This window comes from Lonchura striata, chromosome 4 (genome assembly GCF_050655825.1).
Source record: "Lonchura striata isolate lonStrDom1 chromosome 4, ASM5065582v1, whole genome shotgun sequence".
Taxonomy (NCBI): domain Eukaryota; kingdom Metazoa; phylum Chordata; class Aves; order Passeriformes; family Estrildidae; genus Lonchura; species Lonchura striata.
In genome coordinates this window covers 29816589-29960767 of record NC_140706.1, presented here as the reverse complement: position 1 = coordinate 29960767, position 144179 = coordinate 29816589, and the positions used below count along the sequence as shown (strand labels likewise).

The window sequence follows — 144179 nt, the reverse complement described above, 5'->3', positions numbered from 1 at the left end:
CAAATACATAACTATTTGTTTATCTGCTCTTTACATTTTGTGTTGGACAAGATGACATCCAGTTTCTTACCAGAATAAGCAAAGGACAACATGAAATTGAAAGTTAATCCTGCAGATCTCACTGAAAAAAGTGCAAGTTTAGCCCATTTATCATGGAAGCAAAATGGAAGAAAAAACAGCTCCAAGGCTGCATCACACAAATAAAATCTGTAGTATGGTAAACTGACAGATAAAAGGTAGGATAAAGCACATGGTTTAAATATTCTGCATACTACATCTGTACCTGCTCTTACTTCTCTTAAAAAAAAAAAAAAAAAAAAAAAACCAGCACATTCATACTGCACACTCTCCTAGATGTATAAAAATTACAAAGCCCAGCTGTTGAGAAAAATGCTTTTAAAAAATGAAAATCAAAATATCAGAGTAAGTAAAATTCTTTGGATGGTATGTGGCCTCATGTGGAATAAAGAATGCACATCAAAATAAGAAGTATAAAGCAAGAATTCATAAATATTTAATGTCTTTTTTCCCCTTTTCTTCACTTTCTCTATGTTTAATCCATCTAGATATTGTACTAACAGTGTCTTTCCCTTTTGCTCTTACCTTCAGTTTAAGGTGCAAAAATGAAGATGCAAAGTGACAGCTAATTGCAAGATGCTGGGCATAGTGCCACAGTGCATATCAACACAGAACTTGCAAAGCCGCTAATACTTCAGTACAAGCAAATCAGAGATGTGTCGAGACATGTTAGGCTGACATTTCTACAAAGAAACTTGTTTTTCTCTCATAAGACAACGACAGCCCCCACTGATGGCAGGAACAGCATGGGCAAAACCCATCAAAGCTGAACACTGCTGACACGAGTACAATACCTGTTGATACTGCTGGGAGATCCTGCTGTTCACCATGGTCTCAGTTCTCCATCTGCCTTGCTGGATAGTTTTTTCAAAGCACATTTCCTATTCCTGACATCTTCATCCTTACTAGGTAATGACCCAAATAGAACTGCATGGACTAGAAATATCTGAATCTTCTTTCTGAACTTTTACACTTAATTATTTGTTTTATCATCCAGGTGTCCACTGGCAAAATTACGAGAAGAATCCTAGGAAAAGGGCATTTCTTGTTTTGTTGGTTATCAGTCGGTGATGACATTTGTGCACTTGGCAAAGGTGAATCAACAAGACAAAATGTCAGTGATGTGCTGAACTACAGAGCTCAACCCTTCAAGGTGATCTGTCCAGGCAGATTTTTCCCTCTGTCTCCATTTACATATATCAGTTCATTTAATACTGCAATAAATAAAGTATTTTAGAAAAGGATCCAATCAGCACCAACTGTCATGCTATTCTGGGTGACTTTTACTGCACATGGTACAATTACTTAATCAGTTTCCAATTTCCCTACAGTTCTTTAGCTACAAAATGTATGAGCACAGCAATTTTCTGTCTAGCAGTGAAAAGGAAATGAGGACAGTTGCCTAAGTGAATACTTAAAATTTAAGTTTGCAGGGAAGAGAAAATTCTGTAAAGGGGATATAATAAATCTACCATCATGCCCAAGAAAATTTAGCCATTCTGACAGTGATGAATCTTAACAAACACAATCGTGTGTATTAATATCATCTTCCAAAAAAATCCCTTTGGCATTAAATATTTAGAAACAGTTGACCCCTACACCAATTTTATGGCATCAAGTTTTCCCAACAACAAGTTCAAGATGTACAGCACATTTTCACAGAAAGAAATCTCAGGACACTTTTAAAGATCTTAAAAAAAAATTCAGCTGTAGTCTACAATGCTAACCTAACAATGAAACTTAAGAATATGAGAAACAATGGATTATTTGATTTATAAAATGGCAACAAGCATAAAGAAAATTCATTATTCACCTAATTTAGAGTTGTCATTTTTATGGACTCAGTTTGCACACAGATAAGCACAAAAATTTAGGCTCCAAAAAACATCTATTCATAGTAAACAACTGTCACACTTGGCTGACTCTGGGCTACAGTTATTTTTGCAGAGAAATCCATTGTAGCACATCTAAAGTAACAAGAAAATAACATATATTTGCCACTAAGCTAAACCCTTACCAGGCATATGCCAAGAAGAAAGCCACCTAAAATAGTTGATTTTCAAAAGGAAACAATATTATACCATTCTACTTATAGAGCCCTTTCTGACTCAGGACATAAGGTAGCAGATAGTACTTGTAAGAATGAATTTTAGGGAATTCTTTGTGTCTGTAACCAATGAGGAACCCTCTCCATCTATTGTATTCCCTATTAAAAAATTAATTTCCTGGCAGCAGGAAAGACAGGGGCATAATTTAGAGCTCTTCAAGAAAATCCCTTCCTACCAGCCCAAGGCAGGAAAGTTGGAATTAGATCATCCTTAGGGCCCCTTCTGACCCAATCCACTCTATTATTCTATGACTTCACCTCCATTTTTCTCCACTTCCCAAGTAGGAACTGTCCCAGACAAAACTTTTGTCTTTGGAGACAACACACTTCAAACTGGTTATCTTGTTAAAAAGCCTTGAATGAATTCTTCAATAGATCTAAAATTAATTACAGACAAGCCAAACCACACAGACACCAAAAAAAAAAAAAATCTAAAAAAAAAAACACCCTCCAAAAAAAACACCACCAAAAACCCAACACAAACACACAAACTCACCAACCCAGCAACATTTGCTGATTTAGCACAAGCTGGGAAATTAGGTGTGAAACCTGGATCCTGGATGCTATGTAAAAGCCAAGTAAATTAATTGATTTATTTAATATATACTGAGAAAAATATATGTTTTTATATTCCTGAATGCTAACAAAGGCACACAAGTCATTCTTTAAACCCAAGGGGTTTTTTATATAGAAATTAAATACAGAATGTAAAGGAGGAAAAAGTAGCCCATATCTAATCAAAATTTAATTCGAGATTTTTGCAGGGAGAAAGTGGAAGATAGTTTGAATATGTCACTTAATAACAGAAATCATGGCTTTAAGCTTTCAAAAGTACCTAAATAACATTTCTCCATAGCAAAATTTAAAGCAAAGGCTGTGTTTGGTCCTTCACAAGGACTGCATCAACTAGAGTGACAGGAACCAAAATCTCTGAAAGATGCAACATTAAAATCATATTTTCCAACTAATTCAATAAGAAGAAAAAATATTACAACCTTAATGATTACTTCTTTAAGTCATAAAGAACTATAGAAAGTGTATTATGAATATAAAGCACAAACACACAGAGCTGAAATAAAAAGGCTGAGACATCAATCAACTAACAAAGAAGCAGAAAATGATCCTATAAATACACTAAAAGACAAAAACAGAAGAAAATACAGGTTGACTGTTTCACAGGGAAGCCAGCTGAGGAGATGATAACAACAAGGTTAATTTATAAAACAGTTTGCTTTTTTTTTACAAATAAGGTGAATTGTAACCAGATATTTTTAAAGAGGACAGAATAATTGGCCAAGTTGGGGAACATAGATTAAGGAATATTCAGATCAATTGCATGTACACAGGTTTGCAAGACTTGATTAAGTTCTGTCTTTAGGACCCAGTGAAACAGTCTCTCAAACTTTAATGGATTTTTCAAAAATTCACTGGATACTCTCAGGGGATAGGAAAAGGATAATCTTGGTACCATCTTTAAGCAGGAGAGAAAGAAAAGGCTGGGGAATTGGAGACAGCCTAACTGATTCCTGAAAAGATTCTGGAACATATTATTAAGCAATTTATAAGCACCTCAAGAATAATAAGATGATAAAAAACATATGACATGGATTTGTCAAGAAAAAAGGTTGTATGAAATTGGCATAATTTATTTCTTTGACAGAGTTGCAAGCTAATGGATAACAGGAAAGCAATAGATGTTATAAACATAAGCATTAGTGGTTTTTTATTTTTCTCATTCTCTACGGCATTCTCTTAAGTATGCTAAGAAAATCTGGTCTGCATTAATTCCCTGTAACATGGCAGAACCCTCTAAAAATCTCCCAAGTACAGACTTCAGCAGTTCCATGTCAAAGTGAGAAAGCATTTCAGAGACAACAGCAATGAAAAAAGCCCTTTAGTCAATATTTTCACTGATGATTGGCATGACAGGCAACATGGATGGTGAGGAAACAGCAAAACAGAAAATGAAAAACTTGCAGATAACAAAGCTTAACATTGTGAACACTTTCAATTTGCCTGTTTCAGGTTGGTTATGAAAATTTGCAGAAATTACTTAAAATCAGAAGTCAAAATTCCTTATGACAGGGGTAACACTGTACTCGGGGTGAAGAAATCCACTACCCAGTTATGCTAGAACATCTGCCTAAGTTAGCTACTATGAAGAAGATGCTAACCAACCATAAATTGAGCAAGGAGATAACAATGGAAAATGCAGTACAGAATATTGAAATTTGTCTTCAAATATACTAACTGGAATTTTATTTGTAACATAGGAGTAATTTTTTTATTTTACTTTACAGCTTTGAGCCCAAAGATGAAATGAATGTGCCTTCTTTTAGATAATGACTTCAACAAGAAAATATAGCAATTTGAAGTCCACAAGAAAGCAAACAAAAATACGGACAAGTTTGGAAAAAACTGTTATTTGGGATTAAAGCTTGAAAGATATTTACATTCTTTCATTTAATCTAGGAAAAAAAGTGAAAATTAATTGTCAATACTTAGAAAGTGGTTGCAAAATAAATGACAGTTGACTCTTCTCTATGCTGATTCATAAAGACAACATATTTCCATCTGCAAAAAGATTAAACTCAGATTCTAAGAAATATTTTTGTGTCATGAGACATATCCAAATTGTCTTCACACCTTTCAAGGCAAGGGAAGGAATTGATCCAGTCTGACATGACGGGATCTAATCAATAAGAGCTCTAAACACTGAGCTACCCTTCACAGAAAGAGGATGTTGCAAACCTTCACTGTCTGCTCTAGTGATCTCAAGTAATAGAACACATTCAGAGCACGTATCAAGAAAATGAAAGCTTCTTTCAGGGACAAAAGTACAGACTGTTACTAGGAAGGCTAATGAGAAAAATTTCAGACTCATAGGAAATTTCAACATAAAAACTCTGTATTTTTGTCCACGATTAGGTAAGAAAAAACAAGCAGAGGTTTTGTAATGCGGTTTTGTATTAGCCCATAAACCATTACTAGGTGGAACTTAGGAGTTTGATATCTTCTGTAAACATATAGTCCAACCTCTTTAAACAGCCTACACTGCACTTTGACATTATGAGCCCAAGTCTGCAAAGCTGCCATGTTTTTCAAAATGACACTACATCATCACTGGTTTATATGGCCTTATCCATGCATTGAGAGCATGGATAAAGTAGTATCAGTATCAACAAGAATATAAACGTTCAGCATATGTATGAATGAAGGTACTAGTAGTACATACAAAGATTACTGATGTACCTGGAAGAAGAGTAAGCCAAAGATAGATGCCATGGATCCAGTGTAGGATGACAGAGCTCTATTAATACTGTTAATTTACAGCAGGTCAGACTCTACCATAAAAGACAAGTTTGGTAAGGCAGAAAATAGCATGAAAAACCAAAACCTAGTATGCAGTAAACCTAGGATCTGCTAAATGGTGAGGGACTGTTGTTTTAATCTTTCATTCTGAATATAAGTGTTTTGCAGAGACTAAAGTAAATTACTGTGGAAGAGAAATCTTTTGCCTAAATGAACACTGAGACTATGGTGTTATAATGAAGAAGGAATACACTCCATAGTGCATTTTTTTCCCATCACCCCATCTCACTCCTTGACAATCACTTTCCATTAAAATATCTTAAAGACATGTTTTATGTGCTGGGAAGGAATTACAGCAGTCATCAGGCTTCTGTTTTCCCTAGAATAAGAGCAAAGAACTACAGTGCTCTCTGGCTAGGAAAGTTAATCTGCACAATCCAGTAGGTTCCTACTGAATGATAATTAACATTACTATATTTGCACTTCAACTTCCCTTGCCTCAAGCAACATAAACAATGGCAGTTTTCACTGCAGAAATCCTGGGCCTGAACTGAATACCCCCAGTACTCTTGCTCATGGACTTTCCCTGAAGTCATCAAGCTTTATTCACTTCTCACTTATACCTTAAACAGGTTAGAACCAGAAGTGGTATCTACCAGAATAATATAGTAGCATCAGTGCAAGAGGCAAATTAGACATTTCATGTTGCCAAACATCCACAGCTACTTGCTAAGGCTATGTCTTGGGAGACAAAAGGACATATAAGTACTCTAAATGGTATCTGTTACCCAAATCAGTGTGGATCTATAGATGAAAATCTCTCACTAAGGATTATGATGCTTAATATCTTTAGGCAGAGATTCAATTCATCTTTCTGTATTGCTCAAGCCTTTCTTTCTGCTATCCTATAGTTCAATGGTTTCCTAACTTCCGTACTTCATAATGTTCTATAAAGTGACAGCATGCACTCCATCTAAAGTTAATACAATTTAAAAGGGAAAGTTTGGTGAGCAAGGGAATCTTTTCCAGGTTTTTTTTCTATCACTGGAAAGTTTCTGGAAGAGGAAACATTCCTTCCATTCAAAAGGAAAACTTTCACACAATTAAATGTTGCGCAATTAAAAAAATGTGCAGTTTAAAATGTTTTTTAAAACAATCTCTCAGCATATATGTACAGACCAGTTAACAAAATTTCTGTGTCCATGTCTCCCTTTTATCTCCAATTGAAGGAATATGACTAGCTCTCCTTATTCATGTCTCATGCACTCTTTCCACTGAGATTACTTTCTGTCTTAACCTTCACTCTATCCCCTACCTACTGTCAGTTAAGCTGCTAGTAGTAAAAGAGATCCTGCAAAATTAAGAGAATAAATTTCATTTTAGAGGTTGAAAAAAAATAAATACTTCCCACATAAAGCTACAGTTAAACACCAAATTGATCTAACTTTAGAAACAGTTCCTTTATCTTCAGTGAGTTGTAATATGACTGCTCCCTCATATAACACTTCTGAATTACTGTCACATTCATCATGACAGATGTGGGTCATTAGAACTGAGGAATTAACTACATGCAGAAGGGATTGAGACCAGACTGGTTTTGATTGAAAACCTAAAATCCACCAGAACTGGGAGGTCAGGTAATGCTTAAAAATTACTTTCTGCCAGTAAAAACAGAACTGTAGGAGGTAATTATCTGACTCTATAAAAACACTATGCTTCTTGATTGGACTAACATATGGACTCCACGAGTTCTCTGGACACAAAAAACAGTAAAACTGTGACCCTGATAGAGTCTGACATCAGTCATCATAGGTGGCATGGAAAACACACACCACATGGAAGAACAAATCCAGAGTTCTAATTCCAAAGGGTACCAGAAAATCTTTACTTCCTGCTGAAATGCTTGCCAAAGTACATTCATGGGATTTCCTCTGGACAAACAGTAAACATCATTTTTGACCAATTATTATATTAATAAGCAAAAATCAAAGTAAATGTTCACAAAAGACTGTCACAAGTATCTTTCATGTAACAAACTTGGTAGTTCTCAAAAAAAAATTACACAAGCAGTGTAAATTTTTAAAAGCATGGATTTAAAATGATACAATAAAGGATAATTTATGAAAATTAAGGATTCTAGTTAACCACAATGTAAAAAGGCTACCCTATAGTGAACATGCTGTTTCCCACTGCAGTGCTTGCATTTTTAACATCAACTAAAGTGCACGGGCATCACTTTGTATCTCAAAAACAGACAAGTTTTTCTTCTCACCATATATTCATGCAGAAAAACAGGACATTGAGAATTACTAATTCATTGCAGCATTTTAAATGAAAATAAAATTATCTTACAAAATTTTAAGAGAAAGCAGATTGATCAGAGCTGGAAACACAGACTGATAAACAGAACAATGACAAGAAACTGCCTCTGTTAAACTCAGCAGAAGAAAAAAAATCAATTAGAGATTGTCACTGCCCCTTTTCCCTAGTCCTTTTTTGTTGTTTCCTTTTTGTAATTAAGTTTATAAGAGCCTTTTTTCTGAGATCACACAATAAAATGTAAAGAACTTCAACTTTAAAAAAGCCCAGGAATAAACTTCTCACCACTGTTTTGTTGCTATTTAACATATTCAGTATCAGTATTTGCCACTAATATACTCAGTGCACTCACAAAACACAAGCATTTACAAAAACTCCAGAGTATTTCACCTGTAAACACATGGGGAAAAAAGCCACAAGACCTGAATCTCACACACAGACAGCAATTTGGAATGAGGTATCTGGTTATTTTTAAACTTCATTACAGAGAAATAATAGCAAAATACCAAGGGGGTATCTGCTCCCCCTTGAAAGCCTTGGCTGCAAGAATGATCATTCAGCATTGCTTCAAATTGAGAAAAGAGTACAATTTTGATCTGATGGGCTTTTCTTTTTATTGACAGGAAACCTGCCAGCCAACACAGAGCATTGCACTATTGCACCACATTCATAAAAGATAAGCAAGGCACAACTCTGCATGCATAACAAAAGCAATTATTAATCTAGGTATTGTTGTCAGGATATATTTCAGTTGATCCTAGCTGTTTACAGGAAAGGAGCAGACAGGTGCTAGAGCTGTGTGCCTCTGTTTATGGTAGTAAGCATAATGATGACTTGACAGCAACACTCATCATAATCACTCTTGCCCCTGCTGTCTCACATATATATATAACCTGCTAGGAACAAATCCTTATGCAACAGAAAGCTGAATATAATGCAAGTTGTGACTTGTGGGGAATGTAAAGTGATTCTTTCGGGAGTTATTTGGTACTACTACCTAATGTCTGACATTTAACAGATGTGCATTCACATGGTGAGTAAGACCGAAAAACCTCTTTGATCAAAATGAACACATCTTAAACACTAACTGCATTTTACAAATACCTTAGACCCCTGACCAGTTCCAACAGGACAATTCACAAACTGTTACAGTTCTTTTACAGAAATCTTTCTATGGCATATTTTGAAAGAAGCATTGACTGGAAGACAGATGACTTATAGTGCAATAATAGATATACTGTGCTATACATAGATCCAAAATTGATTAGTTTTCTGATGGAAGAAATATCTGTTTCCTGAAGTTATTGTATTTTACCCAATGCCATGATAGATCCCTACTGCACAGTAAACTGTATTTTCCTCTTCAATAGTTAACTATTTATTTACTAGTCACTGTGCTTGACATTAAGGAGTTCACAACTCCAACTGGAGCTGTTCAATATATTTCAGGTAAGCAGGTCACTTGCATTTTTACAGGACAAGATGTGTTCTTTTTTAAAAGGTATAGAAAATGAGAGAGTGTACATAGAACTGTGATCCTAACAAAGGCCACTTTCTCTTCCAAACTAAAAGAACTGAGGGGTTTTCGCAACCTAAATTTTTGATGGTTGAAGGCTATTTGTGAAGAGATTAAAAATTTTCCCTAAGTCTTGCTAAGCCTATATATTTATGACTACATTTTCTTCTGTTAATCAACTTTGAAAGAAGTCAAAAACAGTCATTATACTAACTACTCAGAAACCTTTTTATTTTCTGCAAATGGAGAACAGGTGACAAACATGGTTTTCTATTCAGCTATCTCTGCCTCCAATACCTACAACTAACAGCAGAAATGCACTGTCAGAAGTGCAAGAGCCACAAGCCCAGCAGTCCTGCACTGCTTTGCATGTCGAAGCCTTGACAGGTCAGGCTATTTCTGTGTTTTATTACCTGTTATTACAGTGTCTTTACATCTGACCTGTAGCTTGCAACTATGAAATGTGGTACACATCAAGGTACACTAGGTTATTGAACTTTTAGTACAGTAGAAACAAATGTGACTTAATGCAGTAGTTTAATTGCCATTTAAAACAAGTGCCAAACTTTTAAATGATTTAACTAACAATCACTTACAAGTAGCAGGTGTTTTGCCTGCAGATGAAAGAAGATAGCAGCTAATTTCTCAAGAAGTTATAATGTCAACAGTAAAGCTATTTTAGGAAAAAGATATATGAATTTTGTAGAATCTGTTATGTTTTATCATAAGAGAAGAGGAACTTGCATTACTCTGGGCTCATAAAGAGCTTTTTTAATTTATATGGATCCTGGTTATTCCTTAGCAGTGGATCAAATTCAGCATTAACCAAAAGCTAAGTACTGTCAGTAGCAGCATTCTTACTCTACTCAGTAAGCAACATACATAGGCCTTTGAGGGGATGCCAAATGGGCACAAATGTCCTTGAACCTCAAGAGATAGCACTGTCACTGCTACCAATCAGAAGTAAGACCTGCCGGTTTCTGGCAGCGATGATGTCTGGAGAAAGCTGAAGTAAAGCATCAGGAGACATTCTATCCATCTTTATTTTAGTAAAACATTGCTTAAGGACAGGGAACAGCCACCAGAAACATAGGTCTTATATAAGCTAAAGCCTAGCAAGAATATATCTTAAAAGTACTTACATTTTTATGGCTAAAAATCTGGTTTCAAGTACCAGATTTCCAACAGGGAGGACAGAGATTGTAGGGTTTAATTGGTAGGGGTCTGATTGCAAAGTAAATAGCATTTAAAATGTTAAGACTTTGCCATTCAGAGCAGATAAGTGCCACTTGATCCCCCTTGCATAAAAGCAACACTTATGGGTATTTTTTCCTATAGGTCTCATATTCACAGCATTAATACCCAAAACTTCCTTTTCTCTTTCTGTGGCATGCAGTTGCACTACAGATTTATGAGCATTCAATACTTGCAAGAGCTATGCATATTGATTTAATTCAAAGGCAGACAATCCCAAAAAACCACAGGGAACGATAAAAAGCCAGTCCTATTTCATAAAGGTTGCAGATCACAACATGTTAGTAGCTTTGATATTTTTCTTACATATAAGTATATAAAGCATTTCTCATCCTGATGTATCAGTTTGTGATCGTCCTACATTGTAAGACAGTTAGTGGAATCTAACATATACGATTAGCCACAAAACAACTTTTTAATAATTAAAAGGAACTACCTATAATTTTATTTACCTTATACAGCTGTTCTGCCACATACTCCATTACTAGTAATGTATTAATATTACATTAAAAAGAAACTGTGATTATCTTAGAAGCACAGAAATGGGTGTATATATACTAAAGTCTAATGAATACCTCCAATAAATGCCTTCTCTGTAACATCTGAAGTACTTCCTACTATTTGTCCTAAATCAGAACCAAGGCTTTTATTTTGAGAAAGCAACGTGAGAGCTATTTTTCTCCTCACTCCTTTTTACAAGTCACTTGCTCTTCCTTTCCTTAATGCTAACCTTTTTATCTTCTATCTTTATCATCTTTAGTTGTGCCCATGGGAGCAAAGTTGTAGTGAGTTTTATACTTTGCCTAGGAGACAGAGAGATTCTTATCTACTCAGATAATAATTTCCAAAGCTTTGGCTGTGTTGCTGAGGAGGTCTTGTCTTCTGCCCTCTCAGGCTTCACCCTTGAAGTTGACAGCTTCATAATTCCTAAGGAACACAGCTGCCAGGAGAGGTTGCATTCACAAAGAGAGTTTCTCTGAGGTAACATGTACCAATTCTGTTAACGACTTTGAAGATTAACCCCGTGATCTTGAATTTAACATAGCATTCTGTGAGGAGTCAGACTCATGAGACAAGTATCAATATGATACGGGCTGGCACGTTGAAAGAAGAGGAATGTAATATTCTGAAAAACTTGAAAACTGTTTCATCAGTCTTCACCAGAGATACACATTCACAGACAAAAGCTTATATAATGCCAATGTGCTCCAGGTCAAAAAATCACAAAGAATTTACTCACCCTCTAATGTAAGTATATGAACAGCAATATCATCACCAAAGGCCTAAGTTGTGCTTGAAGGAAAGCATGCACTTAAAAGCCTTGTTGGATTGGCAGAGCACTGTTCATTTTTGCAGATTCAAACCGGTAGTGGGAGTGAGGACAGATTTTCTATTTGATAAACAATTTCTGATCAGCTATAGGTGAAACAAATTTATTTCTCATTCTGTCATGAGCTCTTTGCGTAGTGGTTTGAAACTAAAAGATTAATTTCCCAGTTTGCAGAGCAGTTTGACAAACAATAATAGATTCATTTTGCAGAGGATGTACTGGACCTTGTTTTACCAGCACTCTCTTTGACATGCTTGTGTTAAGCTCTAGGCAGATGACTTCCATGCAGAGGAACAAATCAGCAGGAAGCCAGAGAATTGGCAGAAGCAAGCCACACGTAAACTGTAGTCCTGCTGAAAAGACAGCTGCTACACCAGTGATTTCACCACCTACCTGTGATGACAGCTCCAGCCTCAGCATTTTGTATAATCACAACAAAGTATAAGGAAAGAAACAATAATATAGTAAAGGTAATAAGCACACAGAAAGCTCAAATATTTAAAATAAATAAATAAAACAAGAAAATAACTAAAAAATCCCCAACCATACAGCACCCTTTTCTGTGAATTCCATACTAGAAGTGCTGTCACTTAATGCCACTATAAAACCAGAGCCAAGGCCTGACTTCAAAGTGAGTTTGAGAGCTACAAGTGTAACTAACGCAGCAGTTTGTCTTGCATAGAGGCCAGTAGAAAAAGCTACAGGAAAGACCATAAAAAGAGAAAGTACAGAAGAAACTTGCCTCATTTTGCCATTCCATGTTACAGCAATAACTTTTTAGATTTTTTTTTTAGCTGAAAGATTCATCAAAACATTGCTTCACATTTTCTTCCATGAACTTGCATAATCTCCATTTAAATGCATTTATTCTCCCTGAAGTCCTATCTCAGTGCATTGCAAAACCTGACTATAGATCCTGCGAAAAAAGAATCTTAATTTCATATGTACCAATTCTGCCCTTTGAGATTGTCAATGGACTGTCTTCTACTTCCTATATGGAGGAAAATGGGGGTTTCATTTCCCTTTATTGATTTTTTGTATCTATCTCATTTATGATTTTGTATTAACGTATTGTACGACCAACTCACCCTTTAGTCAAGCCAGCCCATTTAAAGGTGAGTGCCCCAGAATATAGGTGAGCATTTGGGCTTTTCCAAACAGCTCTTTACATTATTTGATTAAATATAGCATGTGCTTATTCAACAGGCTGTTTTAAGGACAGACAATATTTAATGGCTTAAAGTGGGGCAGGGGAGTGGAAGCCATTTGGTTCATTTTTCAGATTTCTTTTAAAATCACAGGGGAAAGTTCACAATACTAACCAGGATTGTCTGACCTTGGATTGTGGATCATGACTAAGAGATCTCCCAGTACTTTAAAAAGTTTTAATGTCAAAAGTCTGATCTATTTAGTTCCAGAAATTTACCCCAAAGTGTTAGGAGAAAACGTATTTGTATTTGATGTGACAACTTGGAAACAACATCTTAAACACCAATGAACTTGAAATAGAAAGCCTGCAATATGTATTTTGATCTCTTGTGCCCACTCCAGATGCAGGTTGTGCAATATTCTGTCTTGAAACTGTGATACATATAACATCCACATCTAATCATAATTTGTATCTGAAATACACTTCCCCTTAGCAAAGAATATATTATTCTAGCTCTCAAAGTCATGACAGATGTTGCTTTATAAAGATCTGTATAAACTTTTCCTAAACAAATATCCTTAAGTATAACATTTAATAACTGCATCTAAAAATAACTTCAAAATGTCTAATGCTAAGTATTTGGATCTTTGTTTAATGTAAGTAGTTTCAGGATGTATGTGTGAATCTATAGAGTGCTATAAGCCTTTGCTCTTTGTTTCTGTATATACATGTGAATAAATATCAATACTAAATTTTTCATTTAGATAAAGTATGAACTATTGCTTTCTCCCCTCTGTGTTGTTAATTCTGTTAACAAGAGATTGCTACAAACTTTCTCAGTACAAGAATGATCTATTCTGCCAAACTAGGCAATCTCTATACCAATAGGCATGAGATTACTATACCTATTGGCAAGAAGTGACAGAATTTAGTGACACTAAGGGGCTTGTCCCTTGACACTAAGGGACAAGACCCTTAGTGACTGAGGGAACTTAGTTTCCCTCTTAATTTCAGAGGGAAAACTGTTAATAAAAGCAACACTGAATATTCTGATACTCAAAAAAAAAACCACTAGATGCCTTTAGATGCCTTAAATGATATAAAATAATTCTCATTTTATACACAGGAATATGATTGACTGGACTTTCAGATATATATAATTACAGGACACAATTTTTTCTTTAATATATACTAGCTACCAAGTCACTATTCAGAAATGTCCAACAAGCACCTTTATCCAAGAGATTGTCTCAAAATTTATAAATAAATTTAAATTTTCCCAGTAAATCCTGGGATCAAGTCTACCCCACTTTACCAGGAGGCATATCCATTGCCCAACAGAATCAATTTTTTACAAGAGTTAGGCCATTTCTTCCCAATAGCAGAATTTAGAAATATTGCATACACAACTTCTCTGCTACTTACATGTGTTGCACACTGTCTTCAACTACTCTATGAACTCACATCACTTCACAGTTTGAAGAATCCTTAGCAAAATAAGAATCAGATCAATATGGAAGTTTTGGGAGTCCACCTTAGTAACAATTTTATAAATGCTAAAACTGACAAAATATGTGAACACATACATTTATTCTCTGCCATAGGTACACCCTGTTTTAAAATCTTAACCGGACTTGAGGTAAAAGGAAAAAGAATAGCCTGTTACGATGATATTTTTTGAAATGTCCTAAGCTAGATTGCTATATTTCTCCACCCCACCAAATTCACTACCCCAGCCCTGTTTTCTAGGATATCAAAACCATTGTCTTTTTCAGAAAGATTAGCGAGCTAATCTCTTTCTTTAAGAAAACTTCATCATTGCTCCACTGCTCCTTTTCTCCCTGCTAAACCAACTGAACTCAATGCCAGCAAAGTTCTGCATCAACCTTTTTTCCACCTTACAATGGGATACCTCTCCCAACAACTGCTATTGCAATGCCATTTGGAAAGGAAATGGGCAATTGAGACTTTTGCACTGGAAGGTTTACCCATGCAAAAGAGGCAGGGTGTTTGGCAGTCATATGTGGGGCTTGCAGAGAAAATATGAGAGTTTTGTTTCGACAAGCACTTTCACCTACACTGTAGATAAATGGTTATTTTCTCTCAGAAGTTTTGTGAGACATCCAGCAGATGTTTTGACAGGTAAGAAAAAGTGATCAAATTCCCTTAGTTTGTCCAATTTCTAACAAAAATGCTTAACCAATTCATGTACAGATCATACACTGTTCAGCTCCTTTCATCTTCTAATCTCCTGAAATCTGAATATTAATCTGAGAGCAAATTTGGAACAGATAGAATGTATTTTGAACTTCAGTCGCCAAGAAGGATTTTGCCTTGTTAATCTCAAAGGATTGGCATAGAAATTTTACCACATTTTCTAAAAAAATCCATACAAATTTAAGGTCAAGTTCTGGATTTAATTGAAGTAACCTTTTGTACAATCTAGCTTTAATGAAGTGCAATGAAGTTAAACTCCATAGGGGCCATTAATCTGAAACACTCCATTAAAACAACTACAAGGGGAGTTTTTAATAAACAGTGTGAACTAATGCCCATGTGGAAAGGCAATTGAGAGGGAGCTGGTGTCTGGGCCAGATTGTTATTAAATCCTTATCACAGGTAAAGCTGAAACCCCAAATGGCAAGCTGCCATGTGATTTATAGTGACCTTCTCTTCCTAGCCTTAAAGAAAAGACTATGTTCAATAATAAAAAAATCCTGTGACTAAGCTATAAAATAACTGAGCAATTACTTAGAATAATTTATACAGTGCAATACACTGACCTTGCTCCAAGCATAAAATCTACAAAATAACTTCAGTAATAAAACTGTGAGCTACTAAAAGGACTAAAGGTTTAACCATTTTTATTATGCAGAACCTGAGGATACTATAAATATATATCATACTCCTAATAGGAGAGCTTAAAAAAAATCCTAATTTTTTAATCTTAAAGAAGCTTCTCTAAAGTCTGGTAGGGCTTTGCCATATTTCAGGAATGCCTACTGTCCTATTTTAAAACATTCTACAGCCCTCCTAATGTCCACAATTTTGAACATAATATACATTCAGCAGCTGAGCCCTAAGTCGAGTCTCACAGGAAGCAATGCAACAGGAGACAGAAAACTGAATCACAGAACAGTTTGGTTTATAGCAGTATAAACTGTACTTCTAAGAAAGAAAAAAATACTTTTATTATTCTCTTGAAAGGTAGTATAAGAACAGATATTCACCCTAACAAAATGTGTATAAAAGTAGAATGCCTATATAAAAACAAACAATATATACTTTGAAACAATAGAAATAATTTTCTGTAAAATATTGAATAGATTACTTCAAATCAAAATGATAAGAAACATGACTTCAGAGCAAAGTCAAAGTGTATCTAGTACATCACCAGCTCTATACTTTTTTTCTATGCTTCAAATGTCTGCAATTCTTATCTAAATAACAGAATTGGGATGTGTTTTGTGACCAGACATATAGTAAGCATAAGAGTGCTACAATGAAAGTTTGACAGGGTCAAGTATAATCAACAGCAGAATACTTCAGCTAAAAAGCAAAATAACCACTTTTATTTTCAGTCTAGTAAAATCCAGGTTATAGCAGATGCTGTTCAGAAGGATACAGGCTATGCACAGCATAGCTGAAAGACAGAAATTGTCAACAGGCTCATATCATGCAAGAAAAAAAACTGTTATCTTGTTTAATTGGATCTTAGTTAATTTGACAACATGCCAAAGGTTAGGACACTCCATTACATACAACTTGTGTTGCCATCATTTCTGGGCAGCTCTTCTCTGCAAAGTGCTATATCTGATTTCAGAGAAGAGGAAATGACCCCAGGAAGGCCCCTTGCAACATACAGGTAAAACTACTCAGAAAAAATATGCTTGTCAACTTATTCGCAGCTATTGATCTATTTCCAGGGGATTAACATGTGTTATCTTTTCTTACTTTTGGCCAAAATACATCTTAACACTCTTGTCATGAGAAGACATCGTTTCGGTAAATTTAAATTAAGAAGAAATTCTTTCCTGTGAGGACAGTGAGACATTGGAACAAGTTGTCCAGAGGAGGTGTGGACACCCCATTCCTGGAAGTGTTCCAAGCCAGGCTGGATGAAGCTTTGAGCAAATTGGTCTCATGGAAGGTGTTCCTGTACATGGCAGAGAGGTGATGGAACAAGATGATCTTTAAGGTCACTTCCAACCCAAACCATTCCATGATTCAAAGATTCTGTTACTCAGTGATGATTACTAGGGTGCATGTGTATTTTATAAATGCAAGCAAACCTGCACTTGTTTCTGTTTATTGGGACCTGAAACATACAACCAATAAATACAGTCAGTGGAAACTCTGGGTGATGAAGAAATTACTCCAGTGTTATTTTATGCTTCTTCAGAAGAAAGTGTGAGGTTCATATGTCTTTGTACCTCATTTTAAAAATAGAAATACAATTTAGCTACATATTGGCAAGTGGACAACTCTGTCATTTTAATATGAGTAAAAGTGAAAGCTCTGTATAAAAGCCCTGGAAAGAAATGGAGTTCGGCATGTGACTAAAGTTAAATACATTATTTAAGTGCATTATTAAACAAGGATGAACTGAGGCATGTGTTTAAATGTTTCACTGAACTGTGTCCGAGAAAGGACTATTTTCAGCTTCTGCTTATGATTTTTCCAACGCTAAATCTCAAGCAAAATGAAGCCATTTCAAACAATTAAATGTGCTTAACTGTACTGGTCTCTTTCCTCAGCCAGCTGATTCTTGTATTTCAATGGAGCCACTCCAGTTTGTATCAGCTCACTAACTGCTTCAACATCTGATTGGGAAGATTTTTTACTTTAAAAAATCTAAAAAAAAAAAAAATCTGTTGAGGTCTTTGAACATGACTGAACAACATTTCATAGGGAAATGCCCGACAGGGTAGGCATACTAGTGAAAATGCTGTCTCTCCCCAAAAAGTTTTTCTTTTCTTGCAATTTCAGAAAATAACATTTGAATTTTTTAACTTAGAATAATTCAGTTATTTACAGGTTTCAAGAGATTGGCATGAACAGGAATTCAGTGTTACCTTCTAAGTTGCTTTTTGTGAATTCTCTGATGGAAAATTGTTTCTTTCTCAGGCCTCAGTACTGTCCCTTCACAATGTATTTTCTTCCTACCTTACTTCTTTACCACGATTCTAAAGAACCTGTGCACCCCTGACACAGCTCTGCTCAGTAATGGGGAGGGTACCTGGCAGTCTTTGCATTGCTGTCTAGAGAAGGGATCTGAAGACAATCTGAGCTGTTTCTGCTTTGAAGAGTTACAAAACTTGTTTGGGAGAATGTCAGCAAATGTTAAGAATCTACATCATCAATTCCAATATTGGCCAGACATTGCTTTACTAATGGGACATCATCCATTTCAGCATCATTTGTGTGATTAAGAGCTATCGACTAAATCAGTATCTTCTGTCAGTTATCTCCTTCAAAGAGAGAAATCAAGCTCTTTTCCTATTTTTGCCTTAATTTCTCCAAAGGCATTTCTTAATGGGTATGGATAATATACTCTAGCCATATGGCAATATATAAATATACACACAGACAAACCCACTACATCTGTATGTACAGAACACCTTTAAATGCAAGTTTCATAATGCTGGCCATGTGTGTAGTCATACAAATAAAGTATGTAAACATGTACATTTCTGTCAGCTCTAAAAAGGTACATTATTTCCTGAGCTTAAAGCAAATAGCAGGCTCCTGAGGAATAACAATGCCTAGTCAGAAAGGAACATACTGAATATTCAGAACAATTCGGATATCTGCTGTTCTGCAATTACAGTTTCCTCCCAATACACACATAATTTTTTACCATATAAAATTCACTGCCCCTTAACACAAGGAAAAATATCAAAGTTTCAATACAAGCCTGGCTGTCAGGAAGCTCCCAAGACAGATGACTGGAAAAGGTATAAAACTTTCCTCTTATAAAATCCCACTGTTCCATTCCTGAAGGGAGCTTGGCTTCTTTGAAATGGTTAAGACAAAACATGAAAACAACATCTCATATTTCTGGCAATCTGCAAAATCATTCTTCTAACACAACACAGAACTCAATATTGTTTCATTCTAAGGGAATGTCCCACTTGAAGCAAGGATGGCTCATGGATTTCATTCCCTGCAATCTACTTTCATAAGTGAAGGACACCTTCCAGTTCTGCACTGAGTTAGAATCTCAGATAAATCCCAACACAGGATTTTTGTCACCTGATGGTATATTTGATCACAGAATTATTCAGGTTGGAGAGACCTTCAAGATCCCTGAGTCCAACCTTTGAACACCATCATTCCAACTAAACCCTAGCACTGAGTGCCATATCCAGTCACTTCTTGAACATTTCTAGGGATGGTGACTCCACCATCTCCCTGGTCAGCCCAATCTAATGCTTAACCACACTTTCAGGGAAGAAATTCTTCCTGATGTCCAACATGAACCTCCCCTGGTGCAGCTTGAAACCATTTCTCCCTGTTCTGTCACTTGTTACCTATGAGAAGAGGGCAACACCCACCCGTCTACAGCCTCCTTTCAGGGAGTTGTAGAGGGAAAAGATCTCCCCTAAGCTTCCTCTTCTCCAGACCAAACAAATGCAGCAAAGCTCTAGAAATAGGCAACACCTGTAAATTTGTGCTGTTTAGTAATGCACTTTCAGAATAGAGCATGTATTGAAAACAACATAAAGCTAAGGAAAATAAAGCTTTATCTTTACTGCCCTCTTCAGGCTGCAATAATTTTGGGTTATGCATAACAAACACACTCTTCAATGCAGCAGGTCCTTAGAGCCATACTGAAATATTTTGTTTAATCTCTGATTTTTGCCTAAAAGAAGATATTTGATTGAGGCTGATGAAAGAGAGTGAATCTATGAGTGTATGAAAATCAAAATAAACTTTTGATGGCTTCATAAAACAGACTCTATATGAAGCTGTCGCTGTTGCAGTAATTGAGAAATTCACAGTAAAACAAGCTCTTAAGATTTTTCAGAACAGCAGAAACATGGTAGTGTTCATATCAAACAGCTGTTCCATAATTTAGAAGTGTTTGTAAAGGACAGAAAGCTAGAATCAAACATTTAGTAAATTATAATTTTTCACCCCTTACAAAGTTAAAATTTCATATTAATTTTAACCATATTGCATCATTTCCTTCTACAAATAAAAACTTCCATATAATAAATTTTCCACTGCCTAAGTCCCTCTATTTCTTTAAGATCTAATTACTATTCTTAACTTTTTCCATATGTGGCTTATTTCATATTTGTTAAATTATTGTTTATTCTCTCATACAGTATGTTGATGGAGACAGAAAACTACTCTTGAATTTAAACTTATTTCTGAATCATTAAGTCATCCAGTTTCATTTTAAAAAAGTATTTTAATATTTATAATATTTCAAGTGCCAAGATTACTCTTATTCATTTCCTTGAAAACCATTAAAACTTTTTACTTTTCTGTGGCATTTCAGAATTTGGTCTTAGAATCCCAAAATCAGCCATATAAAAATGTTACAGCAAACTAAATCTTGTGCATAGTTTTCTTCTATTTTGTATATGAGGCCTGATGTAAAATCATGCAAGACTTGTCAATTAAAATTAGGAAGATCATGATTAAAATCCAGACCCTACTAACACAGCCGCACCTTCTAACACTCTAATTCACATTATTGCAGTATTCTGGCACCAAGTGCCATACTTTAGGCAACAGCATGTTCCATCTTTTCTGTTTATCTTTCCTTAATTGACCCCACATTTATTCTGACTTTTTTCCACTATTTTAAGCTCACAGTTTTAGTTTCTTCTATATTTATTTTTGTTCCACCTTACTTTACCTAAATCTCTCTTTCAACATTTTCCCTTTCCTTGTTCTTCATTGCCCTTCTGCCATCATCCTTTTGACTGCTCTTTTCGGTGCTCTAAAAAAATTTGTCCATGTTACCTTGATTAATCTCAGCATGTAGAGTCTGAGTCCTCTGCTTCTGAAGTCAGTAATCTAAGGGGAGGATTTGGCCAATATATAATGGCCTTTCCCCCTTGAATTTTGTGAGCATGAAGTATGAGATACCCACGTAAGATACAATATTTTACCATTTCATTTTCTAATATGTACATAATATGGAAACAGCAAAAAAACAGATGCTCTTCTAATAATCATAAATATAACTGCACTCTTAGCATAAACCCTGAATAGTTGTGTTTGCTCATAAGTAGTAATGCCACAAGTGTGACAAGGATTTGACCTTCATTACACGTGACTTCAGCTTTTAGATTATGGCACATTCTTATGGAAGTTGGGTTTTTTCTGACACAGTTTGGAGGAGGAAAGGGTTAAGAGGTCATAGAAAGCAGGGATTTAGAGAAAGCAAACGTATTATTTTGGATAAAACCAAACAAGTACCTTAATTTCTTTGTGTTTTCCAGTATTTCTGTCTATGCTACCTGGTTTCTTTAGGCACTAACCTCTAAAGCATTTAATTTTAAGCATATAACCAGGTTTAATCATGCACTTAAAATTAAATACCTGCTTTGGTTTCATACTGAACCAAGCCCTGTGCCCTCTGACTGACTTAAATGGATTAAAGTATAATTGTATTTACATCAAATACAGCTTGTGCAAATAATGCCAGGTAGTCAGGCTCCTCAAAACAGATACATTTTATCATTTATTTGTTCCTGAAGCATGTTCATCACTTTGGTACCTCATATAAGGGGGACTGAGGAAGAAAATTAGCAGACAAGGCTAAATTAGTTTAAATGAAAAAATAATAGTACCTTATTATGTTTGTTAGCTAGCATTTGGCTACTTAGGGAAAAAAACTCACCCATCACAGATATTACCACATGTGCATGTATTTATACATGCATATATAGCTTATAGTTCCTGCATTTCTCTTATGCTGTTTTAATTCAATTTTTAAAACGTGCCAGAGAAGCAGATAGAAACAGGGCCTTGTTTGATTTGATTAGGCTAGAATGGAGAGTTGGATTTGTTTCCAAAGTTTTCCAACAGTTGACCTGAAACATATCAAAGCAACTTCCAGCTCCTTTGTTTCTATCAAGTTGTCCCAATTTCCTAATTTCAGCAGATCCCATAGTCGCCATGTCTTTGAAGTTCATTTGTTGTTCATGGTTATTTTCTTTTTAGTGATTAGTATAGCAGACACTCAGACTGAGAGCAATTTCTGGTTTGTCTGTAATTTATTCTAGTTGGGAATCTACATGCTGAGGTAGAAATACTACATTCTACAATTGAAACATGCAGAGATCAGGATGTTAACATCTTTGGCACTGAGTACTGAAACACCATATCATAATCACCGTATTACTTGATGTTTCTGCAGTGTTATTAAATTGAAATGTGAACATGTACACAGAAATTGATTGTTGAGTAGTGCTAGAATTCGTGTGCTGAAAGACTTTATAATCAAGATTATGAGATCCTGAACACTTCCTTTCTAACAAATACTATGCAATTTATCACTGATATTGTTTCACACAATCAGTCTTGGTTTAAGAAGAAACAAAGCAAAGCCCATACTAACAATGAAACCAAATGTCATTTACTTTTAATCCCCGTCACCACGTGTTAGCACAGTCATTAGCTTTGCCTCAACGTAATGACATTCATATAAATATTGCAAAATATGTTTTCATAGCTTTTCATTTTTCTTAGGCTTTCTTCCCAAAATGAAGAGTCAGGGGGAATTGGCAAGAAATTATGCAGCAGCCATGAAGGCTTTGCTGAAGCCTGTTTTGTGACAGCATTTTGTTTACTTACAAGTCTGACACTGACAGGAAAATCCTTTTCTTCCCATCAAACATCCGGTTTGGCTTGAGGATGGCGAGGCAAATGTTTCCTGAGAACAGAATTTCCATTGAGAGCAACCTCCAAACTGCAATGGCAGTTCAGGGGGTGCAGGATGACTGCTGGAATGGGGCAGTCGGTGTCGGCCAGCGCGCTCAGGCAGCGCCGTGCCGTAACATCCTCATCTCCTGAATCCAAAGGGCCACTGTAGAGCCAACCAACACACAGCGACTGAGATCCTGTCCAAGCACTGGAGGCCCAGAAAGATTTTCTTCTGGGCACTTGGAGCTACGCTAATCAGGAAATTTGGCACGGGCAGAGGAGGAGAAGGAATCCCACTTCATAAAACAAACTAAGTGAACACAAGGGAAAACTTCCCAAGCAGGAAAATGAGATGAAAAGTTTAGGGACTTTTAAAGCAAGTAACACAGGAAGAGAGAATTTTAAAAATGCTGTGCACTAGTTCAAAACTGTGTGAAAAATTGTTAGTATTTTGAGGAGCATCATATAAAAAAATCATGACAGACTGTCATGTTTTCAACATGTTTTCAATATTGCAATAGCAGTGGCATATATGGCTTTCCTGTTACTGTTTGATGCAGAATTCAAAGCCATTAGTCTATAAAGGTTATTGACATTAGTGGTTCATTAAATTACTGATACTAGAACATTTAATGAAGAAGAATTGTTTTCAGAAGCCGACAGCCCTTGCTGAAACAGACATAAAAACATGTCAGAAGCCATAAACTTTAAATTTTAAGGCTTCCCTGCTTCTAGGACCATGTCTACACAATGATATGGAGAGATACCTTCAAATGCATTTATTAGCAGACTTGACAAGACTGTTCAAAGTCTAAATTCTTTAGTTGATCCTAAATCTTGGGGACAAGCAGCTGCTTTCACTTTGTTTGCTCACCTCCTCTGCTGGTGCCTCTGCCTTTCTGGTAACTTAGCATTACTCTAATGGCAATATTTACAACTGACACAATTGCAACAGAAGCAAATCTACATACAGATATTTTTTAAGTTTAAAGTACCCTTCGGTGTAAAAACCTTCCAATTATTCAACTATAAGCTGTGTAGCTTATTCTTTTGAGACCTCATGTGCAGTCCAAAATGAAAAGTACAAAGTCCCAAATGTAGCAGTGACAGAATTTTCCCCACTTTTGTAGCAATGACATTGTTGGTGAACTTTTCACTTGCAATCACTGCACTATTGGCTACACCTCCTGGAAAGAAAAAGAGATGAGTGTTTTCCTTTGCCTTATGCAGAACATTTAAAGTCAGTAATGCTGGGTATGGCACAAAACCAGCTAATATCTATTATTTTTAATTTCAAAAGCACTCTTTGTTAATATCACAAACCATTGTAAAATCATTATTGTGGCCCACATACTTTATCGTTTTTATAAGTAACAGTTGTTTTGTACAAAAGGTTAAACTTGACACTTGTAGACACCTCATTCTTAAGATGGGAAAACACACTGAAGACATTACCGCCTCCTCTAATCTGCTGACATTCCTAGGCCCCTCTCCTGTACTGCCTTTCTTTTCACACTTCTCTTTCTTCGGTGCAGCTTTTAGAGAGAACAAAAAAGAAAATTTTCCATACTTTGACATTAACAAATCTCTCTTAATACCTCACACCTCTTCACTTTTCACTGCTGCTTTTTCCAACTAAGTTAAATGTCAGTGGGAACTTCTTTCTCTGCTTACCAGATATGCCTTACTGAACTCTTTTCTGATTACTTAAAGAACTGTCCTCAAATGTTACTGATTTCCCACTGCATTGAAATAATCAGTCATCATTCCTTCCAAGGACTGTCTTCTCAGGAATATTGTATTTCTTTAATCAAATGGCCCCTCTAACCACCTGATTCTTTGTGCAACCTTTCTTCACAGTTCCTCTAGGAAGACCAACTATTCATACACAGTAAATCCCAGAGCTTTCTCTGGAATCTTACACTGTCCACATTCCAGTTTCCTGATTTGACTTTCGGAAATCTTTAAGTGCAGCTAGCTCCTGGCTGCCAAATGAGTCTGATACAGACAAACTCTGACAGACGCGCATTTTTAAACATATATTTTGCATTTGTGGAACAGAAAAGCGAAGCTTTTTGTTGTTGAAGACTGTTTTCAGCAGAGAAATTTCCCAACTCACTATACTAGGAGACATTCAACTGGTATAGGTTTACACACATGAGATTCTAAAGGACAGAAAACAGAACAAAGCTTACTGCTCTTACTACCTCTTATGTAGATAATTTGAGTCTCTTGAAAGTGCAAGCATATATTCTAAATATGTCTCCCTAAAGCAGGGAACACAGCACAAGTAATCTAGGAAAGTATTCAGACCCAACAGCAAAAATTGGGAAGGATACAATCTAACTTATTCACATTTTAATTGAGCTGGCTATTCCAATCATTGAGCCTGCCAGTTTGATATGGCACAGGACATTCTGCAACACCCAACATCCTAAGACAGAAATGTCCGCTCTCTTGCTGGTGTCAAATTCCCTGTTACTGATCCCATCTGCTTCTTTAAGTGACATTTCTGGCAAGCACTGTTCTAGATTAATCTCTTGTAAAACCCATCTGCCTTTTCCCAAAAGAACACCAAGTGCTTCCTGCTGCAACTCAGGGGAAAACACGGTAAGAAAAATGTCTTTCTTCCTCAGCTAAATGAGTGCAAAAATGATTGAGGCTCTGTTTTCACTCTTACACACCCTCAGTTTCCATCATGTCAGGACAGATGTTAAGATACACAATACTCCCAACTCATTCATATCTTGAGGTTCATCTTTGTTTTATCATCTAGATTAGATTTATGTATTCAGGCATCTCTAAACTTAAATAAAAGGAAAACCATCAGTGTTACCTAAGCCAACTTTGCATCTAATTTTATTTCTAAGGTTCTTTGGAAAAGAGATCTTTCTCCAAATTTCCTAAAGGATTTCTCAATGCCAACTGATGTCAGCAATAATTAACTAGAAAATGAGCAATCAATTAACTATGTCACTACATTACTTTTATTTCTATTAAGGGATCAGAACATTTGTGTTAAGCAGGAAAAGAGCTAGTTTTCTTTAGCACAAGCAGAAACCACCACTTGAAACTCTAACTTTTAGAGACATCATATCAGTCTTCATATACAATATGCCACCATCTAGCTCTTCCATTACCTTTCATTCAGAATAAAACTATCTATTTCTTGAAGCCTGACTAGCCTGAAAACGCTCTTAATAGATTTTGCTACAGTGCACACTGGCTTCCTGCTTTGAAGGGGACAGAGCTATTCTGTTATACACATTTTATGCCTAGAAACTCAGTAAAAGGACAATCTACTGAAAAGTGTGTATGTGTGTAGAATTCCAATGTAAACACAGGCAGAGAGAAATATCAAGCATCCTTAAAAAGTTGACAAGACTTTTTTTTTTTATTATTTATTATATGCACAATCCCATTGGTATCTGCAAAACTGGTTTCAAACATAATTTTCAGCTACAGGTATGACTCCTAAAACAGCAACAGGAAAGGAGGCAAAAAAGATCTAACAGTCCTTGGCACATCTGGGCTCTTCCTTTGTTCCTTGAAAAAAAATCAAAAGCATTAAAAAAGAAAATTTTCACAGCTTGCTCAAAGCTTGCTTTACGATTTTATATGAACAGAAGGCTTAAGCTCAGCAAAAGAAAAGCAACATTGTGCAGCACAAGATTCTCTGTTTGAATCAAATGCAACAATTTCCTGAAGATTCCTAGGTTGCTATTAGGAATACTCACCACCTCTTCACAGTTTTGTCTGTATCTATACGCTAAGAAATATTTTGACAATCTCAGTGACATATACAATGGTGCTTATATGAGCATATGAGGGATAATTGAACAAGACATTTGAGGCGAGTCCAGACATGCAAATTGATCACTGCAGTTAATGTCCTAGCATGTAAGAACCTTGAGTCAACTGTGTTGCTAACAATTCACTCAAAGTGATGTTGAAAAGAACTCAGTATTTCAGAAGACTAAAATATTGCTGATTGCATTTACTCCCTCTGGTTTCAACAGCAAGCATAGGCTGGTGAATAAATAATTTAATAAACTTAAGCATCCCTTAATATTGAAAAGAAAAAGTCCTGCTATCTAGAAGTATTTGTAAACACTGATGTTCCAGAAGGACTTAAAATGATAGGTTCCTGTTCTTGTATCGTGTTCTTAATTGCTGCTAAGTATCATCCATAAACTGCTGGGCTTCCAAAATGAACCTGAACTCTCCTAAAGAAAACAGACTGCCTAACAAGTCCTTAAAATCAAGACTCTGAAGAAGAAAAAAAAAAAAAAAAAAAAAAGGCAGGAAGACATTGGCACACCTCTATCAGTAGCTACTACTAATAGCTTTATACTTACATATAGTCTTCATGCATATGTGTGTTTGCACATATGCACTAACCTTCCTAAGCATGTTGCTCTGAGATCTTACATAAAAAGCAAGTTTTAAATACAAACATTCACAACTTTTGATAGTTCTTGGCTGAATTCTACTGATCAGATTTTTAAACTGTTTCTGATTCCTGTGCCCTTTGGTTAGTAGAATTCTACATCAGAATAATATCTGTTCTGCTTGACTAAGAAAAGCAGAGTAGTTTCAACTACACCAAGAAAGCATGAAAACAACCATCAATAAGCACTCAAGAGATTTCAAGTAATTTCCACAAAATGCTCTTCATCTACTAAAACTTACTTTTTATTTCCCCACTTGATGCCAGTTTTGTAGTCTACAAAACACTGAGGGTGGCATTTTTCTCATGCAATTCCAGTTGTCCTGTTCAACTGTTGTTGTATTGTCCTGTTACTTCCCCATATACCCCTACATAGTGTCTTTAAAATGAATATTTTAAAGTGTACGGCAGGCTTTTAAATGGAGCACTTGACAATTTACTTCTGTTATGACCTTTACCTTCTTTTATGATCTATCATTCAGGAAACAAAAGGGCCAAGGATATCGCAAACATTAAGTACTCTGTTGCCCTCTCTTGGAATAGTTATATTCAGAGATATGGGTGAGTGACATGAATTGGAGCATCTTCATATTTTTATCCCTTGCATTTGTTTTCATGGGTAAAAATGCCAAGTGCCAGTTCACATATGCAGCTTATCTTATACTTAGAATATACTTTAGTATATTTCTATTGACAGGTAAAGCATGAAATAAAAACATTTCCCTGAAGTTTTTTGGTTTTATTTTTAAAACAAGCCTTTGCCTGTTAAAAATTATACTGGTAAAATGAAGAAAGTATAAGAATGGCAGCAGCTTCACCAGAGATGAATAGATGAGGGCAAAAACTCTATTGCTTTGAAGGAGCTCATCCAAACAGAAACTTGCTTAAGGTTTGCCTTTGTTCCCTTTCTGAGGGTTGGCATTTTCTAGTCTTCTGCATAAATTGAAATAAAAATTCTAAGCAACTTCTCTAGAAAATCCAGCCATCACAGCAACACTAAAAAATTTATTCCCAAGCTTCAGTGCTATGCTAGACCATAGTTATTTCACTGTAATTTAACAGAATGTGACATGGTATGGTTTGTATAAGTGGAGCAAAAGTCACTTATATAAACTTGTTCCCAGGTTTCCTCAGATTCAGAGCCACAATTCACCAATAAGCATTAATTTTCACAAGAAGGATGGGTGACACAAGTACTTTCAAGTGGTCCTTTTCCAGAAGATGAGGCTTAGTCAGCTACTAACAGTGCGTGACAAGTTTTGTCCTGTAGAAAGACATGAACAAAAGGAGTTTGCCTACATATTCAGAAATAAGGCTTTTACAAAAGCCTGTAATAGTAGGGCAGATTTTCAGTTACTGAACAAATCACGTCTCTACTAAATTATCTCTGGTTTGGATTCTTCAGTGAGCAGCTCTGAGCTTGAAATATGTAAAGGTATCATGGATGCCCCATTATTTAAAGAAGCAGAAAATAAATGAATACGTGTTCTCAAAAGATGGGGCCAGTGCTTTTGGGCAGTCATTCATCAAGCAAGTGCCCGTTGGGGGGCATTTGGAATTTCATTTTTGATGACACTCCTCCAGCATTTCATTAGTTCTGTTCACTTAATTATGTCTTGTCTAAATGATCGCTTAAATTTTTTATAGAACCAGATTCCCTTCAAAGAAGCCAGTCATGCAATACTAAAGGCATGTGGTTTTATAGCTCCTAGCAGACATTTAAAGGAGTGGAATCCCCCTGGAGCTCCATGGAGATTTCAGTGGGCACAAATGCAATGAAATATTATCAATTTTGCATTACTTTTATACAGAACAGGTGTCTCACTACAAAATATTCCTACTCAGGTGCTGACAGAAGATGACCCATTGAAGCAAGACAACTTCACTTTAAAACAATTGAATTAGGCAGTATAGACTCTTTCCCTGTGTCTTTATCTGGGTATGTTTTATGTGAGTGGAGAGCCACACTTACAAAATGTAACCCTCCAGCAGATATGGCATAAAGAAATAGGACACTATAATTACAAAACACTTGAAATAATCACAGCATTTTTCCCCTCTCAGGTGAAAACAGTTGTGAAGGGTGTGGGTGTCATGTTTTACTTATTTGCTCAATCACAAAGGAAGATATGTCTGCCAGTTCACAGAACAATTCTTTTTCCTTATATAAAAGGCTAAAAACATAAATCCAAATATCTCAGATGAATGAGTTAAAACTCCAGTCCCACTCAATGATCACTTTAACCACTGATTACAGCAAAAGGTTTCACATGGCATTTATATAGATCCAGCCTGACCCACCTTCCTTCATAACACCTGCCATGGAGATTTGCAGACAAATTCATACATCAATATTCAGTTCAAATTCATACATCAAAATCATTATTCAATCAAGTACCCGAGGGGGTGTGAGAACAGAGGAAGAAAGGAAATAGATACTCAGTGAACCTCTACTGAGTCTGCAATTCAGAGATGTTGATAAGCACAGCCGTGTGGAAAAGATCAGCAGATTTTCTCTGCCTCCTCTTCAGCAGTCAATGCCTTCTCTGTGGACCACAGGCTTTCCTCTTCCACATTCTGCTTCAAATGGAAGAGTTACTCTGAGTGTTCAACTCCAGTGTGAAATGAGTGTTTGACTCAAAACAATGCTGGTACTATGGCTCTCACAGGAAACCTCCAAGCACAGTGTCCTGGAGAGACAAATCAATCTGTCATACAAATGTTTTAATTTTCACTTGTTTCAATCAAATGTTTTTTTCTCCAGTCAAAAAAAATACAGCATGACAAGGCTGTGTCTTTAAAAGAACTCATGTGTTTCAGGGTGTCAATACAAGCTTCAGTGAGGATGGGTAAAGCAAGTATGGCGGTAACTGATCCAACAGAATGCTCACCCCAAGACTGGGTTATCTCTGCCTCTGTTTACTTGACAAGATTTTTAGGGGAATTCAAACGCTTCAAAGTCATTTGAATTGTTACTTTCATGAGAATGCACAGCACAAGTAAACTTATTAACAACAATAATAGCTATATATATATAATAATTCTAACTATAGGTAACAAATGTTATCATTCTCTACATGCATTATGTACATATGTTTCCTAAGATCACTATTTCCTGCTCTGCCAAAACTTTAATAAATGATCTCTCAATTTAAAAATAAAGAAAAAAAGACAACCTGTGATTTCTGTCATTTTCAGTAAACGGTTGCGAGTGAGCTGGATAGTTTGCATATCCTACTGTGTTTTTTGGGGTTTTTTTTATGTACAGCTTTTATGTCTCACCTGCATATTTTTTCAAATAGGAAATTCTCATCTGGGAAGCTTTACTCAAAAAGGCAGAAAAGGAATACAGAAAGAGTGTTCTAATGTCTGAAAAGTATTTTTACTAAAGCTCCACTTATATTTTCAGACTCCCCTGGAAATAACCTCCTGGTTGGTGTGTGCCTACATGACAGAAAAGGGCAGTACACTACAGAATCACTATTTGTGAAGACATCTTTGGTTGTTTGACTTTCAAAAAGTATTTCAAAAATCTTAGAACCAGCTTCAAAAATGCAGTAGCTACACTGTGCAGCTTTCTGACAATTTCTGCTCTGGCTCTATTTTTACAGTAAAGAAATTCAGAATAAAAAAAGTGCTGTGGTTGGGGAAAAAAAATATATCCAAACCACTGACACTTAGGTAGTTACATTTAGCAGTTTTTCAAGGCTTTGATCACCTGCCACTTGTCTGAAGTGATATATGGTTAAACACTCCCAGCCAAAAGCAGTTTCTGGGAAGAAGATATTATCACTGGAAGAGTAGCAAGGGGTATTGATCATACTGCAGTACATTGAACTGCACCTCTGAGACTTCCAATCTTCTTCCTCAATACACAGACAACTGTATGAATCTGTCCTTATTGTTTTTAATGACTCTTAGCCAACTAAGATTTCTTTTTTTAAAAGGCCTTCTGTTGGCTAAGCTTTGGGTGTGCAGCAGGACAATTTTGATAAGCAGAATTAGTATTACAAGTAAACACTAGAGAAAACATCAGAAAAAAAAAAAACAAACCGATTACCACAAGCAGATGAATATCTACAAAGATACAGAGCTACTAAAATTTGATGGAAAGCAATCACTGGACTTCATTTTCAGAGCAACAAGGCCTCACATTAACACACATAAAAGGGCAATATCTTGATCCAAAGCACACTAAGGTCAATGGAAAGATTGATCAGGGTTTCAAAGATGAGCCTGGGATTAGGTTAGTCTTCTGAGAATGGATGGAGAAAAAAAATTACTGAAATGTCAGATAAATCACACATTACAAATTAATCAGCTATTCTGCTGTAATTGCCCCAGTGGAAAGTATTTGCTTATTATAAAAAAAAAGTAAAATATATTGCCTGTTCTTGCTTCAGTCACAAGCAACTTACATTAGCCTTAGCTGTCTAAGAAAGGCGTAGAGATACATGCTGGATACAAAGGATAGGCTGAAAATTGACACCATAGTCTACTATACATTCACCTACTTAAATAGCCACATCCTTTCTTCCAACATATTGTTTGTCCTCACTAGCACAAACACAGGTGAGAATTCTAACAAAAAGTCAATAGCTGCCATTGGACTTATGAGGCAGCCAGGACAGGAATTCCCAGAGTAATCCTCATTAGAGTAATAGGGGTAAAAACTATTAACTGAGAGTAGCATAAGCCTTGATCCCCAGGGTGGTTAGGCTGGATAAAGACTGGCAGCAGCATGTCTGTCACTACCCATGGGACCCCCAGGGGCTGGGCTTATGCCACTCTGTGGGTCAGGGTGGCTATTGTGTTCTACTGCCATGAGGCTCCACACTGGTTGCAGCCCAGAAGGAATCAGGCAGGTGGAGCCAAACGCCAATAGCAGACCCTGATGTGAGCAATGAGCAGCCACAGCCTCTTCCTTATCCAGTTTGACTCTAAACCCTTTAACTGAATTGACATTTAATTACCAGACATGATCTTAACGTGGTGGGAGTCCCATGCACGGGAGCTCATTCTTGTCAATACCACCTAAGACAGGTGGATGAGCTACCTCTAAGCCACAGAAGGGATGCATCTGTGCATGTGTTTAATAGCCAGTTCTGATTCTCACTTACTTTGTACTGCTATCTGAAAGAGCATTTTTCCCCTCTTCCTAGAAAAGCCTACCTGGAATATTGAGTATGCACAAGTCATCAGTGAGGAAGTTTGATCAACCAAGGGCTAGAGAAGAACCTTGCTCTTCTCTTTATGGACAGTTTTCTATAGTGTTTTGCCACAGATTCAGAAAGGTAAAAATGATCCCAGAATTTCCTTTAGCAGGTACCATGAATTTTTTTCAGAGGGAGGTAGAGATAGGAATCACAGTGGAACTGAGTTTCAGGCTCCAGAGGTACCTCTCGCTTAATGTTTGGGAACAAATCCCAACTTATTTGTGAACAAAATAACTACACTCCATATACAGGCATACTGTCCTAATTCTAAAACCCTGAAAATCAAGACATTTCCCAAATATCACCTATGTACCAAAACTACCCACATGAGAGATAGTTATATTTTATGATGATGAATCACAGCAACGACAGAAAAAATTTGGAATCTTGCTATTCAAACTCAAGGAAATTATGCACATCACAGCAGGAATGATAAACAAATTTCAAGATTTTATTAATATGCCACCCCAGCTTTGGATACTCAGCAAATTACTACACTACCTTGATTTACCAAATAGTTTTCACTGAGAGAAAAGGAAAGTTCAACTACATATTCAATTCCAACAGAGAAAAAGTGATTCTCTTCTGACTCTTGAAATTAATATCCCTGAGGTATCAGTACCAGCACTTATCAGTGTAGGGCTGAACCCAGGTCAGCAAATGTCTAGTACCTTTCCTGTGCAGATGTTGGTATTTCTGAAGTTATTTCCCTGGACTATGAGATGAGAAAAGAAATAAGGAAATGGGAGCACTCTTAGAGAGAACCACAGACTCACTCATACAATTGTCAAAAGACTCTCCATCATATCAAATTCTCATGTCACACTTTTTTGAAGATTAAATTTCACTATTTCTGCATGTGAGCTATATAGACTCAATCCCACCAAACTATTGGATTACTTAAAATCAATTTACTATGGGATTACTTAAATACCATACTATGTATCCAGTGACTAACTGCACATAGTGTGTGTGATATTCTGACTTGAGTGAGCTCAGCTCAAAAGGCACCTGCACAAAGTTTTTCAAAGCAACTGCAATAAATTTTACTGGTTGTGGGAAACCTTATAAACATTAAATAATGTCATGCTTTATAAGAATTTCATTCAATGTGACTAAACACATGGATAGCATTGAGGATGATATTTAACTTTTTCCATGTGCAGATTTAATACCACAAGAAAATTTGAATCCCCTATTGCTAATTTTCTACCATGTGGTAACTATTTAGTTGTTTTTTAAACATTACTGAATTACAGAATTAAATTACAGATTGCAGCAACCACCAGTGGGCGTTGCATGTCCCTCTGGCTTAGCACAGGGTCACATATACTGGCATTAAATCATGACAGTACTCCTACTGCAGTATTGTTTGAGTTAATACAGGAATGAACATGCTAGCTGGCAAGATCATGTGCTTATGTACTTCTAAAAATAGAGCACACTAATGTCAGGTTTGATTGATGTGACTCCATCAGGTTTCTGTCATTTTTAGCACACCTGTGACAATAATACAGTGTATATACAATGTTGGTGGAAAGCCCTGTTAGCATACATACCTCAATTAAATCAAGTTAGACTAATTTATACAGCTGTGCAGGTCTAGATGTAAAATGAGAAGTGTCCATGACAGTTGAGGCTAGAAACATTTACAACATGGAAAACAAGGGAAAAGCATGGGTTTTAGTTCCCTCACAGGTTAGTTTACAACCTCAATCACTCTTTTTGGAGAGAGAAGCACTTTAACAGACCCACTGCAAACTACCACAGGAAAAAACCAAACAGTAACCAAAAATATTTCATTCTTTTAATATAAATTATGAAGACCATCTATTACCAGTGGATGATTGAAACAGATCTTTGTTATCTTTCAAAGTATATTTTTTAAAATTTGACTAAAGTTCAGAGCTTTTTCTCTACTTTATATACTAATGTACATCAACACTGTAATATCTGAATATGTTCTTCAAAAGCAGGAAAATATTTTCCAGGTCCTATTCACCCAAAAATTGTGTATAAATATACAGGATTACAAATAAACTGCCTAAGCTTTATGGAGCATGAGAAATGCTTCTGAAGAATCCAAATGCATTTCCTGAATTAGTTTATTTCTTTCCTTACCACATCTTGGGGGTGTTTGAGACAACACTCAGAGCAACACAACAGATCATAATCTGCATTGATAAGAATGGAACATGAAGTCCAATTCCTAGCAACGTAAACACAAAGATTTTAGCTACTTTCTTTAGAAAAATAAATGGTAATTAATGTAGACTTGACCAGGTTTAATTAATTCTCTCCTAGTCATTGTCTCTCAGTATTGAAAACAAAAATTTCTCTCAGTCTCTATTACTGAATATTTGTAAAGACATACATAGAAAAAGAGTGAATAGTTGTTAAGAATAACTCCCAGTTATCTGCCATTGTATTCTCTCTAGACATATTACTTACCTAAGGGAGTAAAAAGAGCAAGGTATGAGTTTAGTACCTTGTACACTGCTGGTTCCAATTTATACCTGCCAAAGCCCTCTAAATTAATATTATTATTAAGAATAGTAAAGGCAGAAGAAAGGATGGAAGCAGGCCCTCCCCTCAAAAATCATAACAAAAAAAAAATTAAATTGCCAAGAAGGAATGAAGAAAAAACATGGGGGATACCCATACAGGGGGGCAGAAGAAAAGATACAAAAGCAGAAAGGGCAAAAAAGCATAAAGTATCCATTCTCATGGCTCCCATTTTAAAAAATCTTGTTTGAGACATTATGTTAAGTGCTGAAGCCACTTTCATTCACCTGCTCCGTAAGGTCTGTATTCTGGAGAGTTTTAGGACAGAAAACCCATTACTTATGCCCCAGGGCTCAAAGGGGCTCAGTTTCAGAATACACATTAATTCTCAGAATATCCTTTCACCTAAGCCTGTACTAAGGCCCTTGAATCATGTTACTGTCCTTGTATTAGTAACTCCCCATGCCGATTTGCCTGGAAAGTATAATGTATATTAACAGCCTTTTGATACACAATCCCACATGTTTTTAGATCTTGTTGTATTTAAATATTCCTGTATTTTACTTAGAAAATATTAAATTGCATATTAAACTACTGAAAAATTCAGACATCATCATTCTGGCCTTTATGCTCTTTTGTGCTCAATATCAGACAAACAATAATTTCCCTGGCTAACTATTTTTTTTTTTTTTTGGCATCATAAAAATATACCAGGCCAAAGTATTTTCTAAATATAAGTTGGATATTACAACTACACAAGTGCTGTGTGGACAACCAGCAGTACTTGATTTTCTTTTGTTAATAATGCTAAGCTCCCAGGAGTTCATTACCAGTCTTCATCTAGACACTCATTTAAGCATCATTCTGATGAACGGGATATGGGTCAGTGAATTAGCAAGTAGACTTTCATTGAAACATCACTCCACAGCTACAGCATGACTTGTCAGGCCAAGTCGAAAATGAAGGTACACAGATCTTCATTTGCCCCTTGCTCAAAACACAAATTCTTCTATTTCTTATTTCCAGTATGACACCATATCCTCCACTCTACTCCATCTGCCTCTAGTGCTTCACAAAATATGGAAAAAAGGACTACACAGCATGCTTTTATTAACAGCTTCTGTAGAGAGGTTTATTTTTTGAATCCATATCTAAGATTGTTTCTAGTAGGTCTTATCTGACTTTACTGCTTGAAAATCTTAAACTAGCTCTTACAAAAGGAAAGACCATCTTTGTGTTACTTGCACTAATTATAATGCAGTTATTATAAAAGCAGTTCACTAGTATCTGAAGAATTACATCTCTGCAGGAGATTAATACAATTCTCTTTCTGCTGTAGGCAGGATAATCTTTGCTAGAATTTCAAAGCTCCTCCTAGCATCCTGAAGAGGAAAAAGCTCCTTGTAGGTAAAGGGAATTGAGCATTTCAATGTAATTCTACCATCTCCTTTGTTTGGAAATTTAAAAAGCATTGCGTCAGAAAGTTATATAATAAATCTTTAATTTGTTATATTATGTTCTATATATAGAATCTATCTTTCATTATGCAGAATTTAAGAGGCCAGAAGTACAGAGAAAAGAAGCACAACAAAGTAACTTCTCCCAGGGGAAAGTACATTGTCAGAGAACACTGTCACCTGCCTTAGGGAAAAACCAAAGGATTTCAAAACCCATCCTAGAGATCAGTTTAGAGTGCAGATATCATAACAGAAAACTCAGAGGAATTAAACTTGCAACTTTCTGTGTGTATTTGATCTCTATTTTCTGTCATCCTGCAAATATTTGCCAGTTCAATTAATATTGTAATATTATTTGCATATTAAGTGAAAAGGCAGGCGTATTCTCTGTTTCAAATTCCTGTGTCTTGAAGACTGCATTGATTGCAAGGGGTTTAGAGATTCTGAGCTCCAAGATAACGCATAATGGCATATTGCAACTGTAATTAGAATGTAAGACAGCAAAGAAATTCTTGTGGAGCCAACTTATCTCTGTTTCAGAAAGGCTTTTTTCTCTCTCTGAGCACATTACAAAACCAGGCATCAACATATATTTATGGGAAGAAGAAGCAGCAGCACCTGCAATTGGACATAGTGCAGAAAATAGATGTTAGGCTAACTAGGAAAGAATACTGCTGATGCAGCAGGTGAAGACAGTCTTTTTGACAATGTCACAATTGAGCACTGAGACAAAACACCCAACCATGCCAAGCAACAGGCTATGCCAAACAAAGCTTGGACCGATCCTGTGCAAAAGGGAAAAAATGCTGCATAGCTCCACAGTGACACTATGCTGCTTACGGTCCTGTGGCTTTATTTCATCCGGCTGAGTTGTTATTTTCTTCACCAAGCATCTGTTTGTCATCTCTGCCTCTGCTTATGATCTACATTGGTATAGTGTTGATATGGGAGCGCTCAGACTGAAATTAGATACTGAGTTCCTGGACATCCTTCTTAAATCATTTCCTGGCACTACTGCATGAGCTGCCTACAGTACAGATCTAATGCCAAAAGTAGCTACAGCTTTCTGGTTTATATTGCTCTCATAGTTGTCAGAGAAAAGAGCAATCAGATATTAAAGCTGCAGGTAACTACCTTAAATTACTCACTAGGGAAATAGGATTAACCACAATTATCCTACGGTACAATGACAATAATCTTGTACATATAAGCCTGCACATCAATACAGATTGGAATACTAACTTAAATCTGAAACTTTCTTTGCTATCTCTATTTCAGTCTTCAGATCTATTCTGAAGACTGGAGAGGGGAGGGTAAATTAAAGCCTTTGCCCTCCAAAATCATCTTTTACCAAAGGAAAAAAAAAAGGAGAGATTATAACTGTGGGAATAATTGGTCCTGTCAACAAGGGTTCCCAGATAACAGCGTTGGACTTATTTAAAGTACCATAGATGAGAAATCTGGATGTTTGCATTGCTCAGAGGAAGATAAAGAGGTAAAGAGAACTGTTTAAGCATCCCTGACATATAAAACTAAACTCTGTGGTTTAAAGACAGATTGCTTTGATTCCTCATGGCATCACCCTGCCACTTTTAAAGATCAGAGGAGCTTGTAAGCTGTGTAGTTGTTGGCATATTCACCACATATGACAACCGACTATTAAGCAAAAATAAAGATGAATACTGATTTTTTGAGTGTTACAGAAATACTGGACTGATGACTGAGAATGGGGAAGTGAACAATAAAAAGCTGTGATTTCTCATAATTCATACCTGCTTTTTTTCCTACATCCTGCTGGCTTTTCACCTTCTCATATGTTGCCAATCCTTATGAACTCATAAAGTATTGAGAAACAGGTGAGGAGAGTAACAAATCATGGAATAGAATACAAGCCAGGGAGCAGCTAAGAAACCAATGGTAAAAATTGCTTTGGAAACTACAAATACTACTGGGAAATACAAGTTGTTCTTGGATTTCTTCTTCTGCAACATCTCATTATCCTCTAATTGAAAGTAGATCCAGTGTTATATTTTCATCTACTGCTTTTACCATCAGATTTCTCAATTGTGTAAAAACACCCACTGAAACCACTGGGCATCCAGTCATTATTTCCCTTTATCTTCATATGTTAGGAAGGAAAAATCTTCATATGCTAGGAAACATTTCTTTCCCAATTATAGTCAAAGAGAGGAACATGCTTCCTAGAGAGATGGTTGATGCACCAAAGATGCCTTTGGAAAATTGTGTGTTTTAACTTCTGTTCATCCCTGAGGTGCTCAGGCAGTTAGACCAGATGACTGTTGTCCCTTCCAACTGAACTATTCAATTCCAATCTATTCATATTTCAAGGAGCAGACCACATCATCGTTTTTGCCTTTTCTAGCTTCCCCCTGTGCAATTTTTTCTTTTGTAAGTCAAGAAAAGTTACTCTAGGCAAATAAAAATAACCCTTTTGCTCCAGATAAGTAAGTAAATATAGAAAACTGCCTGCCTCCCTCTCCATGTTTCTCACATGCAATCTTAAATTGGTAAAGAGTTTGCATCAATTTGTGTCCAGCACATATTTACAAGATGTGAATGTATGCATGCACTTACAGACACATTGTTGTACTATACTCTAAAAGCAGTGCCTCAAGCTAAATTAGTTAACTTATCTTTTGCTTTTGAGACATAGAATTAGACAATGGGTTTGTGTTGGAAAACACTTCTTAAAAAGTCATGTATTCCAACCCTCCTGTACTGAGTAGGAACATCTTCCAGTATACCAGACTGCTCAGAGCCATGCCCAATTTGACCTTGAGTGTTTCCAAGGATGGGGCATCCACCACCTCTTTGGGCAACTTGTTCCAGTGTTTCACAATTCATTGTAAAAGCCTTCTTCCTTAAATATAATCTAAATCAACACTTCTTCTGTTTAAAACTATAATCTTTTTTTTATTGCAAAAGCCCTGCTAAAAAGTTTGCCCTACATTTCTTATGAGGCCCCTTCAAACACTGAGAGGCTGCAATTATATCCCTCCAAAGCCTTTTCTTCTGTAGGCTGAAAACTGTCCAGCTCTTGCAGATTGTTTTCATAGAAGAGGTGCTCCATCACTCATCTTCTTTATGGTCTTCCTCTTAACTCATTCCAACAGGTCCACACCCTTCCCTTGCTGAGGACTCACAGCTGGACTCAGTACTCCCAGTGCCATGTCACACAAGTAAAGCAGAGGGGTGGAATCCCCTCCCTGTCTCTGCTGCTCACACTGCTTTGGGTGCAGCCCAGAACATGTTTGGCTTCCTGGGCTGCAAGTGCAAATGGCTGGGTCATGTCCAGCCTCTTGTCCACCAGCACCCCCAAATCCTTCATAGCAGGGCTGTTCACGATCCATTCGTGCCCCAGAGTCAAACAACAATCTATGCCTAAGTGCTAACTATATGTGTGTAGCAGCAGACTGCTGTGAAAACTAATAAATCAGAAGCAAACACTGCTTTAGCTCAGTTTGTCAAGTACTGCTTTTTAAGTGACCTTTGAAAGACTTCAATAGGCTGAATAGGCTCTCTTTGATTGCAGGGGATGAAGCTCAATCTATAGTGCACAAAGTTTAAGTAGCAGAACACCTTCAGTGAAGCAAAAGGAGGTATGGAGGACTTGGGATAAAGAGAAGGTCTTCACAAAGCTAGTTGTTATCAGACTGCGATCCATACCATTATCCTTTATATAGGTACTGTTCATCCTCTAATTACAACAGGATAAATTAGTGTGCAGACAGAGTAGGCAACAGCAGCTATGCAGTACCAGTTCATTATCACAGTTGTAACCCAAGATCTATGCTACACAGGTGATCACTTAGTGACAAAATAAAGTTGTCTTACGCAAGAATCAAGGTACAATATTAACAGCTTGTCTGTTTGTCTGTACTTACAAAGTTTTACCCCTTTTATTGTTTGTTTCTGACATAGTCAGTGGTGGAAACACAGAGCCCAGAGATCTCCTGTGGCCCATTGCTTCGTCTATGCAGTTTCCTCAAATGGCTTAATTACGTACCCTGGGGAGATTTAAACATCTATTAACTCAAATTGTTAACTGTTTACAAAATCCTGCTTGTATTACTAAAGCAGTTTAGAATAATTGCTACTGAATAAATGGTGAGGGCGTGTTTTCCAGGCTTTTTTATGCCTGATTCACATCAATCACATCCAAAGACAAATGGACACAGGCCCTAGTAGCAGAACTGTGACTTGGTGATCAAGTTGCAGCAGTTCATGCATTCAGCTCTGAAAACCTTTTTATCAATTCCTATCTGTTGGCCCAGAGCTGATTATCTAACTAAGCAAGCAGGATTTGGCCCACTGTGTGCTCCATTTTGAAAGCACACAGCTGGGATTGCCAGCATAAGCAAATGTTGGCAGTGTTTAACTCTGACAGGAACGCTCTGTTACATATGCTATGGGACTGTCCAAATCCCTGGCAGAAAATAAAGTGCCAGTGTTTAAGTAACCAAATCTTTCAAAAATACACATTTGTTTATTTTAGCAGTTCTAAGTGTACTCCCAAGGATAGCTACAGCACTAGAAGAAGGCTGTTCTGAGAATAATCCATTTCCAAAAGAAAAAGTCTTATGAAATAAAAAGCAACAAGAGAATTTTTCACATTCCTTGCAGGAATTAACTCTGAACTGAAATTTTTAGTCTTTAAAAGAATCACTTTCTATCTAGAGTCCTGGATCACTTTTACTGAAGACTCTACCTTCCTCACTTTATCACCTTAGGTATCTTCTGGTACTGGCTGTAAATCACAAACTTGGAAGAGAAGCTGCATCTATTCCACGTTTACTGTGGCTTGCTTGTCTCCATTTGTTTAAATTGCCTCCTATCACAGATTGGCTGAAATTGGTCCAGGAATCCTGAAGCCTAGCAAATATATATATAAAGTGGGCTGCAAGTAGATGAAAGTTATGATCAACATTATATTTACCATTTATCTTTCACAAGCTCACATAAATACCTGCCCTTCTTCCTGTACCTTACAACACTCTAAAACAGAAAAAGTTACAACTGAACCAATCATCAATACTAAAAAAAGACATAAAAATCTAAAGTAAATCATAAGATTCTAAAGCAGTATCTGCTCAATTTCATTTACAATGCTTCTCAATATAACTCATTTATTCTCTTATGTAAACTTTCTAACCACACAGTAAACATGAAAGAAACTTTTTTGTTCTTGTGGCTAAAGCACTTCGTACAGTGTTGGATTTCAACTACTAATATCAATAACCGTTACTAATGTTTACCGAATGTTTACTGACTTGGAAATGGATGGTCTATTTACTTAACTTGTGATGAGTACAAACATTCAATCTTTAAAATTGATTTATTTCTAAACACTCATTCTTCCCCATTTGATTTTCTGACAGAAGTTACCTGTAGGTTATAGAAAGGTAAAGCTGAAGTAGTCAGGTGCAGAATACTGAGCTGCAGGAATTTTACTGTAAATGCAATTCCAAAGACAAGTCTTGCTTGTGCTCCCTTTTTTTCCAGCATTTATTTTTCTTGTCTTGTATTGCTTTCAGAAATATGCTATAATGAGTTTTTCTCAACTTATATTCAAGATTTTATACTCACTGAAGGAAAAATACTCAAGGAAGGTAGATAATGCACCTTCTCCAGTCCTGGACTCCAACTCAGGAATCATCATGTGGCAGTACATACAGCTGTAAAGCACATTTGCATTTTACATGGAACCAAAGCACCTTTTCCCTTTTCAGAGATCCTCTGCAGTGCTACAGAAACCCTTTATTATATAGACATCTACAGTTTTGAAGAGAAGACATGGCAAATTCTCTACCTTTGAGAAGGTGTGACTCAGCATTCAAAGGAGGACTATGGTCCTCTGATATGGTCAGCAGGTATCAACACATGGAATTAACTTGGAACAAGAAACTAGAAGTCTTTAAGTTTCACTTAAAGCACTAATTGCAATTATTCCTAAACATGAAAATTTAGGAGAAATACCAGACATGGTAACAGCTAGCAATGCTGTATCAGTCTCAAAAATCCCTTTCTACCTCACCCCATCTCTCTGAGCACATGGGTGGTCTATAGCTGCCTGAGGAGATCAAGGGCTGACCTAGAGTGTGTGCTGACACAGCCAACCTATTAAAGGCTCAAGATAAAAGTACAATACTAGGAACTGATGACAGAATTTGCACTAATCACTTCCACCTACCTTGATAAAAGAGAAAAGGAAATACCTCTGTCTCAATCATTCAGTTTGGAAAAAATGACTTGTTGGTAAGAGAAAACCTGCAAAATAGTGCTTTAAGATACCTGTTAAAAGCTTCTTAATATATATGTGTACATATTCAGTATATTTACCTGAAGGTCAGAAAGAAAAGTAACTAGTGATTTTTAGGGTTTTTTAATATAGATCAGGTTCACAAATCATTCTGAAAAATAAACTGTTGCCCAAACATTTCAGTTTATTCCCACGACTGAAAAAACAGATGTTTCATAACATAGGACAGAGCTTGAAGAACTTTTGGGGGTAATCCTTCTGAGAATACCAACTATTCCCTTTAGTTAAGATTTTGTATACATAGTACTACTGCATGAAAAGCAATTTTTAAACCAGAGTTTACTTTAAGTAGATAAGAGACTAAAGCCATGTTTCAAAGTGTTAGGACACATAAGTATGATAACTGCCTTGCCAAACAGAACTTATCCAAATGACAGTGTGAAATCCTCACTGTTTGCCCATATTAGTTTTAAGTGCCTTCTAAAACCAACTGTCATCAAAACACATATTACCAAAAGGATGATTTTTTTTTAATATGCAGCATGTTTGGGAAAATACATACTACATATTGTGTTTGTGGCAATTCTTACAGTGGTCTCAGCTGCTTCCCATCTACAAAACAAGTTACCAGGATGGGAACAGAACTTCATTTGCAAAGTAATAGCTTTCAATTAAGAAGACTCAAGTCCTTCATGTGCCACAAACTCTAACAGCACCAGAGAGAGAACATCCCAGACTTGAAGAGACTACAAATTGTGAAGGAATTTCTGAGAGTGTTACATAAAATAGATCATCAAAACTATTCCTGCATATAAAAACAAATAAAATCAGCTATTATTTTGCCAGTCTATAAACTAATTGGTTAATGCCAAAAACTGTAATAAAGACTAGAGAAAGCATCTATTTTCCTTATTTTTCTAATAAAGTTCAGTAGTTCAGTGTATTGCCCTTTCAACAGTTTTTTCAGGCTATTATTCCAAGTTGCATTGGTTTTATTGCAGATGTCAGAGGCTTGAGGAGATGTTCAGTATTGGTTTCACATGGCAAGGGGTGTGAGGAGAAACCAGTCCCAGCTCCAAACCCACTGCAGGACACAGCTGAGGATATTAGGCAAGTTGGGGGCATGTCTGTGATAATTTAGGAAAGGACACAAAAAAAAAAAATCATTGCACATTAATTATAAGACAGAAGTGAGAAAAAAAAATCCCACAAACAAGGACAGTGGCAAATGAAGGAAAGATGCTCCAGGGCTGGAGCAGAGATCCCCCAGCAGCCTGCTCAGAAGACCATATTAAGGTAGAAATTCCCTTCACCAGAGTGAAGCAGGCAGCCCCCACAGCACATCAAGGGCAACACTGCAGTGGGTGGATGTGCCCTGAACAAAACTGCAGCACATGGAGAGCCTCTGCTGGAGCAAGCTACTGGCAGGAACTGACGCCTGTGAAGGTCCCAGGTTGGAGCAATCCGTTAGTGAAGAACTTTAGCCTGTAGGACAGAAAAGTATGAGGAGGTAGGAGTAGCAGAGACAAACTGTATTGAACTGATTGTAACCCAATTCCCCATCCTCCTGTGTCTGTGGGTGTTGGGAAGGGATAGGAGAATGGGGTGAATTTGAGCATGATAAAGAGAGGGGACAGGGGAAGGTGGTGCTTTGTCTTTTTTTCAAGATAAGTCTGTTTTGCCCATGATAGTAAGGAGTAATGGTTCCCCATCTTTATCTCAGCCACAAACTTCTCCATATTTTTAATTCCTCTGTACTGAATCACAGAATCACAAGGTTTAAAGAGACTTTCAAGATCGAGTCCAGCCCATGCCCTAACACCTCAACAAAACCATGGCACCAGTATGGTACTGTTGAGAAGGCAGAGGGCAACAGCAGCTGGGAGAGCATCTGGAAATCTCCCAAGATCACTTTGTCACAGGTCATAAAGTACTTTTGCAGGCTAGATTTCTTTGGACACTCCACCATCATGGATCCTTCTTTTTGTATTAGCAAGAGAACAAGCCCAAAAATGGTATCTACAGCATATACCATGTTATTTCCTTCACTAAATACTTTCATTTGGAACATATTCAGCATTTACCTTGATTTACATCATATTACAATCTTTTTTCCCCACGTAGCTTTACCTGTAATTATACACATGCTACACAGGGCTGCATCAAACATATTTGTTGCATTTAGTGCTTACTTTGAGGAGATAAAATAGTGAAGATCTGAAATTGCATGCAGATCTTTCAGTAATTTTTATAATTGGATACAGGCAATCTATGGAGACCTAGCATTTTTCTCATGTGCATCAGAAATTTTAGGTGTTTTATTTGTACCAAATCCCACCCAAGTGTTAATGATCTGGTTATAACCAAGAAACAAAAAACCTCATCATCCCGTTGTCTATTCAAAATTTATTACACAGTAAGATAAGCCATTCTAAATACTAACTACTAGAGCTGGGACAACTAAATTCTTGCTATAGCTATTTTTCTGGCTAAAGAAGTCACATGCTATATTTAAAATCACAGATGTAGATGTTACCAGATCAAAATTATACTGTTCATTGAACTGTGAACACAATAGAACAAGCCCGTGATGCCCAACAGCCTACTTGTCTACTGGCACTGATTTGGAAAACAAAATGAGATATTCCTCTGCCAATATTCCCATTAAAATAATAGATGTGAACACAAATGGGTAAAGAGTTACCCAGGGTAAATAAGTTCATTGCCTTGATACCATGGGTATCTTCTATTAATCTTCTATTAATCTTCTATTAATCTTCTATTCCCACCCAGGAATGCCTTCTACAAACTTGTCAAACTCCATCCTAAAAAGTTAGTTTTTCTTCTGATTTCCACTTACATTAATTACACTTCCACTTACATCCACTACATTAATTACATTTCATATACATTTACAGGCACTGCTGAGAGAATGTCTAAATTCTCTCCAAGGTGCTTCATCCCCCTAAATACTTATACATTCTCCTAAATTCTCATTCAAGTTCCTGAGCTCTGGAGTTGTTTAGCCTGAACAAAAGGAGGCTCAGCAGAACCTTATTGTTCTCCACAACCACTTGACTGAAGGTTGTAACAAGGTAGGTGGCAGCCTCTTTTCCAAAGTATCAGATCAGAGGACAATAGAAAGTTGTGACAGGATGTTTAGATTGAATATTAGGAAAAATTTCACTACTACTGAGAATTGAAACGAGCTACCCAGGGGAGTGGCTGTGTCACGATCCCCAGAGGTAACAGACATGGATGTGGCACTTGGGGTTTTGTAGGGAACTTGACAGAATTAGGTTTATGGTTTCTCTTGATGAGCTTAAAAGTCTTTTCCAATCTCAATGATTCTACAGCTGAATATATTGTAGTACATTCATATCCTCTCCTGTAACTGATAAAATCACTATTTTATGAATGAATTTAAACTAAATTTACTCATGATAACATAATCCATAATTACTTTCTCCAGCCTCTTGTTTATAGTCCAAGAATCATTAAGTTCTGCAGGGATCCCCTGAGATCCAATCCCTTGAGTCCAACCTGCATGCTTAAGAAGGGTAAACTACAGCAGATTTCCAGGAACAGTGGACTCTTACTGAATGAAAACAAGTTAAAATAAAACAATCTCTTCTTCTTGCAGCGCTATCAGGCAGCAAAATGATCCTAGAATGCAAGGACTAATAAAAGCTAATATAAAACTCACGTTTCTTAATTTTGTATTAATCATAGCTAAAGGAATCCCTAGATTCTGGAGCCTTTAGCCGAGCAGCCCCTTCACCTGCACAGTGAAAAGCATCCATATTGTGTCTAAAAAACTATCTGTATATTTGGGGCTTTATGAGAGCACAGTCACTGCAAGTCATATCCAAACTACCTTACTTAACTTACTCTCAATTTTATCAACTTCAGACATTAGGAGAGCAAAACAGAAAAGCAGGCAAATAGTCAGCCAGCCTGTTAGAAGTTGCAGTCATGGCAGTAAGCCTGCTACAAACACAGAACAAAAACAGATAATGTAAATTCAATATTGTCTTTGTATGCTCTTTCCTGCTGGAAAGAACAGAACTGATCAAATGGATGGCTGCTGCTCAATCTAACATCACATTTGAAGCCAGAACTGCTTTTCATATATTCCTTCAAAACACAAAAACTCCATCTAGTCTTTTCTACTGCAATGCAAGTCATATAGACAGGGTTAAGACTGTCAGAGACTGGGTTTTCATTTTTATATTACAAGTCAGAAATCACAAGAAAAACAACCTTTTTTCATGTTGGGGTATTAGTTTTCTAATCCTTAGTTAAATACAAAGTTTTGATTTTTATATTTGAAACAGAAGATGGCTTGTAGAGTTTATCTACATGCATGTCTGTGCATAGAGATCCACACACTTTCCTTCTGTGAAAAGCCTAGCATCACACAGAATACAAGAGAAACTAGAAGGGAAGAAGCCTAAAACTTTCTCCTACTGCTGTGCTGGCATTGACAGGGTTAAATTGAGTGTCCATTTGTACTGCCGGGTTCAGATAAATGGGTTTCATTTCATTGTTTCCTTGTACTTGATAAGGTTCTTGGATTGATTCTGGTGGCTCACAATGCCTTCCAGGCACAGGATGTTATTCATACTACTGCATCCAAAACCTTTCACAACACTGGTTTCCTCTTACAAAGACAGGCATTACAAAACTAAAATATCAGCAAAATCACTTTCTCCATTTTTGTAAAATGAAGAAAATTCTGTGAAATGAAATCAATTTTGTCACAGTACAATAACTATGACAACCAGAAATATCAAGAGAGCTGGAAAAAAATAATTTCCCCTTCCATCAGAATTGGACAACATTAGAGCAGTGTGGAATCCATGATTCACCTTAGTAATCCACAGCTATAAAAGTATCTAAACATGTTTCAAATCATAAAAGCTCCTCTTACAGAGCAGGAGAGTATTTTTAACTGAGTCAATTAGCAGCAGCAATTCAGGTTCCTATAACTGAAAAGGCATGCCTCTCTCCTCATTGATCTTCATCTCAAATACAGTTAATAATAATGTCCAATGAACCCCAAAAGGATTTGCATCACTTTGCACTGGGAAATACAGTGAATCTGATTGTTTCACAGAAAACTAAATTTAAGGCTTTTTGCATCACTGCCTCACCTCATCAGACTTGCATAGTCTCAAAATATCTGTACATCCCTGCATGCCTTCATTTCATGTACTGTCTGCAATAAGATGTACACTAACATCTACTTACCTAACAGAAATGCTGCTAACATTCCTCAAAAATAATAAACTATTTTAAGAATTTCATTTGTAATTAATTCAAAGAAGCCAAATAACTGGTTTATCACCCCAGTCTGGTGATTGTATTGAACCTCCAAGAGTGGGCCCATCATTTTGGAGTACACAGAAAATTTTTACTACAATAGCAATGGATAGTATTTTTGCTTATGATCTTATCAAGAAAATGCAGAGTTTATTAAAACAATTAATGTGTTAAGTATTTTCCTGCTTTTCACATGAATTTGGAGAATTATTTTCCCAACATGAATTTGTCCCTACATTGAAGAACCAAGGAACCAGCTCTGTTTTTTATACATATCCTCTAATCAAAATCTTCTAGGATGATTTTTAATGTCTCCTGACATCTTCTTGAATCTCAGCCAGCCCTTTCCTCCATGTTAACCATGCTGTAAACTGTAGCTTTGGGACCAGCTGCACATAGGAACTCCAACATTGCAACAGCAATTGTATTACAAAACCTGCCTCACACATCCTGCCTTCTTAGGGAATCCTGCCCCATGGAAATCACCCAAACACTAGCTGCAGAAGTGTTCAACACTGACAGCAGTACCTGTGAGTGGCAGCAGCCCCTTCACCTGCCACATGGCTTACCAGTTTTGTGGCTTAGGGAGCAGGGCACATCACATTATCTCCTCAGCCTTCCTAACTCAGTAGCCTGTACACTCACAGGATGTTAAGGAGACAGTTGTCAAAGTCAATATTCTCATCTCTGAGCCATCACTCACAACAACTGCTACAGGAGCAATACAGTAAGCACAGCAAGTATGACACAGATCACAAATCAGATCTTTTACAGAGTAATGTTTGCTAGGACTAAGCACACAGAACTTATAACCTGCTCTGTAGGAAACGCCAGAGAAGGTATTTTCAATTCTGCCTTTCTTCAGGAGTTACATCCTCCCTCCCCACAAGGTGCATGAAGACAACAAGACAAGATAAGGATTCACATCTCTGTATGCTCTATATGTATATAGAGTGCACAGCAGCAACTGGTGTTTCCCAAATCAAATTGCTATTCGTTTTTATAGGCAATCTGAATAGCATCATATGGAAAAAATTAAAGACCTGCTCCAAGCACTATTCTCACTAGGACTCAAATCCTGGAACCTGAAAGTACATACTCAAAACCAGATAGAGTAGGGTATCAAATCCTGGTCTCCAACATACTGGATGATCATTTAAATGGCATGATAAAAAGGTGAAGGATGTTTGAGTCAAGGGATTTATGTCAGATTTGCTAATTCAGAAATATTTAAACAAGAATCTCTTTGCCTTATTGTAGAGCAATATGTTCAGCACCATCTTCGTACATTGAAGGCCAATTCTCTTACACCCATGAGGAATTTCACACCTGTGCTTGAGCTTTCCTTTCAAATTAGCTGCTCATCAACTCTATTACTAAACAAACATGAAGCAGCTGTAGCTCTCAGACCATGATTAAAATTAAACCCTTCAAATCCAGCCTAGCTTAGAGAACCTCTGTACAGTTGTTCTCCATTGATTAACTCCAACTGGCTCAATACTAAAATTAATCTATTAAGTCTGAAAAAAGTTTCAAATAAAGCCTTTCACATCTAAATGATATTTCAAATAAAACACAAAAAGATGGGAGCACTAAAATGTTTTAATAAAAATAAATAATGTATAAGTTTAAAATGCTTTTTCTTTGCCTCACAGCAGTTAAACTGTGGATTACTTTATTGATTCAGCATTCATTGTTTTGCTTTGCACAACACTGGAAAAACAGAATAATGCTGTTACTGGTGTTTTAAGGGAGGTAATGGAAGATGATAGAACTACAAACCAATCTGCCAACTATCAGCTGTATGCACCACCTGTGGTGAAATACTGAGTGCTTACTAGAGGGCTGTGTTCCCACCAGGCTATAGAATAGGTTTTTGATCTGAACTTCCCTGCATACATACCCCCTCTGTGCAGTCAATGAAATACAGGAAAAGACAAATAGGGCTGATCCACAGGTCTGCATTATCGTGTTTAGTCATGATGTGACACATGGAATCAGAAGCTAGAATGTTACCTACACGATAGGCAAACGAGTCTTCCAAATGAAGTCTCAAAACATTTCAGAAAATAGCTCTTTGCCTTTACAAGGTCTTTTTAAGAGAAAATACATCTACAGGATGCTGCTAACTGAAACTCATAAATATGAGCGATACTAACCCAATCACATACTTTTTGTCCTTCCCCTTGTTTCTATTTTAGGTTGAAAGCTTTTGCCTCAAAATCTGTGTCATTTTTAGTGGCATGATTAAAGAGTTGAATCCTCTCCATGTAATGTTCTAGTTAAATTACTGGTATTTCAGTACCTAAACAGCCTTAAAAACATCCCTTCATTAGTCATTACTCTTTTCTCCACCTGTTTACCGACTTCAGCATTTAAAGTCTTCCATTCAAGATGGAGCTGGCTGATGATTCATTTTGACAATTATTCCATTCCCACTTGTCCATCACACCCTATGCTACACACAACCTCTCCAAAACTCAAAAGCTCACAATACCATTTTGTTGATAACCATTTAAATGGTTCCAACACCATTTAACCATTTTGAAATCATGGCCTGATGTATTGTATGGTCTGAGCACTAGAGATCTGTCTGAGTCAGATGCACACATCATAGTCTACAGAAACTGGCACGCAAAGGAGGAAATGCCTGATTCCATTCTGAGGTTTGTAACAGATTTAAACTCTGTGCCAAATTAATGTTAAAACAATTTTTAAAACAAACAAAAAAAATATGTCTACAGCTTTATGGGAGATAGGAAGAACTAGATGGCAAAATGTTTGGGAGCTTCAGAGATTAATAAAGGCACCATAGAGTATGCAGCCTGTGTAGAGAGTGTTACTGCACTTCAGGAAGAGGAGGAAAATGGAAACACAAAGGATTTGCCCTTCAGACATCAGCCTAGAGGATGACTACATTGTATTTCTGATGCCAAGAGCAGATCAAAATCCCAGCAGTAACCAAAACCACGTCATCAATCCAACCAGGATTATTCTCCAGCCTTTCTGAGAGACATGCTTTGTGAAGACATAGGACAGCACTATGCATCCAGATAAAATGAGTGCTCTGTCACCAATATCCAAGGAGGCATTTAAAAAAAAATACAGCATTCTCCAGCTGCACCTACTTCCCTACCATTAGCAAGGGACTCACAGGTGATCTTTAAGAAACGCCAGCACCTCCAGGTTACTTTCATCCAAATTACATCCCCACACTGACATGCCCTTCCCATGAACACATCACTGCTACCAAGGCTTAAACATAACTTATTCTCAAGTTCCTCAACTCCAAAGAAGAGCAGAGCAAGGTACAAAGGCAGGTGTAAGCCTATTGGAAGTTGTAGTCACAGCAGTAAGTCTGATACAGACAAATTCAGAATTAACACAGACAGTGTAAATTCAATAGCCAGTCTTACTATATATCTACCTGTTGGGAAGAGCAAAACTAATAAAATGGTTGACTGCTGCTCAATCCAGCATCACATTTGAAGCCATAAATACTTTTTAGATGCTCTTTTAAAAATACACATCACTGGCACCAAACCGAGGCAGTTCTGTCACATACCTCCACATGCAGGAGAGGAAACAAAAGATGTAACCTGCAAGTATTCTCAGCAGCTCTTTATCAGCACCTACACCTTGAGAAGCAGAGGGAGAAAAAGACCTAGCACCTTCAGGAGAAAAAGGTGGGACAGCCACTAGGTAAAGCAAGGAAGGGCATTTGACACAGTAGAAGACTCTTTTCATTTTTGTGATTTTAGAGCTGTCACTGTCATTTGATGGACAAAGGTTCCACTTGCAGGAGTGGGTAGGGATAAGCTGGGTCTTACACTGCTACAAACCCTTGTTTCTTAATAGATGTCTTGCCTTGGACTCATTTTGATTCCACAGGGTGCTTGTGTTTCTCATGGTCTTTATCATGTGATCAGTGTTTATGTTTATTGTCTCCTGTGTGTAATCTGTCTCAGGCCACAACCCAAGTATGACATAGGAACACAGTAAGTCTGAACTGATGTTGAAGCTTTCCAGAATGTTGCAGTAAACTGCATGAACAGTGTTTCAAACAATATCTGAAAATATTATGTGGCTGTGAATCTTGACTATTACACACTCCTACCAAGGACAGTCCTTTACACACTCTGCCAGTCCCTGAGAAGACTGACCTATACATAAACATCCTCTCTTCTTTTTAATGCCCCAGCACAACAGAAAAGCATTGAAGAGTTATTAAGTGGCCTAGCTTGCAGGACTCGCTTCTTGTCTCACACCACAGAACTGCAAATGTTCTTTTTACACTACAAACTTGCTCTACTTTAACAAAATGACTATGTTCCCTAAGTTCCATTACACTCAGAGGGGTGGGGAGGGGGCAGAGAAAAGCACATCTTTTCTAATGTGGACCAGATGTAATGGTTGTCCTCTTGCATCCTGTGCCCTGCACTTGCTGGGTCAGACTGTTTGCCTTGCTCAGGATGGAAGGAACCTTTCTCTGTCTCCAGGGGAAAATGAAGTGCAAGGCTATGTTGTACATAACCTACAGACCAGAGATACACAGATGGACTGCTGCTATCACAGAGCAGTGTGGAATTTTTTTTTTTTTTTTTTTTTTTTTACCTAGACTACTTGTGGCTTTCCACTAGATACTGGGGGGGGGCAAAAAAATGTCCCATTCACGGGTCTGGCAGAGGTAGACATTTTATACCTCCTAGAAAAGGCAGTTTTGGGCACCTCAGGCAGTGATGAAACCCAAGCTAGAGCTCAGCCATTTGCAACAAAGGCAACAGCATTGATAGACATTACCAATGCTGAATTTTTTCCCTGGACCCCAGTGTAACCAGAACTGAGTGTGACCTTGATCCATCACAGGACTATACACCTGAACAGGTCAGGGAGAAGTTCATGTCTAGTGCTCTGGTCCAGTTACAGCAAGTCCACACACACACCCCTAAGGATTCTACCCTCCCAACAGGCCAAGGAACAGTAAGGATACAGCTCAATACTTTTAAGAAGTTAGTTTTATACTGCACATTTCAGAAATCCTTTTGGACTATTCTCTAGTACTCTGGGATGCACTGAATCTGTGAGACCGAATCAGTCCCACAGATTTCACTTTTTAAGATCTAAACCAGATCCCAACCGTGTCACAACATAGTTTCATGAAGCTGTGACAGCAAAAAGACTGTTTTTGTCTTTAAAAATTAGAGTTGGGATTTCCAGAAGCAGTAGCCACCCCTCCAAAAAAATAAACCTTAATTGGGAAAAAATACCTTGTGCTGCGCCTAGACTATAAGAAAAGCACTGACATATACCAACTGTATACTGTGGGGAAAACAGCCTGAAAATAGGTGATGCATACTGAAATGTTCCCTTTCTTTTTCTCTCAGGATCAGAACATGGAAAGATCAGCACTTTCAACTTCTACTCACTTACCTACTGTGACAGGACAAAAGGCAACAGATGTTCCCAATGCAAAGCACTCAAAAATCATTAGTCAGGCTCCAAAACTCAAAATAATGGCTTTAGAAACAGAATTTAAAAGAAATATAGGGGTGCTCTTCTTTTGTTCTACCTTCAAAATTTTAAACCTTTACAATTGGGTTTTATGTCTGCTCATATCCATGGGGGGATGGCATTCTAGTTTTCATTGTATTTTTTCAGTGGAAGATAAAATTTTTACATCATTCATTCCTTCAAGTTACTGAAGCTTTAAAAAAAAAAAAAAAAAAGTCAAGCAGCATTAGGATGGTTAATGCTGCCATCTCTGGCTGCTCTATTTCAAAACAGTTTCCATACTGTGTTGTGTGTTAGAAACCTTATTTACTTCATGTCAAAAAGGAGGCGATGATTGTAAACCTGTTCTGACCTGACTGTGCTGCTTTTAGAGTACAAGACAAAAAGCTGGCCAAACCAGACTTACTAGATATGTGACAGTCAAAATAAAAAAATATTACAAGTTATTGATAATAGTCCTGGTGAGGGCAAGGACTAGAAAGTTCTACATTTTCCTTTCATCTCTAACTGCCTCAATCTAATAAATATTGGTAACATTTGGAGGCTCTCTGGATGAGTAAACAAGTAGGACAGTCTGAGTCAGACCATCAAAACTGAACAAGAGTTAAAGTTAAATGTACTTATTTCCCTCTTATATTTGTCCTGGTCAGGGGGGAACCCAGAAGTGAATCCATTATAACTTAGATTTTACACATTTACAAGGAAGTGAGAGGACAAGGATAATGAATAGTTCAGAATTCCTTCCAGAGCAAAAAGCTTTTTCTGTCTTTACCAACACTATACTTATTCTATATGCAATGGTCTACAGGTCTCCATTTCATCTCCAAAATTCCTAGGTCAACACAAAAGCTTTTTTAACAAGATATTCATTACCACTGCATTAGCAAAAATTTCCTTTTTCTGGAAAAGCATCTGCATTCAGGAAAAATTACACAGAATCAGAAGCTATGGAGGATAAGAGAAGAAAATCACAGCTCTTCAAATTCAAATGGGCAATGCACATATGTGCTCCCGTTCTGCAAGGGGGAAAAAATGCTGAAAGAAACTACACAGCAATTCTAGGGGAGAGGAAACATAATTTACAAAGAAAAGGGGTATAGTTTTATGGCCATGAGGACAGCAGCACTGAAAATTAACACCTTGCCACAGGTTCATTCTTCTTTTAAGTCTTGCCAATACATATCTCCATTGAAATTTTAAAGAACATCCATGTAGTCTCAGAGGAAACAGAGCACAAAAAATATATAGCCCAAAAGGAAGCCACACATCACTACAGGGTTGTCGGGAGGGGTTACCCTTGTAAGCTCCTTCTTAGAAGAAATGCTGTGAAGGTGAGTACAACCTGCCCAACTAGCTACAACCACCAGTTTATTTCCTACTAAGTCACAGGCAACATACAAAATGGAAAAAAAAACATTTTTTAAAACACTGAAATACATTTTTTAAAAGGCACTAGTTAGAAACTGTAATTAAATTTGATTATAGGCTAACAAAGAACAATCACAACAGCAATATACATGTACATGAAATAGAAAATCTTTCCCCATGGATCCTGTGGCTTTCCTAATGAGATATAAACTCAGCCACATATAACAAAGGAAATAAAGCTCACTGGAGACAAAAAAAAAAGTGTGTCCCAGAGAGGGAAAACTTTGCATATCAACACATAGCACAAAGCAGGTAACTTGCCACAAAAATTCTTGTGTGTTTAATTTATAGCCTGTATTTTAGTCTGTATTTTCCATACAGTATCAGTGAATAAGGAAAGGAGTTTTCAGCTACATTTGCATCAAACATGCCAGCTATTTGTCAGGAAATGCCAAAAGTCATACACTCAACTTACAGAATCAAATTTCCATGCCATAAAAAATGAAATTACAGTACAGAGAAACAGGTTGCTTTTTTAAGCACTGGGAGTAATGCAGTTTGATTTTTCATTCATTAGTGCCCCTAGATTTACTAGGAGTTTTTTCTCATAGACTCATTTCTGGATGAGTGTTCTCTCCCATCTCTAGTATGATGAAAATTTATGTTGTAACCCCTCCCCCTCATGAAGGAAGTCACAGGTATTTTCCTAGTTATCTAGTAACAGTTTCAGAACTCACTAGATTTCAATTATTGTTGTGATTGTGCCTGCTAAAAAGGTACAAATCTAGCCAGTTTAAAAAAAATACTGATAAAGAAACAGACTAACAGACAGAGAAACAGAAGTGTTTATATGCATATAAAAATTTTCCTTAGTACATCAGGATAAAACACAGAACACTTAGTAGAAAAGAATAACAGAATTTGAAGAAGTGCACATACATCATTTGGGATGACAAGCAGAAACCAGAAGGTCTGAGTTCAAGTAAACGCCATAGAGAGTTGGCATCAGCATGAAGCCACTGTACATTTGCAGTTACTTTTTCATTTCTCTTTTGCATTCCTTCAGTGTCCAGCAGAAAGGGGTTTTGGCGAGTGCTCAATGACAAACTCTAGAGCAAGATCTCAATGTCTGGAGAAGCAGACATTGAGGGTCTGGCCAGCTAGAAAACCTTCACTAAAAAACTTTAGTGTGACAGCAGAGGAAACTGAGGGAGTGATCAAGCTGAAGAAGAAGCTGAGAAGCCAGAACCAGGACACAGTTTCTGTACCAGGATGCTGAGGATGGGGGGATCTGAGCTGGTGATCCATCCTGCCCTGACAGGCTGAGAAATCCCTCCTATTTCCCAAACACTCCAAGTACTGAGACATAAATCAAGTAGAAGAAATGCAATTTTGAGATCTGTTTACCTGTGCTTAGAAATCTAACACTAACATTTTCAGCTAAAAAAAAAATAATTTCTGGTCACCTTTAAAATGTGGAAGTTGTAACAAAACCATTTTCAGCATTCAGTATTAAAAAATGCTAAAAATCAAATTAGCTATTTACATCTGTCATGCACCATCATGTCCTGGGGATGCTTCAACACTGGCACAACTGCTGCTGAACATTATGATAAACCACCACAGTATTCCAAAGTATGTACTTTGTCCCACTGGGGAAAAATTAAAATATAGTTGCTCTGGTTCTAACTCACATCAGATTTCACTCCTTCTGTAAACGAGTAAACAAAACTATATTGATCTTGGCTGTTACATCAGTCAAGAGCTTTGATATTTCACAAGGGGCCCACATTTATAAGCAAAAGAGGAAAAAAACCCATATAATCTGTCAACTTGGGTATCAAGAGAGGTAACTCAAGTTTCTCTGGTTTGGGGAGGTATTTTAGTATTTCCTAGCGTAACAAAACATGATGGAAGAAAACTCCAAAGCATCCAAGTTTGGGTCCAGGCTCTTATGACACTAGACTATGTCCATGTCTCAGCCCTTATTTTCTATTATATTTTTGTAATGATCCCCTTCCAACTCGAATGATGAAAGTGCACATTTTGCAAATGACACCTCTGACAATCTGCCCCATCTGCATGAATGACAGCAGATGATTTCACTCTTTAGGCATTCAAAATAAAATGCACATGCGGCAAATTCCAAGCTGGCAGGAAAATCCAGTCATTAAAAAAAGTGATTTGTTTTCTAGAATTGCAAGCACAAAGACTCCATTTATGTCCAATGCCATAAAGAAAATGAACTGTTATCTTTTTTTTAAACAACCACAGCCAGGACATATTGGAAGTGTTTTAATTTCAAAAATACTAACTGGGAAATTAGAGTCTAAATAGTTTTTCTAAAATGGCATCATTTTAGATACAGTTTTCAGATTGATTTCATAACTTTGCCCTGCAGGAAAAGGTTTTATCATCTTCTGCATAAACTGTAACGATGCCTATTTGCTGCTGGTGTCACTAAATTTAGGAAGAAACCTAAGATACGTGAATTTTAAATAAAATTATACTCATTAACAAGAAACTATATCATACGTTATGGGAGCCTGAAAAAAATCTACACTTCTATTAAAATAAGATATTTATTGTTTCTGTCATTCTGTCTTTCCTACTTTCTCTTAATAAAACAGAAGAATGGAAAGAGAACAGCAAGTTAAGAAAATATCAAATGTAATTGATATATCCCCATCCTAAGAAAGCTTGCAAACACGATCAACTTTACACTAGATGAGCTGCTTAATTGGACTCACCAGGACTACTCCCTATACAAAATGTAAGCACATGCATCATTCTTTCCAGGATCATGATTATGTGTCATCTGTAATGAAAATAAAATTACCTCCTTTTTTCCCCCCAAACGTCTCCGTCTGTACTTATTTTTGTGGCTATAGCAGCATCTAGTGGACAAGTAGCAAAATTAACATCTAGCGTGTGATAAAAATATATGTATTTTTAAATGTAAATTGCTTTAATAATTTTAAAGTTATTACATCTCTTATAAATGCTTTTCATCCTTCCCTTTTCCTCTCTCATTTAACCTCTCAGCTAAGTGCTTGCATATAATGAAGTGCTGGTTGTAGTCCATCAGTGAACACAGACCCACTATGACAAAAATGTACAAATACCCCATAAATACTAAGGTTGCACAGTTAAGCAGTCAAAAAATTAGAACCCATCATAAATAAAGTTTTTAAAGTTATAGTTAAGAGAACAAAGTGAACTCCTGCAGGTTTTCTCTTGACAGAATCAAAGCCTAAAAAGAACTCAGATCCCCAAAATAACCACTGAAGAGCAAGGTAGCATGCTAGGGTGGCTGACAGACATTTTTTTTCCTGCTTCATTTATCTCTTGTGTGTTTTGTTCTGACTTTGATGTAATTGCTCTTGCCTCTTTCATATTCATTTTACTGAAATATCTGCCTTATAGGAATATCAGTTTAGAACCTGCAAAAAAAGTATTTAATGGCAAGTGTTAAATACAGCTGTAACTGTATTTTCTAAACTAGCTCACTGCTGAAGTTGGCTTGAAATGAACTTCAAAGGTCTGGAAATATATGAATATATTGGTCAAAATGACAACTTCCTCCTCCAAGTGAAAGGGGAGCCAACAAGGAGAGGTGCTATGCTGGATCTTGGTCTCACCAACAAGGAGGGGCGGCCGAGGAATGTGAAGCACAAGGGCAGCTTTGGCTGCAGTAGCCATCAAAAGGTGGTGAAGAGCAAGCTAGCTTCCCCAGACTTCAGGCAATAGGATTTGTATCTCTTCACGGATCTGCTTGGGAAAGTACCACAGATAAAGCCCCAGAAGGAAAAGGCACCCAAGTAAGATGGTTAACAGTCAAGTATCACATCCTCTAATCTTAAGAGCAATGCATCCCAACAAAGAGGAATTTGGGTAAAAACATCAGGATGCCTGCATGGATAAGCAGCTCCTGGACAAATCGCAACATAAAACCCAAAGAGGGTAGGTACTTTCCTACCTACTATCAGAAAAGTTGACTCAGCTTATGTCGCAGTTGACACAGCCATGATACAGAGTGTTGCCATGCAATTTCAGAAAGCCTCAACCCATACAGAATGACATCATAGCACATCAGAAGGGTTCAAGCATCTGCCCTTCTTGTTCTTCAGCGCAACCTTTTATACCCTCATGTCCCTGCACTGCCCCTGTGTGCCCTCTGTTCCCTTTGGTGGTTGGTCAGTGCCCCCCTGCCAGTGCTGCTCACCTGCTGCTCACAGCTGCACCCACTGGGGATGAGGCTCTGCTGCAGCCCCATTCCCAATTACCACAAACTGTCTACCTACAGAAAGCAGCGTATCCAATACACAACCACACACAGAAAGTATTCTGAATTTACATGGTCTAGCAGCTTGATTCAGGTATTGCTTTTGCTGATAAACTCAATGCCCCTGAAGCTCCAAAGTGGGTGACTTGCCAAAACCTCCTTGAAGTTCATTACTGTTGTTTGCATTTTACACAGCAAGTATAACTAATCCAGCTTCACAAATAGCAACAGGAGGTAGTGTCATCTTAGGCACACAGAGAAAAATTCAAAGAAATTTTGGTGAGAAGAGGCAGTGCTCTAGATCCAACCAGAGTATCTGTGGAAGACACTTGCAGTCATCCACCAACTCCAGGGTCATTCACTGGGACATTGTACACATCAAGCTTTATCAACTGGTCATGCTTTCAGTGACTTGAAAAGCCTTGACATAAACATGTATGAGATTTGCATTTCTTACTTGTAAAAAATACTTCTGAGGTGCTGAAAAGCATAGATAGGAAGCAAGCATAGATAACATTATTAACTTGGAAACCAAAATAAAACAATTCAACACAAGTATCTCGGTACATAAGATATGTACAACAAGCCTTGATAGGAATAGTATTTTTCATTTAACAAGGTAATGTAATTAACAGGCAACTTTTTGGGAACAAAGCCCCCCATCTCATGAGTGTGAAGTAGGAAGAACACTTTTGAAGACTACACACAAATTACTACTGTAATTGGGATTCTAATCTCACATGAGCTAGTAAGGCTGTTCTCCAAGGAGAGTCTTGGTACCTATCTGGGTGGCCGGTTAACATAAGAAAAAGGTTGTTATATGCCAAGGGGGAAGTCTGATGTAGATTTTATTTTGTGGAATACCAAGCGGCTAACAGGATGGGGGAAAAAATGTCACACCTCATTTCACCCCTAGCATGGTACACTCGGCTGGCTTGCAAGCTGCATTTCCCCAGTTAATCTTATGAAGAAGCTTTTACTCCTTCGCCAGCACACGCGGGTGTCCAGCCCTCGTGTAACCCTGCCAGAGGCAAGACCCGCTGCCCTGCGCCTTGCTGCTGCCACAGCGGAGGGCACGACCACGGCGTGTGTACAGCACACACGGGCTGCAGAACCTGTGGGCTCCTCACTCCCCCGCGCCCTTTGCCTGCAGCCCAGCAGAGCACACGCACTGCACCCACGGAGCCGAGCCCAGCCTGGTTCACTGTAATTAAACCTCTCGTTTTGTTTCGCGCTCCAGACGCAGCGCGCCGGCCCCGCCCCGCCGCGTTCAGGCCTTCCGCCCGGCCGGGGCGGGGCCGCCCCTTTCCGTCCGTCCTTCCTTCCTTCCTTCCCGGCATGGCGGAGTATTCCTGCGTCAAATCCACCAAGCTCGTCCTCAAAGGGTCCAAAGGGAAGAGGTGAGGAGCGGGCAGGGGCCGGTGCAGGAGCCCGGCCGGGCTCAGTCACCCGCTCCTGCGGGCCGGGTCGGCGGCTCTTCTCACTTCTTTGCTTCTCCCCTTGCAGCAAGAAGAAGCACAAGGAAAAGAAAAGGAAAAGGGAGGAGGATGCGGCAGAGCAGCTCGATATTGTTGGTGAGCTGCTTTCCAGGAGTTACGTGACAGTGCGGAAACTGTAGGGGATGTGGCAGAAGCTAAAGAGGATTCGTCAAGCAAGTGTAACCCCTGTAGAGATATATAACTATTCCTTACAACATGTCATTAGTGTCTTGGGATCTTCCTCGATTCCAAATGGAATCTGTGACACCAATGGGATGGATTCAGATTTTTATAAGTAAAAAAATGCTACTATGTTAATGAGGTAGGAAATATTTGTAAGACAGTAGACAAGGAGAAAAATTTATTGTTCAAAAAAAATGCAAAAGTTGTAATTCTAAGTTGTGCACATGGGAAGGGCTGCCTTTAACTTTGGTAGAATTCTGTAGGAGTCAAATGTTCAAACTCAGATTGGTTTGAGCAACTGAGGTCTGAGGATTACAATTCACATACTTAACAGCAAGAAGAAACAGTATCTCTGTTATTCTTGTGCTGGAGAGCATATATTATTCTAATAAATGGATATGACCCCAAAACTGCAGGAGACAGATCCAGAGGGAAAAAATATTTTTGAGGTGTGTGTTTGCTGCATCCCCTGAATGAATCAGCTTGGTCTGTGGACTAACACAAAGAAGGGATGAAGCACAGGAGCTTGTAACTAGGGATGACAGCAGGTCAAAGAGCAGGACTTCCTGAAGCAGCAGCAACAACACCATTAAATTGTCTCTGGACTATAAAATAATGCACAGAAATAGATAGCTATTTGGATTTAAAATTTCAGAGAAGACACAGAAATATCAGAAGTTGTGATTTCTCTGTTAATATACTGTCATGGTTTTGTATTACAGGAAACTGGTGGGCTGTCAGTAATTTCGGTGAAATTACAGGAACTATAGCTATAGAAATGGATAAAGGAGCTTACATCCATGCCCTCGACAATGGCTTGTTTACACTTGGAGCACCACATAAAGGTTTGTTCCAGGAAATTTGAAAATAATAGTTTTAACAATGAAGTGCCTAAACGCATAGAACTAGCATCACTTCAAGGCAAGCAATGTTACTGCTAAAACCAGTTTACTACAAAGAATGCAATAATTCTAGCTGAAGCATGCAGATGACTTAAACCTAATGACTGCCAATCAGTTTCACTCATCTAGTTTCATGCTGGTTTATGTGTGCAATAAATTGAACAGCACTGGATATGATTACCTGTTAAAGGCCATACCACTTGCTGGATAAAAAGCAGTACAGTTTTTATTAAAACCTATAAAATGTTTATGGTGTCACTTGAAGAGTGAAATTCAAGGTAGATGAGTTTTAATGCTTATTGCTGCATCCTTGTCTTAATATACTTGTTTTGTCACTGCACAAGAGGACTACTAATGTGCTGGGATAATTAGCTTGTTCTTTGAATTTGAAGGCAATGATTCTACCATGGACTGTTCCAGAACCCTGACAGTGTGTGTCTTTCATCTCCAGACTGAGATCAGAGCAACAATGGCCATATTCTCTTGTTCTGGTTTTGAGGGATGGAGAAGCCAGTAGCTGTTAGGATACTAAGCTGAGTTACCATGGCTGAACCATAATGGATTTTGTTATGAAAGAAGTAACATTACAAGGAAATGAAAGTTTTCAAAGCTATCAGGAAAATTACAAAACATTCTCAAATATAAATTTCCTTAAATATGTTTATACTTAACTAATGGAAAATTCATTCCTCAGGTGATGAAGGCCCTAGTCCTCCTGAGCAGTTTACAGCAGTAAAGCTATCTGATACAAGGTAATTACTGTAATGTTTCAAGTTTTGATACTTGTTATTTTTGGATTTTGTGCGAGGGCATTTTAATACTCTTTTGAAATACTTGTCTACTACTAAAAGTGTCTGTGATGTGTTGGATATTGTGAATTGCATGAATTAAAAACAGTCTTTATTGTTTCCTACAATTCCTTCCTTCCTTTCCTTCGAGGATTGCTCTCAAGTCTGGTTATGGCAAGTACCTTGGTATAAATTCAGATGGACTTGTTGTTGGACGTTCCGATGCAATAGGATCAAGAGAGCAGTGGGAACCTGTCTTCCAAGATGTAAGCTGTTTGGAATAGTTCCTTTGATATTGCGAGTGTTTGACTGTATTTTGAGTTAATCTATGTAGATGGTTTATTTTACTTTGAAGTAAAAAGCTTTTTGCAATATCTTTCATATTGTAACTTACGATTTTCCAACTGCAATGCATTTACTGTAATTGAAAGTTTTTAAAATACTTCAATAGCTGCATTCTGGCAGCTATAAGCATCTTAAAAATGAAGGAGTCAGCAAGTCTGACTAGCTATTGAAGTATCCATACATAAAAGAATTATTTACAGAGACATTTGGTGTATTGTTGAGGATAAATTATTACAAATCGAAGATTATATACAACCTCATTATACTTACAATGTGCGATACTGTTTCTGCAGAGGAAGATGGCATTACTAGCAGCAAACAGCCGTTTTATTAGGTGTAATGAAGAGGGGGACATAGAAGCCAGAAGCAAAACTGCAGGGGAAGAAGAAATGATAAAGGTAATCTATAACTTCTGCAATTAATACAGGATTGGCAGGAATCAAACTCAAGCGAGCAGGTGTCTGTGTGCTATGATTTTCTGTTAATACAGTTATAATTGCTTCCTATAAGCTGTCGAGTGATCTGGCCCACAAGAAAGGTAAATGAGTTCCAGGGCTGCATAAATTCTTAGTACTTCCTGTAGAGATAAGAAGATACTTTACCATTCAGGAGGACAAAAGAGTCTGTGTGATCTTCCAGGTAGTTCTAAACAGCTTGGGACAAAAAAGAGTAATTATAAGCGAATTAGGGACAGAGAAGGGTTTACCAGAATGATCCAGAAGGGGAGATCTTCTAAGAGAATCTCAAAATACTGTCTTGACTTTATCTGAACATAGGAAATATATGTATCTCTCCAAGTAGAGATAGGTGTCTTAACTAGACAGAACAATAGTATTTTAAGTCAATCTCTGAATTGACCCTGCCAAAATTAAGAACTGTAATAGTGCTCCTTTGAGATAAAGGCAGTTATCTCTTACCATAGTATCAAGGATTGCACTTGACATTTCCCATATTTCAGGCAGCTCTTACTTCTGCGTTTGTTTCTGGTTAACCAGTTTGAAAACGTAAACTTGAAAAGTCACTGTGACTCTCATTCTGTTACAAAGGATATGTAGTCATCTTTCACCTGTAACTTTCTGTTTTTAAAATACAGGTGTTTTCTATTGTGTTTTGGTTGTTTTTTCTTTTTTTTTTTTTTTTGTTCAATTATTAGATTCGTACTTGTGCTGAAAGAGAAGCTAAGAAGAAAGATGATGTTCCACAAGAAGACAAAGGAAATGTTAAACAGTGTGAAATCAATTACGTGTACGTACTTTAGAGCTGGTAACAGGCTCAAGTACCTTTTTTTGCTTCTGGCTGGGGCTGTCTTAGGTGGAAGGGCCCAACTCCTATCCATCCTCTCGCTCACTTTTCATTAGCAGGACAAGGGAAGAAAACAGGATGAGAAAGCTCATTGGTTGAGATAAAGGAGAGCTGCTGTACCAGATACTGTCCCAGGGTTAACTATGAGAAATTAGTTAAATTTATTTCCTTTTAAATGGGTGTACTGAGAGATAAAAAATTAAAACCACCACCTTTCCTTCTCCCATCTCTCAAGCTCAGCTTCTCTACAGACTCTTCCACCAACTCCTCCAAGCCAGATGGGCTATAGGTCAATACACAATGGTTTCTCTCAGCCACTCCCTTCCTTTCCCTCTTTTCCCCTGCTCTGGTAAGGTCTTATTCATGAGCTGGAAGGTAATATTTGCTCCAGTGCCTAAAGCATGTCCTTCTTCTTATCTGTGGTTGATGGTGACACTGCATTTTTAGGTTTTTTTTTCCTTCTCTGCCTGTGTGGCATTTTGCTTTATCTTAAATATGTTTTCATAGTGGTGCCACCAGCTTTGCTGGTGGATTTGGTGGATTTGCCTGTGTCCTGTAGTGGATGTCTTGAGATCCAGCTCTGTCCACCACAGGAGAGCCTCTGGCCTTTTCTCACAGAGAAAAGCCCTGCAGCTTCCCTACAGTCAGCCCCTTGCAACTACATCCAGTACACTTTTGCTCCCTGATTTCTTATGCTAGTAGTTGAAGAAGGGGCTCTTCAGATCTTGTAACCACTTCATGCCAGTAACATAGGGGCTCATTCCTACTTAGACTGCCAAAAAAATAAATAGTTTTCATCTACAGAATCCTTAGTGCAACCTTAGTACTGGAATGGTTTGCTGGATTTTATTAGGTCAGTTACCTGCTGCTTTAATAGGAGCTAAGATTCTTACCACAGCTGCTGTTATGATGGAAAACAAAATTTTTAAAAAGCCTCAATTCTTTACTACTCTTCTTCCCCCTTACAGGAAGAAATTCCAAAGTTTTCAAGACAAAAAGCTTAAAATAAGCAAAGAAGATACAAAAGCCCTTAGAAAAGCCAGAAAAGAAGGCACTTTTCATGAAATGCTACTTGACAGGTACTTCAAAGTGCTAGAAATAATGTATTGATTAAAAAGCTATTGGGAGATGGAATTACAGTAAAAGCTGGGGTACAGAAGAGGGCTAGATTTCAGGGAGATAGGTCCTTAGTGTTTTTCCTCTGGTGAGTGTTGTGCCTGAGTCCTGGGGGTTGTCACCTTTTTTTTTTTTTAATATGGATTTTCACTTCTTTAGCTGAAGTTTGCAGGTTTGAATTTACCTGTAAATTAGTTCTTTTGAAAATCTTTAACTAGGTTGTTCAGTTTGTTTAGTATGGAGTTGTTGAGGGGTTAATCTTTTTAATCCTGAAAATTGAGCTAATTTTTAACATTTTTCAGTGCCTATGGTACCAGAATATTTTGGAGACACAGAAGTTGCATTTTAAAGAGAAATAGTGTTTATTAAGGACAGTCTTCATCTTATCTACTGGGATTTTTTTTCCCCTAAACTGAGACTAAAGAAACCATGTTGAATTTTTAAAGCCTTTTATGTCAGTATATAGTATAAATATTTGTCTTAATTCAGGGGTGGAATGCAGAAAACTATATCTGATAATTGCAAGTGATGTGAGAACACTACTGAGCTCTAACAGGTGGTTAGTTTCAGATCATGGTGAATTGAATTCCATTCCTCAGTGGAGGCAAAACACAATTATGATGATTTGAAGGGAAAGTGAAGGTTAACTTTAGAAACTGCAGTTCCACCTCCTCAGGAAAACAAAGTTAATCAACAAATCCAAAGTGTTGTTAGGCCTTTATTTGTACTTTGAAGCAAAGTTTAAGAAAAAATGCTTTCAATACATTCTTAACACTTTGAGGCAGATAAAACACCCAGGTGTAATTATATTTGGTCTTAATCTGAATTTTGTTTTCATTCCCTCTTCCCATACAGGAGAGCTAAAGTGAAAGCAGATAGATACTGCAAGTGACTCCAGCTGGCCCATTTTCTTCTGCAACTTTGGCAGCATGAAATTGAAAAAGAGTAAAATATTTTATAGTTGTTTTTTATTTAAGGCATTTTTAAAGTATCTTCAGGAATTGTATTAAAATTTTCTCAGATATTAATAACCCAGTTATCTTGTTAATTATATATCACTTGTGAATACTTGGCTTGTATTAAGGGAATGGCTCCAACAAAAATTAAAGGTATCTCAGTCACCAATGGTAAGTTATTTGCCACGTAACTTAAGCCCTGGGAGACAGTCTGTACATTGACTTAAGAGAGAAAGCTCCCTGGCTTTTAGTTTCTTTTAGGACAAAATTTAGAAATAAATAGATGATTGTATACAAATGTTCCTGGCCAGAGTCAGGAATTCTTGGATTAAAATGCAGCATAGCTGTGAGGTGTGCTGTGAAAGAGAAGGAGAACAAAAGTTACTAATTTTTTTCCAGAGCTCCTTAGTTTGGCCTAGGACTGGGGATTAGGGTTCATTAACTAGTTGTTGTAGTAACACACTACACGTCCCTCCCCAGAAATGTGACTGATGTACAACGTGCCATTGGAATATCACAGTGCTGCTGTGGCCTGCTGCCAAAACTTCACTCAGGAGCACCGAGAAAAAGACAGCACTGCAAGGAGCAGGCTGCAGGCCATACTATTGATTGGAAGTTCAATGCAGGTGTCATTGATCCACAGTCACTGTGAATCTTAAATGCATCTGAAGTGAAGGTGGCAGTAGATTGATGTAACAGCATCTGGTCTTCTTTCAAGAATATATTGTTTGAATAAAAACTTGCCTTGTAGAACCCACAAGAATGATTATTCAGATACACCAGGAAGCAGAAGTATATGCTCTGGTGGGGGAGAGTGCTGAAAGGACTGCTCAGTAGCAGAATAAGAGCCTGAGAATTAACCCTGAAAGGGAATTTTCCATTTCATGTTAGTGTAAATAGGAGAATGCAGTGTGCTGCAAGTGTTGCAAGGGAAAAACGGAACTGAGAGAAATGTTTGGCACAGAGAGGAAGGAGGTGAGTAAGTGAAGTAAAAAGCAATGGCAGAGCAAATGAAATGAGACTGTCCTTAGTGGGAGAGGAAGTACTAGAATTGGCAAGGGACTGGCAGCCTTGCAGAGAATAAGGGTATTTTAGTAGCGATGGGTTTGCCCTGTATGTTGGGACTCATGATACACTAGAGTCTTGAGAAAATGTGTTCTGAGGTAACACACAAACAGGGATCTGGGGAATTGACTGGAAATCTAGTCCCAAGAAAATGAAATCAAAGGTATAATGAAACAGTGCAGATCAATGTGTTAACTGTTGCTATGAGGAATCTTTTTGGATGTTTTCTCAATGGAATTATTCATGGGGTCATCTTGAAGATACTACATCCTGACAGTAGTGTTAGCACAAGGAGCTTTAAAGGTGCTGGTGTGGACCCCGAAGGCAAGGCATTGTGATAGCAGTACAACAGAATAGCCATAGTCAGAGAAGGTGACTGCTGCTGGAAGGTAACTGTTTCTTAAACTGAGAATTTCTTTACTAGTGAAAGAACTAAGTCAGAATCACAAAGTAGCCTCAAAAAAGTATACTATGTAATGTGATGATGTCATCATTTTGTCTTCAAAGCATTTGGAATGAGTTTTTCATTTTCCAAAGTCATTGTTTATTTTCTCCTGTTAAAAATGTACTAAAGATGGTAAAGCATCTAGACTATGATAATGAAGTCCCTAACAGCTGTCACCCCAGATATAAATGATGACCAAAAGATGTTCAGAAAATAGCAGGACCAACTTAATCAGACTCTTTTTTACCCATAATAGTGTATTTGGATATCTGGAAGTAAACACAGGATTATGGTCTCAAATGTATTTGTTTTCAACTGAAAATATTTTCCAAACCCTATAGAAACTGCCTGATGTCCTGTTTTTAAAGAACACTCCCATGAAAATCTCAAGATTTATCCTGTTACACTGTAATTTTCCTCAGTTCCTAAATCCACAGATACTTTCTGTATCTTCTTTCACCAGTGCTTAAATGTTTTTATGCCTTGGTCTCTAAAGCTCCGTGCAATTCCCAGCTTCTACTCTGAACCGGCTCCTTACACTGCTGTATGCTCTCCTCCCAAGCTTTCCCACACTACAGTACATTTTTTATCATTTCCCGTTTCTTAATTTTTGCAGTTCCATGCAGCTTTACAATCAACTGTCTGCCAAGGACTTCTTTTTCTTGCCACCCCCACTTGATTTTGTAAGAGAGTTAATTGCACAGGCAGTTAAGTCACAATGTAGAGACTGCATCACTTCTTTTCTGTGTGCCTAAAAAACATGTGACATAACTTAGGCACTGCACAGTGAGACACATTATCACATGAGACAAGATAAATTGCAGCCTGGAAAGTTTTGAGTACTTTTTCATGGTGCTTCCACCACCTGTTGCTGATATACACACTCATGAAGCATTCATTTGCTCCCACTAAAATGATAATGGTCGTAATAAAATGACAGTACCCACCTAATTTGGCTGCTGATTTGTACTTGTTACAACAGCCTGGTCTAGTGGAAGGTGGCCCTGCCCATAGCAGGGGACTTGGAACTAGATTCTCTTTAAGGTCCCTTCCAACTCACACCATTCTCCGATTCTATGAAATAGATACCATTTAAATAATAATTAGAAGGCAGGGCACTTACAGAGTGATGCCTCTCATTCCCTGTATTTCTCATTAGTCTGTCTCCCCGGCTGCCCACTTCCTGCACTCCTAAGCTGCAAGATGGGGAAAAATCCTTTCTCAAGAACATGTCTGCCTGGCATCTTTCATTACCACTGATGCTCGAAAGATAGGCTGGAAATACATCCCCATAGACCAATGTCCATTAGGCAGGTATTTGTTTATTGCAGCACTGGTGGTGAGGGGGATATCTCCTCCTAACTCACCCACCCAATACAAGTATTGCTTCATCTTGCTATGTCTCTACAGCGTCATCACGTATGTGCTGGAACTGATTTACACAGTATAATCTCATGGTTGCCAGATCGTTCTTTTGCACTGCACTTGCATCTCCCCGGTCCGGGGGTTGTCAGGGGTCTTTGATGAAGGCTTCCAAGGTCTTCTTCGCATCTGAACTTTTCAACTTTGCCTTCAGAGCATGTGCAGCTACAGTGTTCCTTGGTCTGTCTGGTCCCAGCCAGTCTAAATTCTTTATTTTGTGGCCAATCAGCTTTACATTTGACAATTTTTTATTAGTACTATACTTACCTATCTCTAAAGCCATGCACCTGGTGAGTTTTTTCTTCTTTTTTTTTTTTTTTGTCTATCAGCATTAAGCAACTAGTTAACCACATACCAGCCATTACATTGTCTAGAATGTTATTTATATCAGGTTATATAGGTATAAAAAGTTATTATTCAGGTTGTACTGATCTCTTATAACTCAAGCTATATAAGCACCTTGGAACTTTGACCTAAGTTCCATAGGCATCACCGCGCAGCCTACCTAAAATCTGCGCAGGACACAGAGTAATTAAAAATCTCACTAGTGCCAAAGTGAAAACTGGTGCCACGGGTTTTCTCTCGGCGTTGCCACAGAGAGGCGGTTCCGTTTCAGACCGAAAAGGAGCAGCGGCGCTCCACGCCACCTGCCCTGGCGGGGCCGCGCCGCGCTCCCGCCCCCGGCGGGCGGGGCTCTGTCTTGTGGCCGCGGCTCCGGGAAGCGCCGCTCGGAGCCGAGCCGGGCAGCACCATGGCGGGCCGGGGCCGGGCGCTGCTGGCGCTGCTCGTCCTGGCGCAGCCCGCCTGGGCGCCGGACCCGGTGAGCCTGGCGGGGGACGGGCAGGGGCGAGCGGGGCGGCGGGAGCGGATCGCCCCGGGGCTGGCGGGGGGTGCGGCCGCCGCCCTCCCGAGCGGGAGGCCGGGCCAGCCTCTGCATTCACGCGTGGGGATGCGCGGCAGCGTCGCTCCCCGCGGGCTCCCCGTGCCGGGCAGGGCTCCTGCGGCGAGCGGCCGCAGGGGCCGTGCCGCAAGTCCTTGCTCGGCCCTGCGCTCGGTTCCGTGCGCGCTCTAACGTCAGGGTCGCCCTGTGACACCGCAGCGGCGATCCCCAGAAGGAAAGTTAAGAGGCGCTTGCTGAAAAAGCGCACAGTTCTGGATCTGCGTGTGTGTGCGGAGATTCACCCGAGGGGACGAGCGTAGAGCAGGTGGACTTGGTGTGTCGTTTGTTGCTCTTTCGGCCGTTTGGGTTTTTTTAACTGAACACATTAAATATTTAACTTCTGCTGCAATTGGGAAGCTGGGAAGGCGACGGTAGTAATCTGGAGCAGGCTGGCTTCCATCTCCTGGGCATGTAAACAGTTGCTCTTGTTTCCTGTTATATTCCTGAAGCAGCGAAGCATACTTTCGTCTCTTGAAGTTCCTAAATTTACTCTTATTCTGTGAAGTGAACAGGTTTTAAATATATATCTGGGTTTCAAAATATTTTTTGCAAGTTTTTTTGGTTTTTTTTTAGCAAATTGGATTGCTTTGGGAAATTTACTATTGGTTTTGTGGAAGCGGAGAGCTGCAGGAAATGACTGGATGGCGAGTGTTCCCTTAGCGTCTTTTAATACACATGATTTGGCTTTTCTCTCTGCCCTCTCTTCCCTTCTTCCAGTCCCAGCCTACCAGCCAAGAGCAGCTTCCTAATGTTATAAGCTATCTCCCACTTAAAACACTTTAAGAATTTTAGCCAAAAGTATCTTGGGGTGTGGAGTCATAGGAGAAAGAGCCAGCTGTCAGCAAAGTAGTAGCATTAGAGCTTGATTTGCATTTGATTTCACTTGGTGCATCTTTGCACTTGCACAATATCTGCCATGTATCCAGGTTGTGCTGCTGTGCAGCCAGATATTAGGCTTCGATATTTGATTTTTGTTTGAGATGTAGGGTTGCATCACATGTTGAAGAATCCTTCCTAAGTGCCGCTGGGTTCATCTCATTAACAAAAAACACGAGATGAATGCCTTGAATTACGTCTCAGAGGTGCAGTCTGTCAGTCCCTTTAGCTTTCATTGAGGCCTCCTCAACCATATTGACCTTCTTGTCCAAAGTGCAGTTTAAGTTGTCTTGTCACTGTAACTTCAGTACTGCAAAAGTACTCTTAACCTCTGTGTTCAGAAAGGTGAATAGCACTGGGACTCCTGCAGCACAGTACTGTTGCATTGGCATCATCCCATGAAGGAGAAGGAGCAGAGATGAAAATGTGTTAGATCACAGAGTTCATAGACCAAAAGATGCTGAATACAGCAGATTGACTGAAAATATGGAATTATATTTAATAGCTCAAAGAGGTAATTTTCTACTTGTTTTTCCATAGGAAGGTGAAAAATATAAAATACATAAATATTAAGGAGGTATGCCAGAAATGGTCTACCTCAAAAATAAAGAAATAAAGGAAGTGCTGGTATTCCTTAGGCTGGACAAGCTACATTCAGTCTATTTCATGTTAATGAAATCAGGCTAGGTGCCAAAATATTTACTCAGTAGGCTTTAAACCTTGCATTAATTTTCTGTACTGCAGTCGATAATAACTGTTACTACTTGATATTTTTTTTTACAGGTCACCCAATTCATCTCAACAGCTTGCTAGTTATTTGGTTTCTATTCCACTTTTTTTTTTTTACAATGATTCAAAATATAAATCTGTGGTACTTCCACTTTTTATTTCCATATTTCCCCATACCATGTTCTACTTCTCCACTGTGTTATCTTCCTGTTAATGTTTCACTTCTGTGCTGTCACACATCTGGCTTTATGTAATTACATACATCTCAATTTCAAAGTTGGCAGTATATAAGATAATCAAGATATGCAACCTACTGGTAAGAGTAGATTTTAAAAAGCAAAACAAAGGGAGCATTAAATCACCATTCAAGAATAGCTGTATTGCTCTTAGGGGGTTCAATGCATGTTTGAAAAGCACATTTATAGTGGTAATCTGCTGTTTGGGACCAGCTTCCAGTAGCTTTTTCTAGGGGATGACCTTTGGCTTGTCACATGGGAAACTGAAGGTGATTCTGCCATGCTAGAAGGATGTTCCTGCTTTTCCTGAACAGCATTTATTGTTCTTCTTCCAGCGTTAAGCCTCTGCAGAGAGGAGAACCCCACTGATTACAACAGTAACTTCATAGCTGCTTATTTTACTCTAGTTATAAAAAATGCTTGATGATTTTTCTGCTGCTGCCAGAAAATTCTTTAGGTGTCTTTTTTTTAACCTTCTCGGAAAGCTTTGCAGTTAATCCTTAGCTGGTTGAAAAAGATAACTATTTTTTTGTTCCTTGTTAGAACATAGTGTAAAAAAAAACAAAACAACAAAACACCCCTCTTCTAGTTTTCTGATTGTCTTGACATCTTTTTAGTTGCTGCCTATGTGTCAGGGGAAGCCATACACAGAGCTGTTGCAGTCACTTGGTTTGTTCTCATTGGGGAAGAGACTGCGGGGAGACCTCACTGCAGTCTACAGCTCCTGACAAGGGGAAGCCCAGGGCAGGCACTGATCTCTTCCTGTTGCTGATCAACAACAGGAGCTGAGGGAATGGCCTGAAGCTGTGTGAGGAGAGGTTTAAACTGGATATAAGGGAAAGGTTTTTCACCAAGGGTGGCAGGGCTCTGCCCGTCAGAGATCAAGATGCATTTGGACATGTTCTCAGGCACACGGTGTGACTCTTGGACTTGTCCTGTGTAGAGTCAGGAGTTGGACTTGATGATCCTTTGCGGGGACCTTCTAACTCAGGTTATTCTGTGATTCTATGATGTAATAGTTAACCTAAAGAAACAGTTAATAATCTCTAATTTCTTCAGATACCTTAATCAGTTTTGAAGACATACAGGTTGTTTTAAGAATTACTGATTTCTTTACCCTGCTTTATTCATAGACAGGTTAGAAATCTAAAAATACCACATGTAAGGAGGGAACATTTTCTCTGTTGTCTATACCTAGACCTGTTGCTTTCCTCACCTTTTTTGTAGCTTAGGCTGCTAAGCACTGGGAAGATAAAAATAGCTGCAGGTACAGGATTAAAATCTCAGGGGAAGGTGCCAGGAGTGATGTAACATTTAGCACCTTTAACTTAAAATCCTCTGAAATCAGTTTTGCACAGGTACCACTGTTTCCTCTGTGACTGCGGGCTCTACTGACAGAGCAATTGAATTCTGATCCACTTTGGATAACTTTTTTTTAGGAGCTTTATCTGTCAGGAAACATATTTTGATGGAGATACTTCCTGAAGGTCCAAATCTGTACATCCACTGCAGTAGCATCTATATGAAATGTCACTTCATTCCGCTGGATTTTAGAATTGCAGGATGTAAAAATTGCACAAGGCAGTTGCATCAATGCTGTTAAGCATTTGTCTGGCTTAGCACAAAACCTCTGACTTTTGTTGCCTAATTAATCATCTGATATCCCTCCTACCCTCCTTGTTTTGATGCTTCCTCACTTTGAAAATTAAATGGCCTTTTGTGTTTGACTTTGTGTTCCAGCTTTGCAAAAGCTGTTAACTGCACTGCAGTGAAATTAGGAAACACAAAGCTGCTGGTCCTATGCCTTCACCTCATGTGTTGGAAAACCAAAATTCATCTCATGCTTTCTCCCACCAACTGGAAACAGTAGAAAGAGATAACATTATAACACAGAGAAATCAATCCCAATTTAGAGTTGCTGTTTCCAGTTGTAACAAATTAACCTGGTGTTTCATGTGAGTGGCATTGTGCAAGATGTGTTTTCTATATTAAAGCATTAAAAACAGATAATGAGATTAGCCCAAAGAGAACATTGACATGAGCTAACTTTGTCCCAGTTACGTAGGTGCTGGAGATGTTGTCACAGTTTTTATTGGAACCAGAATGCATTTCAAGGACACACTAGTAATCTAATTAATACAGCATAATAAATATTGGAAATCATGGGTGGGGAGGAAGGGAAGTAGTGATGGAAGGATCACTCCATATTTTGTTTGTGTTCCGTCTCCCAAACAATTGTGCTTTGGGAGCTTTTCTGTGGACTCCCAGAAGAGCACATGTACCTTTATTTTTTCTTAGTGAAATATATTATACTCTAAGGAGCTTACTGAACTTCTCACATAGTTTTGGGACCAAATCTGGCCTGCTGTCAACTGGCTTGAAGTTCAAGTGTGGGTGGCCAGTAGGCATTTGCTTGTATGTCACTGGGTAGAACACAGAATTACAACTGTGGCATGTATATGCAAATGTTTATTATATTTATATGCATGCTTTATGTAATTGATAGAAAAACAACTTTGCATTCACTTTGAGTACACCTAAAATAGTTCTCAAACTTTAATTTGCAACTAGCCGTGCTCCCAGGAATGAAGATATATTTTTTTTGTTACATTCTCGAATGTACATCCACATAATGTTTAGCACCACTTCAGCAGCACTTCTCCACACTGAATTGTCAGCTCATTCCACCAGCTGAGGGATTGCCCAAAGTTCATTATGCTTTCTCTGCAGCTTAACACTAAACATAATTAGGAATGACACTATAAAATGGGATTATGAATTGGACAAACAGAACAGACTGGTCTGTACTGAGATCTGAGGTTCCTGAACTTGTATAAAGAATATGCTTTAAATGCTCTTCATTAAATCACATGGAGTAAAAATGTGTACAGTCTGTATATTTATCATACCCTTGTGCATGCCCTGGACTACATTAGAGAAGTTGTCTAGGGGTCTGTTAGACAGCATGGGGAAGTTGCTGCTGGTCCTTCCTCTTCTATTTTCCTCTTTCCGAAGTCCCAAGACTTTGAATTAACTGACTAGTCCTAAAGGTATAATTCAAAACTAAAGTCTACTAGAATGATAGTGTTTTAACAAAGAAGCTAAATAATAATGTTTTATTGTCTTTGCAGTATGGAGAAGAGTGTAGGAGTAAAATGTACCCTCCTTCAGGACCAACGTAAGTAATCAGATTCAACTTGTCTAGCAAATTACAGAGAAGTTGTGATTTGCAAGTCTGAACAGGTTTTTTTTTCTTGAAACTTGTTCCTGTTACGGGTCTAAAAAAATGTAGTTACAGGTGGAAAGCACCAATTCTGTCAAATGTTTTTTCAGAGCCTTCTTTAAATTTGATCTCTGGTGTTTGTCTCTCAGGTTCAAAGGTAATATACCCACATATGTCATAAATCTCGATTTACCTCCCAGCAGAAGGTGGGATGACTTGATGCGCGACAAAAAGACAGAGGTAAGAAATGCAGAGCTTGCTCTGAAGCTTAGCAGATATAAAACTAGCACAAAGCCTTTTGTTTTGAGAAAAGTTTTTAAAGGAATACATGTGCTAAAAGTATCTGAAAGGGATAATATTTTCTGTTGACTTTTCTAATATGATTCCAGTCCAAAATAACTGCTTGGGTAATTTTTTTTTTTTTTCTGTTTAACACTCAAGCTAACAGCATCAAGTGTAGAGACACTGGTGTTTGGGATGTAGAGGTGTAAAAACCAGCATGCCATAAGCAAGTGTAGGCCATTCCATTTATCAAATCTCCTTAGTCATGAAGTGGTGCAGAATGAAGAGGGAGCAATACACCAAAGGAGCAGCCTTGTTAAACTGAAGTGAAATTGAGGCAGCATCTCTTCTCTGCACCGCCCTACTTCTCTCAAAATGCTGTGTGAGATGATGAAATGGCAAGGGTGAAATTAAGAGCTTCCTGCTCTTTTCAGGAATGCTGGTTGTAGCACTGATGTTTACATAGCACTAATATTTTTTTTTTTTTAATATTTGAGCCTATTTCAAACTGCTTAAAGCAGATGTTCTGAAGGTGGATGAAAAGTGACATCAGTAATTTTTAATTTCTCAATCAAGGCTAGCACTTTTTTGCTGTATCCCTTGACTTTGGCCTTTCCATTCTGAAAGCCTGACAAATTCTACTTACATGCTAATATTTATTTTAAAAGGCATTGGAATCTTCAGGTTTCACCTTAAATTCTGAAGAGTTCTATATCTTGTGTACTTTGGAGTTAGATCTCATGGAGTGGAACTCTTATTTGTGACATTTACATGTTGCAAATCGAAAGCATGTACTTTAATAAGGAGTTTGAGTGTTTTTGTCTTCAGTAAAATCAGTGCTTAAACAAAGAGCTTGAAATTAACATTCTGAAAGACAGAGGAGTGCAGAGTATTAAAATATGTTCAAATGAGCAGAAGATGAGGATGGCTTTCCCATAATTTGTTATTTCTGGTAGAAGGACACATTGGAATTAATCAAGAAATTTACTTGAAAGAAGCTTGAAGAGTAATTCTAGTGGGGAGTTGGGGATATTTGTCTCACCAAGAAGGTGACATTTAGCACTTTAAATATGTATTTTTCTCAACAAAGTGTTTTTTTCAAAAGTCTTTCTAGGAGTTCTGTTAGTATTCCAACAATTCTTATGCTTAAGATCTTCTATTGAACAAAAGCTCTTGCTCTTTTTAGCTGAAGACTGTGGTCCAGAATATTAAAGATATAGCAAATACCTTCTTCCCCAGTGGCAAAGTTGTTGACATAGTGGATAACAAAATAGTAAGTATTTTCAGCTTAATTATTTTATTACTGTATGCTCTGATTACAGAATTAGAATGCTTCTGAATCTGGCAATTAAGAACTTTCAAAGTTATTAATTTACAAGTTCTTAATTCACTTCCAGAACAGAACATAAATGCTATTTCAAACAATCACTCTGAAATTTTGCCTTGTTATCTACTCTGAATGACTGAAGCCATCAAACAAAAAATGCACATCTCTTCCTCCTCTAATTTTTCATCTTTTCAAGTTTGGATTAGTAACACTAGACAAATATGCAACAGCCTTAGTTACTGTAGCAAAACACTTCACTGAAATTTTTTACCATGTTTCACTTCTTTTAAACAGTAGAGTAAAATCAGTTTTTTTTAAAACTGTAATAAATGTCTGATTACAGGGAAACTTTGACCAGGCTTCACCTTAAAAATTAAATTTATTCTGATTAGAGTAAGCTTTGACATGGAACAGGAGAAAGCAGTGTAGGGTTAGAAAAAGCAGAAGTTTGGATCTCTACCTCATCTTCAGTTACACCATATCCCTGTGTGCCTGAGTGGAGTGGGCATAAATGCAGCTTTTACAGGCTGCCATGCCAATGTGTGGAAGTCAGGGATGCCCATAAACACTGACATTGAGCTCCATTGCAGTTGAGCTTTTAATATATATAAGTCCTACTTCACTTTTCTGTCTGTTGGTGCTAAGAGTCTGTGCTTATGTCCATTGCTCACGTCAGTGTTTTGATAAGTAAGAGGTTTACTTCCCTTAAGTGTATACTTATCCAAGTACTCTGCGAACATCCTCAAGTTCTACAGGCTGCAGAGAAATTAAACACTCAGTAGTTGGGAGAAAAGTGTGCCTGTTGAGGAGACATTTGTTGTAAGTAACAAAATACTGTTAATTTAAACATATATCATACAAAACTTTTCCTTTCAGGCTCATCTGACTGCCACACTTCCTTATCCTTTCAATGAAGAGCTCCAAGGGATTGCAAATTCATCTGGGATTCCTTTGGGTAACAGTTTCCAACACTTTATTAGCACAGTGGAAAGCTAGGCTTATTTAAAATTAGTATGTTTACCAATATGCAGTTAGTTGTAGTCATCTGTGACTTTAACAAATCATTAAGTAAGTAGTTAAAGCAATAAATTACATCTCACACTAAACAAAAACAGTGTTTTAGAGGATAATGGAATAAATCACAAGCCTTTTATCAGGCTGGAACTGCTCTGTAGAGCTGTAAGTTCTCACTCCTAGGTTTTGGGAAGTGGAGCAAGTCTCAGCTCCTGTGCACGAAAATTTGAGGGAATCCTTTATTCGTGTTAGTTTTGCACTCTGCTGTGTGCCTGCTGGCTCAGTTTTCTGCTGTGCTTTCTTGAGAAGGACAACTGCCTGTTTGCACTGCTTCCCTCATATAGGAGCAGTACACCTGCTGCTAGCAGCAGCTCTTACCTGGCAGTAGTGGTGCATATAGCAGCTTTCTGCTTTAAAGTGAATTTTATAACATGTTATGGAATTTCCAGAGAAGGAAGTAGCAATAACTGTCAACTTTGTGCATGGTAAGGCAGAAAGTCAGGGGATTCTGATTCCTCTCTTTGCTTTTTAGGAAGCTCTTGATTTTGCTGAACCAGTCATTTTAAAGATTTAAATTGAAATGTTTAACAGAAATATACAGAATACTGAACTTTGCACTATGCTTTTTTGTAACCATATTTTTTCTGTTCATGGCAAGTTTCAAACTACTGAACTTTGTTTCTCTTTTTTTCCTAGGGGAAATTGTTATTTTTAACATTTTTTATGAGATTTTTACTGTATGTACATCAATAGTGGCAGAAGATAAAACAGGTAATGTAATCCAAAATAGTGTTAATGGTTTTCTTTTACGTAGAAGAGGGTCCACCTCACTTATACAAATACACTCCTCCTTCACTTCAGTCAATAGGGTCTGTTAAAGAGACTAAAAGGTAATAATAATGCTTAAGGATTGATAATTAAAGGTACTCCTTGAGAAAGGGAGTAAGAGTTCATAAGTGTCTTAGGTTTAAAAACAAAGGACAAAAATACTTTCAAAGATAGTTTGGGTTTGGTTTTGTTAGATGGTAAGTTTTTGTGATTGGGGTGTTGGGGTTTTTTTAAGAGGTGGTATTTGTTTTTCTAGGGGAAAGAAACATCAGCAACACACTTGAAACTTTCTCAGTGCCATGCAGGATTTTGCATCTAGTGTCTATATATTGCATGTGTATTCTAGTAGGGAAAATGTATAGTCTCTTCCAAGAAAAGAGACTCTTTCATTCTCCTACTTACATTCTCCTTCTACACCCCTTGTCTGCACCTGTTCCATCTTAGGAAGTTTCTAAGGGATTCTGAGGGCTTACAAATATCTCACTTTTAGAGGAAACTCATGGTGTTGCCATTGCATTAAGATAAGGTTGAAAAATAAGAAGCTGAGATGGACAGCAGTTTGCAAGATTACTTTATTTCAGTTATAGCAAAACGCTTCTCTGATCAATAAAAACCCATTATTATATTGTGGTTATGAAAAGGTCAAGTAGAGAATGTTACTTTACTTGCATACTTTCCCAGGTATTTGACTGCTTATTCATTTCTTAGGTTTCTAAGCTGAAATTTGTCTATTTCTTTGGAAAATTGTATTTCATTATTTATTCTTGTATAGGGAAACTGTACCATGCCAGAAACTTGGATTTTGGACTCTTCCTAGGGTAAGTACTTAAACTTGTGACTTTTTTTTTTCTTTTTTAAACCCAAAGAAAAAGCCAGCTGAACTTAAAATAGCTACATACAGTCTTTGATGTCCATCAAAGGACATTCTTTGCATGTCCATAAGGCTGTGACAATTAATTCTCAATTGTGTGTTGTGAAAAAAGGCTAAAATGAAAAGATCAGGATGTTCTGCTGATCTTATGTCAAACTGCCCCAAGTGCATCAAGAACAATTGTGTTTTACTACTTGCTTTCTTTCTCAGCTCCAGTTCAAACTGTCTCAAACCAAAAAATGACCCATGTAGCCTGATCTCTGAGGCACAATAGATCTTGTTCATTACATGGTGGGATGAAACATCAATTTTAATATATGCAGTGAAATGAGGATTGGATTGGGGCATGGTGTTTTAATGATTTCCTGCCCAGTCCTCCCTCCCAGTTACTGTACTGTGCTCCACTGACAGCTCCCATCATTCTTCATTTCCAAACCAACTCTGTAGTTTGTTGCCCAGCACTCATTAGGTCTTCTTTCATACTCCTGATCAGGTAGTTCAGCATTTGCTTTTATCACCCGAGTATATTTTGTAATATCACTCATCCAGATGATGCTGAATGCACAGTTGGAATTTAAATGCTCATCTTTATAAAAACACTTCCCTATTGAAAACTCACCTTTTTCTACTGTGACTCTGTCACCCTGATTGTTAAGATTTTCTAAAGCCTTCTGAGTTTACATTTTGTTAGAAAACTTTCCCACACATTTTCTATAAACAACACATTGTTTTGCATTCCTTCATGGAGGTGGAGGAAGTTAATATACTGGCGGTTTGTCCAATGTCTTTGGAGAGGTAACCCATTCACTCTCCAATCCACTGCCACCTTTGGCAAAGTATAAAAGTTGGAGTCAGAAAAATAAACCTTCTTTTTTACCTTGCCATCGTAGTGGCTCGTGTTGTGCTTTTTCGTGTCCTATAGCGACATGACTCCACCCGTCCCTTGGTTTGGCTTGTGCTGGACTTCTCTCACTTGTCAGAAATTCTGTGACCATGCTTTCTGAAAATCAAGCAAACTTTCAAAGCTGCTCCTAGAGTCTGGATTATTTCCAGATAATTTAACAGTTTGCTAAGTGCTCTTTATCAACCTTTTGCCTACAAACTGGTCTAGCTTACCTTACAAACTAGAATTGGTACTTCATGTAGAGCAAATCCAGTAGTACATGGTTTCTTTTCTGCCTTTGAAAAATAAAAATTCAAGGTTTGGTGTGACATGCAGTACCTGTAGCTCCCTTTGCCGCAGGTAGAGGACAAAGTTATGTGTTCAAAACAAGCCAGCTGTGATGTGGTGCTATGTAATCCTAAGCAATATATATGCTCTTCGTTCAAACAAAACTTAGTTCTTTTCACTACCAGCCTGTGAGTTTAGACTTCTTAGTTGTTCCTTGCTGGTGCTGCTCAGGTAACTACAGAGCAGTGATGCTGGCTGACATGAGTAAGATCAGAGGACAGGCATCACACACAGGATGTCTGCATGCTGTGAAGGGAAGCTTTGAAAATTACTGAGGGAAGTTTCAAATGCTGTACTGTCTCCTGCAGGTGGGATGTTAAAAATAATTCCTGGACGTTAACTCGGGAATTGAAGCCTTTAGTGGTACTCTTGGATTTTCAGAGAAACAACAAAACAGTGTTCAAGTCCACAAATTTTGCAGGATACATAGGCATGGTGTCTGGAGTCAAACCAGTAAGTATGGGGATGGGGCCTTGTCAATGTGTTACAAATGCTTCAGACTTTCCTTTAATATTTATATTTTTCTGCTTTCATGCTCTACTTTGGGATGTTTTCCAATAAGTGTTCTCTAAGTTGTTCTGGTGCACAGCTTATCTACTTGAAGACAGATGAAAAAAGACAATGCTGCAGTCTTCCTTGTGAAAGGAGATTGCCTAAATGAAATGTTTCTGTTTGGACAGTTAAAAACAGCATTGAATTTCAAATATGAACAGGAGTGAATACCAAGTGCTGAAGTGGTTAGAGTTTCTTGCTGGCTGATAGCTAATGCTGTGATTCAAGAGGTGAAACAGTAGACTTGTGCTATTTAATTCTTTCTCCAATCCTTTAAAAAGGCAGTACTGCATTTTAAGATTTCTTTGTTGCATTTAATAGGCACCTGAAATCTGGGGTTTATATACATCTTAAAAAGCAGCAAGTACAGAACTATATCAGGGTGTCCAGCTTAACACAATTTCTTTTCTACATGCTCTATATTCTGTTACAGGTAGACTTTCTTCTTGTAGAGAATTTCTGGCATAAACCCCTGCATTGTATCCATGTATTTTTGTCTTCTGCTCAAATAAATTGGGACGATGCCATTCTGAAAATGATTCAGTGTAGCTGAAATCATTTTTTGTCTGAAACATTAGTTGGAGAAGACTGAGATTTGAGTTTGAATTGTGTGTTCCAATTGGCATGAACTGCAGTGTGTGCAGCTGCATGCCCATGCAAATAGGAGTAACAGATCAGGGTGTGCTTAGCACTGGAATTTAAAAATCTGCCTTCAAACTAGACTAGTACTCAGAGGTCTGAGAAGAAGGTGACATACAGCAGGGAAAGGAAAACTGATAATTCAGTGATGCAACACAGACCAAGAAGTAAAAATGGCCACAGGCTTGACTTGCTTAGCATAAAAGCATGCCTTGTCTGCCAGATCAAAAAACTCATTTTTACTTATTCAAGCCCTGATAAATTAGCTTCTTCTCTACATGAGCTTGATCTTACAGTCTGTTAATCAAAGGGGAAGAGTCTAACAAACAAGTTTAATTGACATCTAAATTGCAATGCTGCCTTTTGTTTATTACTGGTACTTGTGGTTTAAATGGCTGAAGGTTGGCTTTTTTAATGCTTTTCAGAACTTGTTCACTCTGACAATGAATGAGCGTTTCAGTCTTGATGGTGGCTATGTAGGTGAGTAATGCTCATTTCTTTCATTAATTCTGCACAAGTTTTCCAGACTTTGGGCAAACCTTAATAAACAGGCACACAAATAGTGAAAAGATTGCAGATGAGTTAGATAAAACGCAGCTCACTTTAAAACCAACTGTGAAAGTTAGAATAGCATGAGTGAACCATCTGAAAACAAGTTATTCTGATATTTTGCAGGAATCTTTGAATGGTTTCTTGGTAGAAGAGATGGTATGTGGATGGGCTTTCTTACAAGAACTGTATTGGAGAATGCTACAAGGTATTTCCTCTCCCTCTAAATATTATGCTTCTTTAATCTGCTTTGCATTTGACTAGAACAAATACTATAGATGTATGCTTAATATCCAGTGATATAGATAGCTTCCTTGTGACATTAAATAGTTCTGTTTTTTCTGGTACTCTGGAGCAGGAGGCAAAGCACATGATCCCACAAATATTTTTTCTCAGATTTCTTTTTTCCTGATGAGCTTGTTGGTAATCTAAATGCATAACATCATTCTTCATCTAAGCACATCCAATTATTAGTACATTGTAGGAAGTAAGCAGAAACAAAACTGTTATGCAATAAATCAATTCAGTGGAATATGACACAATATTTTACTCATGTTTTAAGTGTAGAAAAAGTGCAGAGAGCACCTCTAAACAATCATACTTCAAGTACAAAATGAGACAAGAAACTTTACTTAAATGTGTTCCTGTATTGTGAGCCTGTCTCTGTTTCATTTGTGCATGAAAAGGGAAGAAAGGCTTAACTACTCAAACTTTTCCTGGGTCTGTGAAACTTGCTCTTCAGTACTTGAACTATTTATAGCATCTAATAGTCCAACATTATCTTATCCACAGTTACCAGGATGCAAAAGACAGACTGGCAAAAACAAGACTGCTGGCTCCAGCTTACTTTATTCTGGGTGGAAAAAATTCTGGAGAAGGGTGTGTGATAACTCGATCCAGGACAGCTGCTCTAGATATTTGGGAGTGAGTATGTTTGAACTGACCCTTGACTCAGCCTTCCAGAAGAGAACAGGTTCCACCAATAGTTATGTGCTCTGTTTCTTGTGACTTCTTGTGATTTAGTTATCTAAGAACTCACTTCTTTACCATCATTGAAAAATACCACAGCATATAAATAATGCATCTGCATATAGTATATTTTGTATATGTGTAATTACTATATACTTAGAGAAGCCAAACACAAACTTAGACCTCTTTTCCAGCCTTGATATCAAGAAGGGCACATGGTATGTGATAGAAACCAACTATGATCGCTGGAAGCCTCCCCTGGTGCTGGATAATCGTAGAGGACCTGCAATGAAATGCCTGAACCAGACAACACAAGAGGTAAACATCCTCCAAATACCTCATATCCTGCTGGTCTGAAACTCCCAGGTTGCAATACTGACCTGACACAGCCAGGGGCATTCAGGTTATTTAAAAGCACAGCTGTAATTGCACAAGTGGCTGATGATTTTGTGGTAACTTGTCTGCTTCTGGTTAGAAGAAGCTGGCTCTTTACATGGGGAAAACCCAGTTTGTGGATTTCTTGTTTATTTGTTTGTTTTTGTTGTGGTTTGTTTGTTTTTTTTTGGGGGGGGGGGTGGTTTTAAGGGGGATTGGGTTTTTGGAATTCTTTCTGGTTTGGTTGGTTGGTTGGTTTGTTTTGGGCTTTCTGTCCATCTAGGTGCGTTTCCTGAAAGTCTCTTCAGCAGCTGTATATGCAGGAGCGTACACCCAGAGATACCTTGAAAAAGACTTACGGTGTTTTTAGGGTAGTTTTACCAGTGAAATTCAAACACACACTCTTGTGCAGCAAACACACTTAAGTGTCCATGCTCTACTAAGATCTGATCAAATTTTTGCAGCCCACGTCCTTCTGATATCAAAGTGTTATGGGTATCATGTACTCTTGAAATTGCATTGTGTTATTTAAGTGAGGTGTAAAAAAGTAAGTTCTCAGCATTTACATTAACAGGTAATGCCCCTTAATATCAGTGTATTATTTTCTTTCAGAATCTCTCTCTACCAGCAATTTATGATGTTCTCTCCACAAAGCCTGTGCTCAATAAGGTAATGCTTCTATTTTTGCAGGAAATTTAGAGTGGGCAGCAGACCACTAACTACTGTACATATAAGGAGGAGGCTTCAATGGTCCATTCAGGTTTTTTTAAGTGAAAACATGTATGTAGAAACAAATTTCACATTACTTTGTGAAAGCAAAATGTAATTGCTGGACTAGCTATTTTCCAAAGGCTGTACAACTTTAAAATTCTCACTAGCCTGAGCCCTTCCCTTATAGCTGGCCCTGGTTTGAGGCAGCAGCTGCTCTGCAGACATCTTGAGCACCCTTCTAACCAGAATTAATGCGTGAATCTGAATCTTTGTAATTCATACAAAACAAGTTAATATACCTCATTAATTAGGCATAGTAGAAGCACATTACTCTTGCAACACAAGAGGTTTTAGTCTGGAATTGAAGTTTTGGTGTTTAGGAAAGAAATCTTAAGAAAATAGTTTTTAAGAGTTCTTGAATGATGAAGTTTAGTTCCTGTGTTAAGTGGAGGCAGCATTCTTGACTGAGAACACAGACAATTCATACTTTCACGTTGTTGACTGAAGAAGGTAAACACTCATTTTAGTAGAACTGTTCACCTGTATCAGAGAGTTTTTCACTAATTGTTGTAATGTGGTTTATTTTCTTTTTTTCTTCTTCCTGCCCTGGGCCCATTAGCTGACGGTGTGCACAACGCTGATGGAGGTGTATAATGGCCATACAGAGACTTACCTGCGGGAATGCCCAGATCCCTGTAGTCCTTGGTAGCCCTGTACCTCTCAAGCTGGAAGCTGCTTATCCCAGTGGGCAGTCCTCCATCAGAAAATGCTTCTGGAAAGAGATTACTCGGTCTAACTCCTTTCTTCAGAAATCTAGTGCTCTATAGAAATGGCAAAGTGCTTCTAACAGTGAAGGACCCTATCTCACAAGGACTTTCTTGCTTTGTTACCAGCAGTTCTGCTGACAAGAAATTTATCCTCATCAGTGTCTGGTTTGATTTCAGCCATTTCTGCCAAATGAGTTCAGCAGCTAATTCTAGATCTCTTCAGTCTTGGCAGTATTCTTTGTGTGTTGTTGGTTGGGGGTTTGTTAATTTTTGAGTTCTTTTGTTTGGTTTATTTAGATTAAAATCCTTTTAAAGAACACAAGTCATAATGGCACCTACGAAGCATAAAAAAGAATTGGGTATAAGAAGACCATCTGGGACAATAGAGTTCTGTTATTCTTTCATAAGCACTTAAAATGAATTGCTATTGTTCAGGTATAATATGAGGATATGTCGGATATGCCCTTTTATAAAATAACCTACTGATTGTCATATATAGTCACAGAAGCAAGGTCTTGGGGAAATATCTGAAACAAGATCTAAGCCAAGAATGTCTTGCTACTGATTTATAACTCTTTTGCTGAAGCTCTTTCTTGGCCTGTTAACAAATGTGGTTTTTTAATACAGATTTTTCTGTTGTCTCAAAAAAAATACAATAAAGAAAAGATACTTTCTGTCACCAAAGTACACATGTACTGATTTCATACTTTATTCTCAGACTTCATGCATGTTAGATACCAAGGTGTTTTCATTTCCAAATAGACTGTGTCTGAAAAACTGATTTCTTCTGATTTTGTAAACTGGTAGTTAAAGCTGTTACCATAATAATGTAATTGGGTTGTTCTGGGAGGATTTTGGTTCATTGGGTTTTTCAAAGGTGGGGAAAGGAAGCCAAGTCAGATTACACCATTGTCTGCAATTCAAGTTAAGAAAGAAAGGTTGTTTAGAGAGAAGTAGTAGCACCCTTATATCCTAGGAAGCAGATAATGTAGGAGGCAGTAGTTTTATCTGTGCCACTGGCTGCATTGCTGGGACTAGATTGCAGTTCCAACCCCTGTGTTTTCTACAAAAAATGCTATTTACCAAATAATTTTAGCAGCTGATAAAAAAACGGCTTTTGGTTGAAGAAAATGAAGTACTGATAGTCTAGGCCTTAGAACAATGCCTGTAATGCACAGCAAGAAGCAATTAAGGGGGATGTAGCACTGATAAATTGAGAGCACACAGAAATCAACATCTCACTGATGTAATAAGGCCCAGTCTAGTTGTACATATAATTTCTTTTTTAACTGAAGCATGCAAGCAGAAGTGTGTTAGCATAATTATACTTCCAGGGTCCATTTCTAATCTCAGCTATGAATATTGAATCTATTGAAACCAAATATAACAACACAGTTTAAATCTGTGAAAAATGCATGTGTGAAACACAGCTCCTGGGTCATTTAATTCATAAAAGACAATTAAACCAAGTCAGATGTTGCAGTTTGTTCTGTGAAGAGCCCATCATGTGTTTCTGAGTGCACACCTCAACCTGCTAGGGGATTGTTTGGATTTACGTGGAACAAAGTTGTGTAACATCCATAATCAAATTACTGCGTAATTTAAAAATCAGTCTACTTGCTTAATTAGTCTTGTCCCACTTTAGCATATGTAGAACAAGGCAGTGTAGACTAGTAACAGTTATTAAGTAATGTTCCTTGTGCAAGACAATCCACATTTCCACACTTGAAATTGCTTTACAATTGCAAAAGGACAGCTAAATTCCATAGATGTCTGTCCAGAGCCTGAATGCCTATGCTGCTATTCACTAAAATAAACAAAGATATTTAAAAACAAAACCCCCAACAACTGTCTTACTGTGTCTGCCTTGATGTACAAAAAGTGGTGGATGTTGTTAATTACTTACTGATTTAACCCTCACCTGTCAAGTCTGAAAGTTTTCTCAAGCCAGACAAAAATTTAATTTGCTTTTGTTACAGATAGACGTACCTATTTTAATGTCAGTTTACTGTCTTCCCCCTGCTGCTGCTGCTCTAGGCACAGTGATGGAAATTAAGACCGTTTCACTGAAGAAATGTTTGCAGCTACTTGCAATGTTGGAAATTTGTTTAGTTGGCTTTTATTTTACATAGAAAGATACAATGGCAATGGTTGTGTTTTTTCATATTAATTTCCTGCACACATAGTTGAGATCCCTCACAAACACTAAGGGGGTGGTCTGATTACTTTTTCTTAGGTTTGTTTTTTCCCCCGGTCAAGTAAGCATCCATATATATTTTTCTCTTCAAGTTTACATAAGAGTTTTATGCAGCTTTTCTAATTCACTAGTGTAAAACAAAATTATTGCAAAAAAAGGTCAATATGTGAGCAACAAGAAAATCATACTTAATTTTTGATTATTACTGCATGGTCTAGTTATAGAAAAATCAGCTTCAGTCTTAGCTTCTAGCAGATTTACTGTGTATGTAAATACAAAGAGTTAATCCAGTTTACTATAAACTAAATTAAATAAGGTGTTACAGAAGAGACCAAGCTGATGAGTGCTGGCATTTAAATGGAAAAAAATCAGTCAGTGAAGCCCCATACCATTTCAGAGGAAAAAGAATGTAATTTCCCATGTTAAAAAGCAAAATTTTGGCAGTTAATGAGGACAGGAGAAGGCAGGAATTTGAATTTAAATCAAAATCAAGCAGTAGTTCTGGGACACATGTGCAAGTGAGTTTGCTTTAGAGTCAATTACAAGTCAAGGCTTTGCTTAGAAGCAGAACTCCAGAGCAGGGCCCATAGATGTCCTGACAAATACCTGCAAGGAAAGCAGCAAGGGTAAATAAAAGATTTTCACTGGAGTGAGTAGGCATGATGGAGAGTGGATGGACAAGCATCAGGTGAGAGCTTCAGGCAGGCTCCACAACTAACAAGGAAATACTCTTTCCTCCCAGCACAAGCACGTGTTCTGCTTTCACACAGCCAGCTCCTTGGATTACAGGTGCAAGGAGAAAAAAATGCAAAGGAAAAGCTGGATTCCACCTCAGTGGTTGGCAACAACAGTTTATGGCAAGATCCTGCTTATGCATGGATCATCAGATGAATTCTGCTTTTGGAGGACCAGAGCTGTTAGTGAGAAGGGCACACCCAAGCTCTCTGAGCACTAAAACCTCTCACCCTTTCAACCAGAAGAACAAGATGAGCCAGGGTAATGCTCAATAAAAGAAGTGGCACAAGCCACAGTTTGCCTTGGGAAGAAAACTGCAGATATTTATGCATTCTGTAAGAAGCTGCCTTTGACAGTTAAGAGAGTCTGCAAACTGAACATACCAGCTGGCCAAAGGCTGTGATCTAGAACCAAGCCAACCATGTGGTTGTTCCCTTGAGCTTTGCCTACCAGTTTTTCAGACCACTGTAACTTGGCAGAATCAAAGATTTTGAAGGTCCTTTCTAACTATGTCTGCTCCCACACAGTTGTGTACAGGAGAGGACAATAATTAAAAAGGAGCTAGCCTGCTTACATACCAAGAAGCACTAGGGACATTTTCTGATCTGCAGTGAATCAGCTCTGAATTACATTAATTGCATATGGGACAATCTTAGTCTAGTCTGTTTTGCAAAGTTTGTTCTCCTAGCTCGAGGGTTATACATGAGCAATAGAAGGATCCCAGTAGTGAGACTGCCTCTGCTGGAGATTCTGAATTTAAGGTAACTCCAGTATTTGCTTAATGTTTTGTACTATTGGTCCTGTCTTTCTTTTAAACTTGCTAAGTTTTCTCTATTTCGCAGATACACAGTGTAGGAAAAAAATCCCTAGGTCTTTTTCTTCTTTATATTTCAGTGAAAATGGGTAATCTCAGAAAGATTTTTTTTTTTTTTTTTTGTCTGCACTAAAAGAGATTAGATCACAAGCACTGAGTTGTAGTAAAGTGCTGCATTGCCGTCATGTTTTTAAAGCAGAACTTGAATTCAAGTACTAGACATAGTCTAATGTTTGGATTAGACAGTCTTTTCTCAGGCTACACCCACCATCTGAATTGCACCAGTATCTAAACTTTGAGTAGTTACATATAATTTGCATCAGCTCAGTTTCCAAAATGCTACATTTGCATTTCTGCAAGAGGTGTACATGCACCATCCCCTGAGAGCTGGAAAGAGTTCTCTTAAGACAGCCATATCCAGCTCCATGAACCTTCATGCCTTCTGTGTGAACCAGCTGGGAAAAAGAAGTAAATGTGACTGCATGTAAAGGAGAAAACAGGGAAGGGGAAACAAAAAGTGAAAGGAGCAGGAGCCAGTGTCAGGAAACGTTAAAGGAAAGAGAAGTAAAACAACAGAAGAATACAGACAATAGTGGCAGGCTATGAAGATCTAGCAGCTGCAGTATGCTCCTCTACTGACCCTTCCTTTGCTGTCAGCTGAATCCCCAACCAAAAAATGTGCCTCCTCATCTGGAGCAACTGCTGTTATCATACATTTTCAAATTATGCTGAGAGACAGTATATCTAAATTGATTCTTTAAGAAAATAATAGTGAAATTAAAAATACATATTATCTCAAGCAACTGTTCTTCAGACTTAAAATCAAGATAAGTTGCACTAGAAGTATACTCAGGCTGTGAAGTGGCCAGAAGTGTAGAAGCCATTCATTCACCTTTCTTTTTGAATCAGATACAATCTCTTTGTATGATTCCAAAATTCCCTTTGCAGAGATCCCTTGTTTCACTCACTGCACAGGATGGGCTGCATTCCTGTGAAGAATGAGAACAGCCGTAACAAAGGAGAAACCTGTTCCACTTTTCAAGACATCTGTCTTGCTAGAGAAGGGATGATGTTACAGACCAGGCACATTTCAGTACCTACTAAACTCTCACCCCAGCTCTGCCAGGTGCTGCACAGGCAGTAGGTTGTGCTGTCTAGCTGGTACCCAATCTGTGATACCAGGGGTTGTATTTTGGAAGTATGGATCACAAAGGCAATTAAGACACTGGGACCTATGCTGCAACCATATAAAGTACTGTAAAGTGAATCCTAATTTTTTTACATCTCAGTTGAATCTCTCAAAACTATCCAGCTGTCTTGATTTCAAACTCTGTAGGTCAGAGCTCCATATGTAACACAGGCACAATATCCCTTACTTTTCTCATTATCAGGAAGATAAACTAATGCAAAAAGTCTAAAGTTGTCAAAGAAAGTTGATTTAGTTTGATCCCAGCAAGTCTTCACGGATCATGGAAGGCAGAGCATCATGGGGAAACTGATAAAAAATTAATCACTTCAATGCAAGACTTGTATGGTTCACTAAATAAGCAGGGCTGAGAGCATGCTGAACATAGACACCCCCGTGCTGGCTGAGGCATTGACTTTGTGAAAGGGCCAGCAAAAGGAAAAAGAGGAGAGATGTGACTATGTGGTTAAGAGCCCTGTGAGCACAGGGCAGCAGGTTACATACCAGTACTTACTATGATTCTGGCATTTTCTATTTTGTAGTGCTTGAGTGTCTGAGCTAGACAGGTCGAGATTTTAATTAATGAGGAGAATGAAAGATACAGCAGATTCTGACATGTGTCTGTGCAAGAAAGAGAAATAGTATAGGAACTTGACACAGATCCCATTTACTCAAGGTGTGTACCACAACCCCCCACCATGCCATCTGCACCAGCATCTGCTCTGCCAATGGGTCACGCATACTACATTTGCTTTGTGAATATCTTCCCTATACCTTTGCCCGCCAAAGCAGCAACCCACTATTTTTCTTCTCCAAACTCTGATCAGACTCTATATTTATTTCTTCCTCCTGAGACTGCTCAGTTGATTATCTGCCTCCTTCCTATCAAGTAGCTTGCAAGTGCAGTGCATGCCCATATCATTCTAGATAAACATCCCAGCCACCCAAATGGGTTTGAAAGGAAGCCAAGTGACTGCCTATCCCTGTCTCAAGCTCCCACTTTCAATAATGCCTGTGTTACACAATATCGCAACAACATTCCAGCACAAATCCTGCTTCCCACGGCCCTTGGTGCCAGGGCTACCTGCAGTCTGAAATACTTCTTTTTTTTTTTTTTCTATAAATACTACACTTTTTTTTTTTTTTTTTTTTTTTTGGCTTGGCTCTGAGTATGCAGAGTTGAGCTAGCACCTCTATTACATGGGGGTTAGCTGTCCTTGCCAAAGGAGTTGCTAGCCACAGCATGACAGGCAACAGTCGTTTCCTGTTTCTGAAAGCAGTGTTACCAGCCACACCATCCCTCTCCTTAATTTAGAAAGCTCTTTTGTTGTCATCTGGTTCTACACTTCCACACACAGGCTGAGGTCTATAACAGGAATAACAGCACTGAGGTTACACAATACTTTCCCTGTTCAAACCACTGGGCAAGGAAACCCACAGGAATTGTTTATTGTAAACATTTCCCACAGACTAAACCCAACAGGTAGCAGCAAGCAGTCTTGCTTCCCTGCAATTTCTGGTGTAACATGCCAACAAAGAATCATGCTCAAGAACCACTATATGGAATGAGGTATAGCTCTGTGGACATTCTATGTTTGCAGTTGGAGGTTCATACCAAATATACTTCTCAGCTCTGAGTATCTGCCAAGTGGATTCTTATTAATGGGAGGAAAAAAAAAGAGCAATAGTAGATTTTTTCTCAGCATAAGACATTAAACCAATCTCTGCTACTATAAATTGCAAGCAAGACCAGAGCTAATCTCAGGGATTTTTTTACAGTCACCTCTTCTTGCAGTTTCTAAAGAGCAGTCTCAAACCTTTGAAGTTTTTTAAATTCCTGCTTACAACTGTTAAAATATGAGGGGTTTTTTTCTGGTACCCACCAGTTCTCAGAGGCACTACCTTCTGTAGTGACATTTACAGATGCCAGTCCCACAGTCTGTACTATGCAGACAAACACCCACACCTTGACTCCTCAATGGACCCATATGCCTGGCAAGTCAGCAAGTAAGAAATGCAGCAACAAATAGCAGTAACAAAAGCACAATACATGTTGCAACAAGTACAATGGAGCTGTAAGTCACGTCACTACAAAACACCAGCCTCCACTGTGCAGCTATTAAAAAAAAATTCTCAAAGAGGCACAGATTTGAGATGAAATGTCATGATTGCAATTCTGATAGAATTCACTATTTTAACTCTGTACTGTACAATGTCTGGCAACCTTATTCCAACATTGTTTTTAAACAGAGATATCTAATCCATAAAATAGTACCCATAACTTTATCTTCTAGATACTTACAGTGAAAAATTGCTCTTTCTTTCCTTTTGAAGACATAAACCACCTAAAAGGATTAATAAGTAAAAATATGGGAACTAGTAAGCATTCCAGTTTTTCCTTCAAGATATTAAAATTTCCTGTTCAATTTGATTCTGAAAGCTTCTAAACAAATTATGTAAGTTACCTATCTTAAGTATTTGGTTCACAACAACAACAACAAAAGGATTTAATGATTATGTTACTTTTAGTCTTCTAAAGTTATACTAATGAAAACAGTAATCAAAGATTGCAGTCACATTTTCAGTTCTTGCCTGTTGGAGGTGGATTTAATGGAGCAATAAGATTTATAGCTTCATCATGACACAACATCTATAAGGCTGAACTCATTCAGTTGCTAATGAAATGTGATCTGGGGACTCTTGTACCACCTGGGTGATGATTAGGGCTTATCACAGATAGGTCTAGGAAAAGGCTGGGAAATACTTAAGCTTGTTTTGCAGTTACTTTGAGCTCCTGGGAAAAGAGCAATTTCTCTACAACATCAGCCTGAAGTTTTCTGCCCATAATAGAGAGGTAATGTTAAGGTTTTTAGCTGATTTGCAAGTGACAGGGTTATATGAAGTCTGGCAAAATCCTATAAAATCTTTCTGGTTTAGTGTCTTTTAAATTGTGAGATGGGTACTTTGTCTTCTCAGACAGCTCAAAAAAAATGTTAATTAAGCAACTGGCTTCAGAGGAACCTTGCAAAACTTGCTCTATATGATGCCTCTTGACTTGAAATTCTGCTTTTAATAGTTGCCTGCTGGCACAACAAGCAACTCTGCATATGTTTCCCACAGCAAAAAGGAGATCCTAAATGTAGTTTCTGATTATGGGAATGGCTCCATATAAACTACAAACAGCAGGGCCACTCAAACATCTAAGTTATTGAATAATTTTTAAAATAAATGTGTTAAGAAGATAGGTCCTACCCTCAAAAAAACCAAAAAATTAAAAGCAGAGGAAGTTCAAAGTTGAACTCTGACTTCAAGAATATCTTGTCCATACATGCTATCAGCTGGAGGAAAAAAAGGGAGGGAAAAAAAATCTATGTAAGGAGTAGAATACCTGTCTCTTTAACACAGACTGTAGCTCAGCTGCAGCACAGAATTCTGTTTAAAGCCCTTCTTTCTTCAGAGGGCTACACACTTCCTACTCCTTTCCTTGGTAAGGGCAGTCTCCAGCTCCTCTCAAAAGAGAACTGCTGCCCGTCAACTGAAAGCTACACAATAGCTTTTAAAAATCAGTACTTTTCATCAACTGTGAGATTTCAAATTGGGTGATTAAATGACTGAGAGGTTTTTCAGAGTGGATTGGAGAAATAAAATGTCAAATATAACAGAGCACAGTAGAAAAAGCTTCCCCTTGTTTTTATTTTAAGTAATTTTATAATAAAATACATACAAATTTGATTCTTTTGTAGCCTAAAGGAAGATTTCTTGAGGGAGTTATTTTTTTCCATTAATGTCTCTTATTCATGTCAAATTCAGTCATTTTTGTAAAAGAAAGCCATTTCCTTTTCTATTGAACCAAAGCCTTGCATATTTAAAATTCCTCTGCAAATGGACAGTGGGTTCTATGGATTTGTTTTTGAAAAAAGATGCTCACTTGTATCCAAAAATATGTTCGTAATATTTAAAATATGTGTTTAGGTATGGCGGGGGGAAGGTTAGGCTCTGTTGCAAGAGTGTGGTGGGGTTTTCTGCAGTTTGTGGCATTCCTGTGTGTTTGATTGTTTGGGGTTTTTTTTCTATTACTATTTTACATGGTTTTGAGACTGCACCTGACAAGCATTCAACATCAAAGTGCTCAGAAACACTTCAGAGTAGTGCTTGCTTTAGAGATGCAAGTACACAGCGCAGTCTGAGCTAAGGAGTCATGCAGAGAACTGATAGGTCAGCAAACCTGCTTACAGTTCAGGTTCTACTTCTTCCCTAATGATGTTACCTACTTATCACATTCCTTTTGAAATAATTTCATTCTGTATTTGACTTAGGGTAAGAAAAAAGAGTCATGAGAGCTGTACCTAATACAAGTCCTTTAAGTGCCAGCATTCTGCTGACATATTAGCCAAGAACTAGATGAAGAAACAGTTTTGTTCTTTTGTTTAATACTGCCACAATCCAACTGGAGGTCATATGACACAAACTCACTTAGAGGGCAACACAGCCCTTTCTGAGACGTATCCCAGACCAATGCATGTGAGCAGTAACATTCCCAGTACAGATGCTGGGGCTGCCCTTGGTGCTCCTCAGCAGGGCTGGGCTGGAGTACAGAATTCCTTGGTGTCTGCTTTCCTTTGGGCCTGTGCTGGAGGCTATAGTGCTTCCATTCTCTGGACTCTGCCCTGTGTGGAAGGAGAAGGCTGAGTGTTTTCCAGAGCGCTTCCCTGAGGAAACTCAAAGCCATGCTACTCTTCTCTGGAACTGGCTGAGAACATTGTCTGTTGTTTCCTTACTGCTAACTATAAAGCAAGCACAGAAAAAAAAGTTCCAAATTAGGCCAGAAAGAGAAGCATAAGTTAGCATTTTTTTTTTAATTTGTTGAACACTTTTGGAAGATGAGGGCAAAGGAGGAGTGAAAGAATAACATAATAATAATAATAATAACAACAACAAAAAGAAAAACTTTTTAAAAGCGCTTATTCATGAAGGCTTTTGCCAAAATGCACAGAAATGCTGCTCTTAGTCTGAGAAAGATTGTCAAGGAACAGGCTGACTTTGCCAAAGCTTCACTCCTTACTGTTGTTAACTGTAACTCTCTTGGAACAGAAGAATTTAGGTTAGGAGGAGGATCTGGAGGCCATCTGGTCCCTTTCTCATGGCAAAATTACTCTCAAAGCCAAGTCAGTTGCTGCAGCTCTTGTCCTGTTGAAGTCCAGAGATTCAACCTCTTTCCTGTATAGCCCATTCCAGAGCTCCCTCACTTTTCCTGTAGGAAACTTAGGTCATCACCTTCAGGGTTTCCAGACTCAGACCAGCAGGTTTCCATTGTCTTTGTTTTCCATAAGGTGTACCCTGTGAAGTGCAAATTTAATTATGGCCTAATTACTAGGCTAGTGCAAGTGGCTCTCTTTATTTAACTAGGATTTCTAATAAAGGTTCCCTGGAAGGTCTGATAGCAAGATGCAGTTACCTGGGCTGGAGCTTTAGCAGCCACTGCAGTGGGTGCCAGGGCTGGATGTAGTGTGCCATAACATGCCATCCTGTACCCTCCCAGCTCCTGACCCAGTGGCTGCACCAGCACTCTGGCTGTGCATTGCATGGCTCACTGCAAAACCATCTGGGCTAGAGGCAGTGGTGTCAAATACTACTGTAGGACTTTAACATACCTCAGAGAAGGAAATTAGCATGTAGCTTTGTTGAAACACATTCTAATTTTTTTCTTCTCCCTCCTTGCAAATAAGAAACTGTTAGGACAGTTGGACTGATTAAAAATAGTTACATTCTCATTAATAAGATTAGGAATATGGCCAGAAGTCCCACTGTAGGTGAGAAGAGCACTAAGGGGTAAAATGTGCTACCACAAATACAATGTGCTGTGAGGGCCAGATAACTTGGAGCATCCTGTGCCCCGGCTTTGCAAAATATTTGTCTGATCAGAGCAGCCAGCAGAAATACCACAAAGACTGCGTGAACAGGTGTTCAAATGCCTCTTGTGGCTTTGCCACTGAGGCAGACACAGTTTCAACTAAGATTTTTTGTCCTGAGCTTTATTTTTGAAGGCTTTACTTTTACTTCTGCTCTTACCTGGCTGGCTGTGGATGCAAACAGGCAGACCTAGACATGCAAATTAAATGTGCTGTCTTCTGGGAGAATGATGAACTTTCTGTAACACGCTTTCCTAGGTATCTTCTTTTCACACATTTTTTACACAAAGAGGATTTTTACACAATAAGCTATCAATATTTCAGGGATAACCATTGTACTTCAAGATTTGATAATTTCTAATACCTATTAATACCTTTCCCACCCCGAATGCAGGTTAAGGATTTTACAGTCCTCTATTCAGTGAAGACTCTTGCAGAAGTGCAGCACAGCAAATGACGTTTTACACCTGCCTGTGACATGTAAGAAGGGTTTGCTGCAGCTCACCTCCCTTCTTTTTGTTTTATAGCACTTCTCCACTGACAGAGGTTCAGCTCCTGATGGAGGAGCAAAACGTACCCAGCGAGGTGCCAGCAGCCCTAAAGCGCCTGGCCAAATACATAGTGCATGGTTTCTATGGTGTGGAGTGCTCCCTGGCCCTGGACATGCTGATCCACTACCCCTGTGTGAAAGAGGAGGACTTGTTACAGCTGCTCAAGTACGAGCGCAAGCAACTGCGCACTGCCCTCAACACGCTCAAGGCGGACAAGCTGGTGAAGCTGCGGATGCGAGCTGAAACAGGGCCTAATGGGAAGAGCACGAGGCACAATTACTACTACATCAATTACAAGGTTCTGGTGGATGTGGTAAAATACAAACTGGATCATGTGCGCAGGAAAATAGAAGCAGATGAGCGGGATTCAACAACCAGATCCTCTTTTAAATGTCCATCTTGCTCTAACAAGTACACAGACCTTGAAGTCAATCAGCTCTTTGATGCATTTACAGGTGTGTTACTTATATTGCTTATTTGCTGTTATCTTAAAGAATAGCCCTAATAGCATAAAATTGTTTCCTAAGTGAACTTTGCAATGAAAGCATGTTTGTTAGAATATGCTTCTTGTTTGCCTGTGGACAAGGGTCTGGAACAGGATGCTGGGAGGTGAGGATAAGAGAAGTGCTGCCTCTGTAGAACATGCTAAACATAAGGAAGATTCATCCTGAATGTACAAACTGGGGTTGAGAATCAGATTCCAGGCCTCAGCTTTGCTTTGAACCTGGTTGAGTAATCTTAACTCATCCAAGTCTTGTGAGTGTTGCTTCCTCATATGGAAATATGAACACAGTACTGTCTTTACTCTGCTTTGAATCTCTTGGTTAATCCATTTGTGTGGTCAGTCCTTTTGACGGACGAGTTGGGCAAGATGGGTAAAACCATTTGCAGTCACCTACTGTACTAAGCATCTTGCGGTTCAGTGGCACCACAGCAGAGCTGCTCTGTCACTCCTGGGTTGGGAAGCTCAGGCTCCTCACGGGTCAACACAACACATCCACAGCAGTAGTGTCAGAGCTTGTGGATTTTTCTTCCCTAAAACCAAAATAACTAAAGAGTATTATTTCAAAATTAGTCAAAATGGCATCATAGTGCAATACATTACTTAGAGCACAGCAACTGCACTGAAATCTGGGTCATGGGATCTGCAAAGGATACCAGAACCAGGCATAATGAGCTTTATATATGACTAACCTGAAATGCCAATGGTGAAATTTGTGTTCTGCCAGTTAGCAAAATCATTCCTTTTTTCTAAATGGAGGGACTCTGTTGAGTTACTAAAATGCAAACATTGAAGCTGGTGATATATTTTTACAGAATAAGCTTGAAGGTTTGTCTGTTTTCCTGAATAAATATGGGGTTTTAGCATATTGACTCTGGAACAACTAAAACCAGATGCTACTTATGCTTGAAAATGTCTTGTTACATTAAGAACTGAGAAGATGAGACTGGAGGAGAAGAAAATAAACTAATGATAGCACATATCTATCCAGCTTAAATTTCTCTCCCGAGACATTTCTCATGTGCATAACAAGGGTATAATACCAATCTGTCTCAAGTTTGCCTGTAGAATTGAGTTCCCCTAGTTAATGTGAACAAATGGGTAAGGCCAGAGTCTGGGTCAGAGTCTGGGTAAATGTCCAGGCTGCAGGATGCTTAACAACATCCTGCTGATCTTTTTGCATTCTATGTACATGACAATTCCCACTTTGGAAAATGTTGCAGAGACTTTTCGCTGCACTTACTGCAACACTGAAGTAGAGGAAGATGGCTCAGCGTTTCCAAAGTGCGATGCTCGAACATTGCTGGCCAAGTTCAACGAGCAGATGGAGCCTGTCTTCATGCTGCTGCGTGAGACCGAAGATATTGTGCTGCCCTATGACTTGCTGGAGCCTCAGCCAACAGAAATGCCAGAATTATCAGAAAGGTAAGAACATCACACTAGAACTTCTGATCAATACAAATCACCCCAACAACTTAACAGTTGTAAAGTCCTTGAAATACTGAACTTGCAATCTATATACTCCATTCTGATTTGTTCAGTAGTCAGCTGTTTATAATGAAGAAGTCTGTAATATCTAAGGCATGCTATACCTTATTAATTTTTTGATACATTTTTAAAGTAATTTATTTCCCAGATTACTCCTTCAGTTAATGTTCATAGCCCTTTCTATAAGGAATTAACATTTCTCTCAGTGTGATTCATCCAGAGATGCACTACTGAAGAGACCTTGCAAAAAATTAATGGTTCAGAGTCACTTGCCTCTGACAGGTAAAAGGCAATGTATAAATTATTAGAGCACTTCTTAAAGTTAGTCTGCTGACAAAACATGTTTTTGGGGTTTGTTTCTTTGTGATTGTTGTTCAGGGTTTTTTTAATGGGAACTGGGGAGGGGGTCTTGCCTGAATTCTACCTCTTCAAAATGTAACACTTCATTCAGCTTTGATCCAAAGTTGGGCTCAAGTGTGCTGGAATCCTGCAGCCGCCCTGAAAAATGGGCACATAGAAGTTCTGCTTTTGGCCTCACATACACCCAAAACTTAACTATTGATGTCCAAGACTCAAAGCACAAGAAGAAAAGAGAAAAAGCAACTGAAAAGCAACCTATCTGGTTGTCACAAAGCACTGTGGAAGGAGCAGCAACAGCCATCAACAATAGTGTTGGTAAGTTTAGTGAATTCACAAATTAATTCTGCAGCCTTAATGCAGTTAAATACAGCTTTCCCACTGAAAATGTAGTGAGCTTGGTTTAGAAGATAATGTTTCAATTCTGTGTTAGTGGTTATCAGACATTAGTTTCCAAAATCTAGTTTTAAGACTGATTGAGGTTATATTCCTAAAGACAGAGGTTAAGTGTGTCCTAAAACTTCTGGCTTTAGCCATGACATAGTTTTAGTGGTAATTTTTACAGTGGAAAGCTCTCAGAAATGTCTGTATTTTCAAGAGAATTCTAGTAAAAATATCTAGAATAGAAAAAAGTTTATGTAGGATGCCTGTGATAACTGTAAATTACTGATCCCTTTAACACTTAGTGTTGTGTATTAGGAGTAAATGCTTACGAAGAAACTGAAGAAAATGTTAAAGAAACTGTCATGGATAATGAAATCATCAAGACTCTTCTGATGCATGAATCCAAGTCATTATCTAGCACAGACCAGGTTCCTATTGTCAAAAGCAAACTACATGGATCACAGAGTGATAGCAGTGAGTTTGAAGAGGATGCCAAGCACTCAAGGGGAGCAATCAAAGTAATAGATAGCAACTTTGAACAAGAGGAGGAACAGGAAACTCAGGGTCCTATTTTAATGGTAGCTGGTCAGCCCTGTTCATATGGCCAAGTTAGTGAAAACCCAGAGCTTGTGTCTCTCATGACAAATGAAGAGAGAAATGCTTATATAAAAGTAGGACAAGAAATGTTCCAGTCTGTCTTTGAGTAACTACAACTGTACGAATAGCCAACCTTGTACAGAATGGATGAAGGCTTCTGACTTATGTTCTTCAAAGTTTACCACTGAAGGGTTTTGCTTGAACTTGCTCTTAATCAAGATGGTAATCCTGTAGTAGGTAACTACAGTTCAAATATTATCATTGCAGCCACAGCAAGTGTTCTTTGTTGTTGTAATGCTTATACTTTGTGGATGATGTAATTAGTTTTGGAGCATGAATTTTTTCAGGATAAATTTGGATCTGATTAAAATAATATTTGAAAAGCAGTGATGCAATCTATAATAAGAAATAAATTAATTCCACCTCTCTCCCAGAAGTAACAGTTACTTCCAGTAGTGAAAGTGAGTCCAAATCCAGTATAACTTGGTTTTATTCCATACCCGTTAATTCCATATACTCATTTGTTATGTCACTCACTGTACAACAGTAAAGGACAGGTGTCCCACGGCAACCTCCTTATAAGGGAAGAGCTATTACTAAATTGTATTAGTAATACACGAGAAGCAACTCTGGCCTCTGAACTTCCTAAGAGTAATTTTTCCAATTCTTCATACTCAGGGCACTACAGAACTGTCTTGAGTGGTAAACTGTGCAAGGGGCATGGGACAGAAAAATGTAAAATTTCATTTTGATCCAGATCAGTAAGGGAGCAAGCAATGAATTAATCACAAGACCCTGCTTCTCCCATTTCACTCCCATACTCCCCAATGTTCTTTTTAAGCAGGAAACAAATTATGCTTGAAATGAACTAAATGAGTAGAAGAACTGGTATTAGGCATAAGTGAGAGTTTAATAATCAGCAGTTCTACTACTTGAGCAAGGGATAATGAAAATAGACTAGAACGGCACAATGCCAAATACAGGAAGTTCCCTCTGAATGTTAGGAAACACTTCACTGTAAGGGTGACATACACTGACACAGGTTCCCCACAGAGGTGGTAGGCTCGGGTATCTTCAGAGTCTTCTCTCTGAAGATACTCAAAAGCCACCTGGGCAAATCGCTCTAAGTGGCCCTGCTGGCACAAGATGACCTTGAGAGCTTCCTGCTGACTATTCCATAATGAAAAAATACTATTTGAATGCATTTTTCATGTACACATATCATTGGTTCTGACAGGTAATTTTCTGTTCAGTAGCTGGTGTGGGGCTGTTTTGAATCTAAGTGTTGATACCACAGAGTTGTTTTCCTTACTGCTGAGCAGCACTTGCACAGAGTCCAGACTTTCCTGCTCATCACTCTGTGCCCCTAATGAGAAGGCCTGGGAATGCAACAGTTAGGAGGGGACACAGCCAGGAGAGCTACCCCACACTGACCAAAGGACTATTCCACCTCACAGGGTATCATGCTCACTGTATAGAGCTCAAAGAAGGAACAGGGAACAGTTGGCATAATAGCATTTGTCTTCTCAAGTCTTTGTTATGCATCATGGAGCCCTGTTTTCCTGGAGGTGGCTTAACACTTGTTTGCCATTTAACTTTGCTTGCATGTGTAGCTTTTGCTTTACCTATTAATCTTTCTTTCAATTATGAATTATTTTGTTTTCACTCTTCTGCTTCTCTCTCTGAGCCCACTGGCTGGGGAGTGAGCAACCCATCATTCCAGTGCAAGAATTCAGGAATGAAGTGTGCTTGGCTCTTTCTTAAGCTTAGATTTTAATGACTCAACACATAAACTAGCCTTTTCTCAAAGCTGCACACACTCTCAGTCTACTTTATAAAAAATGTCATCTTTTCAGGCTGAGTGATTCTTGGGATAAATTAGTAATTAGAAGTTTGATTAGAAGTTTCAGTCTCACAGGTTTGCCTTTGTCACAATGTATTTTCTTCATCCTCAAGATGGTAATGTTTTTCCTGCCTACCGTAGTACCAGCAGTTTAAAGCCTGAAGAGTAACTAAACTATCTTCAAACCTTTTGCTAATGTACTTTCATCCTGGGACATGAGAGGCATGTGACCATAACCTGCCAATTCAAAATTCATTCACAAAACCTGGAGACACTCCAAACAAACTAGAAAAAAAAAAATCACAGAAGAATTACAATCTCATTTTATTTAAACTTCAAGCATATTTAGGCTTCACCATCACTATACTGTCTCCCACAGTATATAGCTGTATTACCATACTAACCTCAAAAGCAACACAATCCTGAATCAAAGATAACCAGTGCTCTTAACTACTTTCAGAAAAGCCTTATGTTTAAGGTAAAAAGGATCTTTATAATGCAGCAGGTCTGCTGAATAAGCTTCTTCTAGCTCAGTTTTATAACTTAGTGTTTTAGCAACTCTGATCGGAAAAACTGAACAAAGTTTTCCAATCTACTTTTCTGTAATTCTAATTCTACCTTTATCATGAGACTCCAGCAGGTGCTGACTTCAATTGTTTTTTAAAAACATTAACTTTGTAATGAAATTTAGGAAACTACAATTCAAGTCAAACACTTTAGAACAGATTCTCCAGACCTTCAATTGCAGCAATTTTAAGTGTCAGCTATGAAAGGATATTAACATTTTCAGTCAGGTTTACTCCTGAACATCAAAAGTTTTCAGCAAATGCAGAAAAATACAGTTGGTTTCTGCAGTTAACTACAAACCTGGGGTATTCAGCTTCACCTCAGATAAATGTGCTGATAGAAAGGAAATCCACAGGCCATGAACAGGAACTTTTTTGTTACAGACAAGCTATGCTCTAGACTATAAAGACAACACACAAGTATGTACTGTGTCTATACCTTGTATTTTGAGAAGATGCAAGAAACGTGGGGAATTTCTTGTCCCAGAAAAATTAGCAGTGTTTCTCATAAGAGAAGAACAAACTGCTAAAAGCATACCAACAAGTTAATTAACTTCGGGCAACAAACTCTGGCATAACAGTTTATAAGCCAAAGAAAATTTTTCAAAAGAGAAAACTTACAGACAAGTCCAAACTTTATTTAAAACTACCATTTCGAACAGTTTTAAAATTACCAAACAAGTCACAATAAAAAATAAAAAATTAAGACAGAAAAAGAACTGTGCAGCAAAACTGAATAGAAGTGGATTCAGTTCCAGCTGTTTAAACTGCCACAGGCAGAAGATCACATACCTATCCTAAGAGGCAGTGTGTTAAAAATTTTACATTTTTTTACACTTCCAGAATTCTGGGAAATTAGTACTGATCTTCCATATGCATTTGTAGACACAGCATTTATAAATGCAGACATCTTGGGTAATTCTTATGCATTTTGAGCTCCAAAAATTTCTGTAAAATAAGAATAAAATAATTTTTTAATATCTACAAGGTATGAAACAGCTCATGACCACATTTCAATTGCTATTTCATCCCCACAAGCACTTTGAGCCATGGCTTACTTGAACAGTTACAGCCACATCTCCTATACAGTGACTAGGAATGGCTTAGAGCTAGCTAGAGCTTTGGTGTGGCATGGCACTCTTGGTCAGACTGTTCCCACAGCAGCCCCTGGGCATAAGTATCCACCAAATGGGCACAACAGGCTTGTGCTGGCAGAGCTGGGACAAGCAGAATGCTGAAAACGCAGTGACTGAAATGGAAGGAAAGATGCACCTTTCCTCACACTTTGTTCTGGAAAAAATCTGTGTTGCCACTGCAAATGCATTAAATAAAAAGCAGGTTCATCAGCTTATACTATTTGAGTAACTGGAAGGAGGCACACTAGCAGAAAACTGATACTATCAGAATACCCAGTTCATGCCCTTTATATATGCCATTACCATACACTCCACTGGAGAATTACAAGTCTAACAATAAAATAGAAGTCTTTAATACTGTAATTCTGTCACAATATTATAGAAAAACCCAATTTGCTTCAAAATGTTGAAGTAAAATATCAGTTATTTGTACTCTTACACACTTAAGCAATTTATCCCATGAGAGTATGTGACTTGATTTCTGACTGAAAAAAAAAAATTTAAAAACCCACAAAAACCATTTTCTCTGACCTGTATTATCAGTAAGTTTTTGTATCTGCATAAAAATACTTGGTGAAAGTGATAAATTTTATTGCTATCATACACACTGGAACTTTTTTCTACCACATAGTATACTTCACATGAAAAATAATTTATTTCTCCCTGAGGAGATGTTTTACTATTCTGAAAAGTCTCTTGAATATTTTTATCACAAAAGGGCGAGCAGCCTGTCAGGAAATTATACTGAGTGTTATTAAATCAGATAAGAGAAATTATAATTTACAGTATCATTAAACCCAAGCTTGTGAAGCAAGAAACAAAAATACCGCTCCATTTGAATAAGTTTCAAAACCATTATATTGTGACAGGCACTTGAAGTATATTAATTGTTGTGATTTTATCAGCCACAGAAACTAAAACAGTATATAGAAGTGAGATGGACAGCAATCTCTTCATATCAGTGTAACACTTTCAAATGTATGATAACAAAACCCAGTATTTTCACCACACTACAGTAACTGCTTACTTCAATCAGCAACATTTATATTGTAGTATTCCAGAGTGTTTTCCCAATATGTGTGCAGAATATAGAAAAAAATTACCAGGTTCTTTCAATGTTTGAGCATCTCCTACTAATTCTTGATCTTGAGCTCCACCTCCATCCAGTAATTCATCAGACAAACTCTTGGTTTGGGCCTCTGTTTCCATTTTCTTCATTATATCTGCCTTTGTAACAGAAAAAGCAAATCTGAAAATTCTAGATAATTCTTACTGCTGTCTGGGTAACACAGACATTTATGGTATGCACTTGTAAACGACAATCCCACAATAATAGCAAAATACCTCTGAATACACTGCAAGTTTGAGGGGCAAGTCTTCAACTTTCACAAAGTCATCTTCATCAGATTTTTGACTTACATTTCCAGACCCAGGCTCCTGTTAATAAAAAATGTGTATTTAAGAAACACCATTTTGTTTTCTTCTCACTCCGAAACTATTGAAGTACATAAAAAAAACCAAACAAAAAACAATGCGCATATCAAATTTGGAGATAGAAACAAAACAAGACTGCAAACCAGAAATAATACTGAAATAGAAAAAAGCTTATCATTTCTCTTGGATGGATTTTAACTGAAATATACACACATATTCATTCACTAGCACAGGTGACTCTGTATCAGGGCTGCCAGCCATGGAGCTTTCAGAACTTGCAGCAGATTTGTTTTCTGCACACGTGGTATCCGGTGTTTGAGTTTCATTCACTGCCAAAGATGAGCTTGATCCTTCAGTTTTCACAGTGGCTGTTATAAAGGATTCGGGGGAATTCACTGCTAAAGCTGGTGTATTCTCCATAACACTGAGGTAATTGTGCACAGCTGCAGCCACATCTTGTTCACCTAAAACCACAGAACTACAATTTAACTACAGAAGAGATAGTAAAATATTCTGAACATACAAAAATTATGATCCAAAGCTGCAAATGAACAGTGAAAGTGCATTATAGTCTCTTAGACAACACAAATCTGACTGAAGTAAAATATCAGTTATTTGTACCCTTACACACTTAAGTATAAGCAATTTATCCCATGAGAGTATGTGCCTTGATTTCTGACTGAAAATAGATTTTTAAAAACCCACAAAAAACAACTTGCAGAACTAAGTGACCTACTATAAAATATTCATTCTAGTTATGAGGAGATATAATACAGAACAGTAAATACCTTAATATTTTGCCACTCTAATACTGATTTTTAGTCTACAAAAAAAGGCCAAGAACAAAACTAGTGTTTGCAACAGAAGACCATAGGGAAGGTGGTAATAACAGTTCTAGAAATAACATTCATACAACCCAGTAATGCTCCCTTCTTTTAATGGAAAATAATTTCCTTGCTCTTCTTCAGTTACATTACTCACAGGAAAAAAAAAACAAAACAAACTTTAAAATATTAATTTCAATAACTAGTAAAATGGTAGTAGCAGAAAAAGGAAGTACAAGACAAATCTAAACATCAAAACATCAAAACACTCTAACACGTATTAATTCTGATACAGTTGTGTGCCAAGAGCTGCAACAAGCAGCTAAAATTCTTGCTCATGCTTAGGTAGATATGGTTTTGTCAAGCATCAAAACCATATCTACCTAAGTAAGATCATTCCATGTTTCCTCTTTAAAAGGTTTAGTGTGTCAATATCAACACAGATACATCCAGGCAACTGATAGAGTTCCATGAAAAAGACAGTGCAGTAAATGTGATCATCTTCCTCTTAGTTACATGTATCACAGGCATTGTCCAAGACAATTGTCACCATATGCAAATTCATATGGAATTGTTAGTCTCTCAGTTGCCGCATACAGGGCTTACCTTTAACATTAACAGGCTCTTGTTCTGATGACAAAATCTCACTGCTTTTTGCCTTACTCAATTCTTGGTTTGAAGTCTATTGGGGAAGGTAAAAATGAGTTAGAACAAAATTTTACTGATCAGTTTCATAGCTTATTGGCTAATTTACTAACTAGAAACACGCTGTACATTTGCTCCATGAATTTGTCTTTTCACTGGTTTGAAGTAAAGACTTGCTGTCTTTACTTCTACTACTATTTGCCAGCTAGTCAGCAACAGTTTACAAAACCATTAACACTGACAGGCATGTTTTATCTGAACATTTTCTTTTCAACGCAGTAGTTAACTCTTGGCTCCACTTAAAAGATCTACTGTTTTAACCTTTAAAGTAAAATGTTCCAGTTACATCCTTGCCTAGTGTTAATACCTGTTGAGCAAACCGAAGTTTCAATAGATAGTCAATCTTATTTAGAATGTAAAGAACAGACAGTTCTCCAAAACAGGTCACACATATTAAAATTTTAAGTGACAGTGAGATGACAATCATACCCAGTAACATTTCACCATTGTTCCTGAAATAATTATCACAAAAGGGAGGGAAGACAAAAGACATGCTAGAATACAAGAGTGAATTACTCCCAGTTAGAACTTGATCTCAGCAAACACAGAGAAAGAACTACTTAAAGGTTTAAAATTATGCTTTTTTTAAAATTTAACTTCTCACTTGCAGCTTAACAATTTTGCCTCTCTCATAGCAGATGTAAACATTAATTTTGTCTCTACAAAACATTAGTTTTGTCTCTCATCCATTCACTTTGGCATCAGCTGTAATAAATTCAGATGAGGAATGCCACATTTTGCATGTAGCACCTACTGGCATAATACAATTTACTGCATTGTATTACTTTCAATAGTACAAAAAAGTACAAGAAGAAAAAATGAGGTACATATAAATATATACTGAAAAGCTGTGCAATCACACAGGTTTGTTTTGCTTTTACAATTTTAACTATACCTGTTCATTTTCAGTTGTTTCACTGCTGGCTTGTAATGATGTTTGCACATCAACAGGTCCTTCCTCAAATTCTATTTCTTCATCTTCATTCTCATCTTCTCCACTGCCATAGTTAGTCAGAGCTTGAGTTTCTGCTTTTGATAAACCTAAAGGCAAATCAATGTAAAATCACCTTTGAATTGCCAAATCCTGTTGGAGAATTTAATGCAATGATACCCCTTACTTCAAAACATTCTTTAAGATTAAGATACAGTAACAACTTAACTTTCAAAGATCTGTATGTTTTACATCAGCTATATTATGAACAAAACACCCATGTTGGTGTGAAATGTCAAAGTTATTAAACAAGTTGGTGCAAAGAATGTAAGAAATCCAAGCCAGAAGTAGTTGGTGTAATACAAAAAACAGGACAATAGATAAATAAATGCACCTTTACTTTGAAGTAAAAGCATATTTAAAATGCCACATTATTTAAATTAAAAACTGCATAAAATCTGCACAGCTTTCACATCATTCAGGTTAAATGTTGAGAAACTTGGAGTTAAGCTGAGACAGGATATATAACCTAATGAATCAATATCTAATACATTTTTACAGATGTACTGATTATGAAAAAATTATTTCCTCTAATTGGAATATTTAACCCTTGACATAACACTAGGAAATATAGTACTGTAAAACTCTACTGACAAAGGACTGACTATAAAATCTGCAAGAGAAGGTGTTACACAGCACTACTTAATGCAAATCCTGTTATAAAATTTGCTGATCAAAACCACAGTGGAAGCACTGAAATATATAAAAGCTCCTTACTTATTGCCACTGGACCACTTTCACTTTCCTCATCTTCCTCTTGATCAGATGCATCAGATCTAATACTTTCAGGCACTCCGTTACCAGCACGCACTTCAGAGTCCGGTACTTGTTTAGCAGTTTCAGTCTCATCCTTGTCCTAGGAAAACATGGAATACTGTGCAATTTCATGTTTATCTAAATACTACACTAAGGTTTCTGCATAAAGGAGTTGTTTCACAGAAACTAAAAAGTATCTACTAAAAGTCTGTTTAAATAGTCCTTCCAGCCTTGAAATTAATACAGCAGAACAACTCCTAAAACAGAGCATCAGAACTTCCTGTAAGGGATCGTGCACTATTCAGACACAGCTTTCAAGGACCTCAGAACAACTGAGTATGCCATCTGAAAAGGTTGACATTAATCAGCATTCTAGGTTAAAAAAACCCTTTACATTAGATATGTCATTTTCAAGAAGACAGACATCTGCATTATTACGTTCCAGCAATTTCCCTAAATGCTCCTCCTAAATGAGGAGTAAAAATACTTCTACCTGCAGCTTCTCATTTCTTTAGCAGCCATTTCCTCAGCAGTTTCCCCAGTTAATAATTTGCTAAATATGCTGAATGAGAAAATTCTGCATTCCTATATGAACCTCAAAGTAAAGCCCTGAGTTTGGCTCCAAATCTTGAAAAGACTTTTCTACACTACAGCAACTGTAACAAGTGATGTACTACTTCCTACTTTTACTTCCAAAGCAGTAAAAGCTTTGGAGCAGACAGAAGCTCTAAGCCCTAGAAGAAAGCACTGGCTCCACTCCCACACATGCTCACTCCTATTCCTATACCCATTTAGGATAGCAATCAACATTCTGCTTGGTATATATACTTCTATCACTCCCTTGGCTGGAGAAAGCTAAACATTCCAGCAGACCACTTAAAACTTCATAAACACATTTCCCCAGTGATATCAGTGGTTTTCAAAAGAAACTTGAAATTCTAAGCACTAACATTTCATACTCAGAGCACAGACAGGCTTGGTCTCCAAGACCTCAAATACCATGTGTCCCAATTCAGAACATCTACCTTCTCCCAAAGATGGAAAGTAAATCAACTTATTCCATACCATTAAAAAAGAAAATGTCAACTGCTATAAATAGTTAATCTGTCCTTAGAAACTCAAATTATAATCTACTTTGTAACTTTGATAAAATAAATTACTGAAAACAACAGAAAGGAGATTAATAAATTTCTCAAGACTGGAAAACAGGCTGCTTACTGATACTTGACTCCTATAACAGACAACAGTAAGACTAAGTGACCTATGAAATTATCTCAGGAATAAAGATAGTTGAAAGGCATACACATACTTTGTCCTCATCGACATCTTCAACAGAAGAACAAACATCCACCTGGAGACCTTTTTTTGCCTAGAAGAAACACAAACTGTATTCAATTCAAAACTGAAATAACTTGGAAATACTGAATCAAACTATGGCTTCATGAGAGCCAGGCTGAAATTCTAATCTTACTAAGAATTGCTATCTTAAAGCAGCAGGTAGCTACAGGGACTTTTGTACACACAGACGTCATCAAAATTTCTGAGTTGCAAAGCATTAAAATAATCTGTGCTAACCTTCTTATTTAAACAATTACACTTATATTGGGCTAATCCTACAGTCTGTGGTTGAATCGTACTTAGCACATAGAATTAGATACATCATGGCAGGGGGGGTTGAAACTATATGATCTTTAAGGTCCTTTCCAACTCAAACTACTTCATGATTCCAGCAATGATCAAGACAAAGAGCTGTGTATTCAGCAGTTACTTTACTGGACTCAAGAGAGCCAGAAAATCAAGCAAGATCAAATATGTCTGCATCAGGATTGCAGAGATGAGGGCTGTGAGAAGACCATACAGAGATAATTGTGCAGGTCTCTACAAAGCAACCAGGATCTACCACTTTTGGCTCATCTCTGGCTTTGTTGAATCTGAACCTCTACCACAACATTGAGGTAAACATTGACCTTAACCCTAATTCTGTCTTCCAAGAGAGAAGAAATGCTGAATCTAAGCTGGCTCCATGCTTTCTCATAGCAGGTATAAACCAACTCTTTATGTAACAAAGTTACATAAAGGGTTGGCTTATACCTGCTATGAGATTGAGTTTATACCTGATCTTAGTTGCCAATGGGCAACTTCAGATAAAACAGGAAGTCATGTCTAAATCTTTCTGGATTTAGTGTCCCTCTGGCCTCTTTACAAGGCACTCCACAGTCTCTCTCATACCAGCCATGCTATTGATATATCAAAATTTATTATCTTGAAGTATAGCTAGTGGTACACCTAAAAATACTTTATAACAGGTTCAAAAAATATTTTCTGATTACATTTAAAAATGAATTAAGGGTTTGCATTGGTATTTAGAAGAAAGCTGAAAGGACACTGAAATCATAAATCATGAATATGACCTGGTTTATTGTTTCTTTTGTAAACAGATCATGTAACTTTAAAAAATGCAGCTATGCTCCCAATAAAAGCAATACTAAAATTAATAATGTAAATGGTGTGAAACTTAGCCAAAGCTTGCTTTCTAGAGCAAATATATGTCCTACAGTCTCAAATATTTTAAAAACCTTATATATATTTTACACACCAAGTCCAGAAACTGATTTTTTCTGCATATGCCAACAAACCAACTACAGGACAACTTCAGAGGATTTACTCTAATTTTTTTGAGATGATGCCTAACAAAGCTACAGCAAGGAAACCAGTGGGCATACTAAAGATAATGAACTGGGACCTCCAATATGTCAAAATATTTGGCTGGGTGTAGTGGGGCCATGCAAAACCAATACACTGGGACAGAGTTAAACTTCCTCACAGTAGATAGTATGAGGCTGTGTTTTCAACTTGAGTTGAACACAGGGTTGACAGTACAAGAATGTTTTCATTACTGCCAAACAGCATTTCACAGAATCATGGCCTTCTATGCTCCTCAACCCCTACAAAAGCAAGAGCTCAGAGTGCACAGCACTTGGAAGAAGACACAGCCAGGGAAGATGATCCTCATTAAGCCAAGAGATGTTCCACACCACACAGCATCATGCTCAGTATATAATGCTGGACAAAGAGTGAGGGAGGGGCAGAGATCCAATGTGATGGTGTTTGACTTCCCAAGTCACATTATCTATCACATTACATGTGATAGAGCCCTACTCTCCTAGAGGTGGCTGAACACCTGCCTCCGTATGGGAAGTGGTGAATTCCTTGTTTTGCTCTGCTTGCATGTGTGGCTTTTGCTTTACCAATTCAAGTGTCTTCATCTCAACCCACAAGAGTTCTCTGTTTAACCCTTTTGATTGTCTGCCCATCCCACAGAGGGGACTGAGTGGCTGTGAGAGGCTCAGCTGCCACCTGGGGCGAAACTACCCAAAGGCCTCAGGTGTTAAAACTATTTCAACACTTGTTAATTCCTTCTTATGTTCACATAAAACCATTAGAACATTTCTTCTGAATTATGAACAAAGTCTATACAATTAGTTATCTGTAACATAGATCTTGCCCTTACTGAGAAAAACCAGTTCATGGTCCTACACAAGCAATACTGTGATTACACAGCAACTAGTAAAATACATAAACAAACATATATAAGGTATAAAATAAGGTAATCAAACTAGTTTAGAAAATACACATATTTAGCAATCTCATAAAAACTGCATTTTCCAAAAATAAAATAAAACAAACCTCTTTAGCATAAGACTGCATTACTTCAGTGGTTTCTATTTTTCGTTTACATCTCTGCTTTACAGAAATACTGTTGTTGTCTAAATCTTGCATGAGTTTAAAAAAGGCTAATTCATTGAATAACACTTCAGAGATCTCCACAAGAAGATCCTCCCCACAATCTTTTAATTTTCTACCAGCAAATTTCGCCAGTGAATCCTGTGAAGAGAAATAATTCTTCAGTTTCTGAAATAGGCTTTCAAGCTTTAAAGACTAAGTATTTTTCATATTTCTAACAACTCGAAATTAGTTATGTATTTATTAGCTCGTATTTTTTTAAAAAAAGTTTTGTTTTACATGGAATCTCTAATCACATTAACACAGAACTTCATAAGCTCATGATTTAAATTCCATGCTTGTAGAAAAAAAAAGAATGAAAAAGTTCAAACTACAGATTTTCAGAAATTTACACAAGATGTCCATGAAAAGCATCACCAGAGCTCTCCTTGAACACAGCCACAGGCCAGAGATACACCTCTCACTACCTGGCTGTGACAGAAAAGATGTTCTGTGTTCAGTAAATCATTAGTTTAGGAACAAAGGTAATACCTCATCACTGTATCAAAGGTGAGGGAGAACAGCAGCTATGCTATTCAAGGTGTAAAATACAATTTCAGAGAAGTTGGCTCATTAGTCAACTTGAGTGCTGCAAAACAGAAATGAAAAAAACTACTAACCTGAAGTATACTGCCAAGCTGCTTATGAAAGAACTTCACAAATTCTTTACTTTCATCATTTTGTTGTGTAAGAGTCAAGACCATACGTCTTACTGATATCAGTAATTGAGAAGAGCAAACTTCATCCATGTGTTCCTACACAAATATCACAGAATGAGCTTTGTTACCACTTGAAAAAAAAAAAAAAACCTAGCCATCAATCCAAATACAGATATTAATTCATAAAAAAAACCACCTGTCCACTGAAGGAACAGCACACCACAAAAAAGTCCTAATCAATCCCACAAACACCGTACTTCATGAATGACTGCTTGGTCAAACACACAAAGATTTATCTAGTTTTCCAGTAGATGAGTACTTGGCATCTTATAATGTTTGGCCAAACTAAGAAGCTTCATATATTGTGGCTGTGTACACAAGTGTATTAAAGTGTATATTAAGATATTTACTGTTATATGCAGCCTTAAAATTGCAAATAAAAACCAAATCTTCAGGCACTCTGACTCTGGCATGTCAACAATATACAGTTTTTAAACTTAGTATCACCAAATACCTTATTAGACAAACCTAAGCTTATACACTGTGCATACTATAAAAAGGATCAGGGAGATGCCTTAAGCAATTCAATCTTCTCTCCTCCTTGCAGAGAACCTTGCAAAGGAGAACTGTGACTATTTCTCCTTTAAAGAATATTTCTTCTTTGTAGACACAGAAGTTAAAAAGCTCTCAACAACTTTAAAGATATTTGTAAACAGGAGAAAGTAAAGCTAAAAATCAACTACTCAGGTATTTTTCAAAAATACCCTATTACTGTACATGTAACAGTTTTAGTTAGTGATTTCAGTTCTGTCTGCTAAAAGACATTAAATATTTCAGAAGTACATTCTCAAACATTCCTATATTTAGTTTTGTCAGCTCCAAAGCAAGCAACTTCTATTCTTTTTGATGTCAAGTACACACACCCTATGAAATCCAGAAACCTCACCATTTATTTCTCCTATTAAAAATTACACAGAATTTTTCTGTGGAACATCTAATTCTTACTTCAGCAGAGTCTGCAACTGAACACGTATTTATTGGCAGCTGTTTCTAAGAGGCAAGTTTTAGATATTAAATAATGTTTTTCTGTGCAATTATACAAGTGCTTTTCTTGCTCTTCTAATTCACACCATAGTATAAAGATCCCTTACCTTCAGAAAAGGAATGACCTCTTTCATAATTGCTTTAATCTGCCGGTCAAGCTGCTGAGTATCTATACGAGGACATGGAACTGAAGAAACATCACCTGGCTGTGGCCCAGACTGACATTCACCAGTACCTGGACCTTGTTTTAATAAAAAAAAAAAAAAAAAAAAAAAAGAGCAGTGCATTTAATACATTAAATATTACTATTAAAGAAATACCACTTTCAAAAACGTATTTTAAAAAACAAATCTTATTTCCTTAAGCATGTAAATATCCTTTCAAACTTTGCTAAGTTTTTAATATAAATGAAGATGAAAGTCATTTAGCATGACAGTAACTATAATTATTCTCTAAAACTAAGCAAAATATATGTATATGTGCATACCTTCTAATTTAGCAGTAGAAGCACCCTGAATATTACTAGTGCAGCCCTCAGAGTCAAGGGTACTTTCAGCTTCAACTTTCATACGCTCATATTCCCTCATCCAAGACAAAGCTTTATCTAAGTGAATCACTGTGTTTCCTATATTTAGAATAAAAACACTTCTTAATCTAAATAAAAATTTTTCAATTGATAGACAAACAATTACTAAAATTACTTTAAGGGTCCATGTATTGAAATCTATATATAGTCTATATATAACTAGTTGCAATATTTTATTATATACTTAATTATAAACTCAGTGTTTCACAATTAGTTGATTTAATTACGTTTTGTCTTACAAAACATGTAATTACACACTAAAAATTAAGTAACAGTGTACTAAAGTGCAGACAATTACAGGCATTTACAGAGGGAGGGAGGGAGGAACACTTAAAAATACTAAGTCGCATCATTCTCACCAAGGTCATCAGTGGCAAAGGGTTCAAAATTTGAAGAAGTCGACATAGTACTGCCATTGTCTGCATCAGGTTGTTCACAATTTTTACATGCTTCTGTAGAAAAGTTCTTGCCAAAAGTTTCCTTAAAAATACCAGACAAGTGAATACAAAGAAGAAGCACACTATACTCTCAAAGATATATGAACAAGCTCAGAATTCTTTTCAGTGACTTCTGGTATCAGGGTTTGTCATCAGACTTCCTGACTGGGGAACAACCCTACTTTCAGATTATAAATCCATCAGGTTAATCTACCATGCTTACTTCAAATACTTCAAGTACAAAACATGTAATAAACTGTACAGAGGTGTGATTTCTTAAATACAAGAAAGAAAAAATTTTTGGAGAATATGATCAGTACTTGCCCTGACCTTACTCAGAAGAGCATTTTGGGTCTTTCTGAATGTATCAGTTTCCGATTCACATCCCCCTCCATGTTTCATTCACCCCTGAAACACTCATTTACAGTACTGAGAATCCTATAGTATTTTATCACTTTTGCATTGATTCTCTTACCACTAGTTGTTTAAAAAAGTCTGTGTAAGTTGATACTAATTTTAAACAAATTCAATCCCTAGTATATTTCAGTAAACAAGCATACATGTGTGCAAACTGAAATACAGGAAAAGCTGTCAGTACCTTCTGAATTTGAAAACTTACATCATCTGTAGAGGCAAGGCTTTCACTAGGAGTGAGTTCAGAATTTGATGCCGCCCATGTTGCAGAATTCAGTGATTTTGCACACTTTCCTTTTTCATTTTTTTCACATAAATGTCTGGTCACTATATCCTGGAAAGATAATCTATGCTGTAAAAAAGAGATCTAAGGTTTGCTTGATTCATAAACAAAATCAAAAATTCTGTGCATACCTGTAAAGCATATAGAGCCCTTTGCCTCAGATAATCTGTATTAAGCAGTTGAAGCTCGTGGAAAAGTTCAATAAGAAAGTGGGGACGAGACTCATTTTGAGAAATAAGAGTTGCCACTTCAGAATAAATTGTGTCTCGCAAAGCTTCAAACATAGAAAGATCACTACCAGTTTCTGTAGGAAAAAATAAAGGAACTTGTTAAGTCCTTGATGGGCATCCATTTAACAGGCTATCAGGCATGCAAGCTATGTGTATACAAATTATACATCTCAATTATTGTCTCAATTATTGCAGAGTCCCTATATTTCATAAAGCTTATTAATTTCCTGAAGGGCAAACATTCTTAAATTATACCTTATGCAATCTCCAATATATAAAGTACAATATACAGCAATTGTAAAAATAATTTTCTTTATACTTCTGAACAATACCTTTTGAAAGCATTGTTTATAAAAGAGAATATTGCACACAGCACAATGATGCTTTCAGAAGAGGTATTAAACACTGGAAATTGAGTTTTAAGACATTTCAAGAAAGATAGTGAAGTCGCAGGTTTATATAATACAAGCAGTCCGCACTTCTGCAACACAAGTAGCATTAAGAAAGCTTTAGGCTGAACTCAAGAAAGCCATTCTTTCCCAACATAAATGCTACATTCTTATACATGTGTAGTATCACTCCCAAGTTCATGAAACACCTCCTACCCTTAAACCCTATTACATATAAGACAATGTGTTGCCTAATAAGTCCCCCATTCATTTGAAAATAAAGGATTATCCTTGCATCACAACAATCAAATTATTACATACAATATTTGGGAAGTGCTGAATGGAAACACAGTTAAATCTGGAAAACTCAGTTTAACAGATGTGTAATTGTTAGTATTCAAGTTAATGAAGTTATTAGCAATACAGCAAACATTACTGTGCAATTTGATTATCTGCAAGTAGTTTACCAAGTTTTTAAGCACAAGCAGGCTTTTTCAACCTTTGAAAAGTTATCACAAATTGTTTCCCTCTCCCATTACTAATACGTAATAGCAGCATTTAAACACACTAAAAATGCCTACTCAAATGAATTTTTTAATGTAGTATTCACCTCCATATTTTCTATTTCTAATTGTTACTAATCGAGAACATAGTAACCACGTTCTCCACAACTGTAATTCAGAGCAGTTTGTAACGCTGCACTTTCATGCAAGGTTACTTCTCTTGCCTTGGTTATAGAGCAGGTGCTGCAATAGCACTGATCTTGAACATCTGCTAAACAGTGAGTTATAGGGCCAAAGGTAAGAAAAGAAAAAAAAAACAAAAGTAATAGCATATTGTTGAAGCTAAGCAGTGAATGCATTACCTGGCGCTTCAATGCATGCATTTCTGTTAGACTGCTGCAGAATTCTCCTAGCATGCGCTGTAGGAAAGTGGGGATAGACAGTGATAAACACAAAAATGTGCACCAGAAATAAAGACAGGGTCTATACAAAACAGCAGGAGGAAGACTGCTTAGTTATCCAAACCACATCAGAGCTGCTTATTGTGAGAGTGAGAACTTGACCAGGGAAATTTATTATGTACACTAATAAGCAGCTCTTAGTGTGGACACAGCTACGCTGGCAAAGCTTTATACTGTGCTACAACAACTAAAATTTCTGCATCTCTTAAACAAAACAGAAATATTGGCAGAACCAAAATAGGCACAGGAGAGAGAATTTTTATGAACTAGATACAAGAAAAGCAGTGCAGATGGCAAAAATGTAAGGGTTTATGTCATGTTAAAAGACTGAATCTGAATGATATTTGATGGAGCTCATTTAAGCACGAACAGGAAGAAGACGTATGCAGTACGGGATGTAGTTTAAACAGTAAACAAAGTTTCATCAGTTTTGCAGTTACTTTCCATAAAATCACCAACAAATGGGTGAGATTGGCTACATTTTTGCTTGTTGTACAGTAACAGGTTTCTAAATTGCATTAATCAAGTATTTAATATACAGAAAACACCCAAAAGCAATTAATAACCAACTTTTTACAAATTTACAGCATTCTTAGAAATTAAAATGCAAAATCCACATGCTAAATATACAGTCCTGTCTTCCTGTCAAAACACATTGCATTTAAATAACACTAGGAACTAAGGTCCCTTACTCATAAAAGCTGACAAAATAATTAGACACTTAGAAACAAGTACCTGAAGACATTTCTGTAGATCTACTGTATTTAATTATTTTTTCCAATTGTTCCTGATTCCTTTTGCTGAACACCTTTGCATGAACGACGTCATCAGAGTGTCTGCTTTTAGTGTTCTTGCAGGGTTCACACACACTAGAAGCACTTGCACTTTCATAACCTAATGGGAGGAAATGAAACGAAAGAAATAAAGAAACAGCTTACAAAATGTTTTATTACTTTAGGAAATTTGTTCAAGGACACTGTTAAAGATGCAAAATACTAATGATGTTTCCTCTGTACAGGGAAGCCATACAGTAATACTAAATCCTCAGCAACCCCAACAGTACTACTATACTAACTAGTACTGTCCCTCTCTTCAGAATTTTAATGAAGCACATTTTTCAGCAAATAATCCAGTTTGAATATTCAGACAATGAAGACTCTCCTTGTTATTTTAAATATGCACGTATCTGCTTCCATGATACTCTCAATTGGTTATTTATTTTCTATTTACTAAAATCCTAAAAAACCTTATGCAGTTGTATTATATAAAATTAAGTCATTTGAATAACTTATTTTCATTATTATAGGTACCATTTATTGAGAGTAAATTATCTGGAATGTAATGATTATAATCCAAGATTATCCAAGTATCCAAGATTACTTTACAACCTACCGGTATTTTTAATTCTGCCTTTTAGCTGAAAAGAGCTCTTCCTCTTATTCTTGGATTTGGGCGTTTTATCTTTTGATGCCAGGCTTGCTTGCGCTGATGCTTTTCTAGATCTAAATGTCTTTGTCACAGTAGTTGGGTCTATTGGATCAGGCATGCTACTGAAACTCTCCAAAGACTCTTCATCAAACTCTCTTCTACGGTTCATATCACACTGATTTTTATGACCTGAAGCAATGTTTTGCACTGAAACTGCAAAACCTGCATTCAGCTGAGACTGATCATCTTTCTTCATTTCTTGGCTATCATCAAGCCAAGCTGATCTTTTCTCCATTTCATCTTCAGGCTGTCTATGATTCCTTCTGTCAGAAAAAAAAAAGACCCACAGACCAATCTCAATATACCAATAACCTAATCTCTCAGATAGAAACATCTCGCATTACCAGGCAAACAGTTTATCCATAATTATCTTGTTACTCAGACATTAAATGAATACTCAGACATTAAATGAATATTGAAAAATAAATAATTCCAGACAACACTTCCAAATGGAAAACAGAACTTCCCATCTATTGCTGGTTTCAACATGAATATATTTTACACAGCTACTGCTGTGCTCAAATAGCACCACAGGTCAAAACATTTCTTAAAGCAACATTCAGTACAATCTACAGGAGCACAAAAAAATAAGCATTCACTGAAATTACATTATCTAGTTATTTAAACAACTCAGTTTCAAAACAATCCCACAGAAACAAAATCTTACTCCACTTAAAGTGTTAGAAAACCACTCCAAGATTGCATTTGATTTTAAAACTTCCATTAAATGTTACATTAATGCATAGAAAAGCAGAACACTGCTGAAAAAAATTAAACTAGAAGTTACAAAAGTAAAGCTCATAATTGTCATACAATTACAATAAATTCCCTTAATGAATGATGAATTCTCACAAGCCCCAGAAAAGGGAAATTATTAAAGGAGAGCTGCACTTTGACATTCAATACCTTTGTTTTTCTCCTCCATTAGAGGAACTGCTTTCAAAGGGTTTGGGGAACGCCATGTACTCAGTTTTCCCAGAAGTATTAGGATCTAGAGGATGTTGTTGCTCCTGGTGCTCACTGCTGCGTGGAGAAACACTATGTGCAAAATCTCCAAAACCACATGGGAACACTGGATTACAGTTAATACCTACAAAGTAAGCAACAGTCAGAAGATACTACCTTCATTTATTTGTGTAGCAAAATTCAAATTTGAGACATACTGTGTGGTAGCATGAAATTATGAAGCAAAAATACAGTGGAGAAGTAAGCAAGAACAGTTTTCATCCTGTAAGCACTGTAAACAATCAGAATTTATCTTTAGTGCAGGTTTTGAACACAACTGGATACTACAATCCCATCAGTGGAGATGATGGTCCTTCAAAAAACAAACTCTACTGAAGAGCTCCTAAAAGTGAAAGTAAAAATAACAACAATTCCAAAAAAAAAAAGGCAGAATTCTGTCTGCCTGAAGACCTTATCAATACTTCAACCACCATCAAATTGACAAGAGAAATTCCAATGGTTCAGGAGCCAAAGAAGTCATAGATTAATACTACTTCAATTTTAACATCAGAATCTTTATGGAAGTGGCAAACTGAATATAACTGTTCTTTTGGGTGGGTTCCATGTAATTTAAAAAATTAACTCAAACAGAAAATAGACTTTGTAATTTGAAAGTTCTAATCTAGATCTATGCCTATTTCCTGGTTTCCTAATAACACTGACATATATTAAGACAGTTTTGTTTACTTTGAATTATACAGTAAAATACCTACGCTCTTTTCCTCCAAATCCAACAGCAAAGTAGATTAGAGAAAGGGATAGGGAATACTGTATCCAAGTCAATAGTTACTGTATAACTCTGATGAGAACAAAAATTAGCTAACACGCTCAATTTACAGGCATTTATAACAAACATGAGTGTTTGAAGTTCTAAGAAAAACAGAAATAATTACCAAGTGCCACCTTCCAATTACATGGTTCACTTAGAACATGATTTCAATTATGAATTGCTGAAGGTATGTAAAAGTTTCAGACACTGCTTTTTGTATGTTGGATGAAGAACATTTGAAACCTTACATGGAGTGAGTACTTTCAAGTATAACTAACTTCATACTGAGAGAGTCTTGCTTTCATACTGAAGTAAAAATATAAAATTATTCAGCAATAAATAGTAAACTTCTGCTTAAGACCATTTCAATATACAGGAAAAGTGACTGAGTTTCATTAAGTTCACATTACAATTTCAATTAAATGAGAAAATGTAAATTTTTGAAATTCGTGTTACAGCTGTAGTAATACAGCTGTAGTAATACTCACCTGGAGCAAATGTAGAAAAATTAGTAAAACCTGGAACACTAAAGAGGTTCACAGGTTGTGGAGGGTAGTTGAATGGACAGAAAACAGGAGATGGAGGTGGAGGTGCACTACTACCTCTCTCCTTTCTTGATGGTTTCTCTTGACACTGTTCTTGCTGCTGCATAAGATCACTTAACATTTGTTTCAACCTTGAAAATAAAAAAAAATACAACTTCAAGAAAAAAAAGAATATTATGAGAAAACTGTAAATTTAAACTGAAGTAATTTGAGCTTCATATTATTTCACCTACACCTTGTAACATATGTAAAGAAGTGCTCTATTTAGCTTATTAAAAAACCTCAAGACAAAAATTACTCATATTTAATCCTGAGTTGGTTTAAAATCAACTGCTTTGTACTACTGGTCATGCATACACCGTTTAAACATCCTTGCAAGAACAAAAAAACCTGACTACATACTAAAGAAATAAGCAAACTGAAAATGTCAATAGAAACAATCAAATATACAAAGTATTTCCAGAACTGAGGTTAAAATTAATTTTAAAAACTGTGTAAGAGGACAGCACCTATGTAGCACTTACTAAATACAAAACAGAGATGAAGAGCTTCAATTTTCATGCAATGAATTAAAATGACTCTTCCATCTTTTTTCAAAAAAAGATAATTTGGATCATGGAATCTTGCATTCCATCATCCACATGGAAAGTAAGAAGCAGAAATCGTAGCTGAAAACACTAAGGAAGAACAAAAAGCCTTTTTGCTGTATATTACCATAAGAATCAAGAATCTTGTCAGATAGTCTAGTGAAGACTACAGACACAAAAGGATATTAGAAAATAACTACTGCAACATATTTTTGCCAACTTTTGGCTCTCTTCAATGAAGATTACTAGGAAAGTAATTTAAAGGTGTTAAAGAGGTGGTGGGGGGAAAAAAGACAACCAGAAATGCTACACATAATTTCAAAAGCTCATAATCAATTGAGAAGTTCAAGAGTCTCACATTTAACCATTATCTGTAATCTTTTATTCACATAACCATGTTCCTGTTACTGAAGCATTTCAAATTCCACAGTTAAACACTAATACAGTGAACAAACCTTTGGACATTATTCTGCTGCCAATTCAGTTGAGTGTAACACTGGTTTAATTGATGCATAATAAGATTTATTTGTGAAGATGCAACATTATTTGGCATCATGCTGTAGGGGCCTGTGAGCAAGGTCTGTAGAAGGCAAGAGAGAGTCTGTGGAAAGAAAATATGTAACAGTGACCAAATCACAAAAAACAGAATCTACTGCTAGAAAGAGTTAGAAAGAGAATAAAAGAATAAGAACAGCAAAATAATCGTTCTTCATATCTACCTGCTGATCCTGCATCAAAGTTTGACAAATGCTGACACTAAATTCATGCTGTTTCTTCAACTGATTGATCTGCTCTTGCCATCTTTCCTTTTCTTCCACATAGGAAAGCTCAGACATCCACCGAAAATTCTCCTGACGCCGCATACTTATGTTTTGCTGTTGCCTGGTCTTAGACACTGGACGATAATTTCCATCTGCTGAAAGGGGATGGCAATTTTTCCACCTGAGTTGGGAAAATGTGAGGAATAAGGACAAAATCAGATAATTCACACAACTAATGATACCTCCATTATTCAAATTATATTTAAGTTGTACATCAAAAAGCCACATGGCAGAGGCCAGCTAATCATACATGCCATTTTGTCTATCTAAAATAATCCTAAACAAATGGAAAATAGGAGCCCCCCACCTGGCTATGACTGTCAAAAAAAGAATGGCTAAGGATGTGTCTGGGTCTTGTTTTTAGTATTTTCCATTACTGCTAACATATACTCAATGAAAATAGAAGCCACCAACATAATATACTGACAGGTCCAGCCCCTGATTAGCCCATTGTCTACTAAAATCATTTTGGTATCCAAGCCAGAAGAAAGAACTGCAGATACATACATTATTTTTAACATGGCATTTTCATCTAATCACACAAATGTTGTGAAGGAAGTCAATCAGGTAAACAAGAGTTAAAATTATTCACTATAATTACAAAATAGTTTTCACAACTACAGAAACCAGCAATTTAGAAGGAAAAAATTCAGTTAGTTTAATGCTCTGAACTACTGTTTTTGAAGAGACTGATCACAGCAAAAATTTCACATAGACTGATTATCTTTTCAACTGGTTAAAAATAAATAGGAACATCAGGAGCCACTGCCATACACCTGGAGAGCTCAAAGACTGAAAACAAAAGAAATCACCAAGTCTGTTATATGCATTGCAGCTACAAAGACTTAGACAAGAAACTGCCACAACACATAGCCCCCTAACAAGCAGAAAGATATTTTCCTTTGCTGTGAGGATGCCTTGTAGTTAATGCAATGCTTCTTCCACCCTCTTCCAAATACACTCAGACAAGCATCAGATCAACAAATAATGCTACTTACCTATCTTTGTTTCCTTTAACAAAATATGCATTTTCCGGTATGTTGTTATTGGGATAAACAGAGAAACTGTCATTCAAACTTGATGCATCTTCTTCCTCTTCTTCTGCCTGACCAACTCCATCAGAGAGATAACCGTCTTCATCTCCGTTTTCTTCCTCTAGGGCACACTGGGTAGAACCTCCCCAGGTAGCCATTGTCCTAGTGAACATTGCAGGGTCAGAGAGAAAAGTGGTGTTTGGAAAAAGAGTATTTGTTTTTCAATTTTATGACAAATTATTAAAACAATCTGTTGACAATTGCAAGTCTATCTGCAATTAATCAAGCTGCACCAAAAAGAATTAAAACATTCTGAATAGCAGCAGTAGTGTGCCCATATGGCCAAGAAGGCCATTAGCAACCTTGCCTACATGAGGAATAGTGTGGCTAGCAAGATCAGGGAAATCATTCTTCCCCTGTACTTGGCACAGGTTAATCTGCACCTTGAGTGCTGTGTCCAGCTCTGGGCCCCTCAATTTAGGAAGGACATTGAGATGCTGGAGCCTATCCAGAGAAGGGCAACAAGGCTGGTGAAGAGTCTGGATCACAAGTCCTATGAGAAGTAGCTGAGGTAGCTGGGGTTATTTAGCCTGGAGGAGTTTTAGGTGAGACCTATCTACAACTGCTTGATAGGAGGGTGTAGCCAGGTGAGGGGTCAGCCTCATCTCCAAAGCAACCAGTGACAGGACATGAGGACAATCTTAAGCTGAGTCAGGGAAGGAAACTGGACATTAGTGATTGACTGGGCATTGGAATGGACTGTCTAGAGCAGTGGTTGAGTCATTGTCCCTGGAGGCATTTAAGGAAAAGACTGGATGTGGCACTCAGTGCCATGGTCTCATTGGCAAGGTAGTGTCAGGTCATATGTTGGACTCAACCTTCAAGGTCTTTTCCAACCCAGTTGATTCTATGATTCTCACCAATGCCAACTTGCATTCTGCTTCTAATACTGGGACAGATAAATGAAATTAATGCCTGTATTGGACATGTATTACTTTACTATGCTATAAAATGGGTAAAGATGAAAAAAAAATACTCTAATTATTTGGCATTTTCCATGCATTTTCTTCTTCTTTGGTGATTCTTTTCCCCACTGGTAGAACAGAAGAGACTAAATATGCTGGGAAAACCTATAAATCTGGCAAGTTGCTGAGTAAAGTCACTTCACAAGTCAAGAAATTAATTTCCTGCTCTGTTAAATCATCATATTCAGTGGTCAGATGAACACAGGAAACTGCCCCCAACACTGACATCCTAATAAACAATGGAAGCATCCATTGATGAATACAGAATAACTTGTGCTCTTACTTTTCAGTCCTGCTCTGCTGTGGAGTACACCGAGCTTCTGACCCCTCACTTTTAACAGATGCAGCAACAGTAGATATTGTTTCTGCGAGCTCTCTCCTTCTCTGATCTTCAGCCATTAAAGCTTCAAGTTGCTTTCTTCTCTGTCGCAGTTCTTCTCTTAAAATCTCGTGTCTTCTCATCTCAGACCACAACTGCTTGCGGTAAAATGGAAGAATTAGAATATAATGCTACCGTAATTTCAGGAAAGAGTAAGTAATATCCAGATCAATATTTAAGACAATTTCAGGGGAAAAGATGAAGAAAGATGCAAAGATAAATCAGGCTTCAACAAAAACTTTCATCGTTTTCTCAAAGGATGACCTGCCTACAGTATATGATATTCAGTGTTCACGGTAAAACTTCTAAATTAATTAAACTTTTACATTAATATTTAGTAACAACTGCTGTATTTGGGGGAGAATATCTTGCCAGTTCAAGTCAGTATTTCCTTCTTTCCAGAAACAAAATAAAGAAGTTATACATGCTTTTGTTAAAATAGCTACTACTCTGTTCCCCAGGCCAGCTACTTAAAATGTGTCCAAGCAACCTGTAACATCTTACTAAACCCTTTTTAAGTCACTGCATATCAAGTATGAAATACCTCACTGCCTACTGGTACAGATTCATCACACGCAAATAAAGGCTTGCCAGCTGTGTTACACTCATTCATGGCTGGAGTTGATGTTGCTTGTGAAGTCTGTCTATTTGCAGGGCAGTTACCCAGGCCAGCTGACAACTGAAAGAGAAAGCAAAATGGCAAGGCACAATATAACAGCTTTCTAAAACTTACCTGCAGTTAAAACCCAGCACAGTTAAGGTTTTATGAGGCTAGAAAGTCAGTATCCTGGGAAAAGGATTTTTGAATCAAGGCTAAATATTTATTTCAAAACTTATCTAGGAATCAACAAAACAATTTATGTATTATTATATAATGCTCTAGATGCACAGTATTGATAATTTACTGCTCACTTCACAGAAAGAAGTTATCTTCAAAGATCGTGAAAACAGGAAAGCCCTGTAGAGTTAAGTTAAAATGCAATGAAGCGTTGATCACGCTTACCAGACACATCATCATTTCAAAATACCAGCAAATTACTACTAAGAGAAGTAAAAAAGCAGTGACTGACCAGTATGGACAGACAAATTTCAGGCTAAAAGTAAGACAGAAGGTTCTGTATCTTTGAAGACTCTGTCAAGGCTTTTGAAGACAAACCACTGTGAAATTAACCACTGAACAAGAACCATTGAAAAGTGAATGACATAAGCAAAACACAAGGTTTAAAAATCCACCTGCTTACACTATACAAGTATTACCAATTTTAAACTTTTTCCAATTTTCATAAGGAAAAAATGGTGAGCAAGATATTTTATGTGTCTTTGCTCAACACCTTAAGACAGCAAAGAAATACATTCTACCTACTTGAAGGTCAGGACAAGCTTTCTGTAGCACTTGAATTTTTTCCTGGATTTCAAACAGTTTTCTTCTTTCTTCTTGTAACTGCTTAAGCTCCCGTTGCTGCTGCTGAAGTTTAGCTTCATAGAACTTCTCTCTGTGTAAATAAGTTATCCACATGTTACTTGGCAAGATGTTGCCTAAGGCACAGCTCTACCATCCTCTGACAAAGTCTTACCTTGCTTTTTCATTCAGTCGCACATCTTTTTTTAACTTGTTGGAACTTGCTCGGACATTGTTTGGTTGTTGCTTTGTCTCTTCCACCTCACCCAACAAGTCACCAATATTAGACATATTTGCAATTGCTCCTTGAGGTTCTGGATCATCATCCTGAAAGGATGTCAGAAAGGCAATTAGACTATTTCCAAGTTGATACAAAAAAAATTAACATAGCTAGTTTGTCAGGTTTGTCTAGTTTGATTTTTTTCAAAACTAATCAGTATGAATAGCTTTATCTTTAGTACAAATCAAAAACTGAGAAGCCACTGTCACCATGGCATCATGACTTTAAGATAAACCGAGTTAATTAGAGACTTTAAAATTATTTAGTTCAACCTCAACTACTGAAACTTCCACTCTAAATACAAATATTTGTCTCATTTTAGAAGTATAAACCACTTGCCTGTGACTCAGTGGATGGAAAGATACAAGCATATGAAGAAAGAACAAGGAGGAACAGAAGGACACTGAGGTGAACAAGACTGCTTATTTACCACAATCAGTGAACTTAAATATTAACAATAACAAAACTGCCCTTGAAAACTTAATCTGAAATATTTTTGAGAAAGTCCAACTGGTTTTCTATTCTGCTATTTTTTTTCATAATTTCTGTATGAAAGCTGTAGCCACTGCTGCTTTTTTTTTCCAATGTCATCATTTTTCATAAAGACTCTGCCGAACAGGAGAGATCACTGGTGACCAAGAATGACACAGCTCACAGACCTACTGTATCTTTGCTGAGATTACATACACATAACAAGCCTTGGAATTATGATGATTGAAGATATGCCATTAATTAGGCCATTTATCAAGGAAGCTGCTGAATCATCTCCAATTCTGATTTATACCACTGGACAGTTAGCACCTCTATAGTGATGATAAAAACCAACACTGATCTAGATGCTGACAAATAATACAGGAGTATTATCTTGATATAACAATATTGTGTTTATATTGTTGCTATTGTAAAACATAAGTTCCAACTGAGCTTGATTTTAAAGTTCTCACATAAAGCCTTTTTATTTCTGATACACCTATGTGCATTCAGTATGCAGACATTGCAGCAGATGGTGCTCGAATGTGAGCATTCTGAAGGGACATTAGATCCATGACATTGTGCTGCTAACATCACTAAATCAGTGTGAGATATTCTAAATTAAAAACACTTCCAACTTATAGCTGGGCCTCAAAACTCTCAAAATAAACAAAACCACTGCCTCCAAACCAAAATACTTCAAGTCAAATATTTTGCAACATCCAAAGATTTTAATGAAAAATGTTCCTTGTTGATTGAACCTATGGTTTAAAAACCTAAACATATTGAATGTTCAGTATAATCTTAAAAATGTCTAATATTTTAAAAAATAATACTGATCTACTTCTTGGATTGTATTTTGTAACCCAGTGCTAAGGTTAAATATAAAGACCACTGTTCTCTTAGGCTAGCATCCTCCAAGAAAATTCCTGAACTGAACCTCAGAAGTAGCACCTTTGAAATCAAAAAAATCAAACAGTATCTCTTTTTCCCTAGACTATAAATAAGTATTTTACATGTTACATTAAGCAATTTTTCCCTATCAGAAGGTACAGATAACATGAAACAGCAAATGCTAAATTTTTGTGCACAAGTTTATATTTGTAACATACCTGCACCATAGCAGCAAGGTTTTGTAACTGTCTAAGCTTCTGTTTTGCAGCTATAAGCCTATTGATCTTCTGCTCAAACTCTGCATCTCCAGCCATATCAGCCAGGCTGCTTCTGTGACTAGACATGGAATCTTCACTAACTCGATCTTCTTGCACTTCATCATCTTCACCCTGGGGTAGATTCTCCCTATTATGGCAGTCTGGAAACAGGGAGAGGAGGAAACAAAACATACCAAAGATATTACTGAACTCACTGTAATTACTGGGCATTAGAAAAGTAATAGCTTAATGGTAAGGCCCTTGAAATTTCTGCTCATCGAACAAGGATCTCCAAAACTCTGTGCAGCTATCAGAGTTATTTGTACTAAGAAGTAAAACTATTGCAAGATTTTAGAACATACCTAAAGCAGAAGACATTTTTAGAGTCCTTATATTAGCAGCAGATCGGTTGTTTATTTCACAGTCTGTATTAAGATGTCTTCCATCTCTGTTATTAGTTCCACACTGTACATTTGAGTTGCTATTTATTTCACTCCAACTACTGATTCCTTGAGGGTTTCTATGGTGAAATAAATTACTCATGTTAACTTTTTAAAAACTGGTATGGATACAATTTTACTTTAGTCTTCTTCTACCTAGCTTTTTTACAAATAGGTGTTCTGACCCCTCTCCCTAAAAAAACCCAACAAAACCCCCAAACAAACTTCAACTCCATATAAAATCCATCCAGACATTGGGAAGTTTTCCATATTCATCTCTCCAACAGATTACTTTTTTTTAAAACAATCAAAGCAGCTTTAAATTATGCCCTGCTAGATCTGCAACAATACATTAGGTCTTACATGTATATGTCTACATTATAGAAGCTTTATATGATGCATAGCTAACTGACTGTTCATTTCTACCAGGTGAAGATCCTTAATGCACACAGGTGCCAGACTATAGCTATCAATGCCCCTGTAAACTTAAGGGTTTTTACTCTAATTCTCTAATCTAAGACTGTAACCTTCTAGTGAAAGTCCATACACATAATTCAGTGCTTAAACCCAAAGGAATTACAGATTTTTGAAGTCTTATAGCGATTTTCTAAATGTTCACACTTATCTAAATAAATAAGACACCAAGGATTAGATAATTACAAGACATCTGTGTAACAGTTACCTCAAATTAAAAAAAACCTGTAATTTTGTTAATGTAATAAGCACAGATTTAAATTACTTCTGGTTGACTCAAAGTATTTCAGGTTTCCTGAAGCAAAAACTCAGCTACAAACACTTTGGATAACAAAAAATACAACAACCTAATATTTGTAATAGGCTGTGGATCTTCATGCTCAGAATCACTTTCTGATTCTTCTGTTTCTTCCTCCTCCTTAGTGTTTTCATTTACAGCATCTGTCATCATATCAGATGTCTGCTCATAGTAGTGAACTAACTCACGTAACTCATTCAGTCTCTTACGAACCTCATTTAGCTTCCTGAGGAGGAAAAAAAAGAATATTTAATCTGTTTTGCCATATTATACTCATCTATGAAGAGTTAAAAAGAATATATGTGCTTTAAAGTTCTTAGAGTTTACTGCCAGTTTCCAAGCTATAAGAACTTCACACTTGAAGCTCTCAATTCAGTTAACTGTATTGGATTGCTTACTAAGTAGTCTGTAATACTAAATTAGGTAGATCAAAAAATGGAAATAGTTACTTAACACGAAACTTATTAAAAAAGTAACATGCCAAGTTACTAAAGCAAAGACTGGAAAAAAATTAAAGAACTTTTACTGAAGCTTTTCTGTTGGATTTAGATTTTCATCCTCTTCACTCTCATTCTGAGAAACCAGGGAATCAGGAGGATAGGGAGCAGATGCCAGACTATTTGTTTCACCATTGACAACAGTCGCTATGCCTACAGGACCAGATGCAGCTGAAGTTGTACTTCTTTGATCAACACTCCTTTGAGGAGAACCTGAAGCAGGAAAAACTACAGAAAAGAAATACAGCTTATGTGAACAATTCATAATAAGGAATCTGCTTAACTGAATTGTATTAAAATAATGACAGATTATCAATACACAAAACAGCAGTTAATAACTTCTTTCCTTAGCAAAGCAAAACGTTTTTTCTTAAGTTTCATTGCATGCAATGTCAATAGACAGTGAGTAATAAGGTGGCTTTTGTAAACAAGATTTCAGTTATTCCCTTTTAGCTTTATCAAATGTCAGAAGCAGAAGCTTTCATTCTGTGAATCTGCCCATACAGATTTTTCAAGATTTTATTTAGGGCTACATTTCCTTTTTATATAAATTTAACATTTTAGAATTTTGATCAAAAGAAAAATCCTAGCAATTTTTTCATCTCTGCTAAGATTTTTGTCCATTTTTGCTTCTTCCAGCTACATGAAATCATATCCCAATATGTTCATATTATATGCATTAAATACATATAGAAAAACAAGTACAGTAACATAACTATTAAATCAGCATGTCCTTCTCCAAGTGCATGCTTCAAGGCCTCATTTCTCAATAATAACCAAAATATGCTGTGATCACCCTTCAGAAGTTTTCAACCACAGGACAAACATCACCAGTACAAATGCATTGTTAGAAACAGAGAGCGAGAGGAGCAAGTGAACAGGTCTGCATCGATAAGCAGAGCACAAAGCCATTAAAAGAAAAGTCCAAAGCTCTAGACCAGTCAGACATGTAAGGCCCTCTAGAATGGTCTGTGATTGAAGTCCCTGCCATGAGTGCACACGAAAGGCTTTTGACAGAGAGGGACTACAGCCATATAGTCCTAAAGCTACTAACACATGAAGTGCCGAGTACACAAATGCAGACATACTGTGATAAAAACACACAAAGTTCAAGTTAATATGGCTCTTTTTTTCACAAGCCAGATGTGTCACAGACAAGCCTTGAAAAAAAAAATTCATCACATCCTCATATTAGTCATCTTCAGTGTTATAAACCAAAGTGCTAATAGACACTCATCATCATTAATTATAGAGTTTTTCGTTAAGACAGAAACTTGCACAGCATTAACACCATTTACATTAATATTGCCCCAGCACAGTTTTTATCACCTGTATTTCATTGACCAAGTGCAATCTGAAAGACAATGTTACAAAACATGCACATTAAAAACATGGTATTCATGACAAAAATACAGTTCTGTCTATACTGACTTACAGGAAGAGTTATTTAGATGCTGGTCACGAAGTGTATGAAGTTCTCCTAATAGTTTGTCCATCTTTTGCTTTTTACCCTGCAACATTCGCATCTTGTTAAAAAGCTGTGTCTTCTCATCTGACTGGTGTTCAGACATTGAAGAGTTTCTGCTTTGTGAAATCTCTCTGGTAAGTGAAAGGCTTTCTGCTTGCCTTCTATTGTCAGGCACAGACTGTGTCTAAAAAGAGTAATTCCATTTTATTCAGAGTACTACAATAAAAGGTAAATAAATTGTAAGAAACAAGAAGTTTTCTTATGGACCTTCAATACGCAGCACCAGAATCAACACCAAAGCAAAGAGTATTACAAAGGGAAATATACTGAAAACACTCTAATGACATTCCAATAATATATGGAGTTAATAATTAAATTGCAGTAAAGCAACTCTAGACCTCCATGGAAACCCATGAGACTCAAAGCATAGATCAGTCAGTTAATAACTCCTATGAATTTTCAAGTTTGCTGAGTTTTTCAGTTTGGGGGCAACTCTGATAAATTCACTAGCAAATACAGATGAGCAAAACAAACACTGAACTGCACTGGTAAACAGAATAAAAACTGATAGTGGCAAAATCTATACGGTACCATCTCAGGACTAACCTGTGAATCATGAAGTTGGTTGTGAAAGCGTTGAATTAAGTCATTCAATTCTTCGTTCAGTTCTGATGTAAGACTCACTCCTGAAACACTACCTGTAGTTTCTGTTACAACTGGGCATACAGAAAAAGGGGGAAATATAAATATTTTTCCACAGCAATGAAATAAAGGCTATTTAAATAAAAATGTGTGGTTTAGCAACGTCAATATACTGACCCTCTAAAAATACAGCACGTATTTTTAATTTTGTGTCCTTTCCACCACTTTTACTCTTGAAAGACGGCTTCTGCTACAAAAATACTAACAAGACAACTCAGAGCTGCTTTGTAAAGGACCATAAAAAGGGACTTCAGGCTTGCTCTGTGTTTTGCTAAAAAGTTCAGAGCAAAATGAAAGCAACCAATTTGTCTAAGGCTGATAGAAACTTATCAGAAATAAAACTACAATAATTTAATATAGCTAAACTGACAACAGTGGAGGTAATTTCTTTTTCTCAAAATAATAAATTAACGAGACACCAAGCTTTCATAATGGTGTAAGTTGCAATATTTACATCTGCAACTGGAGTCTTGGAAGTTCGTTCTTCAAAAAGCTTTGAGAGAAATAAATTTAAAAGAAAGCTTTTTGCCTCTGCCTCAAAAATTCATATTCAAACAATACTACATATGCAACTGGCAGTTGAAAGACCCAAGTAATTCTTCCTATTTTCCCCCAATATAAACCAATAGCTCATAAGAAAAGTCAAACACAAATATTATTTATTTTCCCCCAGAGATTATGACTTCATTACACAAACAGTAAAGTTTCACTGTTTTCAAATTTTGAAAACATTTATTTTGCCATAAATTGAATTTGAATCTTAACATTGAGTAGACCAATTCTTAGGAGAAAAGCCTACACTTCTGGGATTTTACAGGTAAACCACAGTAATCAGCTCTGAGTTTTTAAATGACCCATCATTTTATAATGTTACATTGTCAACTCTTCAGAAAGAGGCTTTGCAATTAAAAAAACATTTTCAATGTGTATTTCACAATTCCAGCTTTAACCATTCAGTCAGCATGCTAACATGATATAAGAGACACCATCATTTCACATACCAGAATCATCCAGGACAGCAATGGCTTGCTCTGCTTTATGCTGCAAAGCAAGAAGAGCTGCCTGTCTCCCTTGAAGAGCCTTTAATTCCTCCTGCTGTTGTAGCATTCTTTTCAATAAATCATGCTGTTTCTTCAAGTTCTCCAACTCCTCTTTAGCTTCCTGTTGAGGATCTCTGGCCTGCAAAAGATGGAGCAACATTACCATAAATACAACCATTTACCTGTTGGGAACTAGTAAAAGAAGTGTCAAAGCAAGAACAACTTGCATGTAAATTAACAGCCTGGTTAATGGAAAAATGGAACAGCTTCACCTTTCTGATAGGCCTTTATCTAAAAATAAACCTCATACATCCAACAGGAAGAAGCCTGTACTACATGCTTATAGCTCCGGAGGGTTTAAGTTTTCTTTTTCTTTACAAAGCCAGTTGGCTGCCCTAATGTGACCCAAAGACTAACCCAAGCTTCCCTCTGTCTTTTAAGTCATAACTGAGGGTATTAACCTTTAAGACTCCTAAAGGTAAGCAAGATAAGGCATTGCATCATGGAGCTACATAAAACACAAGATGGCAATTGATTTACTAGCCTAAAATCTCTAGAATTTTCAGAAGAATGTTTTGAGCAGTAACTCATTTCTAGCCTATAATATGTTTAGTTCTATGTGCTGTATTTATGGCATTGATACTAGAATATGCCAGGTTTGGGTAAATCAATTTCATAACAAAAACATGCATAGACCCTGCCTACATTGTTTTCAAACAATATTTTGAAATAGTTCTGACAGAATGAAAGCATGCTGAGCAGTTAAAATATATTAAAACTCAGTTATTTTCCTCATCCTATGCTAATTAGGAGCTGGAGATTTGCACTAAAACTTTTACTCAAATTAATTATTTTAATGAGACATCCACAGTTAAGATCCTGATCCTCTCTGAAGTTGCATAATTGCACTTTGCACACGAAATAAGGGAAATAACAAGCATTTACAAAGAACACTACTAACTTGAAAGTATAATCTTCTATCCACATAGTATTAAGTTTCTAAACTAGAAAATTCAGTCCAAATACTCTGCATCAAATGTCAGAATGGAAGCAGGCATCTTATTAACTAAGGTATCTGGGTACTAAGGAATGCTCAACTTTCCAGCAGAGAAAGGTGAAAACATCCAGAATTCTAAACTCCTGAAAGTGTCACTAAAAGATGCACTGCAGCTAACACTGATGATTGCTGTTACACTCTCACCTTTCATATAAACAGCAGAGTAGAGGCAAAATAGATCACACACTGAAACCAGCACAGGAAGGAACAAGGGGAAGAAATGGAATAAAGATACATGTCTCAGCCGCAATCACCTATTAAATAATCCAAGCTTTATCTAAAGTACCAAATTGCTTCAGTTCATGAAAACTGCATTAACAAATGTTTCAATATTAGTTCTACATTTAGACTAGTAGCTTGACAAAACATTAAAGCCTTTTATTTTAGGGGAAAAAAAGACTGAATATAAGACTTCTAAAAAATTAAATCACAGGAAGGACAATGATATAAAAAAGCTCATAATGGGTAAAAAAAAACCATTTTAGACACTGCACCCTTTGAAAGCTTTTCCCCTTCCAACCAAATAGTTATATAAATAATTACAGAAAAACATTTGTGGAACAAGTTAAGGCTACTAATTTCTAATTTGTCTTCTCTATTTGGTATTAGTTTAAATGTGCATTGGCTGACTATCAACGTAACCATAACAAGTGTCTGAAAGTCACATTTACAGTATGTTTTCCAAAGAAGGGAACAACAAAACTTAGATTATCTACATAAAATCAGAACACCTGCTGAACAGAGTTGCATCAATGCTAACTTCAGTGCTAACAATTCAGAAGAAAAAGTTGTGAAACATTTCTATTCAAAGAAAAACATTCTAGCCAAAGACTAATTCAGTGAAAAGACAGCTGGATACAGATAAGCAATCCAGTGGGAACATTCACTGTAAGTATCAAGTACATTTGAAGCAATGAAGGGAGATGGGGGAATGGGGAAGACTAGCCTGTATAAACCCTATTTGAGGTTAAAGTAACATTTTGAAGTGTACCTTGGAAAGCAATCCATGATCCTGGCTATTAATCCCACAAGGCCAGATTTCCCTGTCATTCAGAGCAGCTCTCTCACATTTCCCTTTAGGGCTTGGTGTAACATCAATGTCTGTAACCTGTTCTTGTGAAGCTGAATTCCCTAGTTTCTCCTCAATGCGGGGCCGACAACTCAAACTAAAAGATACCTCCTGTATCGAATAGTTTAGTATGTTAGATTTTAAAATGTGCTCCAACTTAGCATGCATTTTTAAGTTACAAACCTACCCACTTTATCTTGTCAAATAATGAAAACTAGTATCTAGTAAGATCTGCTAAAGAGTGAAGACATTTTTAGTCATTTTTCAAATTTCCACAACAATAAAGTTCCATATAGAAATCAACATTATACAAACAGAAGTGTGCACTCTGCATGTAAAATATTCAAGCTGCATGTAAAGAGCACTTAGGTGCAAAATTAAGAGCCAAACAAAAAACTTAAGCACAAATTTTGCAAATATTGAGACAAATGTGAGTTTACATGGACACTTTTTAAAAAGCATACCTTTTTCTGTATTTTCTAAATTTATTTTTTTAAGTTTAAACTGCATCTTCCATGTCTATAATTTTATTTCCTTACAGAGATAGAAGGAGTTCTTATAAAGCTAAAAATAATTAGAACAGCTTCCTAATGTTTTAACTGTTTTATTTCCAAGCAAGTAAATTCTCCTTATCCATAGGACATTCAGTGTGCTAACTTGCCAGAAAGAGTACCTGCTCTCTGGTACTTTTCCTCAGTGTAATAGAAAGGAAGACACAAAACTTAAGTCATTAAAATGCTTTTGTATCTACTACAAGATGTGTTTTATCATGTTAAAAAAAAAGCTTTAATAAATAGAAAAAAGATTGGACTGTTTATCTCAGTGCTAAATTCAGAATACATTTTCTGAAGAGGTGCCCAGCTTTCCAAAAAATGAGAGAAACTTGTGTGTTACGTCTATCTTATCACTAGAAAGATGCTTGGACAATGGCCTACTAATGATACATTTCTAACTCTCCCCTCACCCAACACCCAAAAATTTTTCCCATTAACAGAAACAAACCTAGGGATGAAAATTGCATAGAAAGGTATTTCTTCCTACAAGTGACTCAACTTTATGCCAAAGTACACATTTAACTCTTCATTGTGCTTTGAAGAAAGAATAAAAGATTCAAAAGATTCTTCAGATTGCTATTGTGACAGAATCGTTACTTTTTTTTTCAAATTAAAAAAATAAAACCACACATGCATGGACACCTCCTGAACAGAGTGCTTGGGGATTTATTATTTTTCAGCTGAATTGCAGATTATGACACTATAAGACCCATGATAAAACCAAAATGAAGCCCTCATTTCTACCTCAATTGCTAAAAGGCAGCTTACCGTGGTATCTGAAGCCTCAGACTGCACATCAATGTTTAGCGATGTGCTCTCACCTACAGAACCAGATCCCACAGCTGAATCTATAGTCCGAACATCATCCTCCTCATTTTCTCTAGCCTGAAATATTTCATTGGCACAAATCAAAAGCTATATAGGGGGCAGTAAAAATGAATTATGGACGGTACTACATACCAAAATCAACAATCTCGGTAGCACCATCAAAACATAAACGGTCAACTCCTAAAAAAAGCTTACAGTGCAGAAACAAACATATTATGTTCTCAAACTTACAAGCATCTTTTGCAAAAATTTCAGATAGGATTTCTCCTGCTCTTTAAGGTCATCTATAAGGTGTGATAAACGCTCAACATTGGCCGATCTTTCATTTTTCTCTACAAGATCATCCCGCATGGAGCTGGCCTTAGCAATATAGTCGCGAATCTGAACTAGTCTGCTCACAATCTGCAAAGACACTGAAGTTACTGAATGCATTCAGCTACAACTGCAATGCACAAGACACAGCGATAGGAACAGCAAAGGAGTAATGAAAGGGGGATATGTTAGTACTTTCACTCCTCTGAGCGCTCTTCCACAAGTGGTTAAAAGTCAACAGCCTTTATACGGATAGATTTATGCATGCGGGAAGTTGCAAGGCCGAAGCACAGCTTCTGGTCAACACAGGCTAAAACACAACTGAGCTCATCAACATAGGAAAACAGTCAACTGTGAGAGAACTTTCTGGAGCCATATAAAAGGGAACGAACCTCTAAAATGAAAATTATTGTTACTTCCGTTACCAACAAGCAGATTTCTAAAGAACAATAGATGATTAAGTTTGGTTTCACATTGTCTTCAATTTCCAGAAGAGTAGGAAGTTAAATATTTCCAATAAAGATTAATACTTTGAAGAAATTTAGAAAGCAGCACTGAAGATTGAGAGTCAATATTTTGTACACTTTGTAGTTGTATAAATACCTGGCTACTGTCCATCGCTTGTTCTCCCCTTCCATCTTCTTGAGCAGACACTTGACAATTTTGCAAGAAATCCTTGCTTAGAGCAGCACCAAACAACTCTTTACACTGCGCTGATACCCCACCTTCCTTTTTTTGGGAACCTGAGGCAGGATCTTTGCTTTTGTTAGTGTTAATCTGCAGTGACAGGAAGTTGAATGGTTTTTTGTTTTCATTAAGTTGACGTTTGTTATTAGCAGCCGTTGCCCTGCCTTGAGAATCACTTCCAATGCTTCTCTATATACAAACAAAAGAAAGAACAATTGCTTTATTTTTTCATTCAATATGTCCTCAACACTGCCTCTTTTCCCTGCTTGCATTATTATTTCTACAGTATTATTAGACTGATTTTAAAGTTACCTGATCAGTCACCAGTTGGCCAAAAGTTAGCTGAAGACAGTGCCAATAATTTTTTGCCACTAAGTTTTCAGAAAGCAAATCCATCCTCCCAGAACAATGAGAACCAAAAACATTCTGTAGTTTCTCAGAATTTAATTCCTTATTTTTGCTGTGACCTCGACCTTTACTGTAGCAAAAAGCATTCTACTTCTCCAGGTACATTTGAGAAAAGAACAGTAATAAAAGAGCAACATATTCCTGTACAGAACATAATAGCTCAGAACTTCAGCTTTTCTTTAAAACCTTGTGAATAGCAACATGTTGCCCTAACATACATTTGAGGAGGAAGTTATGCCCAGCCTTTAAACTGTAAGTCAACACAATGAATCACATTGAAAAGAATCTTCACAACCAAAGAAGTTAGCAACAACCTTTGGTAAAGATGAAGCCTATGTTTTGAAATTGTTAACACAAACTTATGCCTTGTTCCAAAAGAATCAATCCCTCATACTTTTCCTTAGTTTTGGATGAGGGAAGGATGAATGTGCTGTATTTCAAAAAAAGTAGTTATGGCTCAAGAATTTGTGCCATAACGTTCTCTACTCTACTGAGAAGCAGTTTTTAATGACACTCCTCTGCTTAATCTACAAGGGTAACAATGTTCAGGATCACAAACTGGAAGTTCAAGAACAGGCTTTCAGAATAAGGTAACAGCTATTTTCAAGTAGCACACAAGTATGATGAGTAAGAAATACTGCTTTGAGGACACAGGAATTTGTTAATGGCCGAGAGCAAGAAAGCAAAGACAGCTATCACACAAACAGAGGAAAGCCACAGTCCTGAATGTTCCTTTATTTTCTTAAGTTCAAAACCAGGATTTTGATTTGGTTGTCATGGTGCCTTTTTTTTTTTTTTTTTTTTTTTTTACCTTGATCCCTTATGAAAGGATTCTTTACTCATCTGTCACTTTATTAATAGATAACGGAATACATTTTGGAATCACATTTCTAGTGGGAGCTAGTATTCATACAAACCTGATCCAGATCACTGAAGTTTATTCTTTGTTTAAGCCTTTCTAGTTCAGCCTGCTCTGGAACAGACATCTGAGTCATGTATCGAGCATGAGGAAAGCTATGAGAAGTTCTGGTCTTGCGTCGTTCCATTCCAGGTGAAGACTCTGGAGATATGTCATTAGTAAGTCTTGTTTCACCTTCCCCACTAAGCTTTTTCTTGTTTTTCTCTGAAGACCTGTTTGCTTTCTTCTGTTGACCTCTCCAGTCCTTAACAGGAAGGAGAGAGAAGAAAAAATCATATTTATAATCCACACAGACAAAAAAGGAAATGTTTGCATTCTGCGACAGAGTTTACTTCCATTTTAGAAGTAAAAATAGCAAGCCACCTTGAAATAAGCTCTAAGTTTTCTAGAGGAAACATCACTTTACAAAATAAAATTTTCTCTACTGCATAATTAAAAATAGCTTGGCAGAAAATGTTAAATGCATTAAATTAACTTCAAATGAAGTTCAAGTTCTATTTTATTTCTTTGCTGGGGACTCTTTCACTTTCAGGAGTTCAGAACTTTTTAAATTATAGTTTTCACTTTCCTGTCACCTACTGTGCTTTTGTGTCTATCCACTTCAATTACCCAAAATGCTTTCCATAAATACCTCTGTAGACCTCACAATCTCTGAATTATACCCATTACTTGCTAACATCTACCTCAAGTTTTCCAGGTAAAGCTGCACTACATGCAAAGCCATGCATGATGAGGCTTAGGAGTTTGCATTGTTACCTGCCACTAATAAAATCTAGCTAGTAGTTCTAATGTACAGCATCAAATGGCAACAAAAAGAAAAGAATAATTTTACCGTGTTGTTCAGCCGGTCATCAAGGCTCTCATTGGTCCAGCTGGGCAAATCCTGATCATTCATGCCTTCTTCAAAGGGACCACCTCCTGTTGCCATGACAAGTGATCTATAGAAAGCAATCTATAAGAAGGAGTTGAAAGAAATGTGCATTATTAAAATCAGCTTACACAGAAAATTTTAAAGATTCATGATCCGAGAAGACAACTACATATTCATTATAAGATGAAAACACAAAGCTGCTTAGGAAACTAAACTCCCCATTTACTATGCTCTGTTACTAGAAATGTATCAATGGGAAGAACACAGAAACTGGCATTAAAAAAATAAATAAATAGTAGTTGTGGGTTTGGGGCTTTTAAACCTCTGTGATCTGTGAAAGAAAGTTGGGTTGATTTTTTTTGAAGGTTTCAATTGTCCTCACTTTAAAATAAACAATACAGTGCTCAGAAAGGCTGCTTTGTAATTCATAAAGCCTTCACTTTCAGCACATTAAGTGACTGAAGACCCAGTATGTCACACTTTCACATTCATTTTAATACTGAGATATCGAAAACAGAGTACTGAATGACACACTTGTAAAAAACACAAGGAAAACAGTCATCAAGTCAAAAGGATTTTGACTTTCATTACCACTCATCAAGCTATTTAAGCAGTGAATGACCTACCACTTACATTACAGTTTCTACCAAAACCAAACAAAATAATGTGCATTTCATAGAGCTTAGCTGCTCTCCATCAGTGTCACTCTAAGCAATATAAAGCAACTTAAATGTTTGAAGTTTTCATTTCTTGTTTTGACATTAGAACTAAAAAAAAACTTTCAAAGTTGAAAGATCAGAAAAAGTATTCCTTTATGAGAGTAAAATTAGATTAGCCTGTTCCAAAAGGTGAAGAATACATAGCTAACTGTATTTACTAAGTGCTGCTGGCACAATTCCACTGGAGAAAGCTACAAAATTTACCTATGAAGAACTGTAACAGATGCAGAAGAAAAGAAGTCTTGCAGATATTTACTCTCTCCTGCTCATTTCCACTACTATGTTAGGACATAACCCTAAGCTTAACTGAAAAAATAAAAATATAGAAGTTGATAGGAACCACTTTCTCATCATTTTACTGCAACTATTTCATTCTAATTTTCACAGAGTGCAGGTGAAAAAATAATTCAAAACTAAAGATTAGGAAGTAGATAAGAAGCTTGTTCGTTTTTTAGTATCAGTTCCAGAAAGGAAAACAGATTAATCTCGAATTAAGTTTAAAAGCTCTCCTAGTACACCTATCTTGCTTAGGTATAGGATTCAATCAAAATCCCACAGTACAGCCCTCTCAAGAGGCACACTTACAAAGCAGTATTCCTATGCAAACACAGCCAATGACTAAATCATAAAGGAAATAGGATCTACCAGGCATGCTCCTTACACCATAACCACATCTCCACTCGGCAGTGTGCCAGCCCAGGTCACGGTAATGTGGTTAGGAGTCATTCCGCTTCTGCATCTCACAGCCACAATCAGAACACACCCAGAACAGGTGTAAGTGCCTGATGCTTTGACAACTATGCCCTGCTGTCCCTGCACAAGAACTCATACTCCCTTCTTCATCCCAACAGAAGTGCCCACTAGGCCATGCAACCAGAGGGTACATCCCATAAAAAGTTCACTGGGAAGCTGATGCCAAAACTTATAAGCATTCAAAGCAAATGCGTAATTATCAGTTTAGAAATAGTCATGATTTTAACGAACTATCTTCAGTTACAGAAAAAGTGTTCAGCTTTGTAGATGTGCAGGACCCAACATTTCAACGGACACTGTGTCCTGACCTATGTCACCGAGCATAATGAGGAAGATTAGAGGCCATCTGGGTTTACAGTCCAGTTCTGTAAGCCGTTTCCTCATCATCATGTTATATAATTCTACTAAAACCATAGCAAAAGTAGTTTTTTTCCCTATCTTCCACTGTAAAAATAAGTGGCAGTATTCATCTTTACATAATACAAGTAACTACTCACATTCATTTTTTCAAAAACTTTCACAAAACCTGTTCTCAACTATCTTTGCTGTAGGAGACTCTCACTACCTCTGAAGTAAGTTCACTGCCCCAGATGGAATATTGTGAATAACAGGACTCTCAAACACAGAGACCCAGCATACACCAACATCCCTGATAAACACAGCTCAAAAATAACAGTATCTTCATTATTTCCAGCAAGTGGATTTTAAAGTGTTCTAACAGAAGCATCCCCTTACCAAAAAAAGCTTCTAAACATTCCTATCATAGTCTTATATACCTCCAAATTAACTATAATCAAGCAAGTTTAAGGTCCAAGAGCTCTGATGGTATATTACCTCTTTAACTCAGTTGAAAAACACAAAGAGGTTCAGCTAGGTTTTTTCTTCTTTCACATGAAGCTGTGCTTTCCACCTCCACATCCACATTTCACCAATATGCATTTTTTCTTTGCTTTCACTTTACAAGCTATTTCTACAAAAAAATATTCTATAAAGCTTTGCTACCTTCCCATTATCCACCTATTTACCTACAGCAACCTATTGCCAATTTCAGGTTCATGCAAGTCACAGGATCTGTACAAAAGCTTTTGAGCATGTGTCCACTGCCGTACGAGATTTATGAGGGATTTGAGAAAAAAGAATTTCAACTATACTTCCTACAGAAATAATAACTTCAAATAGCATGCAGAATTATAGGCAAAACATGTTAAGAGTCAAAACATTTTGTACACGTATCAGCAATATGCAGATGGCACAGAAGAAACACTACTTAACACTCAAGCAAATCAAAGGTATGTACTTCAAAAAGGCTTTTTATCTACAGTAAAGATGCTCTTGAGAATTTTTTCCTATAGCATTCATGTGAACGCAGGGGCTCTCTAGAGCACCTAATACTGCAAAGAGAAAACTTTTGACAAGTGAAAAAAATTAAATGGAAAACAGAAAGTCCTGAAGAGCCATCACAGCACCATAAAGGCTGAAAACGGGGCCAAACATTTCTTTTTAAGTTTAGCTTTTTAGGACGTACGCTCCACACTGGACATTAACTCCTTAAAAGCAAACCACGCAGTATCATCACACAGGAGCAGCCAACAGAGCAAATCCTGTCCCGCCGCAGCGGACAGCTCTCACACGAGCTGCACACTCACACACCCTGGCTACGGGCGGTGTGTCCGGCACTTCAGCTTCCAGCGCCCGCAGGCTCCGCCGTCCCGACCTGCTCCGATCCCAACGGCGGGCGCCGAGCGCAGGCCCGGCGGGGCTCGCCGCCGCCAACAGGGCCGGCGGAGCGAGCGATGGCCCGGCGCTTCTGCCGGCCGCACCGCTCGCTGCCTGCGGCGGGCGAGACGCTCCTGGCCCGGGGGCGGCGGGCAGAGATCCCGCTCCTTCCCGGCGCCAAAGCCCGGGCGCCGCGGGGTGCGTGGGTAGGCGGGCTCTGCTCAAGGCGCCTCCACTGCCGCGAAGGCGGCGGCGTCTCCTTGGAGAGCGAACAACGCGCCCTGCCCTGCGCGAGGGGCGCGGCCCGCAGGGCCCGCCGCTACCGCACGGCTTCCCCGCCGCCCCGCGCCTGCCTCCGAGCCCACACCCGCGCGGGCCGCCGCCACCAGGGGAAAGGGACGGGAAGGGGGCAGAGCGCCGCGCGAGGGGCAGAAGGCGGCTCACCCCGCGCCGGAGGGGAGGTCACCGGCCTGGCTCCTCCTCCGCCGCCTGCCGCCACTCGCGGGGCCCGGGCTGCCCGGACGAACGTTTCGGCTTCGGGCAGCGGAGGAGCGGCGCGGCCTCGCTTCGCCCGAAGCGGCGGGACGGGGCTGCCGGAGGCGCTCACGGCGCTCCTGCCTCAGCCACCGCCGCCATCTTGGCCGCCACTCCGCCGGGGGCGCGGGGGGCGGTTCCTGGCGGAGGGATACAGACACGGAGGGACGGACGGACACTCACCGTTACTTGGAAACCTCCGCGCGCGCGGGCCCTTCCGCTGCGCACGCCCCGCCCGACCGGACCGCGGGGCGCCCGAGGGGGCCCGCGCAACCGCCGGGGCGGTCGGAGAAGAGCGGTGGGCGAAGAAACTCCAACTCCCAGCGTGCATTGTGCGGGGACGCGGCGCGCCCCGGCCCGGCGGCGGTGCCTCCTGGGAATGGTAGTTTTCCACTCAGGGCAGGCCCGCCCCATGACAGGACTGGGGCGCAGCCGCCGCTGTCTGCGGCGGACGGAGAGTCGTGTTTTTCTTACAAAATAAAATACGAAAACGGCGATAAATTCTGGAAATGCTTTTGCCTGATTGGAAGACGAGTAAAATCACGTCGAAACCCTAAGCGTGGACGAGGATCAGTTCTTGCCCTCGTTTGGAGCAGTGCCGACTACTCTGTTTCTGTCAGCCTCCGGCGTGTTTTGCTCCTTG

At 37.6% G+C, this 144179-nt stretch overlaps 4 protein-coding genes across 46 annotated transcripts; 3 read left to right on the top strand and 1 right to left on the bottom strand.

Annotated features, from left to right (window-relative positions):
- Window positions 1-60676: 60676 nt before the first annotated feature.
- Window positions 60677-67174, top strand: FRG1 (FSHD region gene 1). 2 transcript variants are annotated; one of them, XR_014955112.1, is made up of 10 exons: window positions 60677-60751; window positions 60858-60925; window positions 61735-61857; window positions 62609-62666; window positions 62854-62968; window positions 63341-63445; window positions 64201-64292; window positions 65318-65428; window positions 66321-66410; window positions 66902-67174. XR_014955112.1 is itself a non-coding variant. In XM_021538402.4 (9 exons), exons 1-9 carry the CDS (start codon window positions 60690-60692, stop codon window positions 66355-66357), a joined length of 771 nt encoding a protein of 256 aa, XP_021394077.2. In that variant the 5' UTR covers window positions 60677-60689; the 3' UTR covers window positions 66358-67174. The 2 variants fall into 2 exon arrangements, 1 of the variants encoding a protein (XP_021394077.2); XM_021538402.4 differs by having other exon boundaries at window positions 66321-67174.
- Window positions 67175-70083: 2909 nt separating this feature from the next.
- ASAH1 (N-acylsphingosine amidohydrolase 1) lies at window positions 70084-86156 on the top strand. Its single transcript, XM_021538278.4, has 14 exons — window positions 70084-70173; window positions 75266-75312; window positions 75507-75597; window positions 76826-76912; window positions 77843-77921; window positions 78677-78751; window positions 79581-79626; window positions 81219-81363; window positions 82527-82581; window positions 82777-82858; window positions 83443-83574; window positions 83814-83937; window positions 84607-84663; window positions 85325-86156. Exons 1-14 carry the CDS (start codon window positions 70105-70107, stop codon window positions 85412-85414), a joined length of 1179 nt encoding a protein of 392 aa, XP_021393953.1. The 5' UTR covers window positions 70084-70104; the 3' UTR covers window positions 85415-86156.
- Window positions 86157-86300: 144 nt separating this feature from the next.
- LOC110484914 (general transcription factor IIE subunit 1) lies at window positions 86301-100628 on the top strand. The gene is made up of 5 exons (XM_085578693.1): window positions 86301-93258; window positions 96841-97319; window positions 98590-98791; window positions 99306-99529; window positions 99911-100628. Exons 2-5 carry the CDS (start codon window positions 96872-96874, stop codon window positions 100300-100302), a joined length of 1266 nt encoding a protein of 421 aa, XP_085434819.1. The 5' UTR covers window positions 86301-93258; window positions 96841-96871; the 3' UTR covers window positions 100303-100628.
- A 1707-nt stretch (window positions 100629-102335) lies between these two features.
- Window positions 102336-143852, bottom strand: PCM1 (pericentriolar material 1). 42 transcript variants are annotated; one of them, XM_085578639.1, is made up of 41 exons: window positions 143720-143852; window positions 139776-139895; window positions 138942-139187; window positions 137533-137805; window positions 136849-137019; window positions 136558-136674; window positions 135158-135346; window positions 133071-133248; window positions 131974-132083; window positions 131335-131551; window positions 129929-130127; window positions 129449-129628; window positions 128553-128710; window positions 128152-128351; window positions 126464-126615; window positions 126253-126382; window positions 125434-125568; window positions 124794-124987; window positions 123450-123647; window positions 122350-122572; window positions 122086-122231; window positions 120987-121174; window positions 119631-119814; window positions 118629-118987; window positions 117972-118130; window positions 117138-117194; window positions 115785-115957; window positions 115576-115704; window positions 114879-114999; window positions 114421-114558; window positions 114041-114174; window positions 112851-112985; window positions 112135-112332; window positions 109757-109816; window positions 108409-108547; window positions 107596-107741; window positions 106602-106677; window positions 105385-105635; window positions 105082-105174; window positions 104841-104964; window positions 102336-103549 (listed from the first exon to the last, which is right to left on the bottom strand). In XM_085578639.1, the coding sequence occupies exons 2-41, from the start codon at window positions 139869-139871 to the stop codon at window positions 103524-103526; spliced, it is 6402 nt and encodes a 2133-aa protein (XP_085434765.1). In that variant the 5' UTR covers window positions 139872-139895; window positions 143720-143852; the 3' UTR covers window positions 102336-103523. The 42 variants fall into 42 exon arrangements, with proteins under 42 accessions (XP_085434765.1, XP_085434768.1, XP_085434766.1 ...); XM_085578642.1 differs by having other exon boundaries at window positions 118629-118984; XM_085578640.1 differs by having other exon boundaries at window positions 124794-124984.
- Window positions 143853-144179: the final 327 nt, after the last annotated feature.

Coding starts and splice junctions, on each gene's coding strand:
- LOC110484914 (XM_085578693.1), top strand. CDS start 96,872: ATGGAGGAGCAAAACGTACCCAGCGAGGTGCCAGCAGCCCTAAAGCGC. Junction 97,320..98,589: donor GCTCTTTGATGCATTTACAG/GTGTGTTACTTA, acceptor AAAATGTTGCAG/AGACTTTTCGCTGCACTTAC. Junction 99,530..99,910: donor AGCCATCAACAATAGTGTTG/GTAAGTTTAGTG, acceptor GTTGTGTATTAG/GAGTAAATGCTTACGAAGAA.
- ASAH1 (XM_021538278.4), top strand. CDS start 70,105: ATGGCGGGCCGGGGCCGGGCGCTGCTGGCGCTGCTCGTCCTGGCGCAG. Junction 77,922..78,676: donor TTCATCTGGGATTCCTTTGG/GTAACAGTTTCC, acceptor TTTTTTTCCTAG/GGGAAATTGTTATTTTTAAC. Junction 79,627..81,218: donor GATTTTGGACTCTTCCTAGG/GTAAGTACTTAA, acceptor TGTCTCCTGCAG/GTGGGATGTTAAAAATAATT.
- PCM1 (XM_085578639.1), bottom strand. CDS start 139,871: ATGGCAACAGGAGGTGGTCCCTTTGAAGAAGGCATGAATGATCAGGAT. Junction 122,232..122,349: donor CTTTGATGCAGGATCAGCAG/GTAGATATGAAG, acceptor TTCTTTCCACAG/ACTCTCTCTTGCCTTCTACA. Junction 109,817..112,134: donor TGCAGTCTTATGCTAAAGAG/GTTTGTTTTATT, acceptor TGTTTCTTCTAG/GCAAAAAAAGGTCTCCAGGT.
- FRG1 (XM_021538402.4), top strand. CDS start 60,690: ATGGCGGAGTATTCCTGCGTCAAATCCACCAAGCTCGTCCTCAAAGGG. Junction 60,752..60,857: donor AAAGGGTCCAAAGGGAAGAG/GTGAGGAGCGGG, acceptor CTCCCCTTGCAG/CAAGAAGAAGCACAAGGAAA. Junction 60,926..61,734: donor AGAGCAGCTCGATATTGTTG/GTGAGCTGCTTT, acceptor TTTGTATTACAG/GAAACTGGTGGGCTGTCAGT.